Source organism: Macaca thibetana, chromosome 19 (assembly GCF_024542745.1).
Source record: "Macaca thibetana thibetana isolate TM-01 chromosome 19, ASM2454274v1, whole genome shotgun sequence".
Taxonomy (NCBI): Eukaryota; Metazoa; Chordata; class Mammalia; order Primates; family Cercopithecidae; genus Macaca; species Macaca thibetana.
The window spans coordinates 41,451,626-41,595,171 of record NC_065596.1 but is presented as its reverse complement, the minus strand read 5'-3'; the positions used below and the strand labels follow the sequence as shown (position 1 = coordinate 41,595,171).

General features: G+C 42.7%; 5 protein-coding genes across 25 annotated transcripts; 3 read left to right on the top strand and 2 right to left on the bottom strand.

Moving 5' to 3' along the window:
- Window positions 1-10,228: 10,228 nt before the first annotated feature.
- ZNF875 (zinc finger protein 875) lies at window positions 10,229-45,318 on the bottom strand. Of its 7 annotated transcripts, XM_050768948.1 has the most exons (8): window positions 45,009-45,318; window positions 43,522-43,560; window positions 42,707-42,744; window positions 41,719-41,776; window positions 36,921-37,009; window positions 25,272-25,398; window positions 24,716-24,811; window positions 10,229-12,564 (listed from the first exon to the last, which is right to left on the bottom strand). In XM_050768948.1, the coding sequence occupies exons 5-8, from the start codon at window positions 36,951-36,953 to the stop codon at window positions 10,898-10,900; spliced, it is 1,923 nt and encodes a 640-aa protein (XP_050624905.1). In that variant the 5' UTR covers window positions 36,954-37,009; window positions 41,719-41,776; window positions 42,707-42,744; window positions 43,522-43,560; window positions 45,009-45,318; the 3' UTR covers window positions 10,229-10,897. The 7 variants fall into 7 exon arrangements, with proteins under 7 accessions (XP_050624905.1, XP_050624906.1, XP_050624907.1 ...); XM_050768949.1 differs by lacking the exon at window positions 41,719-41,776; XM_050768950.1 differs by lacking the exons at window positions 41,719-41,776; window positions 42,707-42,744; window positions 43,522-43,560; window positions 45,009-45,318 and adding an exon at window positions 37,401-37,534 and having other exon boundaries at window positions 10,229-12,561.
- A 3,645-nt stretch (window positions 45,319-48,963) lies between these two features.
- On the bottom strand, window positions 48,964-81,031 carry ZNF383 (zinc finger protein 383). 10 transcript variants are annotated; one of them, XM_050769116.1, is made up of 7 exons: window positions 80,042-81,031; window positions 78,606-78,755; window positions 70,474-70,950; window positions 66,903-66,956; window positions 61,348-61,474; window positions 60,950-61,045; window positions 48,964-54,767 (listed from the first exon to the last, which is right to left on the bottom strand). In XM_050769116.1, the coding sequence occupies exons 4-7, from the start codon at window positions 66,909-66,911 to the stop codon at window positions 53,572-53,574; spliced, it is 1,428 nt and encodes a 475-aa protein (XP_050625073.1). In that variant the 5' UTR covers window positions 66,912-66,956; window positions 70,474-70,950; window positions 78,606-78,755; window positions 80,042-81,031; the 3' UTR covers window positions 48,964-53,571. The 10 variants fall into 10 exon arrangements, with proteins under 10 accessions (XP_050625073.1, XP_050625078.1, XP_050625077.1 ...); XM_050769121.1 differs by having other exon boundaries at window positions 70,916-70,950; XM_050769120.1 differs by lacking the exon at window positions 70,474-70,950 and having other exon boundaries at window positions 78,606-78,751; window positions 79,987-81,031.
- Window positions 81,032-86,866: 5,835 nt separating this feature from the next.
- LOC126942139 (zinc finger protein 585A) lies at window positions 86,867-136,252 on the top strand. 3 transcript variants are annotated; one of them, XM_050769391.1, is made up of 5 exons: window positions 110,189-110,303; window positions 112,895-113,110; window positions 129,643-129,769; window positions 130,361-130,453; window positions 132,749-136,252. In XM_050769391.1, the coding sequence occupies exons 2-5, from the start codon at window positions 113,039-113,041 to the stop codon at window positions 134,764-134,766; spliced, it is 2,310 nt and encodes a 769-aa protein (XP_050625348.1). In that variant the 5' UTR covers window positions 110,189-110,303; window positions 112,895-113,038; the 3' UTR covers window positions 134,767-136,252. The 3 variants fall into 3 exon arrangements, 1 of the variants encoding a protein (XP_050625348.1); XR_007721500.1 differs by lacking the exons at window positions 129,643-129,769; window positions 130,361-130,453; window positions 132,749-136,252 and adding exons at window positions 86,867-86,911; window positions 118,430-118,741 and having other exon boundaries at window positions 110,235-110,303; XR_007721501.1 differs by lacking the exons at window positions 129,643-129,769; window positions 130,361-130,453; window positions 132,749-136,252 and adding an exon at window positions 118,430-118,741.
- LOC126941974 (zinc finger protein 585B) lies at window positions 86,887-99,818 on the top strand. 4 transcript variants are annotated; one of them, XM_050768919.1, is made up of 5 exons: window positions 86,887-86,989; window positions 90,122-90,336; window positions 93,849-93,975; window positions 94,253-94,345; window positions 97,402-99,818. In XM_050768919.1, exons 2-5 carry the CDS (start codon window positions 90,265-90,267, stop codon window positions 99,417-99,419), a joined length of 2,310 nt encoding a protein of 769 aa, XP_050624876.1. In that variant the 5' UTR covers window positions 86,887-86,989; window positions 90,122-90,264; the 3' UTR covers window positions 99,420-99,818. The 4 variants fall into 4 exon arrangements, with proteins under 4 accessions (XP_050624876.1, XP_050624875.1, XP_050624877.1 ...); XM_050768918.1 differs by having other exon boundaries at window positions 86,891-86,971; XM_050768921.1 differs by having other exon boundaries at window positions 86,933-87,302.
- A 1,473-nt stretch (window positions 136,253-137,725) lies between the features above and the next one.
- LOC126942087 (zinc finger protein 585A-like) lies at window positions 137,726-139,579 on the top strand. Its single transcript, XM_050769312.1, has one exon. It carries the CDS (start codon window positions 137,984-137,986, stop codon window positions 138,659-138,661), a length of 678 nt encoding a protein of 225 aa, XP_050625269.1. The 5' UTR covers window positions 137,726-137,983; the 3' UTR covers window positions 138,662-139,579.
- Window positions 139,580-143,546: the final 3,967 nt, after the last annotated feature.

Here is a 143,546-nt window from a genome sequence, read left to right as displayed (position 1 = left end):
CACTGCACTCCAGCCTGGGTGACAGAGCGAGACTCCGTCTCAAAAAAAAAAAAAAAAAAAAAAAAAAGAACCTAGTAAGTCAAGATTCTTATGTGGAGCAAGGGAAAGTTCTTGAGAATGCCTCCTTGGAGAATACGTCCTCCAATCCCCTGCCACAGAGAGCCCTCTAATTGCTAAGGCTAGAGAATCTTCTACAAAAGGAATATGGGTATTAGAACTGATTGCTGTTTACTCTGTGAAATTATTACTTTCAGAAGAAATCAGATTTTTTTTTTAAGGCTCTACAAACATGTAATGGTTGGGTTGCTTTAATGGGGAAATTTACAAATTCAGTGTTTTTTTGGATGATAATTGTGGTCTGGTACTTGACAATTAGATTAAACAGTTCTTCTCTGGACTTCATTATCAGGAAAGTTAGAGATCATCTTGGATGTTTCATACCAAGGTGCTGAAATTTAAGATTCTCCATTCTTTTTGTAGAGACAGGGTCTCTGTCACCCAGGAGTACGGTGGGGCCATTTTGGTTCACTGCAGCCTTGACTTCCTGAGCTCAAGCAATCCTCCCGCCTCAGCCATCCAAGTAGCTGGTACCACAGATGCATGCCACTACGCCTGGCGAAGTTTTTAATTTTTTGTTGGGGTGTATATGACTATCTCCTTATATGTCAGTGATTATTGGAAGGACTTTTGTCCTTTATTTTTCTTATATCACCAAGTCCAACACTAGTTTGAGTTCGGTCATTTCCACAGATTAGGCAGTGGTTTTGAAAGTATGCCAACCATGTGGCTGCAGTGCTAAAACAAATAATGGTAGTGCTCTGTTCATCATGGTCTAGTCAAGAAAGCACAACCACAGGGGAATTTAATTACAGGAAACTGATGACGTAATGTTGAAGGGCTGAAAGCACAAAGGGAGAAATTTGTAACTTAAGGAAACAGCTAACACTCTAGAGCTTGGAGATCAAAAAGGAAGAGATGGATTTGCCACAACCTAAGAGCTCTGAGGAGGGGATCTCAGCCCGGCAGTAACTGGTTTTGGCAGTGTAGTGCCTAGGGAAAAATAAAGCATAATTTTCTTTGGCCTTTCTTATTAAGATCTTTTAAATGAATCCATACTGTAGTATTAATGCCAGTGAAGAACCTCTCTACACAATAATTCATGAATTTCAAATCCATATAAATAAAAAATCCGGCCAGGCGTGATGGCTCACGCCTGTAATCCCAGCACTTTGGGAGGCCAAGATGTGTGGATCACGAGGTCAGGAGATCGAGACCATTCTGATTAACACAGTGAAACCCCGTCTCTACTAAAAATACAAAAAAATTAGCTGAGCATGGTAGCAGGCACCTGTAGTCCCAGCTACTCGGGAGGCTAAGGCAGGAGAATGGCGTGAACCCGGGAGGCGGAGGTTGCAGTGAGCTGAGATCACGCCATTGCACTCCAGCCTTGGCAACAGAGCGAGACTCAGTCTCAAAAAAAAAAAATTCTGGAGAAGATAATTTGCATTTAATGGGTGACTTCTAAGATCCAAGAACTGTGTAATTTCCTTTGTAAATGTTCTCATTTGTTACAATACTAAAAAATTAATATTTTTATCCAATCTTACAGTTGGGGGAATTGGGGTACAGAGGTGTGACAACTTAAAAAAGTCCAGATATGCTGGTATGGGACAGGAAGCAGCACTATTTACTTCTCTTTGGCATACATGCCCATGAAGGTAATAAGGCTGATCTTCCTTTATCAGAGCAGTGGTCTTTAAAATGTTTTGCTCTATTCCTCTTGAAACAATTTCAAAAAATAATAAAGCCTTTTTACATTGTTAAATAATGCAAAGATATCATTTTTAGCATTTTTTGTGTGTGTGTGAGATGGAGTTTCACTCTGTCGCCCAGGCTGGAGTGCAATGGCACAGTCTCGGCTCACTGCAACCTCCACCTCCTGAGTTCAAGTGATTCTCCTGCCTCAGCCTCCCAAGTAGCTGGGACTACAGACACGTGGCACCACACCTGGCTAATTTTTGTATTTTTAGTACAGATGGGGTTTAGCCCCGTTGGCCAGGCTTGTGTCGAACACCTGACCTCATGATCCGCCCGCCTTGCCCTCCCAAAGTGCTGGGATTACAGGCATGAGCCACGGTGCCCAGCCTCTAGCATATTTTTAATACTGATATTTTAAAATAAGATTTTTAGGCTGGGCACTGTGGCCCATGCCTGTAACCCCAGCACTATGGGAGGCCTAGGCGGACGTATCACTTAAGGTCAGGATTCAAGACCAGCCTGGCCAACATGGTGAAATCCCCTCTGCACTAAAAATACAAAAATATGCCGGGCGTGGTGGCGGGTGCCTGTAATCCCAGCTGCTCAGGAGGCTGAGGCAGGAGAATCGCTTGAACCCAGGAGGCAGAGGTTACAGTGAGCCGAGATCATGCCACTGCACTCCAGCTTGGGCAACAGAGTGAGACTCTTATCTCAAAAAACAGTAATAATAGGACGGGCGTGGTGGCTCACGCCTGTAATCCCAGCACTTTGGGAGACCAAGGTGGGCGGATCATGAGGTCAGGAGACCGAGATCATCCTGGCTAACACAGTGAAACCCCGTCTCTACTAAAAATACAGAAACAAAATTAGCCGGGCATGGTGGCGGGCGCCTGTAGTCCCAGCTACTCAGGAGGCTGAGGCACGAGAATGGCGTGAACCCGGGAGGCGGAGCTTGCAGTGAGCTGAGATCGCACCACGGCACTCCAACCTGGGCAACAGAGTGAGACTCCATCTCAAAAAAAAAAAAAAAAAAAAAAAAAAACCAAAGTAATAATAAATAAATAAAAAATAAAATAAGATTTTTATATCATTCTTTAAAACCCATGCAGTGGAATCTAAATATCATTGCAATTTTATAACCACCATCATTCATTAAACATACATGAGCCAGCTCTTTTTTAACATTTATAGGTGCATGCACTGTATCTTTTTCTTATAATCATTTCCATTCCACTTTTGCCACTGAAATTTTATCTTAATATAATAATTGATAGGTCAGGTGTGGTGCCTCAGGCCTGTAATCCCAGCACTTTGGGAGGCCAAGGCGGGTGTATCACTTGAGGTCAGAAGTTTGAGATCAGCCTGACCAACATGGTGAAACCCAGTCTCTACTAAAAATACAAAAATTAGCCAGGCTTGGTGGGAGGCACCTGTAATCTCAGGTATTCAGGAGCCTGAGGCACAAGAATTGCTTGAACCCTGGAGTTGGAGGTTGCAGTGAGCCTAGGTCTCACCACTGCACTCCAGCCTGGGTGATGGAGTGAGAATCCATCTCAAGACAAAACAAAAATAATAATAATAATTGCTTACCCTTAAAAGTCTTAAACTAATTACCGTTTTATTTCGCTGTAACAAAAATGAAATTGTACTTTTTTTCTTCCTACCAAAGGTTCTGTCAAAAAATTATAAAGATTCATTTTATTATTATTATTGTTTTTTTAGATAAAGTCTCCCTCTGTCAACAGTGTCTCACTGCAACCTCCACCTCCTGGGTTCAAGCGATTCTCCTGCCTCAGCCTCCCAAGTAGCTGGGATTACAGGCACCCGCCAGACGCCTAGCTAATTTTTTTTTTTTTTGAGATGGAGTCTTGCTCTGTCGCCCAGGCTGGAATGCAGTGGTGAGGTCTAGGCTCACTGCAAGCTCCGCCTCCTGGGTTCACACCATTCTCTTGCCTCCACCTCCCGAGTAGCTGGGACTACAGGTGCCCGCCACCACGCCCGGCTAATTTGCCCAGCTAATTTTTGTATTTTTAGTAGATACAAGGTTTCACCATGTTGGCCAGGATGGTCTTCATCTCCTGACCTTGTGATCTGCCCGCCTTGGCCTCCCCAAGTGCCAGGGTTACAGGCATGAGCCATCGCTCCCGGCCTATTTTATTATTATAATTATTATTTCTCAATTGGTCAAAATAATATATTTAACATTTTAATATTATTAAACACACAAAAGGCCACACTTTGGCCCTTCTCTAGTCAAGCAGTTCCCTTCCTGGTGAAAGTCCATAGGCAGAAACATGCCTGTGAAGATCTCACCTTCTTTTCAGACCATGCTCTGGGTATCCAAATCCCTTGGATTTCCTGTTCAAATGGACTCCAGCCTGCTTCCAGAGCCTGTATCTCTTGTGTCCAAAGCCCCTTCCCGCGATCTGTCTTCCAAAGATGCAATGTGCTGCCTATCCACAAAATGTGGCCAAATGAGAGCAATTTGGTAAGGCTGGACAGAGCTTAGATATGCAAACTGGAGTGTCCACATGTGGGAACAGACTTCTTATGATGTGGGACAAGGATGGCGGTGGGAACAGAAGGGGACTGGCTGGGGACCTCCATCTGTACTGTTGACCCAGGTCTCTACATGTCAGTAGCAGGCTTGTTTATGTATAAACTATTTTGGAGACCACTGGTCTTATGATGGTGGTGGTTTGAATTAGGGTCATCACTGGAAGAGGCAATGAGAAATTGTCAGATTGGGATACAGTTTGAGTGTAGAACTAACAGAAGTTGCTGATGCTTGGTTGTGAATATAGGGAAAGAGAGAAGTTCAATATAATGTCTTGAGCCCCTTGATAAATGGTAGCGTTATTTACTAAGATAGGGGAAAATGAGTATGTGGCAGGTATCTAGGAGGGGGTGGGTGATGAGGTATCATGTTAAGTCGCAGATGCTTGTTGGATATCAAAAGAGTAGTATCAAGTAGGCATTTAGATATATGTGTGTGGAGCTCAGTGAAATATTGGTACTAGAGATATGAATTTGGGAATTTCAATTAAGATGCTTTTAATAGGAAGTTATACAACGCTCAACTGAAAGTAGCTTATACAGTAAATATATTTATTTCCCCACTTAGCAAGAAGTTCAGTCGACTTAGCAGGTGACCAATTGTAGCAAGAATCCTTCTTCCTGCTCTGCAATCCTCAATGTATTGGCAGTGTTGCTTTATGTGGTTGCAAGTCGGCTGCAACAGCTCAGGTACTCACACAATGTCTTCATTCTGTGTCTAGTTCCGGAATGAAATACTTTTGTTTTGTTTTTCATTCTTTCTGGTCTTTTTTTTTTTTTTTTTTTTTTTTTTTGAGATGGAGTCTTGCTCTGTTACCCAGGCTGAAGTGCAGTGGTGCAATCTTGGCTCACCACAACCTCTACCTCCTCAGTTCAAGTGATTCTCCTGCCTCAGCCTCCCAAGTAGCTGGGGTTACAGGTGCGCCACCATGCCCGGCTAATTTTTGTATTTTTAGTAGAGATGAGGTTTTGTCATGTTGGCCGGACTGGTCTCAAACTCCTGACTTCAAGTGATCCGCCTGCCTCAGCCTCCCAAAGTGCTGGGATTACAGGCGTGAGCCACTGCGCCTGACCCGCAAACATTATCTGACTATACTTAGATAACCACTGTTACATAATAATTAGAACTAAATGAAATAGCTATTTTAAAACTTACTAAGATCAGGCATAGTGGCTCATGCCTGTAATCCCAGCACTCTGGGAGGCCGAGGCGGGTGGATCACCTAAGGTCAGGAATTCAAGACCACCCTGGCCAACATGGGGAAACCCTGTGTCTACTAAAAATACAAAAATTAGCTGGGCATGGTGGTATACACCTGCAATTCTAGCTACTCAGGAGGCTGAGGCAGGAGAATCAGTTGAATCCCGGAGGCGGAAGTTGCGGTGAGCCAAGATCGCACCACTGCACTCTAGCCTGGGTGACAGAGTGCAACTCTGTCTCAAAATAAATAAATAAATAAAAATTTAAAAATAAATAAAATAAATAAATAAGTAAAAACTTACTATGACCTCTTTTAAAATTGAACATTTTAATGGTCACCATAACAGACTTGTGGATTTGAGGTGATATTGTCTCATACTGTTTACCATCTGTTCTTCAAAATTTTCTTTGTGCAGTGTAGTCTACTACTTACCGTGAGAATGGTAGGATGGACAGTGGTTACTCTGGGACAGATTTCTGTTTGTTTTAAACATTTAGAGCTGTCATCTCAGATGGGAAAGATAAGACAATAGTGAATGGCTTTCTAGACACAGACTGGAAAATCATCAAAACAGCAGACTCCGAAGAAACCACATAACTGAATACTTTGTGATGCTTGCCTCCTAATCAACTTCCAAGTTTGCACGCAGATTTTAGTACCAGGCCAGGTCCAGGTGGACAGCTCAGGTTATCTGCCTCAGTTTTCTCTCCTGAGAGGTTCTGAACAGAGGGCCTAATGTCAACAGGGTTGGGGCTGGGGCTGGGCCAAAGGATAGAATGTAGCTTTCTACCCCTTTCTTAGAATTCCTGTTCTCTTTGTGTGGCTCCATGGAAACCGTATTCCAGGGTTTGTATGGAACAGGGTTGGTATCTTTTTAAATCTATTTGAGTCTTCAGGTAGCATTTGTTCTATTTTTTGCTAGCAGTTTTTAACAATTTAATACAAAATCTTAGTTATATGTATGAATTAAATTGAAAGCTGCGTACTATCACACTGGCCTTTATTATTATTTTTGAGACAGTCTCACTCTGTCGCCCAGGCTGGAGAGCAGTGGGCAATCTCAGCTCACTGCAATCTCCGCCTCCTGGGCTCAAGCAGTTCTCCTGAGTAGCTGGTATTACAGCCATGCACCATCACGGCCTGGCTAATTTCTGTATTTTTAGTAGAGATGGGGTTTCACCGTGTTGTCCAGGCTGTATCCCGGCCCGCGGGATAGTCAGTGTAGGCCCTGGAGGAGGGGGTGGGAATTTGGGGAACAAGAGACACGAGAAATGGAGACAAGACAGTGCTCTGATCAAGTCTCATTTAATGGCGGTAATGCACTGCCTTATATACACTTGGAAGGGAAGGGGTTGGGCTAAGGCGGAAATGATCTCATTGCCGAGGGCGTGGCCAGGTTAGTTTCGGTTTCTCCAGTGGGAGGTCATGTTGCGCTTGCGCTATTAAGTAACAATTTTCCCCGGGCGCGGGAAAAGTGAGTGAAAAAGAAGCAGGAAGAGCGCCATCTTTAACGAGGTATTAGTACAGGGGAAAAAAGGCAAAGATAGGGAGGAGGTAGAAGGTGGAAATGAATATAGCTCAGGCGTTTTAATCGTTAATTATTATTCGCTATGGCCGGGCGTGCAGCTCCGGACAAGGCTGGTCTTGAACTCCTGGCCTCAAGTGATCCACCCGCCTCAGTCTCCCAAAATGTTGGGATTATAGGGGTGATCTATCACACCCAGTCACACTGGTCTTTAAAAAAAATAAAAAGTTGAAAGCTGCGATATTCTTTCTAAAAGTTAAATACTAAAAGAACATGTTTACCTTTGAAATCATTTTGTGACATGATTTTATGGAAGAGAATAATTAAATTCTAAGACTCTAGGGAAATAAAACTCAATAGTTTTAAAACTATTATAAAATAGTTTATCTCAAAGTATTTTTCTTTTTCTTTTTTTTTTGAGATAGAGTATCGCTCTGTTACCCAGGCTGGAGTGCAGTGGTGCGATATCAGCTCACTGCAACCCCCGCCTCCCAGGTTCAAGTGATTCTCCTGCCTCAGCCTCCTGAGTAGCTGGGACTACAGGTGCCCACCACCACACCTGGCTAATTTTTGTATTTTTAGTAGAGATGGGGTTTCACCATATTGGCCAGGCTGGCCTTGAACTCCTGACCTTTTGATCCACCCACCTCAGCCTCCCAAAGTGCTGGGATTACAGGCGTGAGGCATGACACCTGGCCTCAAAGTATTTTTCTGTTGAGAAGTATGAAAGCCAGCCCATGAATTGCCATGGAGGAGGGCTGGGAAAAGCAGGTCATGCCAAGTACTCCACCTAGGATAACACTTCATAATTTTTTACCAGATCTTCTCACTCTACTCACTCAGATGTTGAACAAAAATTAAGACCCTAACATCTCGTATCATTTTGGACAGTGATGTCCTAACTTTAACTCCTATGGATACTGTGACTTTGGGATATACATTTTTTTCCCTAAATTGATAGCCAACAACACAAACACTGAATCTTGTGATTGCCATTTTCACATCAATTTGAAATCCTGCTTTATCACTTTCAAAATGCTCATATATGGATGGGTTTGTTTTTCTATGTTTTTAAATATGGTTCTAAAGAGCTATTCTAAAAACCTGTATGTGAACCAAGACATGTTACTATATAGTTTCTATATTTTCCTACTGATTCTTGGAAATTTAATTATCTGAATAAAATTCAGAATCATTCAGTCTAGTTCCATAAAAACAAAACAAAACAAAACTGGGACCTAACCTAGTATTTTAAGTTAATTTGTTGAACACTGCCATTAAAAAACATGTATGTTCCCAACCAGAAGAATGGTACATTTTACAATGGTTGGAAATATTTAAACTCAAGAATTACCTGTAGGATGTTGTTTGGTAATTCAAAGGAGAATAGAAAGTAATTTCATTTTCTATTTCTGCATATTGTGTTTTTATAAAGAAAACACACAATACACTTCTAGTCTAAATACATCAGCCAATAAAAATATCTTCAATGTGGATTCAACCCAGAAACCAGAGAAAACCCCAGAAGACTTAAGCAAAGGTAAGGTATTTTTTGTTTTTTGTTTTTTTTTGAGACAGAGTCTCGCTCTGTCGCCCAGGCTGGAGTGTAGTGGCCGGATCTCAGCTCACTGCAAGCTCCGCCTCCCGGGTTCACGCCATTCTCCTGCCTCAGCCTCCCGAGTAGCTGGAACTACAGGCGCCCGCCACCTTGCCTGGCTAGTTTTTTGTATTTTTTAGTAGAGACGGGGTTTCACCGTGTTAGCCAGGATGGTCTCGATCTCCTGACCTCGTGATCCGCCCGTCTCAGCCTCCCAAAGTGCTGGGATTACAGGCTTGAGCCACCGCGCCTGGCCAGGTAAGGTATTTTTAAAAATGGACCTCTTCCTAAAACCTAGAGCTAGGATACTTGCAGTCACCTAGATATTATATAATAAAACAATCTTCTACCCATGGACTATGCCTGTCTCCATGAATTAACTAATCCCCAAACTCTCCCGAGGCCGACTCTGTGGGGTCACGGTCTGGGGAACACAGAGTAAATCAGCCACGGTGTCTTCCAAGTCTCTTGTTCCCAGTTAGGACAGACAGACATCAAAAGACAAGCTCTAGTGTTGTGGTTTTGAGGCAGAAATGAGACAAAGAAGAAAATAAAATTTAAAAAGAGAAAAACAAGCTTTCTGTATTAGGCTGACTCACCCTAAAGGCGGCAGCAGGCAAAGCCTGGACCCAGGCAAAGTCTTGATAACATTATCAAAGAAGCAAAGGCTTGAAGGAATATGCTGTGGAGACTCTCCCAGCACTCCCTCAACATAAGGATAAGAAAAGTTCCCCTTAGAATCCCACCTCCCTCCGTGTGATTGTACCTTGCTCTGCAAGTTTATGAGGTTATAGATTCCTGTTTTCTGTAACTAGTAACTTCAAGTATTCTGTTTTATCTAAGCAGCACAGTGCAAGTTTTAAGACATGCCTGAGCAGGCCTGGGCTGCAGCCATCTGGGCGCCACAGCAAAGGTTATGAGATAAGCCCATGCAAGGCTCTTTTGAGCAAACCTAGATAACAGCCATCTGGGCTGCATAAGCAAGGGTCATATGTGATCCTGAGTTATGCACCTGTCACAATTTGATTAACTGCCTTTGTTCTGCCTCTGTATCCTGGCTTTTGCACCACTACATTTTGCACCACTGTAAGCTTGTTTCAAGTTAGCCCACCCACTTTTAGAAGTGTGTATAAAAGTCAAATGCTGTCTTTGTTCTGGGCCCAATTTTTGGATGTTAATCTCCTGGGTCTGAGTGCACTCAATAAATCATCTTGTCTCACCCTGTGGTCTCTCTGGTCCTCCTTCATACCGGCAATAGCTTCTGTAACATCCAGTATACAGTGGAAGGAATGTTCAAGTGTACCTGCAAAATGATACTGGAATAGTATTCATTTCCTCATTTCAACCTATTTAAAAGTACTCTCTCCATCAAAGTTACTGACACAGGATTTTTCTTAGCCATATTGCCAACCGAGGACCTCCACAGCAGGCGACAACCCCCCGCCTTGACCTCACTTAGCCCTGGGCCTGCCACTGGAGGTACCCCGCCCTCTTGGCTGCCTGTATTATTATAGCTTATACCCACGTTCAGCGGTTCTGAGCACTTGTCCCGAGTCCAAGAAGAATGAGGATACACTGACAATTGAAGGGTGAGGATGGGTAGAAAAGAATTTTATTGAGCGAAAGAACAGCTCTCAGTGGAAAGGAGATGCAGGGAGTGGTCCCCAACTCCCACAGCAGGGTGATTTCTCTCCCACTGTGGCTGAGACTGGGTCTTTTATGGGCTCAGAATAGGGGAGTACATGTTGATTGGTTTGCAAGTATGCAAAGGCATCACTCAAAGGTGGGCACAGCAGTGTAAAAACCAATTAGAAAAGGACAGGAATATGCAAAATAGGTGAAGGGTTGGGATCAATCGGATGAAAGCACACCAAATGGGAAGACAGGTTCTCAATTCAGTATGAGGATTTAGCCGAGACTGTCTTCAGCTTTAAGGTTGTGTTTCACCGGGTACCCACCCCTATCTGTCTGGGCATTTGACTGCCTCTGGCCACTATCATTACCTGACCAGGCTTTCACAATCCACCATCCCCAGTGAGGAAGGGCAGGGCTCCTGAAAATGAGCCAGCAATTCTCCTTCAGGTGGATGGAGATACAAGTCTTACCAGTACAGTCTCATGCACAATCACACATACAATGTCTCCACTTTGGTATCTAGCAATGGCTGACAAAGCCACAGCGCTGTGTGCATCCTCTGGTGTCTGATGAAGTATGACTCCTGGGTAAGGCTGTACCACATTCCCTGTACACACGAAGTTTCTATCCTGAGTGTGTCCTCTGATGTCTGATAAGGTTGGACTTCCGACTAAAGCCCCGCCCACACTTTCTGCAAATATAAGGCTTCTCTCCTGAATGTGTCCTCTGGTGTCTAATGAGGTGTGACTGCCGGTTAAAGCCTTGCCCACACTCCCTGCACACATGAGGCTTCCCCCCTGAGTGTGCCCTCTGGTGTTTAATGAGAGTTAACTTAGCACAAAAGCCTTGCCCACACTCCCTACACACAAAGGCACCTGAGTGTGCCCTCTTGTGCCTAAATAGGTTAGGCTTCTGCCGAAACCTTCTGCCACACTCTCTGCACATAAAAGGCTTTTCCCCTGAATGTGTCCTCTGGTGTGAGACGAGGGTGGACTTATCATTAAAGCCTCGTCCACACTCCCTGCATACAAATGGCTTCTCCCCTGAGTGTGTCCTCTGGTGTGTGATGAGGGTTGATTTCCGGGTAAAGCCTCGCCCACACTCTGTACATACAAACGGCTTCTCCCCTGTGTGTGACCTCTGGTGTTTGTTAAGGTTTGACTTCAGGCTAAAGCATTGCCCACACTCCAGGCAGGCATAAGGTTTAACCCCTGAGTGTGTCCTCTGGTGTGTTTTGAGGTTTGATTTCCAGCTAAAGTGACGCCCACATTCTGTGCATACATAAGGCTTCTCTCCTGTGTGTGTCCTTAAGTGTCTGATGAGGTGTGACTCCTGGCTAAAGCCTTGCTCACACTCCCTGCAAATGTAAGGCTTCTCTCCTGAATGCGTCCTCTTGTGTCTGACCAGGTGTGAATGCTGGCGAAAGCCACGCCCACATTCCCTGCAAACATAAGGCTTTTCCCCAGTGTGCGCCCTCTGGTGGGTGATGAGGTTTGACTTCAGGCTAAAGCTCTGCCCACATTCTTTGCACACATAAGGCTTGAGCCCTGAGTGTGTCCGCTGATGTGTAAAGAGGTTCGACTTCCAAGTAAAGCCTCGTCCACAATCCTTGCACACATAAGGTTTCTCCCCTGAGTGTGTCCTCTGATGTGTGATCAGGTTTGACTTCCAGGTAAAGCCTCGCCCACATTCCCTGCACACATAAGGCTTTCCCCCAGAGTGCGTCCTTGGGTTTTTGATGAGGATTGACATACTGCCAAAGCTGTCTCCCCACTCAGTGTACATGTAAGCTGTCTCCCCAGTTTGTGTCTTCTGGAGGCTAAGGAGGTTTGACTCCTTGATAAAGCCTGGCCCAAACTCTTCATATTTGATTTCTCCAAATCCTGAGATTTCTAAACCATGCAATACTTTGTCTGTTTCCTCAAGGTCCGCCTTCCTTTCAGGGCTGGGTCCTATATCCACCACTGTGTTGTCTTTCTCGGACCGTGCTGGCTGTTCTTCACGTGGGCTGGAGAGTGCCTTTGAAGTGCCACTTTTGCTTACTCTCCCAAACAGGAGTCTGGAGTCTTCTCCCTCTTGAATCCATTCCGTTTTGCCACTCAAGCAGAATGGATCTTGCTGTTGTTTCTGATCTTCCAGATAGTGTTTACCCAGCTGGAGAGGATTTCCTGCCCATAAACTTGAAAACAGCTGAGAGAGATGACTCAGCCACACATGTTGGCTGAGAGCTTGCTGATTGGAGAATATCAGAGGGCAGGAGGGGCAAAGTCGAATTTCTGGCTTTGATTCTGCTGAAGAAAGAACATTTTCAGAAGGGTCATAGGCAGGACTGTGTAGGCAATTTTGCCTTGCCCATTGGTCATTCATAATATATTTACATCACAAGCTATCTCCCAGCTAGACAAACTTCCCAGGATCTATTTTTCATTTCACATCATGCATTACACTTTCTTTTTTTTATTTTTTAAACAGAGTCGTTCCTTCACCCAAGCCAGAGTGCAGTGGTATGATCTCAGCTCATTGCAACCTCCGCCTCCTGAGTTCAAGCGATTCTCCTGCCTTAGCCTCCTGAGTAGCTGGTATTACAGGTGCCCGAAACCACGCCCAGCTAATTTTTGTATTTTTAGTAGAGACAGAGTTTCCCCATGTTTGCCAGGCTGGTCTTGAACTCCTAACCTCAGGTCAGCCTGAGGCTCCCAAAGTGCTGGGATTATAAGCGTAAGCTACTGTGCCCAGCCCTATGCATTACATTTTCTTTTTTCTTTCTTTCTTTTTTTTTTAAGATAGAGTCTCGCTCTGTCGCCCAGGCTGGAGTGCAGTGGCGCGATCTCGGCTCACGGCAAGCTCCGCCTCCCGGGTTCATGCCATTCTCCTGCCTCAGCCTCCCAAGGAGCTTGGACTATAGGTGCCCACCACGACGCCCGGCTAATTTTTTAATTTTTTTTATTTTTAGTAGAGACGGGGTTTCACCATGTTAGCCAGGATGGTCTCAATCTCCTGACCTCATGATCCACCCGCCTTGGCCTCCCAGAGTGCTGGGATTACAGGCGTGAGCCATCATGCCCAGCTTACATTACATTTTCTATTGCAGGAGTTGGTAAACTCACCTGACAGGGCAAATCCAACCTGAATCCTGTTTCTGTATGGCCTGCCAGCTAAAAATCATTTTTACCTTTTTAAGGGGTTGAATTCAAAAGACGGAGACAGAGAAAAGAGACAGAGGAAGGAAGGAAGAAGAAGGAGGAGAAGGAAAAGGAGGAGAATAAGAAAGAAGAAGTGACAAATATTGCACGTGTTCTCAAAAACTTAAAATATGACGCCTGTAGTCCCAGCACTTTGGGAGGCCGAGGCAGGCAGATCATGAGGTCAAGAGATCAAGACCATCCTGACCAATATGGTAAAACCCTGTCTCTACTAAAAATACAAAAATTAGCTGGCCATGGTGGCATGCACCTGTAGTCTCAGCTACTTGGGAGGCTGAGGCAGAAGAATAGCTTGAACCCGGGAGGCGGACATTGCAGTGAGCCGAAATTGCACCACTGCACTCCAGCCTGGCAACAGAGCAAGACTCTGTCTCAAAAAAAAAAAAAAAAAAAAAGGAGGGGACAAACAAAATGAGGAGGAGAAAACAAATGAAAGCCATCTTAATTGGAAAGGAAGACGTAAAAAAAAAATATTTTGTTCACAGATTATATAATTTTGAATGTATAAAATTTCAAAAAAGCAACTAGAAGTCATCATTGTACTTAGGTCATATAAGATAAATATATAAAAAACAATTATATTTCTATATACTAGCAATGACTATTCTAAAAATGAAACTGAGAAAACAATACTATTCACAATACCATAAAAATAAAATGCTAAGGAATAAATGTGACAAAGCAGCACAAAGTTTGTAAACTGAAAATTAAGGCTGGGTACAGTGGCTCGTGCCTGTAATCCCAACACTTAGGGAGGCTGAGGCAGGAGGATTCTTGAGACCAGAAGTTTGAGGCTGGCTTGGGCAACACAGTGGGATGAAAGAAAGAGAAGAGAACGAGAAAGAGAAAAGGAAAGGAAAGGAAAGGAGGAAAAGAAGAAAGATTTTAAAAAAGAAAATTAACATTGTTGAGTGAAATTAAAGCTCCAAATAAATAGGGAGACAGTCATAGACTGGAAGGTTCACTATTATTAAGATGGTGATTCTCCCCAAAATTTATCTGCAGATTCAACATAATCATCATATCAGAACCACAGCAGGCTTTTGGGTTTTTTCCCTTTTGGAAATTGACAATCTGATCCTAAAACTTACATTGAAATTCAAAGGACATAGACAAAACAACTTTTGAAAAAGAAAATAAAATTGGGGAGTGTACACTTCTAACTTCAAGACTTAATATAAAGCTATAGTAATGAAGATAGTGTGCTACTGTCATAGGAGGAAGATGGAGATCATGGAACAAAATTGGGAGACTAGAAATGAACACTTAGATTCACAGTCAGCTGATTTTTGATAAAGGTGCCAAGGTAATTCAATGGAGGAAAGGATCTCTTTTTTTGTTTTGTTTTGTTTTGTTTTGTTTTTTTGAGACGGAGTCTCGCTCTGTCGCCCAGGCTGGAGTGCAGTGGCCCAATCTCAGCTCACTGCAAGCTCCGCCTCCTGGGTTTACGCCATTCTCCTGCCTCAGCCTCCGGAGCAGCTGGGACTACAGGCGCCCGCCACCTCGCCCGGCTAGTTTTTTGTATTTTTTTTTAGTAGAGACGGGGTTTCACCATGTTAGCCAGGATGGTCTCGATCTCCTGACCTCGTGATCCGCCCATCTCGGCCTCCCAAAGTGCTGGGATTACAGGCTTGAGCCACCGCGCCCGGCCAAGGATACTCTTTATATGAGATTGTGAGGACAACTGAATATTCACATGCAAGAAAATGAATTTAGACTTTCACCTCAATTGATACACAAAAATTAACTAAAATGGATTGTAGCCCTAAATATAAGAGCTAAAACTATAAAACTTCTAGAAGAAACCAATGAAGAAAATCTTCATAACCTTGAGTTAAGAATAAAGTTCTTAGTTACAATACCAAAAGCACAACCTATTTTAAAAATTGGTAAGTTAAGCTTCATCAGCATTTAAAACTTTTGTACCTGAAATGAAAATGAGAAAATGAAAAGATAAGCCACAGACAGGGAGAAATACCTGAAAATCCTACATTGATATAGGACTTGTGTCTAGAATATACTAAAAATTCTTACAATTCAATAAGAACACAATCTAATTTTAAAATGAAGAAAAGAATTGAATAGGCATTTTACTAAAAAAGATATACAAATGGTTAATAAACAATGAAAAGGGCCAGGCATGGTGGCTCACACCTATAATCCCAGCACTTTGGAAGGCCAAGATGGGTAGATCACCTGAGGTCAGGAGTTCTCGACCAGCCTGGCCAGCATGGTGAAACCTTGTCTCTACTAAAAATACAAAAGACAAAAATTAGGCCTAAAAAAAAAAACAAAAATGAAAAGATCAACATCATCAGCTATTTGGGAAATGCATTAAATGCACAATGAAATACCACGACACACCGCTAGCATGTCTATAATCAAAATCAGTGACAATACCAAGTGCTGACAAGAATGTGGAGAAACTAAAACCCTAATATATTGGTAATAGAAATGTAAAATGGTACAGGCACTTTGGAAAACATTTTTCCAATTTTTTTTTTTTTTGAGATGGAGTCTCACTCTGTCACCCAGGCTGGAATGCAGTCGCACGATCTTAGCTCACTGCAACCTCCGCCTCTCAGGTTCAGGCGATTCTCCTGCCTCAGCCTCCCAAGTAGCTAGGATTACAGGCACCTGCCAACACGCCCAGGTAATTTTTGTATTTTTAGTAGAGATGGGGTTTCACCATGTTGGTCAGGCTGGTCTCAAACCCCTGACCTCAGGTGATCTACCTGCCTCAGCCTCCCAAAGTGCTGGGATTACAGGCATGAGCCACCACACCCAGCCCCAATTTTTAAAAAGGTTAAACATAAACATACCATACAACCCAGCAATTATACTCCCAATTATCTACCCAAGAGAAATGAAAACGTATGTGCACACTAAGACTGGTATATGAGTGTTCATAGCAACACTATTCACAATAGCCAAAAAGTGGACACATTCACATGTCCATCAATGGGTAAACAGAAAAACAAAATGTGGTATATCCATACAAAGGAATACTATATAGCAATAAAAAATGCATTACTGATACATGCTGCAACTTGAATGAACATCAAAAACATTATGCTAAACAAAAGAATCCAAGTATAAAAGACTATATATTTCGGCCTGGCACAGTGGCTCACACCTGTAATCCCAGCACTCTGGGAGGCCGAGGCAGGTGGATCACAAGGTCAGGAGATCCAGACCATCCTGGCCAACATGGTGAAACCCTGCCTCTACTAAAACACAAAAAATTAGCCAGGTGTGGTGGTGTGCACCTGTAGTCCCAGCTACTCAGGAGGCTGGGCCAGGGGAATCACTTGAACCCGGGAGGTGGAGGTTGCGCCACTGTACTCCAGCCTGGCATGGGTGGTGTACACCTGTAGTCCCAGCTGCTGGAGAGGCTGAGGCAGGAGAATGGCATGAACCTGGGAGATGGAGCTTGCAGCGAGCAGAGATCGCACCACTGCACTCTAGCCTGGGAGATAGTGTGAGACTCTGTCTCAAAAAACAATAATAATAATAATAAAAAGTGAGAACTGGCTGGGTGCAGTGGCTCATGCCTGTAATCCCAGCGCTTTGGGAGGCCAAGGCAGGTGGATCACCTGAGGTCAGGAGTTCAAGACAAGTCTGGTCAAGATGGTGAAACCCTGTCTCTACTAAAAATACAAAACTTAGCTGGGTGTGGTGGCACACACCTGTAGTCCCAGCTTCTCGGGAGGCTGAGGCAGAGAACTGCTTGAACCCAGGAGGTGGAGGTTGCTGTGAGCCGAGATAGCACCACTGCACTCCAGCCTAGGCAACAGAGTGAGACTCCATCTCCAAAAAAAAAAAAAAAGTGACAACTGAGGAATTGTATTCTAAAATGTCAGTGTTCAATAAATGTGATTCATCACATAAACAGAATTAAAAACCATATGATCATCTTAACAGATATAAGAAAAGCATCTGATAAAATCCAATATCCCTTCATGATAAAAATCTTCAACAAACTAGGTATCAAAGGAACATACCTCAAAGTAAAAGGAGTTATCTGTGACAAACCTACAGCCAACTTCGTACCAAATGGGCAAAAGCTGAAACCATTCCCCTTAAGAATTGGAACAAGACAAGGATGTCTGCTGTCACCACTCGTATTCAACTTAGTACTGGAAGTCCTAGAGAGAGCAATCATGCAAGAGAGAGAAAAGGCATCCAAATAGTAAAAGAGGGAGTCAGATTATCTCTGTTCTCCAAGAATCCGATACCTAGAAAATCCTATACCTAGAAAATAATTCTATACCTAGAAAACTCTAAAGATCCCTCCAAAAGACTCCTAAACCTGATTTTAAAAAAATTCAGTAAAGTTCCAGGATACAAAATCAATGTATAAAGATCAACAGCATTTCTATACACCAGTAACATTCAAGCTTAGAGCCAAATAAAGAACAAGATCCCATTTACAATAACCACATGAATGCAAACACACACAAAATACCTAAGAATACATCAAACCAAGGAGGTGAAAGGTCTCTGCAAGGAGAACTACAAAACACTGATGAAAGAAATCACAGATGACACAAAGGGAAAAACATTCCACGCTCACAGATTGTAAGAATCAATATAGTTAAAATGATCATACTGCCCAAAGCAATCTAAGATTCAATGCAATTCCTATCAAACTGCCAACATCATTTGTCATTCTAACATTCTAATTCTAATAGAATTAGAAAAAAACAATTCTAAAATTAATATGGGACCAACAAACCTAACTAGCCAAAGCAATCCTAAGCAAAAAGAACAAAGCTGGAAATATCATATTACCTGACTTCAAACTATACTAAAAGGCTATATTAACTGAAACAGCATGGCGTAAGTACAAAAACAGATATATAGATCTATGGAACAGAATACAGAACCCAGAAGTAAAACCACACACCTACTACCAACTGATCTATAAGAAAGTTGACAGAAATAAACAATGGGGAAAGGGCACCCTATTCAATAAATGGTGCTGGAAAAACAGGCCAACCACATGCAAGAGAATGAAACTGGACCCTTCCCTCTCATATACACAAATCAACTCAAGATGGATGAAAGACTTAAATGTAAGACCTCAAACTATAAAATTCCTAAAGGAAAACCTAGGAAAAACTTCTCTGGACATTGACCGAGGCAAAGAACTTATGACTAAGTCCTCAGAAGTGATTGCAGCAAAAACCAAAAATTGACAAATATGATTTAATTAAGCAAAAGAGCTTCTTTCTGCACTGCAAAAGAAACAATCAACAGAGTAAAAAGACAACCTACAGAATGGGAGAAAACATTTGCGAACTATGCACCTTATAAAGGACTAATATCCAGAATCGTAAGGAACTTAAGCAAATCAACAACAAAAACCCAAATAACCCCATTAAAAAGTGAGCAAAGGACATGAACAGGTACTTTTTTTTTTTTTTTTTTTTTTTTTTTTGAGACGGAGTCTCGCTCTGTCACCCAGGCTGGAGTGCAGTGGCCGGATCTCAGCTCACTGCAAGCTCCGCCTCCTGGGTTCACGCCATTCTCCTGCCTCAGCCTCCCGAGTAGCTGGGACTACAGGCGCCCGCCACCTCGCCCGGCTAGTTTTTTTTTTTGTATTTTTTAGTAGAGACGGAGTTTCACCGTGTTAACCAGGATGGTCTCGATCTCCCGACCTCGTGATCCGCCCGTCTCGGCCTCCCAAAGTGCTGGGATTACCGGCTTGAGCCACCGCGCCCGGCCGAACAGGTACTTTTCAAAAGAAGGTATACAAACAGCCAGCAAACGTTAAAAAATGCTCAAAATCACTAATCATCAGAGAAATACAAATTAAAATCACAAAGAGATCTTGCTACCAGTGAACGATGGGAAAAGAAAACCCACAATGAGAAAGGCCATCTCACACCAGTCAGAATGGCTACTATTAAAAAGTAAAAAAAAAAAAAAAAAAAAGATATTGGTGAGGATGCAAAGAACATGGAATTCTTATATATTGTTGGTGGTCATGTAAATTAGTTAAACCTCTATGGCAAACAGTATGGAAATTTCTCAAAGAAATACAAATAGAACTACCATTCAACCCAGCAATCCCAAGACTGGGAAAATAAATTGTTCTACCAAAAGACACCCACACTCGTATGTTTATCGCAGCACTATTCACAATAGTAAAGTCATGGAATCAACCTATGTGTCTATCAATAGTGGGTTGGATAAATAAAATGTGGTATACACACACACCATGAAATACTATGCAGCCATAAAAAAAGAATGAAATAATGTCCTCTGCAGCAACATGGATGCAGCTAGAGGCCATCATCCTAAGTCAATCAATGCAGAAACAGACAATCAAATAACCTATGTTCTCACTTACAAGTGGGAGCTAAACAATGGGTACACATGGACATAAAGATGGAAATAGTAGACACTGGGGACTCCAAAACAGGGCAAAAAGGATGGAGGTAAGGGCTGAAAAACTACCTATCAGGTACTATGTAAACTATTTGGGTGATAGATTCAATAGAAGCCCAAAACCCAGCATTACATAATATACCCATGTAACAAACCTGCACATGTACCCTCTGAATCTGAAATTAAATAAATAAATAAATAAAATGTCAATGTCATAAAAGACAGAGAAAGATTATTGAAATAATAATTTCCTTCCCTTAATAATAACTAAGGGAAGGTAAACAGACATGACATGAAAATGAACTAACTAACCTTGGACTGGATTATGTTCTGGAAAATAAAAAAACATATTATTCTATAGTGTTGACAAAATTATAATACAAATGGTAGGTAATACGCAAAATTACTGTATCAAAGTTAAGTTTACTGAGGTTGATAACCACACTGGTTATATGAGAGAATATCAATATTCTTAGAAAACTCACAGAAAAAGTTTTAACAAACACTTACAGGCCAGGTGCAGTGGCTCACACCTGTAATCCCAGCACTTCGGGAGACCGAGGCGGGCAGATCACGAGGTCAGGTGTTCAAGACCAGCCTGACTAACATGGTGAAACCCCATCTCTACTAAAAACACAAAAATTAGCCGGGCATGGTGGCGTGCACCTGTAATCCCAGCTACTTGGGAGGCTGAGGCAGGAGAATTGCTTGAACCGAGGAGGTGGAGGTTGCAGTGAGCCGAGATCGTGCTACTGCACTCCAGCGTGGGTGACAAAGCGAGACTCTGTCTCAAAAAACAAAAACAAAAACAAAGACAAAAACAAATACATATGAACATACATATACATATACACATGCATACATATGTACTGAGAAAGCGGAAGGATGGAGAAAGGGCATGCATGCAAAAGAGCACATGAATAAATGATGAAGCAAACTAAGTAAAATAGTAGGTCATTTTATGATGCCGTTTACATAATAACATATATGCCACATGTCTTAATCTGTTTTGTATTGCTATAACAGAATACCTGAGACTGGGTAATTTACAAAAAAGTTTATTTGGCTCACAATTCTGGAGGCTGGATGGTAGCCCATTTGGTGACGGTCTCGTGCTGCTTCAAATCACAGCAGAAAGAGGAAGGGAAAGCAAGCACATGCAAAGAGGCCAAACATCAGAAGAAGCCTTGTTTTATAACAACTTGATCTCACGAGAACCAACCGAGTCCAAAAGAACTAACCCAGTCTGCATAAGCCATTCGAGAAGGCGGAGATGCCACAACCAAATACCTCTTAAAGGCCCCACCACCTTTCAATACTGTTAAATTGGCAATTAAATTTCACCATGAGTTTTGGTGGGGACAAACCACATCCAACTCACTGCACCATATATATTTATTCTACTATTTTTATTTTTGCAAATATTCTGTAATTTTGAAGCAATTTCCAAAAATCAATTCAAAAATAAGTATGAGGAAGCCTACTAACGAAAATGCCAGCAGACTGAAGTGGTCACAAGAACCTTCCAGAAGAAAACAATAAGACTGGATAAAATATAACAAATAACTATTCAAAGGCACTGGAAAATATACACAACTAGCCAGAAGATGGGGAAGAGTTTATGCTAAAAAAAAAATCGCAACAGAAAGGGGTAATAATTTTGTTTGTGGCTTTCTTGCCTGAGAGCACTCCTAATACCTACAGAAACAAGAGGAGGGGAGGGGAGGGGAGAACAGGGGAGGTAAGGGGAGAAGAGGGGAGAGAAAGGAAGGGGTGGGGGAAAGAAAAAAACAATAACTGAAATTTTAAAATTCATTAGACAGGTTTAGTAGCAAACAGAAAAAGAAAACAGATTAGTGAATTTGAAAATAAATTAATTAGAAATTACCTATATCCAACCACCCCTCAAAAAAGAGAGGAAAAAGATTGAAGAAAAATGAACAGAAGTTTATGAGATACTATGAATCTTCAGAAACACATTTCCAGCGGTCCAATATACAGGTAAACTGGAGTCCTAGAATGAAAGGAAAGAGTAAAAGGGACAGGAAAAATATTGAAATAATAGCCAAGTATTTCTCACAGTGAGTAGAAAATATAACTTAGAGAGCCAAGAAGCTTCATAATGCTCAAGTAGTAGAAACACAAAGAAAACAACTCTTAGAAACATCACCGTCAAACTGTTAAAGGCCAAAGATAATGAGAAAATCTTGAAGATAGCCAGAGAAAATCAAAATAGAAAAGAACAATATAAAAATTACTCAACAAAAACTATAAAACTATGAAAGCCAGACGACACTGCAATGCTAGAGAAAAATATGTTAACCAGCGATTCTATCTCCAGTTAATTTTCACAAACTGAAGAGGAAATAATCTTTTCAGATTAAAATGGAAAATCCGATGCCGGGTAACTGTACTAAACGTTAAAGGAAGTCCTTCAGGATGAAGGAAAATGGTATCAGGTGGCAACTTGTATCTACATTAAGGAGTGAAGCGTATAAGAAATGTGACAGATATAAAGCACACACACATATTTCTACATATATTTCACTTAATTTCTTTAAAAATACATATTACTATACGATGGCTTAAAAATTGTAACACTGTAGTATTCGGTTTAGGATTAGCCAGGCCTGATGGCACGCACGTAGTCCCAGCTATTCGGGAGGCTGAGACAGGAAAATTGCTTGAGCCCAGGAGGTGGAAGTTGCAGTGAGCCGAGATCGTGCCACTGCACTCCAGCCTGGCGACAGAGCAAGACTCCGTATCAAAAAAAAAGCAAGTAGGGGCCGGGTGTGGTGACTCACGTCTGTAATGCCAGCATTTTGGGAGGCCAAGGCAGGTGGATCACTTGAGGTCAGCAGTTCAAGACCAGCCTGGCCAACATGGTGAAACCCCATCTCTACTAAAAATACAAAAATTAGACAGGTGTGGTGGCACACGCCTGTAGTCCCAGCTATTCAGGAGGCTGAGGCAGGAGAATTGCTTGAACCTGGAAGGCGGAGGTTGTAGTGAGCCGAGATCATGCCACTGCACTCCTGGGTAGGTGACAGAGTAAGACTCCATCTCAATAAAAAAATTTAAAAAGCAAGTAGGTAGGCCACAGATTGGAACATCTGATAAAGAGTTCATCTCAATGATTTATTTTTAAAAATTCAAATTCAAGGCCGGGCGCGGTGGCTCAAGCCTGTAATCCCAGCACTTTGGGAGGCCGAGACGGGTGGATCACGAGGTCAGGAGATCGAGACCATCCTGGCTAACACGGTGAAACCCCGTCTCTACTAAAAAATACAAAAAACTAGCCGGGCGAGGTGGCGGGCGCCTGTAGTCCCAGCTATTCGGGAGGCTGAGGCAGGAGAATGGCGTGAACCCAGGAGGCGGAGCTTGCAGTGAGCTGAGATCCCACCACTGCACTCCAGCCTGGGCGACAGAGCCAGACTCCGTCTCAAAAAAAAAAAAAAAAAAAAGATGAACTTATTTGGAAACAGGGTTGTTGCAGATGTAATTAGTTAAGGTGAGGTCATTAGAGTGGGCCCTAATCCAATATGAATAATGTCCTTACAAACAATGAAAAGTTGGACACAGAGACAAGCACACAGGGAGAATGCTATACGAAGATGAAGGCAGAGACTGAGGCGCTGCTCCTCCACACCAGGGATTGCCAGCAAACCACCAGAAGCTAGAGGAGAGGCATGGGACAGATTCTTCCTCACAGTCCTCAAAAGGAACCAACCCTACCAACACCTTGACCTCTACTTCTAGCCTCCAGAACTGTGAGAAAATAAACTTCTGTTGTTTAAGCCACTCAATCTGTGGCACTTTGTTGTGGCAGCCCTAGAACACTACTACAACAGCTTTGGAGAATAGTTTGGCATTACTTTGTCAGATTGACCAGGTGCATATTCTTTCACTCGGCTGTCCTATTCCTAGGTACACATCCTAGATAAACGGGTGCTTATGTGCCCAAGGACATATCTATGAGAAGGTTCACAGCAGCATTCTTTAATTGGTCAAAAGAATACACTGTTAAAAATGGAATGGATAAATGAATTGTATTGTAATTATGCATATAATACAATATTATATAGCCATAAAAATGAATGAAGCAGAGCTACATATACCAACATAGTACAAAATTAGTCTCAGTGAAGAAAACAAAGCACAGAAAGGTATACATAATATGACGACATTGATATAAAGTTTTAAAATATGCCAAACAATAATATACATGATTTAGCGATTCATACATATGAAGGAAAGAATAAGGCCATGCATGAGAATTATAAATCCCTAATATTGAAAAACAATTCCATTGGAGGGATGGGTATAGGATACCATCAGGGAAGGGGAAATGGGGGTTTCAACTGTTTAGGTAATTTTTTATTTCTTAAGCTGGGCCACTGGCACGTGAGTATGTATTTTATTATTAGTCATAGCTTAAGTATTGTGTAATAAGTTATGGGAATTGGAGAGGTGGAGATAATCAATTAATCTTGGCATAAGAGTAGCTAGAAAGTATCTAGAAGGGTCGTAGACTTAACATTCATGGGGTAGATGCAGTTTTTAAGATCAGGTGAGAAAGAAGCCTGTGAATGAGGAAAGACTAAGCATTACGGAGAAAACAAGTGAGGAATGGAGGCTTCCTGGTGTAGGAAAGAGACAAGGGAACCAGGGAAGTCCCTCCCTCAACTGAAGATTATGTTCTGGAAGGAAGACCATGTCAGGCAACCTTCCTCTTGGCTTCGGAGGCCTGGAGAAGAGCTTCTTCCCAGTATCTGAGAGATGCCTCCTCCTTCTCTATCTGCCAAGCTGTAGATTATCCCATCTACCCCACACTCACACTCACCTGGACAGAGGTCCAGCGAACATTTTCTCTCCTCTCTCCAGGGCTCTTCCCCTCGCTCCAGCTGAGCAATGAGCTTTGGTTTGGAAGACGGAATTTCTATTCATAGGGAAGAAAATGAGGACATTGTTGGTTATGGGCTCAAGAGGGCATTCTAGAACTCAGAGCTGAAATGGGTGAGGCAACCCAGAGGATACAAAAGACCTATGAATAGTTCTGTCTCTGAAGTAGAAGGGTTGACTAAGGAAAGGTGACTCCAATCAGAAAGACAGCATATTATGAACACTTGGTGGATGAAAAATTTCCTGGGTTTGGAGCAAAATAAAGACAGAGCGCAAGCCTTGGGAAACAGGTCTGGAAATGGAGTGTCATCCATAACATGAATAAATCAATCTATCTGCTTGCAATTCTACTAAATCCAGATTTACCCAGAGGAAAAAGGTAAATTGTTTTTAAGCTCAACTCTAAGGGAAAGGTGCTCTGCAGGTAGCCCTTCCTCACGATGAGTGGAAAATACTCTGTAGGGCAGAGTTTAAGTGCCAAAGGAGGCCGTTCTTACCCAGTGAGACCAGGTGGTTATAAGTCTCCAGCATCACCTCCCTGTGCAGGGTCCTCTGAGCAGGGCTCAACAATCTCCACTCCTCCTGGGTGAAGTCCACAGCCACATCCCTGAATGCCACGGATGCCTTTAACACAAAACACACCTCTGCTCATCCAGGAGCCTGTCTTTCCCTTCCAGTTTAGAATGAGAGGTCAAGGCCAGGCCCCATGGCTCATGCCTGTAATCCCAGTACTTTGGGAGGCTGAGGTGGGCGGATCACCTGAGGTCGAGAGTTCGAGACCAGCCCTACCAACATGGAGAAACCCCATCTCTACTAAAAATACAAAATTAGCCAGGCGTGGTGGCACATGACTGTAATCCCAGTTACTTGGGAGGCTGAGGCAGGAGAATCGCTTGAACCTGGGAGGCGGAGGTCGTGGTGAGCTGAGATTGTGCCACTGCACTCCAGCCTGGGCAACAAGAGCAAAACTCCATCTAAAAGAAAGACAGAAAGACAAAAAGAAAAGAAAGGAAAGAAAGGAAGAAAGAAAAGGAAGGAAAGAAAGGAAGGAAAGAAAGGAAGGAAAGGAAAGAAAGGAAGGAAGGAAGGAAGGAAGGAGAGAGAGAGAGAAAGAAAGAGGAAAGAAAGGAAAGAAAGAGGAAAGGAAAGAAAAGAAAGAAGAATGAGAGGTCGAAAGGCTTCCCTAAGGGAAGCAGAAAAGATTTCTACACCCTACTTTGGATTGTGACCTTGGCACCAAGGGGTGAAAGACCATTGTTCTTCTATCTCTGCCGAGCCAGCATCATTTATGCACCTATTACTTACTGTCAATATCCCAGGCTAGCTGCTATGGAGGATAAAAGCAAACAAAACCAAAGCCCTTACAAGCTAGAGAGAGTTTTAAAATTAGGCAGGGAGAAGAAGACACCACACAAGCACAACTAAATAGTAAAGAATCATCTTGCTGAGTTTGAAAATTTTCTGAGACTACTTGGTCTCAGTATTTGTTCTACTTGAAGCAGTGGCGCCTCTGGGGTTTGGGGGCAAATAACTCACCAATATATATAGTTCCTACAGCAGGACTCACTCCTTCCTCTACCAAATGCTGCCACATGCCTGCTCAGGCCTAAGGAGGGAAACTGGGTGGTGATGAAGAGTGTGGACTCAAACCACACTATCTGGATTTGGAACCCATCTCTGTCCCCAACTAGTGTAACCTCAGGCACTGAATTAGCTGCTCAGCACGTCAGTTTCTCCTGTGAACTAAAAATAACAGTGCTTATCTCAAAGGGTTGTGGTTAGGATTAGGATTACTGTGAAGGGCTCAGACAAAATGCCTGGTGCAGTCCCTGGTTGTTCTATGTAAAATTCCACACCCTCACACGGGTTTCATTCCCCTCACCTGCTTTACTGTGTTCCCTTAACTCTAAGATAATACATGATATTCATTTCTACTTTCTGGCTTCCCACTAGACATCAGTTCCATGTGCATGGCTGGATCACTGTGATTGCCCTGGTGTCTACAACAGAATCTGCAAATACTTAGCCGTCAGATATTTTTAAATAGCCGAAAATGATTTATTATTATTAGACAAGCAACAAAGTTTCAAACGAACCTCTGCTACCTAGAAAGCTGTACTTTGGAGGATGGGAATATATAACCGTCCTTGGCATGGAAGTTCGGTGAGATTTCCAAATGAGTCTGGAAATCTAGCACTGGGATTCTTCCCTGCCCAACACTTACTCTCTTTGGGTACAATCTATAGTCCATAGAGGGGTTTAATTTGACCATATACTGCTTTAAAACTTGTGTTTATATCAATTAAATGTTGGAAGATTTCATATGAAAATCTCAATCTGTGGGTTCTGTTAAAAGTCCATAAATCTGACCACCCTGGGCACTGCACTGCTATAGGACCACAGTTGGCTGACGGTGACTCATGCTGGGGGTCTATCAGCCGCAACACACTATTGGAGACTGCCTCACCAGTGTCATTCATTTAGGCATATGCCTTGTCTCTTTGATTTGATTTTGCATCCCCTTCTCAGAATGCCTCCATCACTCCTTGAGGGTACGACATTGTGTCTCTAAAACTAATTCCACACTGTACCCTTCCCAGGGAATCAATCCTCCCTACATTTCCTGTCCCCTACCAGCTCCATTATTCTACACTGGCTGGCCTATGAAATGGCCTTAAGACTTTACCCATACCCAGTTATACTGATAGCAGTCTCCAAACCCAGCCACTCCCAATGCACTGAATCACAAGAGGAGGGCACAGATGAGTGACAGCTTTGGTTCTCACACCTCATCTCTCTCTGGCTATACTTCAGAGCTACCTGGGTGGTGTTTTAAATTATGGATTCTTGAGTCCCACCACAAATCAATAAAACCAGGAGGCCTGGGGGCGGTGGCTCTTTGGGAAGCTGAGGCGGGCAGATCAGGAGGCCATGAGATCAAGACCATCCTGGCTAACACGGTGAAACCCCATCTCTACTAAAAATACAAAAAACTAGCCGGGCGTGGTGGCGGGTGCTTATAGTCCCAGCTACTTGGGAGGCTGAGGCAGGAGAATGGCGTGAACCCAGGAGGCGGAGCTGCAGTGAGCCAAGATGGCGCCACTGCACTCCAGCCTGGGCGACAGAGTTAGACTCTGTCTCAAAAGATAATAATAATAATAAAATAAAAAAACAGGGGATGGGGCTTTTGTACTTCTAAAGGCTCCTAAAAGTAGAGTGATAGTTGTGAATCACTAGGTCAGAGAAATTTCAAGAGGGAGAGGTCATGTAGGATTAAGGATCAGGAAAAGTTCATGAGAAGGAGGTACTCACTGTTGAATCTAGGTGGTGGTAAGTGAGTGTTCAATGTATAAGGCTTCCTGGTTTTTTCCATATGTCTGAAACTGTTTATCATTAATCACTGGAGAGAAAAAGACTATTCAGGTACCTGCCTAGTCGCTGTTGTGATTTGCTTTTACAATCCCTTCTCAGAACATACACACATACACCCCTTGAAAATCTCCAGTGAAGGAGCTACATTACAGAGCAACTAATGTTACTTTACTCACATTTAATACAACCGGTTATTCCTCCAGCCCTGGAACAACTCATGGTTTGTCTGTGAACCATGTATGTAGGGGGCATTGTAAACACTGTATGGCTGACCCTCATGATCCACTCCAAATCTCTCCCACGGAGTAGAAACACAGTTAGAAGCTTGGGGGAGTTAATTCATCCACTTGCCAGCCGAAAAGTAAATATATGAAAAATGAATGGTAACCAACAGGCCACAAGAAGTCTTACAGCAGGATTCTAGCAAAAGACTTCTGATTTGTAAGATGGAGTCACAGGAAGTCAGCACTTTTCCTGATGCTCAGAAACATGGGCGCAGATTACCCAAGAGGCAGCAGGGCTTAGTGCACTGGCTCAATGTGTGGTCCCTGAACCTGCAGCACTAGCATCCCCTGGGAACTTGTTAGAAATAAAAATTCTCAGTCCCCATCCTAGGGCTACTGAATCAGAAACTGCGGGGGGGAGCCCAGCAACCTGTTTGAACAAGGCTTCCAAGTAATTCTGATGCACACTAAAGTTTAACAACTACTCAGTGGCTAAAAGCACAAACTTTGGAGACAAACTGTTCAAATTACAGTCCCCTCTCTTAGTTATCTTATCTACTTAGATATCTTAGTATCTGTGTCTCAATTTCCTATAAAATCAATATTATAATGGCCCTTATAGGGCCATTGTGAGAACTAAACAAAGTTACTATTGGGAAACATCCTATGGCTTTGAGGGGAACCAGCCTGGATGAGGCTGACACTGTAGAGAACAGGTTAGACTGCAGAGACGAAAGAACCCCAGTCCTTGGTAAGCTTATGGAGCTGAAGGACCAACCCCAAAGTGCACCCTCTCTCTGAACTTCCTTTTATATGGGCTAAGTTACTTATTGTTTAGAACAACCTAAATTAGGTTTACTGTTGCCTGTGGCCCAAAGCATTGTATCTAACCAGTGGGTGGGTACAGTGATGGCCCCAGTGAATCATGCCTCCCTGTTTCTACCCTTCATGCAATCTCCTCCTAAACTAACCCTGGGCTTGGCTATGGGACTTGCTTTACCAGTGGGACATCAGCAAACATGATGCAAGCAGATGTTTGAGAGGCATTTGAGTTCAGGGCTGGCCTTCTCTCTGTGCAAGAAAGCTTGAGACCACCATATGAATAATCTGAGCTTACCTACTGAAGAGGCCACATGGAGGAGAACCAGGAATCGAAGCATCCCAGCCAACCAGGCTGTCAACCACCAGACAGGTTGAGACCATCCGGCTCTAGCTGAGCAGCCTACAGCCACATGTGGATACCAAGAGGATCAGCCCAGCCATGCCGGGCCTACTTGCTGACCCACAGGATTTTGAAAAAATGATTACATTTTAAGCCGCTAAGTTCTTTTTTTTTTTTTTTGAGACGGAGTCTCACTCTGTCACCCAGGCTGGAGTGCAGTGGCGTGGTCTCAGCTCACTGCAACCTCCGCCTCCTGGGTTCAAGTTATTCTCCTGCTCCCACCTCAGCCTCCCAAGTAGCTGGGACTACAGGCGTGTGCCACCACATCCGGCTAATTTTTGTATTTTTAGTAGAGATGGGGTTTCACTATGTTGGTCAGACTGGTCTCGAACTCCTGACCTTGTGATCTGCCCGCCTCGGCCTTCCAAAGTGCTGGGATTACAGGCAAAGGCCACTGCATCTGGCCTAAGCCACTATGTTCTTTAGGCCACTAAGTAGGTACACAGAAGTGAAGTGCTGCTATAACAAAATGCCTAAAACATGTAGTATTAGCTCTGGGAGCAGGACACGGGCAGAGGCTTGGAAAGCATCCAGGAAAACTATTAACACAGGCTGGAAAAGCAGTAAACAAACTGCTAGTGGGAACTGGAAAAGGAGTGAGGAAACTGATATGGCAGCTTGAACAAGGCAACTCGTATTATATATTACCAAAGCTATTGCCTGCATGAACTTGGAAAACAGAAAATATACCTGATGAACTTTTGGATCTAGCTAAAGAGATCTCCAGAAAGCCTGTTAAAAGCTTCAGTTGGGCTGGGCGTGGTGGCTTACATTTTTAATCCCAATACTTTGGGAGATCAAGGCGGGCGGATCACCTGAGGTCAGGAGTTTGAGACCAGCCTGACCAACATGGACAAACCCCGTCTCTACTAAAAATACAAAATTACCCAGGTGTAGTGGTGCATGCCTGTAATCCCAGCTACTTGGGAGGCTGAGGCAGGAGAATTGCTTGAACCTGGGAGGCGGAGGTTGCAGTGAGCCGATACTATACCATTGCACTCCAGCCTGGGCAACAAGAGGGAAACTCTGTCTCAAAAAAAAAAAAAAAAAATTCAGTTGGATGTTTCTAGCAACATACAATAATATCCAGAAACAGAAGAGCTGAAGAAGTAATTATACAGCTTGCAAGCATAATTTAGAGGAAATATAGACAAGTCAGGACTTGCTACCTTGGAAATAAAATTGTTTTACATCTTCAGTCTCTCCAGCTGGCACATGTCTCAAAATAAAAAGATAAACTCAGATTAAAGATCGAATCAAGAGTTTGCCTAAAAGACCCAAACTTTAGGACCTCTGAAGTGTTAAGGGGATGCCTAGAGGAGTCTCCAAGCTAGACAAAAAGACTTCTGAGATTCGTATGGGCATTGTCCCATAGCACCGACATCTTGCCAAAGATGAGAGGCCTATTTGACTGTGATTTCAGCTTTTGCTTAGTAGAGCAGTCCCAAATCTGGTACATGGGAAACCCATAGAGCTTTCAAGGAAGTCCGAAGGATCTGAAACAGTTAAAAATGAAAAGGCCTCCTCCATGCCTAATTCCTGTCCTTTCTGAATGCGAGCATCTACTGTAGTGTCTCTCACCGCTGTATGTTAGGTAGGGAGTGTTTGGGGTGGAGGGAAACAAATGACTTGCCTTTTTAGTATACAGGTATCTGACTTAAAAAGGATCCACTGAAGAAGCTTTAGCCACATCCAGACTGTCACACAAAAGCTACTGGACTTTTGAATTTGAAGATGAAACTTTTGGGGATCTTGGGAGGGGGGTGAGTTTATCTTGCACACGGTAAGGGTATGAATCATTGGGACCAATAAATCATGTCTCCCTGTATCTACTCCCTTATGTTATCCCCTCCTATGATGACTCTGGACTTGGCCATGTGACTTCCTTTGGCCAAAAGGACATCAGTGAACATGACAAAAGCCAAAACGTTAAAAGTACTTGTTAACTGGGGCTGTCCTCTCTTCCTGTGTAGAGAAACCCAAGACCGTTTGACCAAGCCCAAGCCCACATGGAAGAGAACCAAGAAGAAACTAGGCACCCCAGCCAACCAGCCTCCTGTCATGCATGGATAGTCCTCCAGCCCTGGTCAAAATGCCAGCTGACTGCAGCAAAATGACAAGACCAGGTGAAACCTGCAAAACCTACCTGCGCCCAGCCCAAAATATGAACCTACCCAATTATGTGCTAATAAGTGATTTTGTTTTAAGCCATTGATGTTTAGGATTGTTTATTATACAGCAAAGGCTGATACACTGATAGAGCGATCACGTTATATGAAAAATACTTGGTGACTAACGTGACCGTTGGCTTGCTGGGATGCCCATGATGTCAGAAACTCCTAAGCTAGTCTTGGAGAGCAGCAGATTCAGTCTTCTTCTTGGGAAGACTCCTGGGCATGAATTCATTAAATGGGAAAGCGAACAACAGATTGACCTGACCTACTTTTATTTTTCTCCTCTTTTTTCAGCTGAGTGGATAAAAACTAAATGTAGTTAAGTTAAAAGTATACATAAGATGACTCCCCTGTGATAACAATAAACACATTTTCAGAATGAACAATCAGAACATGACGTCAGACAACAGGATAAAACATTTGAAATGAGGACTGTTCTAAATATCTAGGATACTGAAATGAGGCACTAAAGGTTTCTGAAAAGTGATGTTACTGCAATGTTGGGGAAAATGAGGATTACAGAAACATGTAGTGGGTGGCAAAGAACCAAGTCAACATTTGGAAACAAATCAGGACACTATGTGAGCTTTCACATGAGAGAAGAAAGAAATCTGAGTTGACAGGTCTACCCTGGTAATCAAAATCTGCACAGTGTAATAATTAAAATAAAGACAAATAAAAGTTGCATAGTAGGGCTGGGCGTGGTTGCTCACACCTGTAATCCCAGCACTTTGGGAGGCCAAGGTGAGTGGATCACCTGAGGTTAGGAGTTCAAGACCAATCTGACCAACATGGTGAAACCCCATCTCTACTAAAAATACAAATGAACCAGGCATGGTGGTGCATGCCTGTAATTCCAGCTACTTGGGAGGCTAAGGCAGGAGAATCACTCGAACCTGGGAGGCAGAGGTTGCAGTGAGCTGAGATCATGCCATTGCACTCCAGCCTGGGCAACAAGAATGAAACTCAGGCCAGGCACGGTGGCTCAAGCCTGTAATCCCAGCACTTTGGGAGGCCGAGACGGGCAGATCACGAGGTCAGGAGATCAAGATCATCCTGGTTAACACGGTGAAACCCTGTCTCTACTAAAAAATACAAAAAACTAGCCGGGCGTGGTGGCGGGCACCTGTAGTCCCAGCTACTCAGGAGACTGAGGCAGGAGAATGGCGTGAACCCGGGAGATGGAGCTTGCAGAGAGCCGAGAGCCGGCCACTGCACTCCAGCCTGGGGACTCTGTCTCAAAAAAAAAAAAGAAAAGAAAAGAAACTCCATCTCAAAAAAAATAATAATAAATGAATAGAATAAAATAAAATAAAAATTGCACAGTATAAAGCAACACATGGTGAAGAAGGGAGTCTCAGAAAAGAAAGAAATAATTGGAAGTTCAAATTCTTTAGAACTGGCAGGGTTCACAGCTGGCCGCAGTGCTCATGCCTGTAATTCCAGCACCTTGGGAGGCCAAGGTGGGTGGATCACTTGAGGTCAGGAGTTTGAGACCAGCCTGGCCAATATGGTGAAACCCTGTCTCTACTAAAAATACAAAAATTGGCCAGGTGTGGTAGTGGGCGCCTGTAATCCCAGCTACTCAAGGGGCTGAGGCAAGAGAATCGCTCAAACCTGTGAGGCAGAGGTTGCAGTGAGCTTAGATCGATCCCAGCCTGATGCAGTGGGACAGAGTGAGACAGCGAGACTCTGTCTCAAAAAAATAAGTAAATAAATAAAAAATAAAACAGCTGGGCACAGTGGCTCACACCTGTAATCCCAGCACTTTGGGAGGCCCAGGCGGGCAGATCACGAGGTCAGGAGATCGAGATCCTGGATAACACGGTGAAGCCCTGTCTCTACTAAAAATACAAAAAATTAGCCGGGTGAGGTGGCGGGCGCCTGTAGTCCCAGGTACTCGGGAGACTGAGGCAGGAGAATGGCATGAACCCAGGAGGCGGAGCTTGCAGTGAACCGAGATCGCACCCCACTGCACTCCAGCCTGGGCGACAGAGTGAGACTGTCTCAAAAACAAAAAACAACAAAAAAGAACTGGCAGGGTTCAAATCTCCAACTGGTGTGGTTGCCCAGTGCTTCAAAACAGTCATTTCTATTCACCTTGTCATATTTTGTTTTGAGAATAAAAACCTATATAAGAATTTCCTGTACAATGCTGATTATAGAAGTATTATTTGCAACAGTTAAATATTGGAAACAGGAGTCCACAAATTGGGAAACAATGGATGAGTTCATCCATTCAATGGATTACTATGGAAATTATTTTCAGTGGGATAAGTACTGGCTGTTCCTACACCTTTAAAAATAGGGCTGGGTACATACACTGCCAGTAACTTTACTACATTATGATTTTACCATTAGGGCCTGTCAAAATATGTGTTTGTAGGGGTGTGTGTGCATATAAAATTAAATTAAATCCCAGTGAGAAAGGAATCCTAAAACAAAAATGGAAGACTCCTGAGTGTGCAGGCTGTGTTTTACTCATCATTAACTGTTATCTACTGAGTGTTCTGCACATAGCAGACACTCAAGTTTGTTGTATGGCATCAAGGAAAAGGAAAAATGCTAAGGAAAAAAATAACATAATGTGACTGCTAGTTCATCTCATTGTTACAAATTTAACACAAATTTTAATTTATCTTCTTAGGCAAAGGTCCTTGGCAGTAACACCTAATGTCCTAAGATAGTCTTGCTTTGATTATTTTGTATAATTCAGATGTCATGCATATCAAGAGTACCTGGATATTCGACCCAACGCCCCTGAAATATGTGATTAATCACATGCCTATAATAACACACCAAAGCAAACAATGGAAACTCCTTTGTTACTTAGTTCCTTCAAATCATTTATTTAAGGTTGTGATTCCTTCACGCACCAAACATTTCATGTGTGCCAGACATGAGAGGCACAGAGGTTTCATCTTAAACAACTATTTAAATGCTCATGCCCTTTAATTTTTCCTAAGTAAATATTCTGTTAAAAAGCTACATTGAAGAACATGTCGTTTCTGTTTCTGTACAGGATGCAGTTCCGGGTGGACCTACTGAGAACGAAGAAGGTGGCAAAGGAAAAGTCAGCTACCACAAACTTCTGACTTTTCCCAGCCAATCAGAAAGAATGTTTCCCTGATAACACTGGGAGAGGTGAAGAAAGTACACACAAAAAGGCTGGGTGCGGTGGCTCACGCCTGTAATCCTAGCACTTTGAGAAGCTGAGGTGGGCAGATCACCTGAGGTCAGGAGTTTGAAACCAGCCTGGCCAACATGGTGAAACCCCATCTCTACTAAAAATACAAAAATTAGCCGGGCGTGGTGGCACGCGCCTGTAATCCCAGGTACTCCGGGAGGCTGAGGCAGGAGAATCGCTTGAACCCAAGAGGCGGAGGTTGCAGTAAGCCAAGATCGTGCCACTGCACTCCAGCCTGGGCGACAGAGCAAGACTCCGTCTCAGAAAAAAAGAAAGTACACACAAAAAATATTCAGTGTTACCTTGGGAAATGTCCTGAATTGGATTTCTTATGTATTCCTAGTATTAATACTTTCAAATGAATTAAATATTTTAGAAATGAGAAACAGAAGTCTCAGTGTTGCTCTGATAACATCCAGGAATGCATAATCCCCACCACAGGAGTCCACAATTAAGAAATCTCTTTTCCTGTCTAAATTCCACTCAGATTTCTTGATAAGAATAGTGAAGGCAAATCTGAAATAACCAAGTTAACCCATATCAAAAATGACTGTTAACCAGCCTGGCAACTGTGTTGGTGCTTGAGCCACCATACCTGGCCAAGGTTGATTTTTAAATATGCATAAGGGGCCGGGTATGGTAATCCCAGCACTTTGGGAGGCCGAGGTGGGCGGATCATGAGGTCAGGAGATTGATACCATCCTGGCTGACATGGTGAAATCTCGTCTCTACTAAAAATACAAAAAATTAGCCAGGCGTGCTGTCGAGCGCCTGTAGTCCCAGCTACTAGGGAGACTGAGGCAGGAGAATGGCGTGCACCTGGGAGGTGGTGCTTGCAGTGAGCCAAGATGGTGCCACTGCACTCCAGCCTGAGTGACAGAGTGAGACTCCCTCTCAAAACAAAAACAGAAACAAAAACAAAAAACCTTCAGCAAGTCGGCTGGCCACCATAATCCTTATACACTGTAGCGACAGTCCAGCCTCTGAAACTAACTATGCTTCCTTGCCACCTCCCACTGGAATGCCTTCCCCCAGTCTCCAACTTACCAAACCAGTCAGGGGCAACTGAGACAGCCCTACTTCTAGGAGTCCTCCCCAAGCATTTGAAATCACAGGCATCTGTGCTGTCCCTGCCCTTCATCCACATCACCAAACAATTATGCATGTATGTCTCTTTACTTTTATTTAAACTGTTCCATATGTGTTGTTCACAATTAACTATTTCATGAGTGACTGTGGTATGGATGGAACAGAAGGGAATGCTGAGGGAAGACTCCTGTCAGAATAAGCCACTCTTCCAGGACTAGGAATGATCTCAAAGGTAAAATTCAGGTCAGACTATGTTAGGAGTCGAAAAGACCAAAGGGATCATGCCCAACTCAGCATTTCACTGGAGGTTATATAATCAAACAGCAAACTGTTTACCATTAATGCAGGATGTGAGCAAACTCACATTGCGCCTGACACCAAAAGGTTTGCTGTGGGCCATCACTGCCTGGCGCTGGGCTCCTCGAAGTTATCTACCAGGAAATCTAGCGCCCATTGTTGGAAGGATGCAGTCTCCCAATTGAGAACCAAATGGCCAACTGACAATTACCTGACATTCATCCCCCTTTTCTCGTTATCTCTTTTACCAATAAATACGGGAGAGTTGTGTAAAGCTCAGGGCCCTTGACCACTAGAGACAAAGTGCCCCCTGACCGCTTCTTCCAAATATACTCTTTTGTCTCTTGTTTTTTATTCCCTTTGTTCTGTCCACCAGGTCCGTGTAGGTTAAAAGTGGCGCCCCGGACAGCGACAGAATCGGATGCTCTACAAGACTATATCAAACTCCTCCTTGTTCTACAGACTAGTAATGACTAGGACTAGGAATGACTTTGCCCAATACCAACAAGGCAGCCTCCAGGACAAAAGGTAATGGAACCCATTCTGTTGACAGCCAAGATGGAATTACAGGTAATTCTCACCTCTTTTTTGGCTCTCAGGAGCCCTGTGGCCATTTTCCTGGTCTCCTGCGTGCTCTTCCTGGAGAAGGGCAAAGTCTCAGAAGACAGATCTGGGGATGTGAAGAGAAATAAAAGAGTGGCCTAGGTGGAAACTGCCTCCCCATGAGATGAAGCGCAGACCGCTCCAGAGCCCCATAGTTGGGGTCGGGGATGTCACAGAAATCACCGGGGCAGCCAATTCCCATCCAGAGGGGGCCCAGGATGACCCAACACCCTCAAGCTCAGCCGCAAGCTCGGGCCAGGGAGTGAAGCCCTTGTCCCCAAACAACAGAGTGAGGGTTTGTCTCTAACCCTGTGGACTCCAATGAAAAGAAAATGGCCTGGAGGTGCCCACAGGAGAGCGTCCGAGTTCTGAGCCAGCTCTGTGGCTCCCAGCCTGCGTCCCCATGAGTAACACAGGGACACGCAGAGGGGCATGCTGCCTGCCTATAGGGCACTCACGGAACGCGGGTGCACGCTGCAGATCCTGAAGCCGAAAGTCAGGTAACAAGGTGCAGATAGGTGGGAGAGACCTGAAGCGGGAGGCCTTCCCGGATCCCAAAAAGCCTAACGCGCCGGGCCCACCGACCGGACGGGCTTCTGACGTCAACGCTACACACTGAAGGAGGATAGGGAGGGGGCGGAAGTGACCGCAGAGGCCTCTGGGGATTGTAGTTTCGAAGCTAGAGAGGCGCCGGCCACCACACCCAGCTAGGTTTTTTTTTGTATTTTTTTAGTAGAAACGGGGTTTCACCGGGTTAGCCAGGATGGTCTCGATCTCCTGACCTCGTGATCCGCCCGTCTCGAACTCCCAAAGTGCTGGGATTACAGGTTTGAGCCACCACGCCCGGCCCTAATCACCTCTTAAAGGCTGCACTGGTCATCGCTGCTGCATTAGGGGTTGAGTTTCCCACGCATGAACTTCGGGGAACACACTCAAACCACAGCAGTCCTCATGGAAACCTTCCAGAAAATCTGTGTGCCTGGCACTCCGGAATTCCTCTTTTCCACCCCTTCTCCCTGCAGCTCTAACATCGTGTCCCTTCATTATTTTCCATCTGAGCATAGGAAAGAACACTTTCCTACATTACACTTTACATTCCTGCATTACACATTACACAAAGAACACTACACCCATTTCTTATGAACCTTTCCTACACTAAAATAATTCCATCACTCAGATAGAAATTTGCAAAAATAAATTTTCATTTTTGACATGAGAATATAGTTTAATGGAAACCCTAAAATACACAGAAAATAAAAATAATCACCAAAAATGTTCCATGAATCAAAGCAACACATATAGTGAGATCTTATATCCTAAAATATATAGACCTAAATATGTTATTTTAAAAATCGAGGAAGAAACACAAGGAACTCTATACACACCTTTAAAAATATGCTGTCTAGCTGGGCGCCGTGGCTCACGCCTGTAATCCCAGCACTTTGGGAGGCCGAGGCGGGCGGATCACAAGGTCAGGAGATCGAGACCACGGTGAAACCCCGTCTCTACTAAAAATACAAAAAATTAGCCGGGCGCGGTTGTGGGCGCCTGTAGTCCCAGCTACTCGGGAGGCTGAGGCAGGAGAATGGCGTGAACCCGGGAGGCGGAGCTTGCAGTGAGCCGAGATCGCGCCACTGCACTCCAGCCTGGGCGACAGAGCGAGACTCCGTCAAAAAAAAAAAAAAAAAAATGCTGTCTAGTTTAATTCTAGAATTAATTTGGAATTCTGTTAAGAAAGATATATTTTAATAGGAAAAGTAAGTCATTAATGTATCAAAGAAAACAATCATTCTTGTATTGCAAATAAATGCCCAACCAAGACAAAAAGGCACGTCACATCTTATGGGAAAAGATGGAAATGAGGGTGAGAGGAAAACTGTGACCCTTGAATGTAAGACAGAAAAAAGTCAGGGCAGGATGTTAAGGAATTGGAAATGATTCTCCAAATTAAAGGAATATGAGACAGAAAGAGGAGAGAGGGAGGCAATAGTCTCCCTCCAGGGGTGTGGGGGTATCTCCCTTTCAAAGGGCTGTTTCCTGTATTAACTGACTCCCCATTAAGAAAATATATATATACTGACAAATTATATTGTACCCCATAAATTGTATATGTTTGTTCAAAAATATTTCTTTTTTTTTTTTTTTTGAGACGGAGTCTCACGCTGTTGCCCAGGCTGGAGTGCAGTGGCGCGATCTCGGCTCACTGCAAGCTCCGCCTCCTGGGTTCACGCCATTCTCCTGCCTCAGCCTCCTGAGTAGCTAGGACTACAGGCGCCCGCCACCACGCCCGGCTAATTTTTTGTATTTTTAGTAGAGACGGGGTTTCACTGTGGTCTCGATCTCCTGACCTTGTGATCCGCCCGCCTCGGCCTCCCAAAGTGCTGGGATTACAGGCTTGAGCCACCGCGCCCGGCCAAAAATATTTCAAAGAATTTTTTTTGGCTGATTTTTATCTATCTTCTAAATTGTATATATTTATGGGGTACAAAATGATGGTATGATTTTTCATTACAATGTGGAATGATGAAATCAAATTAACCTACCCATTACCTCAAATACTTGACCTTTTTTTTGTGATGAGAATGCTATTTATCACTTTCATCATCACCTGCTGATGACATCCATGCTAGGGACAGGAAAGGCTCCACACTCCCAACAGACTCCCTCCAATAGACACTGGGGATGTGAAAGTAGATGGGAATAAAGGAGGAAGAGAGAGCAGTGGGGATGTACATAAAATCACCCTCCAGAGCTGTGCTGTCCAATAAGGCAGCCACTTGACACATGCGGCTGCTGAGCACTTGAAAGACTGCTAAGGACAGGAGCGGTGCCTCATACCTATCATCCCAGCACTTTGGGAGGCCAAGCCAGATGGATCACTTGACGTCAGGAGTTCGAGACCAGCCTGGACAACATGGTGAAACCCTATCTATACAAAAAATACAAAAATTAGCCGAGTATGGTGGCGAGCACCTGTAGTCCCAGCTACTAGGGAAGCTGAGGTGGGAGAATCACTGGAACCTGGGAGGCGGAGGTTGCAGTGAGACGAGATCATACCACTCACTGCACTCCAGCTGGGGCAACAGAGTGAGACCCTATCACCCTATCTTAAAAAAAAAAAAAAGGTCTGGGCACGGTGGCTCACACCTGTAATCCCAGCACTTTGGGAGGCCAAGGCAGGTGGATCAGCTCGGCCTCCCAAAGTGCTGGGATTACAGGCGTGAGCCACCACACCCAGCCTCTTTTTAACTTTTCTACAGTGACTACTAGAAAATCTAAAATGACGTATGTGTCTGGCATTGTATTTCTACTGGAAACCACTGCTCTAGAGAGAAATGGTCTCTGGGGAGGCAGAAATACGAGAACCACAAGAGAGGTGGATGGAGGGAAGTGACAGACAAATCTGGTGGGTACCTTCAGGTGCTGACAGCAGGAACCCAGGAGATTCGGGTGTGGACAGGCCCCATCTATGCACAGCAGGAGAGGAGCATGGCTGACACTAGGGGTGCTGAGCTGACATACAGAACTATTCAGCTTTATAAACATGTGAAAAACATACCGCTAAGTCACTGACAACCCACAGAACAAATCATAACAGAAATGAGAAATACACTTAGGAACAAATGAAATGATATATAAATATCCAGTATGAAAACTGGCTGGCTTAAGAAACAAGCCTTTTCTCTCCAATACAAGTTCAAATTATAAGAGAAATGAGGGCCCAAATCAAAAACCCAAGATTGCTGTGATGCTTCATTTTGAAGCAGGAACCTCATTGTCATGCTGGGTTTGAAGGTGCCCTCTACTGTCCCCTCTATTCTTTGCCCTTTTTGATGAAAAGTTGCCTTTCTTGTTAAGTTAGAAATCCGTAGCAGAGAGAAGACTGAGGAAAAACCAAATTTGGGTATTTAAAGAAAGTAAAGTTCAAAATGGCCTGCTAAAGAGAATGAATCTTGATGGAAAATATAAAATACTTCTTTACAAGGCCGGGCGCGGTGGCTCAAGCCTGTAATCCCAGCACTTTGGGAGGCCGAGACGGGCGGATCACAAGGTCAGGAGATCGAGACCATCCTGGCTAACCCGGTGAAACCCCGTCTCTACTAAAAAGTACAAAAAACCAGCCAGGCGAGGTGGCGGGCGCCTGTAGTCCCAGCTACTTGGGAGGCTGAGGCAGGAGATTGGCGTAAACCCGGGAGGCGGAGCTTGTAGTGAGCTGAGATCTGGCCACTGCACTCCAGCCTGGGCGACAGAGCGAGACTCCGTCTCAAAAAAAAAAAAAAAAAAAAAAACTTCTTTACAAACATTAAAGAAAATTCTAACAACCAAAATGTTTGGAATTAGGGTAACTGAAATGGCAGTTTAATCCTCCTGAAGGAATTTTAATTTATCACTAACAGTACTTAAAAGCTAGGGGTAGAAAATTATTTTTATAGCTTTTCGCAAGCATTAAAGCTAAAAATCCAAATTCAGGTCTGTCTCTGATGGGAACACCTCCTAAAAACAGAAGAAGCCTATAGGACTTTAGCCTGGAAACTACTCAGGGAATCTGGAATATTTCCTCAGGGGTTATCTACAATTGAAACCTGGCAGTAATTAAAAAAACAAAACAAAACAAAACAAAAAAAAACAGATAACCTTGGGATACGGCTGGAGGTCTACAGGTGGGTCATTTTATATCCTGAAGTCTAAACAAGATGATTATGGCCCCTTCAAATGATGTAAACAAAAGGAGAATAAATTGGAAGAGAGCACAGATGAGTGGTTTACAGGGAGTACCTGCTTTTTTTCTTCTGGTTTTCAGGTCTCCTTGTTGCTGAGGGATCCAGCCCCAGCTCTAGACCAAGAAATGGGAAGATTTTAGAGTGACTAGTGATCTATCATCTACAATTATTAAACATTCTCAGCAGTTTATGCAAAAGATAACAAAACCACTGCAGATAACTAAGACTAGGTAATACATATCTGTTTCCCAAATACCTACCCACAAGCTGAACGATTTTTTTTTTTTTGAGACAGAATCTTGCTACGTTGCCCGCGCTGGAGTGCAACGGCAAGATCTCAGCTCACTGAAATCGCTACCTCCTGGGTTCAAGCGATTCTCCTGCCTCAGCCTCCCAAGTAGCTGGGATTACAGGTATGCGCCACCACACCTGGCTAATTTTTGTATTTTTAGTAGAGATGGGGTTTTGCCATGTTGGCCAGCCTAGTCTCAAACTCCTGACCTCAGGTTATACACCCACCTCAGCCTCCCAAAGTGCTGGGATTACAGGCGTGAGCCACCGGGCCCGGCCAAGCTGAACGGTTCTAAGATGCTGGGATCATTGCCTCTATTACCACCACGACATCAGGTCACAACCAAACCATCAAGCATGAAACAGACAGAATGTTTCCACTCCTAATCCACTGTGTGGAAAAGCCCAGAGCTTACCCATTGGGGCGCTGCATCAGAAGAGGCGCACATGCACCAGGGTGTGTGTTTGAATGGAGGTATCAAAGTTGCATCCCCATAGCTCCTCTGTTCACGGGCACTGCAGTCTGTGGCCTCATGTCCTTTGGGGGACATAGTGGGAAGGTAACCCACGTGCCAGTGGAAAGAGACACTGTGGGACTTTGCCCTGATTTCTCAGGGGCCTTTTCTCTTTTCCCTTTGGGTTATGTGTAGACTTCCCCACTGTCCACCTGACCACTCTCGTGCAGCCCAAAACCATAGCCTAAGTCATCAGCTAGGCCTTTCTTGGTGTAACTACTGAAAGGTGAGTCTTACCTGTTCAACCTCTAGAGAGATTCATCCAAAATCTGGACCTACAAGAATAAAAAAACAAGATTTGCCTGAGTATGTTTGGCCTCTCCCTTCTGTGGGACCCCCTTAAGAACCATCAGCCCCTCTTTGCTCAACAACTCCTTGTGACCCTCCTTCAGGATCACAGGGCAAATCCCACTGGCTCCACACACTATAGCCCAGTACAGACACACAGAGAAAAAGACCCAAGAGAACCCACTTTAATACAAAGTCAGGGAGGGGTGTCCACCATGAAATGTTCAAGCTTGCAGTGGGTGGCAGAGGTAGTGCGTCCTGAGACTCCAGATCCTAGTGGAGGTGGGAGGCGGACATTAGGCTTTGAGGAGACGTGTAGGCCAAATTACATCTGTGCAAACTCACGCACAATGAAATTTACACCAGATCGGGTGAGGTGGTTTAGAAATGACAGAAAGCAGAGGAAGAGGCTGACAATATGGGCTTCTCTATAAAGCATGAGGACAGTAAATGACAGCAACAGTCCCGGAAGTGTTTATAGCACATTCCTTCAATTAACAGGGCAGTTAGAGCAGCAAGGACCAGATGGGGGCCAGGCACTTCCCCTGGGGCAACCGATGTAAACTTGGAAATCAGTCTCCCTTGGTGTCACCATTTTTCTCACGATGAATTAAATATACAGAGAAGTTCACTGATGGGTTTGGCATCAGAAAGCTGATAAAGGCTGGCTCTGAACCTAAACAGCGGCTGTTGGTTTCCCAGGCATATACCGAACGCTCATTGACTAAAAATCACCCTCATTTGATAAGCGCAAAGAAACTCACATTCCACATCCAAGTTATCCGTTCTGGTGGGTATTTGCTCTGTAAATTACATACGACAGAAGAAAAAGAAAATGAAAACTCAGGAAAGTAAACACACTTCTAAACTCATGAATGGTAAAATACAGGAATACAATCCCCTTGAGAATTCATCAGAATATCCAAAGAAAATGCAATATATATGAGGGTAAAAAGGCCATTTGGCAAAGCCTGAAAAGTGAGTCAAAAATCTGGTTTACAAGGATTTGTAAAAAAATACGTATATACGTACGTGTATATATATATGTATATATGTATGTGTATATATATGTATATATGTGTGTCTGTGTGTGTGTGTGTATATATATATTTTTTAGACTGAATCTCGCTCTATGCCCAGGCTGGAGTGCAGTGGCACAATCTCAGCTCGGCTCACTGAAACCTCCGCCTCCCAGGTTCAAGCAATTCTCCTGCCTCAGCCTCTTAAGTAGCTGGGATTACAGGCGCCCGCCACCACGCCCAGCTGATTTTTGTATTTTCAGTAGAGACAGGGTTTCACCAAGTTGGCCAGGCTAGTCTTGAACACCTGACCTCAAGTGATCCACCCGCCTAGGCCTCCCAAAGTGCTAGGATTACAGGTGTGAGCCACCGCGCTCAACCCACCAAGATTTTAAAGGAGTTAAGAAGACAGAATCATTACCGTTATAAAAAAAATCAAAACCCACTTTGGGATGCCAAGGTGGGCGAACCACGAGGTCACGAGATCAAGATCATCCTGGCCAACATGGTGAAACCCCATCTCTACTAAAAATACAAAAGTTAGCTGGGTGTGGTGGCACGCGCCTATAATCCCACCTACTCAGGAGGTTGAGGTAGGAGAATCACGTGAATCCGGGAGGTAGAGGTTGCAGTGAGCCGAGATCATGCCACTGCACTCCAGACTGGCAACAGAGCCAGACTCCGTCTCAAAAAAAAAAAAAAAAAAAATCAAAACTAGGATTATATTTCATAAAGGAAATCCCAATACCTCCTTAGCTGGCTGTTTCTTTCACAAAAGTTACTCTATATATTATACGTGCCCCAAAAATAAGATTTTAAAGAAATTGGGGGAGAAACTGCTACTGAGGTACCAAAACCAGGAATTTAATTCCTTTAAAACAATTCCAAAGTAACTTGCTATGCCTTTCACAGAAACAGAAACGTCTCAAAATAAGTGTTTTATTAAGCCTGAGAAGTTGCTGTTGTTAGGACAATCAAAACTAAAAATTGGTTTATTTAGTAACAACAACAACAACAAAAAGCCATTTTAACTGGCTGTCCTTATCGAACACATCCCACTAAATAATACAACTGGCAAAAAGTGGGAAATTTTAAAGGTCGGGGAGCCATATTATAAACATAATCTAAACCAGGAGTTTATTTTATTTAATAAACCGAAACCCGGCAGTCACTCCCTCCCCTCGGGGCATTCTGCAACAAAACACCTGCTGAAAAATAAAAGGATGTTTTACCTGAGTGGGCTGAAAAGTCCCCGTTTTTATACCTTTAATCTCTAGATCCTATGGGTCAGAGGTCGTGAAACTACATCAGCCCCAGTCCGGGCGCCCATGAGACCTGTGGACGGCCAGGGAAGGGCCTGGACGCAGCCTGGGCCCCAGTTTCTGCCGTGGCGATGGCCGACTGAAGGCCAGGACTCCCCGACGCTGACCCTCCAGCGTCCCATGTTTGGCAGAAGCTCGGCCGCACACCCCAAAGTTGCTGAGCCACGATTCCCGCTGTGCGCCTGGATGGCGCCTGCAGACCCAGCGTGCGCTGGGCTCCTGGATACTTGGGGGCGGGCTTCCGGAAACGGTGACCAATGGGAAACGCGACCAGTTGTTAATAGGCAGACAGTCTGTATCCAGGCAACACAGAAAGAAGGGAAAGTGGCAGTCACACTTAAGTAGACAGATCTTTTAGCCAATGGACGTGCAAGATAGGGGAGGTTTGCTCCATATTGGGCATTAAGAAGCGCTTGGGCCGACCCGCCTCCAAGTCCTGGGAGGACAGTTCAAATTATGGAGGAGGGGGCAGGTGCTAGGCAGCAGTGGCAAGGGGAGTAGCGGGGAGTAGGGGGAGCACGAGATCATGTACCTTTGCCGCTCAGATTACCAAACCTGTGACTGAGAATCGGTGTCTTCCTTGCAAGGTTTCAATCTGAGGCTCTTGGGAAGAGGGCAGAGTTGGAGACTGATGGAAGCGCGGTGGGGAGAGGAGCGGGTGAAGGGAGAGTGGAGAATGTGTCAGTCAGGCGGTGTCTTTATTCCTGGCACCTCACTTAGCCTGCTCGAGTTTCTCAATCTATTCCAGGAGCACTCTCTTGACCCTGCAGGGGCCTGAAAGGGAATGTTGGTCGCCAGTGTCTGCTTTCTTGGACTGGATTGGAATTGGTCCCACGAATTTAGGCATTATGATACATTGCTGCTTTTAGACTCACTTGGTTTTTACATTGTGCTTTCTTTTCCTCTTTCCCTTCAGGAATTTAAAATGTTCTCTTTGCTTTATCTATTTAATTATATATGATTGCCTTGAAGATTTCGGCTTGAATTAAAATTACATATATGTTTTTTGCCTGTCTTTATTATTAAAAAATAATAAAATAACACATGTTCATAATGAAAATGAAATATTACAAATAAATATAAAGGAAAGGCATTATTCCCCCTCCAGTTCCACTCTTGAAATAACGAGTGAACAAGATGATGAGCATCTTCCCATGATATTCTCCACGATTCATGTATTTGCACACACACAGAAGCATATACAGTAGTCCCCCTTTATCCATGGTTCTACTTGCCACAGTTTCAGTTACCCACAGTAAATTGTGGTCTGAAAATATTAAATGCAAGATTCCCGAAAGAAACAGTTCATAAGCTTTAAACTGTGGGCTGTTCTGAGTAGCGTGATGAGATATCTCACTGTCCTGCTTTGTTCTGCCTGGGATATGAACAATCCCTTTGTTCAGCAGATGCATGCTGTATGCGCTACCCATAGTCGGTGAGTAGCCAACTTGGTTATCAGAATGACTGCCGCAGTATCACAGTGCTTGTGTTTAAGTGACTCTGATTTTTACCTAATGATGGCCCTAAAATGCAAGAGTAGTGATGCTGACAATTTAGATATACAGAACAGGAGCCCTAAAGTGTTTTCTTTAAGTCAAAATGTGAAAATTCTTGACTGAATAAGGAAAATAAGTCGTGTGCTGAGGTTGCTAAGATCTATGGTAAGAACAAATCTTCTAGGTGTGACAGTGTAAGGAGGAAAAATAAATTTCTGCTAGTCTTGTTCATTGAACACCAAGCTCAAGGTACAGCCACATGTGTGGTAAGTGCTTAGTTAAGATTAAAAAAAAAAATTAAATTTGTGCTTGGAAAACAAGCAGAAGTGTGTTCTGATTGACAGCAATTGGGTCAATACTATCCACACTTTCAGACATCCACTGCGGGTCTTAGAACACATCTCCTGCAGGTAAGCGAGGGCTACTATGTAACGTTTCCTTTTTTATTATAAAGCATTTTCCTTTTTTAATGTAACAATTTGCCTCAGATACCACTTCGGGTACAAAGATATTAGGATACCTTTATAGAAGATAAGGAGTTAACTCATTCTTTCTAAGAGTTAAAAGTATCTTCCAGTATCTTCCATTATGTGAGTATTTAAGATGTTAAAGTACTTTTGCACCAAAAATAATGCTATTTTTTTTTTTTTTTTTTTTTTTTTTTTTGAGATGGAGTTTCACTCTTATACCCCAGGCTGGAGTCCAATGGTATGATCTTGGCTCACTGCAAACTCCGCCTCCCCGGTTCAAGCAATTCTCTTGCCTTAGCCTCCCAAGTAGCTGGGCTTACAAATGTGTGCCACCACGCCCCGCTAATTTTTGTATTTTTAGTAGAGACGGGGTTTCACCATGTTGGCCAGGCTGGTCTCAAAACTCCTGACCTCAAGAGATCCACCCACCTCAGCATCCCAAAGTGCTGGAATTACAGACGTCAACCACCACGCCTGGCCTGTAAATATTATTTTACTTACATGAGTTTTTACTTCTGCTGGGACAAATTGCACGAGTAAACAAATATATGTGTATGTAATGTAATATGTGTGTATATATAATTATATATGTGAATATACAACTTAATATATACATGTACATAAAATAACATACACAATTTAACATATACACAAATATAGGCTGGGTGCAGTGAGTCACTCCTATAATCCTAGCACTTTGGGAGGCCAAGGCAGGGGATTGCTTGAACCCAGGAGTTTGAGACCAGCCTAGGCAACATAGTGAAACCCCATCTGTACAAAAAACACAAAAATTAGCTGGGTGTGGTGGCATGCACCTGTAATCCCAGCTACTTGGGACGCTGAAGTGGGAGAATCATTTGAGCCCAACAGGCAGACTTTGCAGTTAGCCGAGATCATGCCACTGTATTCCAGCCTGGGTGACACAGTGAGACTCCATCTCAAACAAAAAGTCAAAAACAAGTGATGCTGGTGAGGCTGTGGAGAAAAGAGAATGCTTATACACTGTTGGTGAGAGCGTAAAATAGTCCAGCCAGTGTGAAAAGCAGCCTGGAGATTTCTCAAAGAACTTAAAACAGAGCTACCATTTGACCCAGCAATCCCATTACTGTGATCTACCCAAAAGAAAATAAATCATTCTACCAAAAAGACAAATGCACTTGTATGTTTATCGCAGCACTCTTCACAATAGCAATGATATGGAATCAACCCAGGTGCCCATCAATGGTAGACTGGATAAAGAAAACGTGGTACATCAAACTTATCCAACCCACGCCCCATAGGCTGCACGTGGCCCAGGATGGCTTTGAATGCAGCCCCGCAATCCACCCTCATCCAAAATGCACAGCAATGATTGGACATGTTGGCTATATTTTAAAGACCCTTCAACTAGGAAGTAAAGGGTATAAATGAATGAACAGTGATACTACAGCAGATAGGATAATAGTCCAAGTTTATTTATAAAATATATCCCATTCTGTCAAATACTGCTAAAAAAAAGAAGGGTTCATCTAGAAGATGTTGAGGTTAGATCATACATTTTCATTGACAGAACTTCAGTTATTTGAACTTTAGCAATCTCATGTGAATTATATTGTATTGTATTCCAAAAATCCCATGCTATCCACATCTATTTGGTTCCTGAGTTTAGATACTAAGAAATACTGTTATCTAAATCAATTTGATTTTTAAGTTTCAGAAAGTAGAAAGTTTATCAGAATTGGTTTTTCCTAAATTCATGTGACAAATACTTATTTTCAATGGGTTACTAGATTTGATTTGCTAATTTATAATGTTGTATTTTCATAACTGTTTCTGGACAAATTGTTTTGGGTTCTTCTATAGGTTTTAACATCAGGATTATGACAAATTTATAAAAATAGATAATTTGCTATCTCAGTCTATGTCCTGGAAGAGTTTCCCAAGACATTTCATAGATTTCACTTATAAAAATCACTACCTTTGTGTCTTTTTTAGTGCAGCAATTTGACATTTAAAATATATTTTAAGAAAATTTTTATTTTATTTATTTTTGAGACAGAGTTTCACTCTTGTTGCCCAGGCTGGAGTGCAGTGGCGCGATGCCTGCTCACCACAATCTCTGCCTCCCGGGTTCAAGCCTTTCTCCTGCCTCAGCCTCCCGAGTAGCTGGGATTACAGGCATGAGCCACCACACCCGGCTAATTTTTTGTATTTTTGTAGAGATGAGGTTTCTCCATGTTGGTCAGGCTGGTCTCAAATCCCCGACCTCAGGTGATCCGCCCGCCTAGGCCTCACAAAATGCTGGGATTACATGTGTGAGCCACCGTGCCTGGCCGGTCTTATTTTTTAAATAAGTTTATTCTGGAGAGAAGTCTATTAAGATTTTATACCTCCAGTTAATTCTGATGTCATCAACTTACTAAAAATCACAGACATTTTCCAGATTTTCAGATATATTATAAAAATCTCTATAATACTAACTTTTAAGTTTGTTGTTTTTAAATTTTTTTTTTTTGGTAGAGATGCGGGGAGGGGGGTCTCACTATGTTACCTAGACTGGTCTTGAACTCCTGGCCTCAAGCCATTCTCCTACCTCAGCCTCCCAAAGTGGTGGAATTACAGGCATGAGCCACTGCACCCAGCCTTAAGTTTTTAAATTGAGATCAAATTCACACAGCATAATATTCACCCTTTTAAAGTGTATAGTTGAGTGACCTGTAGTATATAAACAAAATTGTACAATCTTTACCCATTCCACATTTTCATTACCCCAAATGATACAGCTCTTTTAAGTTTAAATATATAGTCATTTCAATTTCTCATATACAATATTGTTTGTCATCCTTATTTCACCTCTGGAATCATTAAAGTTTGTCTCCTTTTTTTTCTCTTCCATCAAATATCAAATTTTGGATTGAGATCCAGTTTTTTTCTTTCAATTATTTCTGCCTTTTAAAATAATACTACCTCCTTCCTCCCACAATTCATTTCAGCTTGTTTTAGTTTCTTGGGTTCTGTATTTTATTTATTCTTCCTAGAATACAATATATGCATGAACATTAGGTTATAAAACTTCCAATACAACTTTTACTGCCACTCGCGGGTTTTTCAATTGTTTTCATTTTCGTGTACATTTAAATAATGTATATTTTAGGGATTTATTCCTTAATCCATGTTAATTAAGAGGGAATATTGAATTAATAATCAGATATTTGATGGCTATCCTATTGTACTGCTTCTTCTGGTCAAATAATGTGGCCAGTATGTTTTCTGCATTTTGGGGGGAAATATTAGAAAAAATGTTATAATCTCTTCCTGCTTTTTTTGACAGCTGTGCTTTCTACTACTCATCATATTTACAGGGTTTCAGACTGGTATGCTTTTATTTATGTATTTTGAGACACAGTCTCGCTCGGTCACCTAGTCTGGAGTGTGCAGTGGCGCAATCTCAGCTCACTGTAACCTCTAACTACCAGGTTCGAGCAATCCTCCCACCTCAGCCTGCTGAGTAGCTAGGATTACAGGTGTGCAACACCATGCCTGGCTAATTTTTTTTTTGTATTTCTAGTAGAGACGGGGTTTCACCATGTTGGCCAGGCTGGTCTCGAACTCCTGACCTCAAGTGATCCACCCACCTTGGCCTCCCAAAGTGCTAGGATTACAGGTGTGAGCCACCATGCCCGGCCTCAGACTGGTATTCTTTATGTAAAGATGAAGTCTGAGCAAAGATTATGCACACATACTTTTTCTCTTCCTTTTAAAATTCCATGCTAAATAATAATGATGGGGAAAGTCTTCGTTATACTCATTACAAGTGTTTCTCTTTTGCCACCATGAATTATAAATTTCCCGAAGGTAAACAACATGGTTAAAATCCTTTCCATAAATCCTAACTAAGATACTTATGATAATGAATATATCACTGATAATAATGGAAAACTTTTACTAAACCTATATTATGTGATAACAGTTTGAGGTACTTTACATTTATTAATTCATTGACTCTTCACAGCAATCCAATACATACAGCCTGATTATATATACCTAGACATAATTTTTTAAAACACCACTAATGGCCAGGCGCAGTGGCTCACGCCTGTAATCCCAGCACTTTGGGAAGCCAAGGTGGGAGGATCATGAGGTCAGGAGTTCGAGAGCAGCCTGGTCAATATGGTGAAACCCTGTCTCTACTAATAATACAAAAATTAGCTGGGCATGGTGGCGCACGCCTGTAATCCCAGCTACTCGGAAGGCTGAGGCAGAAGACTCACTTGAACTTGGGAGGCAGAGGTTGCAGTGAGCCGAGATTGCGCCACTGCCCTCCAGCCTGAGCAACAGAGTGAGACTTGGTCTCAAAAAACAGAACACCACTAATATCTTTAAGAAAAAATAATTGTCCGGACGTGGTGGCTCATGTCTGTAATCCCAGAACTTTGGGAGGCCGAGGCGGGTGTATCACGAGGTCAGGAGTTCGAGACCAGCCTGGCCAACGTAGTGAAACCCTGTCTCTACTAAAATTACAAAACTTAGCCAGGCATGGTTGCATGTGCCTGTAGTCTCAGCTACTAGGGAGGCTGAGGCAGGAGAATCACTTGAACCCAGGAGGCAGCAGTTGTGGTGAGCCGAGATCATGCCACTGCACTCCAGCCTGGACAACAGAGTGAGACTCTGTCTCAAAAAAAAAAAAAAAAAAAAAAAAGAAGAAAAACAACAACAACAAAAATTAATACCTGGATTGATAAACAACACTTTCATAACAGTGTCACTTTCTAGTATGGCATTGGGATTGGGACTGATGGAAAGGAACAAAACAAGCTCACAAGGAGAAAATGTGGATAATTTTGGCAATTAAAATAAATGTTTTAAAAGTAAAAATGAGCATCCAATGAGGTCAGTTTTTTTTTTTTTTTTTTTTACAGAATCTCACTCTGTCCTCCAGGCTGGAGTGCAGAGGCACCATCTCAGCTCACTGCAACCTCCACCTCCCAGGTTCAAGCGATTCTCCTGTCTCAGCCTCCCAAGTAGCTGGGATTACAGGCGCATGCCACCATGTCCAGCTACTTTTTTGTATTTTTAGTAGAGACAGGGTTTCACTGTGTTAGCCAGGATGGCCTCAATCTTCAGACGTTGTGATCTGCCCACCTCAGCCTTCCAAAGTGCTGGGATTACAGGCATGAGCCACTGTGCCCAGCTGAGGTCAGCTTTTATAGCTGCAAAAATTCAGAGGCAACCATAATGGGAATAGTCATTTTAAAGTCATTAAATATATCATGAAAATAAAAAAAATTTATATTTACTGAAATGGCACTCATGAAATCTTTGGCATGATAAAAGCAGTGAAAGGTATGGCATGCATATCATAATTACACTTCCTTAAAAAAGCACAGTATAGCATGATTTTCTCTACCAAACTGAGAATAGCCATCTATAAGTATGATTACAATTAAGTTTGGCTTTCTAGCAAGTTTTTGTTTTGTGATTTTGGCTTGACAATTAAAAATGTAAATTTGTAAAATAAAAAGGCCGGCCGCAGTGGCTCACGCCTGTAATCCCAGCACTTTCGGAGGCCGAGGCGGGTGGATCACCTGAAGTCGGGAGATGGAGACCATCCCGGCTAACATGGTGAAACCCCGTCTCTACTAAAAATACAAAAAATTAGCTGGGTGTTGTGACACATGCCTGTAATCCCAACTACTTGAAAGGCTGAGGCAGAAGAATCGCTTGAACCTGGGAGGTAAAGGTTGTGATGAGCCGCGATTACACCATTGCACTCCAGCCTAGGCAACAAGAGCGAAACTCCGTCTCAATAAAAAAGGAATAAAGCCAAGTGCAATTGCTCACGCCTATAATCCCAGCACTTTGGGAAGCCAAGGCAGGTGGATCACCTGAGGTCTGGAGTTCGAGACTATCCTAACCAACATGGAGAAACCCCATCTCTACTAAAAATACAAAATTAGCAGGGCGTGGTGGCACACGCCTGTGATCCCAGCTACTCAGGAGGCTGAGCCAGGAGAATTCCTTGAAGCCGGGAGGCAGAGGTTGTAGCGAGCCAAGATTACACCACTGTACTCCAGCCTGGGCAACAGAGTGAAACTCCATCTCAAAAAATATACAAAATAATAATAAAATAAAAAGATTAACACTGACTTCAAAAAGTTAAACCTCCACAAGGAATTTAAAAATATTAAAGGTCACACAATTCAAATGGTGTGACACTGGTGCAAACACAAATACACAGATCAGAAAAGATTGCCCTAAAAACACAAGCAAATATAAACAAGAGTATAATGTGTCACCAAGAAAGCAGAACAAAACAATGAACCAAAGAATTACAGGACAGCTGGCATTGGTATGTGACTGGAGGAGAGAGAGAATGTCAATTTAGACTCCGAATTTATAACCTGGAGTGAAATACATTTGGATACACAATTTAAATACAAAGTTTTAAAAAACCTGTGGAAGACGGTAAGCATCAGACATGATTTTTGGTTTAAAAAATGAGGAAGGTGACAGGGGCTTTAATTTTTATTATTCATTAGTATGAATTCCCTGATGACGAATGAGATCCGAGCCACTACTAAATGCCTTCCCACATTCCTTACAGTTATAGGGCTTTTCACCAGTGTGAATTCTCAGATGTCGAGTAAGGTTTGAGCATTTATTAAAGGCCTTTCCGCATTCATTACATTCATATGGCTTTTCATCCGTATGAATTCTCTGATGCTGGAAAAGTTGTGAGTTCTGAGTAAAGGCCTTCCCACATTCAAGACATTCAAAGGGTTTCTCACCAGCGTGAATTCTCTGATGTTGACGAAGCTGTGAGCTCTGAGTAAAAGCCTTTCCGCATTCCTTACAATCATAGGGTTTCTCACCAGTGTGAATTCTCTGATGATTAGTAAGTGCTGAGCCACTACTAAAGGCTTTGCCACATTCCTTGCACTCATAGGGTTTCTCACCAGTATGAATTCTCTGATGTTGAACAAGCTTTGAGCTCTGGGTAAAGGCTTTGCCACATTCCTTACATTCATAGGGTTTCTCACCTGTATGAATTCGCACATGCTGAAAAAGTTGTGAGCTTTTAGTAAAGGCTTTCCCACATACCTTACATGCATAAGGCTTTTCACCGGTGTGAATTCGCTGATGGTCAATAAGATTTGAGCAATAACTAAAGGCCTTCCCACATTCCTTACATTCATAGGGTTTCTTACCGGTATGGATTCTCTGATGTTGAGAAAGGTATGAGCTACAACTGAAGGCCTTTCCACACTCCTTACATTCAAAGGGTTTTTCGCCAGTATGAATTTTCAGATGCCGAGTAACATGTGAACCACAACTAAAGAATTTCCCACATTCTTTGCATTCATAAGATTTTTCACCAATATGAATTCTCTGATGTTGAATAAATTGTGAGTTCTGACTAAAGGCCTTTCCACATTTCTTACATTCAAAGGGTCTGTCTTCATTATTCATTATTTGCTGGAGAGTAAGGAATGTCTGTTGAATAAATGTGGGCATGTATTCAGGAGTGAATATTTCTTGACTGAAATGCCCATTTGGATATCCCAGTTGTTTTGCAAGGCGGCTTCTATATTCCAAAACATCTCCAAAACTGGAGTACTCAAGGCCATGCTTTGTAAGTCCCATTATCTCCCTCTGGCATAATTCTATTTCATAAACTTCCTTCTTTAGAGATAATAACTTGGTTTCACACATTGATTCCAGATCTGAAAGAAAATAAAATGGTAAATGTTTTTTCCTATTTGTGAAAAGTTACACTTTTATAATAGAAATGGAAAAATTAAAGAATAGCATCTACTAGGAAATGACACAGGGTTCACAAGGATATCTGTGTTATCTGAAAAAATGGACAAGAAAGACAAATAAATTAGTAAGATAATGCGGGAAGCAGGGGAAGGTAACTATGCAAATAAGTTACTACAATGATACTCAAATACGGATGTGGATCAGAATCACCTGGAAAGGCTGGTAAATATACAATGGTTGGGCTATTTTCCATATTAAAACATGACTAGCCATATATATGATATATGATATACATGTCATATATGATATACCTATATCCATATAAGTATGCATGTGTGTATATACGTATATCATACAATATGTGTAACATGAAGTGGGTCATTTTCTAGCCTCCATTAAAGGTCTCCTGAGAGAAATAAATGCGTACGGGGAAGATTCCTTGGCTCTCAGGTATAATAAAGCCCCACACTGAGCTTCAAAAACACCTGGAATTTCCTGACAGGAGGTCTTTGTTATGCTAATAAGGTAGTTCAAGGTGGGACCTTAGAAAGCTTCAGGGTGGGGTCTGATTGCCTGAAACACTAGCTTGTGATTAGAAGGTTGGGATTTTCAGCTGCCTGATCTCTGAGGAGAGAGAGGCTAGAGATTGAGTGGCCAGGGATTTAATCAATTGTGCCTGTGTAATAAAACCTCAAAAAAAATGCTGAGCAGTAAACTCAGTGGAGCTTTCTGGTTGGTAAACACATTGATGTGATAGGAGCAGGACAAACTGACTCCAAAGGGAGAGGGCATGGAAACTCTGTCCAGTTTCAGATCTTGCTCAAACATGTATCCTTTATAATAAAACTGTAGCTTTAAATACAGAGCTTTCCTGATTTCTATGAGTCACTCTAACAAATTATTGAACCTGAGACCTTGGAAACCCCTTAATTTATTGCTGTTAGCTGGCTGATCTGCAGGTGGCCTGGGGACTCCCAAGACTTGCAGCTGGCATCTGAAGTGAGGACAGTACTATGGAAGACTATGAGGGCTGCACATTCTGAATAGTGTCACAGGTGAACTGCAGTATACCCAGTTGGGGTGGAAACAGAATAAGTTCTTTAATAAAGGATACAGTGGATACAATATGAATGTGGTGGCCAGGCATGGTAGCTCACGCCTGTAATCCCAGCACTTTGGGAGGCCGATGCAGGCAGATCACCTGAGGTCAGGAGCTCCAGACTAGCCTGGCCAGCATGGTGAAACTTCGTCTCTACTAAAAATACAAAAATTAGCCGGACATGGTGGCATGTGCCTGTAATCCCAGCTACTCGGGAGGCTGAGGCAGGAGAACTGCTTGAACCCAGGAGGCGGAGGCTGCAGTGAGCTGAGATCGCGCCACTGCACTACAGCTGGGTGACAGAGTGAGACTCCGTCTCAAAATCAAAAAGAAATTGGTAACCGTGGGTTATTCACATGAGGGAAGAGCTAGATGTAAGTCTAATGTATTGAACTAATTTGATGTAAGTGTGTAAGTGGCAGATAGGGAAACTCAGAATATTTTATATGCTGGGGATTTAATGGAAATATTGTTTGCCTTGGAATTTTGAGATGCTGATCTTATGGGAGAGGAGACTTGCTCATGTACCACCACAGTGAATGAGAGAGAAGACAGCTAAAGTTTAAGGAAGATGGAAAGAAATTAAGACACAGTACAACATACTGCCATAGAAAGATAACAGGAACCAGAACCAGATTGATGAGAGCTGGCTGCCAATTCTGATACTTAATTGTTGTGTGCCACAAGCAATTATTTAACCTCTAAGCTACCATTTCTTCACCTGTAAAAGGGCAATAGTCCTTAACTCATGATTACTGGGGGGTTACAGGAAAACGCATATACATGTTTTGGAGTAAAGTGTTCAGGTATTATTATGAAACAATTTCTTACTAAAAATGGGGATATTAGGCAAATTAAATGGTTTGAAGATATCAAAATGAAGCCTATTGGAGTATCTCGAAACAGGAAGAGGGAATTAATTCCAACACAATCTTTTTCCTCCTATCTCTATATGATCTTGCAATAACTTTTTTTGAAACGGAGTCTCACTCTGTCACCAGCCTGGAGTGCAGTGGTGCGATCGCAGCTCACTGCAACCTCTGACTCCAGGGTTCAAGCAATTCCCCTGCCTCAACCTTCCGCGTAGCGGGGACTACAGGCATGCACCACCACGCCCGTCTAATTTTTTGTATTTTAGAAGAGATGGGGTTTCACCATGTTGGCCAGGATGGTCTTGATCTCCTGACCTTGTGATCCACCCACCTCGGCCTCCCAAAGTGCTGGGATTACAGGCGTGAGCCACCGTGCCTGGCAGATCTTGCAGTAACTTTTATCTAGTTAAGCTCCCAAGTAAAGTTTTAAAACTGCCCTCTTCTGTTTTCCACTGCCAATGTCATCTTCCAAAGCAGAATCAACTCTTTATCCAGACCAGTGAAGTAGCCTCCTCAACCAGTCTCCCCACCAAGCTCTCTCACCCTTTAATCTATTCAGGGAATAATATCATTTGGCTTAGGCTTCCACAGCTCAAAGTCCAAACTCCTCACAATCTCCTGCAAAGGCTGAATGCTGTGGTTCCTGCCTGTCTGTCCAAACCCTGACTCACACTCCACTCCTACTTGATCCTGGGGCCCACCAACACAGGCTTTTAGTCTTTCAAACACACCAAGCTTTTCCCCATCAGAGCCTTCACAGGGATTCTTCTCTCTGCCTGGAGTTTTCTTCTTTAGTAAAACATTAAACAAGACCTAGTGGCAAGCCTAGTACTACAATAATTCTGAAGTAGGAATGAGCATAAATATTTCAATATGCCTACAATAACAGTAACATAATATGAACGTATCTGTGATTTCCATTAATGTCAAAGTCACAGGAACGACTACTACTACTACTACTATGGTTTGTCCCATACACCATGATAGGAAGAAATGTTATATCTCAATTAGAGGTTATTAAATATAAAGACGTATTTTTGAGCTGGGCACAGTGGCTCATGCCTGCAATCCCAGCACTTCAGGAGGCCGAGGCAGGTGAATCACAAGGTCATGAGTTCAAGACCAGCTTGGCCAATATGGTGAAACCCCATCTCTACTAAAAATACAAAAATTAGCCGGGCGCACTGGCAGGCTCCTGTAATCCCAGCTACCCAGACAGCTGAGGCAGGAGAATTGCTTGAACCTCGGGGGTGGAGGTTGCAGTGAGCCGAGATCACACCACTGCACTCAAGCCTGGATGACAGAGTGAGACTGTCTCAAAAAAAAAAAAAAAAAAGAAAAGATGTATTTTTGATTCTCATCCAAGTTCATGGACTCCCTGAATTCTACCTAAAGGAATCCAAAGTTAGGAACCCCTAGAGCAAGAATGATCCTTTACAAACATGATCATGTCACTCTGCTAAATCATTCAATGGATTTACACCTCATTTGGAATAAAATTCAAGGTCCACAAGACCCAAAATCATCTACAGGTACATCTAATTCTCACCCTGACCTGCACCCAGCATGCAAACACTCATAAGCCTGCTACTTTCCTGATCTCCTCTTCTACAATTCCCGCTTTGCTCATTCAATTTCAGCCACAATGGTGGCTGCCAAAAAGCTCTGAACTCGAGTACTTGGTTCTTCCTGTTCCCTTTGCCTGAATCTGTCCTAGCAGATATTTATATTACCTGTTCCCTCACTTCATTCAAGTCTTTACTAAAAGAACACCTCATCAGAGGCCTTCTCTAGCCTCTCTTCATAGCACTTATATATCACCCACCACCTGACATTTCATATACACATGGACATATAATAATATAGAACTACAACATATTAATATATGATATGTTATTTATACTATACCAATATATTAGTTACATATAGATAAATACAAATGATATATAATTCCAAAAATATATTTATATATTATATAATATTAATGTCAAGCTAATATTGTTTTATGCATATATACTTGACATTCATTTTATTTTCTGCTATGGTTTGAATGTCTCTCCTTCAAAATTCAGCTGTTGCCAATGTGATAGTAGTAAGAGGTGGAGGCCGGACACAGTGGCTCAAGCCTTTAATCCTAGTACTTTGGTAGGCCCAGGTGGGTGGCTCGCTTGAACCCAGGAGTTAGAGACCAGCCTGGACAACAACGCGAAACCCTGTCTCTACAAAAAATAAAAAAATTAGCTGGGCGTGGTGATGTCTGCCTGTGGTCCCAGCTACTCGGGAGGCTGAGGTGGGAGGATCACCCGAGCCCGGGAGGTTGAGGCTGTGGTGAGCCATGATCCTGCCGTTGTACTCCAGCCTGCGTGACAGAGTGAGACTCTGTCTCAAAAAAAAAAAAAAAAATTCCAAAAACAAAGAGGTGGGGTCTTTAAGAGATGATCGGGCTTTGAGGATCCATCCCTCAAGAATGGGTTTGGGTGCTCTTATGAAGGGGCTTGATGGAAGGAGTTGGCTCTCTTGCTCCTAGTGCCTTCTGCCACACGAAGATGCAAGAAGGCCCTCGTCAGATGCCAGTGCCTTGATCTTAGAATTCTTAGCCTCCAGATCTATGAGAAAATAAATTTCTGTTCTTTATATATTACTTAATGTGAGGTATTCTGTTGTAACAGCACAAAATGGACTAAGACATTTTCTCTCTTACCCTCTAGAATGTAGGCTTCAGAAGTGCAGAACTTTAGAATGCCTTCATGAATACTATAGTCCCAGCCCTTGGACCAATGCTTGGTGCATAGTAATGCTCAATAGTACTCTTCTGGTTCTCCTACTTCACCCAAATCTCTCCTGCTCTGCCACCTCTTCCTGTTTAATATAGGCACACATTCTTTTTTTTTTCTTGGCCCCAACAATATCTCTATACATGGTGACTGCAGTCACTTCCAAGGCTCCACCTATACTTCAATAGGGATTAATTCCACTTCTACATAGTTAGCCTTTGACTTTCTGCTAAACTCTTTATCTCATTTCTCTTTTATACTACTCTACTTTGTGGAAGTCATATATGTATATATTTTAGCACCACTTTTGGACCTTGAGTTCGTAAAGGTAACATAATCAGTAAATTGTAGCACCTGGAAGATTCCCTTACACAAACCAGGAAATTAAAAAAAGTTCGATAAAGGAAACATTGAAGACAGTCTGATAAAACAGGTCACTGACAGGCAGCTATAATGAAGACCAGTACTTCGGCAAGATGTGTGTGTGCGTGTGCGTGTGTGTGTATATTCACCTGTGTGTATACAGATGCAATTCCATCATTTTGGGGAGTGGTAGTAGAAAACACCTGCACAAGTTTAAAAAATGCAGAAGAGGGGCCGGGCGCAGTGGTTCATGCCTGTAATCCCAGCACTTTGGGAGGCTGAGGTGGGTGAATCAGGAGTTTGAGACCAGCCTGGCCAATATGGTGAAACCCCATCTCTACTAAAAATACAAAAATTAGGTGGGCATGGTGGCACGTGCCTGTAGACCCAGCTACTCAGGAGGCTGAGGCAGAAGAATAGCTTGAACCCGAGAGGCAGAAGTTGCAGTGAGCCGAGATCATGCCACTGCACTCCAGCCTGAGCAACAGAGCGAGACTCCGTCTCAAAAAAAAAAAAAAAAAAAATGCAGAAGAGGAAGAAAAAGAATTAGCCAGGCATGGTGGCACATGGCTACGATCTCAGCTACTTGGAAGGCTGAGGCAGGGAGACTGCCTAAGCCCAGAAGTTTGAGCCTACAATGAGTTACGATCATGTCACTGTACTCCAGCCTGGGTGACAGAGCCAGGCCCTTAAAAAAAAAAACAAAACAAAAAAACAGAGAGAGAGTAAAAGAAGCTAGCAAACAGCTGAATCTAAAATATGGGTAAAAGAGGGTTTTTTTTAGAGGAGAAGTGAAAGGTACCTTCTACTTGAAATTAAGAGGAGAGTTGGAGAGGAGTAGTAGAAAGAGTGGTAAGTGAGGAAAAGGGCGAAACAGGTTACTTAACAACTATGCTAAAAGGACTTCATTTGCTACACTGGCCTAGTTTCTTGATGGGAGCTTCAGAGACAATATCTCAAAGGTGCTGTTTCCTCCTGACCGGCTGAGTTCTGACCTGTCATGCCTTTCTCCTGTCCAGTCATTTCTCACTTACCTGAACACAGGCCTCTTGTAAGCTCTCTGCCAACCATCCAGGGCTCTTTCCCTTGTTCCAATAAGGAGATCACTTGAGGCTTAGGAGTGTAAAGTCCTGCTCACAAGAAAAGATATGGAATATGGTTATGCTGTGGGTAAATGAGATCCAGTCCCTTGAGGATCAAGGAAGAGATGCCACTACAGGAACAGCCAAAGAAAGATGAAGACGAAGCCTCAACCACAGCCCACTGGAGTTGCCCATTTCCCATTCTTCCTTCTCATTTCAGCTCAAACCATTTGTTTGGTAATAAAGAATAGAAATTCAGCCAGTAACTTGAAAAGCAGCTGAGAAATTCACTGTGGAAGAAGCAGACATTCCAGAGGAGAACTGGGAATCACTGGTACGGATGCCCTTACCCATTGAAACCAGATTGCTGTAGTTCTCCAACATCACATCTCTGTATAAGTCCCTCTGAACAGGGTCCAGGCAGTCCCACTCCTCCTGAGAGAAGTCTATGGACACATCACTGAACATCACTGACCCCTGAAACAATAAACATACGTCTTACTTGTGTAATTAAAAAAATGTATCAGCGACTACTGTGCTTGTACTGCGGGGTAATACAAAATGAGTAGGACGGGCGCGGTGGCTCAAGCCTGTAATCCCAGCACTTTGGGAGGCCGAGACGGGTGGATCACGAGGTCAGGAGATCGAGACCATCCTGGCTAACACGGTGAAACGCCGTCTCTACTAAAAAAATACAAAAAACTAGCCGGGCGAGGTGGCGGGTGCCTGTAGTCCCAGCTACTCGGGAGGCTGAGGCAGGAGAATGGCGTGAACCCGGGAGGCGGAGCTTGCAGTGAGCTGAGATCCGGCCACTGCACTCCAGCCTGGGCGACAGAGTGAGACTCCGTCTCAAAAATAAATAAATAAATAAATACAAAATGAGGCCGGGCGCGGTGGCTCAAGCCTGTAATCCCAGCACTTTGGGAGGCCGAGACGGGCGGATCACGAGGTCAGGAGATCGAGACCATCCTGGCTAACACGGTGAAACCCCGTCTCTACTAAAAAAAATACAAAAAACTAGCCGGGCGAGGTGGCGGGCGCCTGTAGTCCCAGCTACTCGGGAGGCTGAGGCAGGAGAATGGCGTGAACCCAGGAGGCGGAGCTTGCAGTGAGCTGAGATCCGGCCACTGCACTCCAGCCTGGGTGACAGAGCGAGACTCCGTCTCAAAAACAAACAAACAAACAAACAAAAAAATAAATAAATAAATAAATAAATAAATACAAAATGAGTAATTATATTGGTGTCACTGAGAACCTGTATCATTAGATCTCAGAAACAGATGCAAGAGTAGGAAGTTTATATTAAATTCCTGACTCGGTCCATTGAAAAGGACTAGAAATGATGACTAATCTAGTAGCAACGAGCATCCCTAGTGTCTGGATTGTGGTTTCTTTTCTTTACTTTTTATTTATTTATTTATTTATTTATTTATTTTTTTGAGACGGAGTCTCACTCTGTCACCCAGGCTGGAGTGCAGTGGCCGGATCTCAGCTCACTGCAAGCTCCGCCTCCCGGGTTCACGCCATTCTCCTGCCTCAGCCTCCCGAGTAGCTGAGACTACAGGCGCCCGCCACCTCGCCTGGCTGGTTTTTTGTATTTTTTAGTAGAGACGAGGTTTCACCGTGTTAGCCAGGATGGTCTCGATCTCCTGACCTCGTGATCCACCCGTCTCGGCCTCCCAAAGTGCTGGGATTACAGGCTTGAGCCACCGCGCCTGGCCACTTTTTTTTTTTTTTTTGAGACAGAATTTCGCTTTTGTCACCCAGGTTAGAGTGTAGTGGCGTGATCTCCGCTCACTGCAACCGCCTCCTGGGTTCAAGTAATTCTCCTGCCTGAGCCTCCTGAGTAGCTCGGATTACAGGCACGTACCACCACACCTGGCTAATTTTTGTATTTTAAGTAAAGACAGGGTTTCACCATGTTGGCCAGGCTGGTCTCAAACTCCTAATCTCAGGTGATCCACCCGCCTCGGCCTCCCAAAGTGCTGGGATTATGGTGTGAGCCACTGCACCCAGCCTAGATTGTGGTTTCTAAGTATCATTTTCAAATAAAAGAAACCAAGGTTCTTTGGGAAAAGAACTAATTTCATGAAATCCACAAGAGCAAATTTTACAAAATGCACAGGATGAGTCTGAACGTCTTGTTATACCAAAAAGCAAGAAAGCAACCAAAAACTGTTAGGATCATGCTGATAAGACTAGAGGCCACCTTGAAGACACTCCCACTGGCCAACACTGTTACAACTCGCATATCAAATTATTATAATTTTTTTTGTAATAGGATTTATAAATTTAGGGTTTGAAAATCTTACAAAAGTTATCTTAAGCCACATTAAATAATTCTATCTTGACAATGACATTGCAAAACTAATAAAATGAAGATACTAGAGATATTACGTAAAAAGTACAGGGAGATGAGGCACATGTTGGGGAAATCTAGAGAAAATGTGGTATTTGGGTATTTAGATTTTTTTTTTTTTTTTTTTTTTTTTGAGACGGAGTCTCGCTCTGTCGCCCAGGCTGGAGTGCAGTGGCCGGATCTCAGCTCACTGCAAGCTCCGCCTCCCGGGTGTACGCCATTTTCCTGCCTCAGCCTCCCAAGTAGCTGGGACTATAGGCGCCCGCCACCTCGCCCGGCTAGTTTTTTTGTATTTTTTAGTAGAGATGGGGTTTCACTGTGTTAGCCAAGATGGTCTCGATCTCCTGACCTCGCAATCCGCCCATCTCAGCCTCCCAAAGTGCTGGGATTACAGGCTTGAGCCACCGCGCCCGGCCTAGACGTTTTATTTGTATTTTTGTTTCATTAGCAACTAATGCTTGAGGCATCTATTTAATAAAATAGATGTGGGCCGGGCGCAGTGGCTCACGCCTCTAATCCCAGCACTTTGGGAGGCCGAGGTGGGCGGATCACCTGAGGTCGGGAGTTCGAGACCAGCCTGACCAACATGGAGAAATCCCGTCTTTACTAAAAATACACAATTAGCCGGGCATGGTGGCGCATGCCTGTAATCCCAGCTACTTGGGAGGCTGAGGTAGGAGAATCGCTTGAACCTGGGAGGCAGAGGTTGTGGTGAGCAGAGATCGCACCACTGCACTCCAGCCTGGGCGACAAAAATGAAACTCCATCTCAAAAAAATAAATAAATAAAATTAAAAAATAATAAAATAGACGTGTATTTTCTTTAATAAAAAGAAAGCTTCTTCCCCTCCTCAATGTAGAAATTGGAACAAAGATATGCCAAACCCCTATTAAGACATTTCCCATGGGATTAAAAAATCCCAGGCCAGGCGCGGTGGCTCACGCTTATAATCCCAGCATTTTGGGAGGTCAACACGGGGGGATCACGAGGTCAGGAGTTCGAGACCAGTTTGACCAACATGGTGAAACCCCGTCTCAACTAAAAATACAAAAATTAGCCAGGCATGGTGGCGTGAGCCTGTAGTCCCAGCTACTCAGGAGTCTGAGACAGGAGAATCGCTTGAACCTGGGAGACAGAGGTTTCAGTTATCCAAGATTGCACCACTGCACTCCAGCCTGGGCAAGAAAGCGAGACTCTATATCAAAAAAAATGAGGTGGTGTAATCCCAGCACTTTGGGAGGCTGAGGCGGGCGGATCATGAGGTCAGGAGATCAAGACCATACTGGCTAACATGGTGAAATCTCGTCTCTACTAAAAATACAAAAAACTTAGCCGGGCGGAGTGGCAGGCCTGTAATCCCAGCACTTTGGGAAGCCAAGGCAGGTGGATCATGAGGTTAGGAGTTCAAGACCAGTTTAGCCAACATGATGAAACCCCATCTCTACTCAAACTACAAAAAAATTAGCTGGGCATGGTGGCGGGCGCCTGTAATTCCAGCTACTCGGGAGGCTGAGGCAGAGAATTGCTTGAACCTGGGAGGTGGAGGCTGCAGGAGCTGAGATTGTGCCACTGCACTCCAGCCTGGGCAACAGAGCTAGACTCCGTCTCAAAAAAAAGAAAAGGGCCGGGCGCGGTGGCTCAAGCCTGTAATCCCAGCACTTTGGGAGGCCGAGACGGGCGGATCATGAGGTCGGGAGATCAAGACCATCCTGGCTAACACGGTGAAACCCCGTCTCTACTAAAAAATACAAAAAACTACCCGGGCGAGGTGGCGGGTGCCTGTAGTCCCAGCTACTCGGGAGGCTGAGGCAGGAGAATGGCGTGAACCCGGGAGGCGGAGCTTGTAGTGAGCCGAGATCCGGCCACTGCACTCCAGCCTGGGCGACAGAACAAGACTCCGTCTCAAAAAAAATAAAAAAGAAAAGAAAAAATTTTTGAGGAAAAAAGGAAAATGTCTTACTTATACAAAAAATACTAATTAGTTTTGTCAATAATTTATCTGACCAAAACGAAAATAGTTAATGTTTATCAAATAAGTAAAAAGTCAGTAATAATAGTGTTACAACTTCTGAAAAAATTCATAAAATTGAAAAACAGAGAAAAATTTCTCAGGCCATCAATTTTTCTCCCTTATTAAGGGAGAAAAAAGGTCTTCATGATTCTGCTAAAAGACCTCACCTAACAATGCAAGGGGTAGTCAGGGAATGTCTTAAATCTCTGTCCCATTGATGAATCATCCCCTTTTGCTTGTCCTATGCAGGAAGACTATTTATGGTCACGTTACACAGCAGCTACATGACCTGGTATAACACAACTATAATCAGTTTGCTTGTGCCTGACGCAAAAGTTCTCAACTCTTGGTCTGTGTTATGTCCAAAGCTATCCTTCATCTAATACATTCTAAACTACCCCCATGTGATCTTAGAGCATCAATCAAAGCTACAAAAAAGATATATGTAAAGTTATTTTATTTTTATTTTTTTGAGATGTCGCCCAGGCTGGAGTACAGTGGCGTGATCTTGGCTCACTGTAATCTCTGCCTCCCAGGTTCAAGGATTCTCCTGCCTCAGCCTCCTGAGTAGCTGGGACTACAGGAATGTGCCACCATGCCTGGCTTATTTTTTGTGTTTTTAGTAGAGATAGGGTTTCACCATGTTGGCCAGCCTAGTCTCTAACTCCTGACCTCAGGTGATCTGCTCGCCTCCACTTCCCAAAGTGCTGAGATTACAGGCGTGAGCCACTGCGCCTGGCCTTTTACAAATTCTTTAATAATTATTTTTCTGGTGGTAGAATTTTCTACAATATAGATATTACTGGATAAGACTTAAAAGGTTATTCTGTGCTCTGATGGTGTGATCTAAATGACTTATGCATTGGCTGAATGCATTGGCTGAACCATTGTAAACATCCATTATCACTATCCTTAATTCTGAGATAAAGAAAACTTGATGATTCACAGAAATTCCTTACAATCCAAACTTCCTTGTCAACCTAAAATTGGACTTCTCTCCAGGATGTTCTTACAGAGTTGCAGAGATCTGTATCAGCCACCAACCCCATGATCCCCAAAGCTGCCTAAACCGGATTTTGCAACAATCCAACATTTGGAACTACCAGCACCACATTTCATCCTATCTTACTGGAGAATGCTACTCTGTACAGATAATCTTGGCTTTTCTATATTCCCATCTAAGTAACTCACACCTTCAACTCATCAAATAATGGTCCAGACAGGGTAAGTTCATTTTACGAATCTATTCTTGCTTCCTTGAGATACTTCATCCCCTATCATAGTCCTTGGGAAAGAGTTGAAAAAAAAAGATGCATAGGTATTTACGGAATGAAAATATTAATGCTGGTTGATTTATAAAAATAAAAGGGATACTTAGACATGGTATAGAATTATCTAGCTAAGAAGAAATGGGGATCAGGATTCTGAAGGGGAAATGTTAGCCAGAAATGTCAGGATAAGGAAAGCAATTGCTCATGTCTTTTTTTAAAAAAAGAAACCAAATGTCAGGAAGGGAAGAAAAAGCATCAACTCACCTCAGCCATGGCTTCCAGTACTGCAGACGGTTAGTCTTCCTTGCGGCTATTCTCCTGAAAAAGGATAGTGTTCTGAGATTGCGTGACTGGGGAAGTAAAACCCTCTAGAAATCACCCCAGAGGCCGGATAAAACTACCTCCATACTTCTTGGTCTTAAGATATAACTCTAGTTAGTGGGAATATGGAACAAATCCTACTCCTTCCTTAACCCTACAAACCCCAGGCTTTAGTTGCAGCAAGATGGATCCTGGGTAACTGGATCCAAGGGAAGACAAGGACCCAGATTCATTCTCCCTCATGCAAACAACCTAAGTTCCTGCCTTAGCCAAGGGATTCGGGCCAGACCTTGTCCCACCTCAGTGATGTTGCTCTGAATCCACGATTGAGCTACTATGGCCTGCCCTGAGCTACTGACCTACTATGACCCAAGACTGAGCTATCATGACCTCCTTTGCAGCCCTCAGGTCCCCAGACTAGACTCATACAAATGGTGCCTTTTGGCCAGGAACACAGTGCACTCAGATCAGAAAGACCAAAGACTTCCCTAATCAAGTCTTTTTGTTTCTCAACCCTAAAAAAGTCAACTTCCCTCACCACATGCACACACACAACACCCGCATCCACCCCTAAACACAAAGGGATGCAGGGGGTACTAAGTCTTCTAGCTCTGTTTTATTTAAATATATATATATGCTTGTAATACCAGCTACTTGGAAGGCTGAGGCACAAGAATCCCTTGAACCCGGGAGGCAGAGGTTGCAGTGAGCCGAGATTGTGCCATTGCACTCCAACTTGGGTGACAGGGTAAGACTCTGACTCAAAAAAAAAAAAAAAAAAAAAAAAGGCTGGGCCCAGTGGCTCACACCCGTAATCTCAGCACTTTGGGAGGCTGAGGCAGGTGGATCACCTGAGGTCAGGAGTTAAAGACCAGCCTGACCAACATGGAGAAACCTGTTTCTACTAAAAAAAAAAAAAATTAGCCAGGCATGGTGGCACATGCCTGTTATCCCAGCTACTTGGGAGGCTGAGGCAGGAGAATTGCTTGGAGGTTGCAATGAGCCGAGATTGTGCCACTGCACTCCAGCCTGGGCAACAAGAACGAAACTCTGTCTCAAAAAAAAAAAAAAGAAATTCAATCTTTTGCTGTTGCCAAAAGGTGAGGCTGTTTTTAAAAATATCTGTGCTCAAAGGACTCCTTTTAAGAGTCTCCTGAAAGGTGATCCCATTAGCCAACGAATGAAAACTTGCACAACAATAAACAGAATACTTCTGCCACTCCACCAGACTATGATAGTCTTTAACAGATATCAGTCAATTGAAATAGCTGTGAAATGCTCTAAGTCTACAATAACATGTAAGAAAAAAATTGTTTTAAAGTACACAAAAAAGGTAGGTGGATAAAAGTGTTTTTTTTTACATACAATAATTAGAGAGTGATTATCTATGTGTTTTTTTCTCATCCTGTTTTTTATAGTTCCAGTATTTGCGGCTTGTTTCCATCTATACAAGATAAAAAGAATAAACTCAGGAAGTTTGAAAAAGCCAGTTAGTCCCAGAAAAAGGAAAAACTGTACCAAAGTCAGAGGACCCATCACAACAGTGGCCTCACACAATATCCCAAGATAGGAGATTCACTGCAGTTAGTACACATACACAAAACCAAGGATAGAAATGGGATACAATAAAATAACAAATTAGCCAAATGTTCCAAAAGAGAGCTTAAAGCTTATGGCATACTGTGGGCGGCAAGCCAACCAGGTGTTAAGGCAAGAGACCTAGGGTACAAGCTGTTTTAGTATAATACACAAAATATATAGAATAAAAATAGTTGTACCAAAAATAAATTATAACTATATATAAATATTATTAATCATTAGTTTGTAGCATTACTCTTTATTCCAATAATAATCTTTGCGCTACAATTATAACCTATAAAAACCCAGGTCATACAGAGATAGAAACTAAAGGAACACGGTACAGAGATAAAAACTAAAGGGACACGGTAAAAAATGGCCCAAACAAAATCGTGAGCCCTCTGTTATGCCCAGACAGGGCCACTAGAGGGCTTCTTGGTCTAGCGGCAGCACCAGTGCCTGGGTAGGCACCCGTTACTTAACAGACTGGGAAAACGAGTCCCCCTTTCTCCGGAGGAGTTAAAACACACTGCTCCACCACCTCTCGTAAAAGGCCTGACATCAGTCAGGCCCGCCCACAGCCATCCAGAGGCCTAACCGTCTCCCTGTGATGCTGTGCTTCAGCAGTCACGCCCATGGTCTGCTTTCATGTTCTGCCCTGTACACCTGGCTCCGCCCTCTAAATAACAGTAACGAAATTAGTAAAAGTACTAAAGTCTTTAAAATACATTAAAAAAAATAATGATGTAAACTGTCCCCTCTCTCTCTCTCTCTGCCTCGGCGACCAAATAGGGAAGGGCCCCCTGTCCGGTGGACACATGACTCGCATGACCTTACCTATCATTGGAGATTACTCTCACTCCATACCCTGCCCCTTTGCCTTATACACAATAAATAACAGCGTGACCAGGCATTCGGGGCCGCTACCAGTCTCCGTGTCTTGGTGGTAGCTGTTCCCCAGGCTCAGCTGTCTTTTGTTCTCTTTGTCTTGTGTCTTTTTTTTTTTTTTTTTTTTTTTTTTTTTTTTTTTTTTTGAGACGGAGACGGAGTCTCGCGCTGTCACCCAGGCTGGAGTGCAGTGGCCGGATCTCAGCTCACTGCAAGCTCCGCCTCCCGGGTTCACGCCATTCTCCTGCCTCCGCCTCCCGAGTAGCTGGGACTACAGGCGTCCGCCACCTCGGCCGGCTAGTTTTTTGTATTTTTTAGTAGAGACGGGGTTTCACCCTCCTGACCTCGTGATCCGCCCGTCTCGGCCTCCCAAAGTGCTGGGATTACAGGCTTGAGCCACCGCGCCCGGCTTGTGTCTTTATTTCTACAATCTCTCGTCTCCACACACAAAGAGAAAAACCCACAGGCCCTGTAGGGCTGGACCCTACACATACTCAACCTATTATCACCTAGGAAGTAAACATTCTCTTAACAATATTAAACCCCTAATAATTACATAGTGATATTAATAAGGGAGATTTAAGTTTTTAAAAAATGCCTGGCTGGGTACAGCGGCTCATGCCTGTAATCCCAGCACTTTGGGAGGCTGAGGAGGGCAGATCATGACGTCAACAGGTCAAGACCATCCTGGCCAACGTGGTGAAACTCTGCCTCTACTAAAAATACAAAAATTAGCTGGGTGTGGTGGCGGGTGCCTGTAATCCCAGCTACTTGGGAGGTTGAGGTAGGAGAATCAGGAGGCCAAGGTTGCAGTGCACTGAGATCATGCCACTACACTCCAGCCTGGCAACAGAGCAAGACTACATCTCAAGAAAAGAATAAATAAATAAGATTTTAAAATACCACTAGCCCAGGTCAATGTATCTTAATAACAGGGGGATGAGCTGTAGTGAAACTGCAGACCATGCAAAAATTTAAAGCACATATCTTGTCCAATAAATGAACTGACTTACAAAAATTAAAATCTATATTAAAAATAGAAACTTACATGTCTGATGAAGTATAAAAAGAGACTCAGTCTCATGATCAACAGCTTAGGAAACTTAAATGCACATTACTAAGTGAAAGAAGCCAATTCAAAAGACTACATACTGTATGATTACAACATTCTGGAAAAGGCAAAACTATGGAGACAATAAAAAGATTAGGAGCTGACAGGGAGGGAGGATCAGTCAGGGCAGAGGCCTTTTAGAGCAATGGAATTAATATGCATGACATCATAATGGAGATACATGTCATTATACATTTGTCCAAACCCATGGATGTATAACACCAGGAGTGAACCCTAATGTAAACTATAGACTCAGTGATAATGATGTGTCCACATGGGTTCATGAGTTGTAATAAATGTACCACTCTGATGGGGAACGTTGATGATGGGGGAGACCATACATGTGCGGGTGAAAGAGGCATATGGGAAATCTCTGTACCTTCTGCTCAATTTTACTGTGAACCTAGAAGCACCCTAAAAAATAAAGCATATTAAAACAAATAACAACAAAAAAGTAAGTTCTGTCACATGCTACATGTTTGAACCCTGAGGACATTATGCTAAGTCAGGGATTTAAGCAATGTATTTAAAATAACTGGTGGCTCAAAGAATAAATTGCAATGGAAGTTAAAAATATTTTATCAGGTAAGGGGATCGAGACCATCCTGGCCAACACGGTGAAACCCCATCTCTACTAAAATACAAAAAAAAACAAATTAGCTGGGCGTGGTGGTGAGCATCTGTAGTCCCAGCTACTTGGGAGGCTGAGGCAGGAGAATCACTTGAACCCAGGAGGCAGAGGCTGCAGTGAGCTGAGATCGTGCCATTGCACTCCATCCTGGTGAGAGAGCAAGACTCCTTTGCAAAAAAAAAAAAAAAAAAAAAAAAAATTGGCTGGGTGTGGTGGCTCACGCCTGTAATCACAGCACTTTGGGAGGCCGAGGCAGGTGGATCACAAGGTCAAGGAGATCAAGACCCTATCTGTACTAAAAATACAAAAAATTAGCTGGTGGTGTGGTGGTTGCCTGTAGTCCCAGCTACTCGAGAGGCTGAGGCAGGAGAATGACGTGAACCTGGGAGGCGGAGTTTGCAGCGAGCTGAGATCGCACCACTGCATTCCAGACTGGGAGAGAGAGTGAGACTCCGTCTCAAAAAAAAAAAAAAAAAAAAGTAAACTGAATGATAATAAAAAATAACACATCAAGGTAATTTATCAAAGCATTTAACTAATTCATTATTATATTGTATCCCATTACTACTTGGATTATTGTGTGTGTCTACTGACTAACTGCAGTGAATCCTCTTTCTATCTTGAGGTATTGTGATTAGAAAGAAGCCAGTCACAAAAAGACAAATACTATTATATATGATTCCACTTACAGAGGTATCTAAGGTAGTCAAACTCATAGAAACAGAAAGTAGAACGGTGGCTGCCAGGGGCTGGGGAAAGAGGGAAATGGGACATTGTAGCTTAATAGTTATAATTCAGTTTGCAAGATGAAAAAGTTCTAAAGATCTGTTGTACAACAATACGAATATACTTAACACTGGAATGTACATTTAAAAATGACTAGCTTGGTGTGGTGGTTCACACCTGTAATCCCAGCACTTTGGGAGGCCAAAGCGGGTGGATCACCTGAGGTCAGGAGTTTGGGACCAGCCTGACCAACATGGAGAAACCCCGTCTCTACTAAAAATACAAAATTACCTGGGCTTGGTGGCACAGGCCTGTAATCCCAGCTACTTGGGAGGCTGAGGCAGGAGACCACTTGAACCTGGGGGGTAGAGGCTGCAGTGAGCTGAGATCGCACCATTGCACTCCAGCCTAGGCAACAAGAGCAAAACTCCATCTCAAAAAAAAAAAATATTAAGATGGCTGGGCATAGTGGCTCATGCCTATAATCCCAGCACTTTGGGAGGCCAAGGCAGGCGATTATGAGGTCAAGAGTTCAAGACCAGCCTGACCAACATGGTAAAATCCCGTCTCTACTAAAAATACAAATTAGCCAGGCGTGGTGGCACGCACCTGTAATCCCAGCTACTCAGGAGGCTGAGGCAAGAGAATAGCTTGAACCCAGGAGGCAGAGGTTGCAGTGAGCTGCGATCATGCCACTGCACTCCAGCCTGGGTGACAGAGTGAGACTCCATCTCAAAAAAAAAAAAAAAAAAAGATTAAGATGGTAAACTTTATATCGTGTTTTATACCACAATTAAAATGTAAACAAAATCACTAAAAGAAAAAAGCAAGCCAGGCATGATGGCATGTTGTCTGTAGTCCCAGCTACCTGGGAGGCTGTGGTGGGAGAATCACTGGAGCCCGGGAGGTCGAGTTTGCAGTAAGCTGTGACTGCGCCACTGCACTCCAGCCTGGGTAAGAGAGTGAGAGATCCATCTCTAAAAAAAAGAAAAAAACAAAAAACCAGAAAAATTTACATGTTCGATGAAGTATAAAAAGGGACCCGGTAAAATGATCAGTGGCTCAGATTCCAATGAGCTTATTTTGTGGAACCAAGTCCCAGGTACCAAACGCTAATTAATTGAGCCCTCAGTCTTTTTTTTTTTTTTTTTTTGAGACGGAGTCTTGCTCTGTCACCCAGGCTGGAGTGCAGTGGCCGGATCTCAGCTCACTGCAAGCTCCTCCTCTCGGGTTCACGCCATTCTCCTGCCTCAACCTCCCGAGTAGCTGGGACTACAGGCACCCGCCACTTCGCCCGGCTAGTTTTTTGTATTTTTTAGTAGAGACGGGGTTTCACGGTGTTAGCCAGGATGGTCTCGATCTCCTGACCTCATGATCCGCCCGTCTCGGCCTCCCAAAGTGCTGGGATTACAGGCTTGAGCCACCGCGCCTGGCCGAGCCCTCAGTCTTTAAATTAAGTCTGTTGTTGGTTTAATTTTCCTATTATCAGATATGGGCAATTTTTATGTTACCTCATATTTTGTTTTGTTAGAGATTTATTAATTTCATTAATTCCCAAAACTAAGCTTTTGCCTTTGTTAATTTTCTTCATTGTACATTCATTTCGTATTTCAATATATGTTCGTTATGTACATCAAAACGTATACCAAAATATATGCAATAGAAAATAAACTAAAAATTTTATATTTGGGCTTTTATTCTTATTATTTCCTAGATTTTAATTTTGGGGATTTAACTTACCAAACTTTTCCTTAGCTTCTTGAGATGAATACACAGATCATTAATTTTTCAACATTCATTTATTTATTTTTCTTTTTTTGTGTGTGTCGCCCAGGCTGGAGTGCAGTGGCGCGATCTTGGCTCACTGCAACTTCTGCCTCCCGGATTCAAGCAATTCTCTGCCTCAGCCTCTCAAGCAGACGGGATTATAGGCACCTGCCACCATACCCAGCTGATTTTTTTTGCATTTTTAGTAGAGATGGGGTTTCACCATATTGGCCAGGCTGGTCTTGAACTCCTGACCTCGTGATCCACCCGCCTCGGCTTCCCAAAGTGCTGGGATTATAAGCGTGAGCCACGGCGCCCAGCCAACATTCATTTTTTTCTAACATATGCATTTGCAGCTATATATTTTCCTCATATTCAGCTTTAGAAACATAATTTTGATGTTATTTTTCATTATCACTGTTTAAAATATTTTAAATATCTACTGCAATTTATTTATTCTTTGAGTCACCAGTTATTTATAAATACATTGCTTAAATCCCAAACATTGCGATATCTCTTTGTGTTTTTTAAATTTAGAAATGGGGTCTTGCTATATTGCCCAGGGTGGTCTCAAATTTCGGGGATCAAGCGATCCTCCTGCCTTGGTTTCCCAAAGTGCTGGGATTACAGGCATAAGTCACCACACCTAGCTGGGATATTTCTAATTATCTTCTTGTTATTGACTTCTAGCTTAACCTACTCTGGTCAGGAAAGTTACAGTATTATTTCATTCCTTTGAAATTTATTGAGACTCCTTTTGTGGTCCAGCATATGATCAATTTGGATAAATGTCTCATATTCATTTGAAAAGCATGTATATTATGTAGTTGTAAGGTACACTGTTCTATACATATCAATCAGGTCAAGCTTGTCAATCACACTGTTCAAATACCATATAGCTTTATTGGGTTTGTCACTTGTTCTATCAGCTATTGAGAAGAGTGCTAAAAACTCTCCACTAAGATTGTGATTTATCTACTACTTCTTTTATTTTTTTTTTTTTTTTTGAGACGGAGTCTCGCTCTGCCGCCCAGGCTGGAGTGCAGTGGCCGGATCTCAGCTCACTGCAAGCTCCGCCTCCCGGGTTCCCGCCATTCTCCTGGCTCAGCCTCCCGAGTAGCTGGGACTACAGGCGCCCGCCACCGCGCCCGGCTAGTTTTTTGTATTTTTTTTAGTAGAGACGGGGTTTCACCGTGTTAGCCAGGATGGTCTCGATCTCCTGACCTCGTGATCCGCCCGTCTCGGCCTCCCAAAGTGCTGGGATTACAGGCTTGAGCCACCGCGCCCGGCCTACTACTTCTTTTAGTTATGTCAAATATATTTGAAGCCATTTTATGAAGGCATATAAATTCAGAACTGTTACATCGTACTGATGAATTGATCTTTTTATTATAAACTATTCCTCTTTATCTCTAGTAAAGCTTCTTGTTGTAAAATATATTCTTGTCATAAAGTCTATACTGCAGTTTGGAATACAGATTGATACCACTATTTCAGAAAACTGTCAGTATCTACTAAAGTTGAACATATATACATAACCTATGACCCAGCAATTTCTCTCCTAGAAATACACCCAAGAGAAATGCATTCATATGTGCACCAAAAGACACGTACAAGAATGTTCCCGGCAGCATTTTTCATAGTAGCCTCAATATGAAATCACATGCCAATCAATAATGGAATGGATAAGTAAAATGTGTTATATTCGGGCGGGCATGGTGGCTCATGCCTGTAATCCCAGCACTCTGGGAGGCCGAGGCAGGCGGATCACCTGAGGTCAGGAGTTTGAGACTAGCCTGGCTAACATGGTGAAACCCTGTTTGTATTAAAAATACAAAAATATTAGCTGGGTGTGGTGGCGTGCGCCTGTAATCCCAGCTACTCGAGAGGCTAAGGCAGGAGAATTGCTTGAACCCGGGAGGCAGAGGTTGTGGTGAGCTGAGATGGTACCATTGTACTCCAGCTTGGGCAACAAGAGCGAAACTCTGCTTCAAAAAAAAAAAGTGTTATATTCATACAACAGAATTTTAAACAGCAATAATAATGTGTTCACTATATTCATTATATCACCTATAACTAATGGATAAATTGTATATATTTATACTACACATTATTGCAGAATGCATTCATATTACATATAAAATACAATATTGAGTAAAAGAAGCCAAGCATCATGTCCAAGTGAGATTGACAGTAGGAAAAAAAAAGTGAAAAAAAAAGAAGCCAAGCAAAATTCAAGTATAGGTAAAATGACTCTATGGCCATGGAAGACAAAATAATAGTTACCTTTGGGAGAAGTGGGTAGTGAGTGAACTGGACAAGACTTGGGCTTCTGTAATGCCAATAATGTTCTATTTCCTTATCAGATTTGAGGTCTGGTTAAAGGAATATGCTCACTTTTATGCAAGTCATCAGGTCATATACTTTGATTTTGTACTTTTTAGAATGTATGTTTTATATATATATATATATTTGAGACAGGGTCTTCCTTTGTTGCCCCGGCTGCAAGACCAATCGCAGCTCACTGCAGCCTCAACCTCCCTAGGTTCAAGCAATCCTCCCACCTTATCCCTGAGTACCTGGGACCATAGCAGCATGTAACCATGCCTGGCTAATTTTTGTACTTTTTGTAGAGATGGGATTTCACCATCTTGTCTGGGCTTGTCTCAAACTCCTGGGCTCAAGCGATCTACCCAGTGGGCCTCCCAAAGAGCTGGGATTATCATCATGCCTGGCCCAGAATGTATGTTATACTTCTTTTTTTACTTATTTTTATTTTCTTATTTTTTTTTGAGACGGAGTCTCGCTCTGTCACCCGGGCTGGAGTGCAGTGGCCGGATCTCAGCTCACTGCAAGCTCCGCCTCCCGGGTTCACGCCATTCTCCTGCCTCAGCCTCCCGAGTAGCTGGGATTACAGGCACCCGCCACCTCGCCTGGCTAGTTTTTTTTTGTATTTTTTAGTAGAGACGGGGTTTCACCGTGTTAGCCAGGATGGTCTCGATCTCCTGACCTCGTGATCCACCCGTCTCGGCCTCCCAAAGTGCTGGGATTACAGGCTTGAGCCACCGCGCCCGGCTAGTATGTTATACTTCTAAAACAACATGATATATCATGGTATCAGCAGATTCATTAAAGATTAGAATACCAAATAACCATGTGTTATAATACAAGATTACTATTAGGTTAATAAACTGTTGGTAGGAATTTAATTTGTAAAACTATACTGTAGATCAGTTCAGCATTATCTAGGAAATTTGAAGATGCAAAATGTACTGTATGGCCCAGGAATTCCTTCATACACTTATATCCTAGGAAGGTATGCATGTATATATACTGGTATACGTGTAAAAACATTTTCACAGCAGCCCTATCATACAGGAAATAACCAATGTCTGAACTGCAGCTATGTATAACAGCGAGGGTGAGGCTAACAAACATAGTATTTTATTTTATTTTTTTATTTTTATTTTTTAAGTTGGAGTTTTGCTCTTGTTGCCCAAGCTGGAGCGCAATGGTACAATCTCGGCTCACTGCAACCTCTGCCTCCTAGGTTCAAGTAATTCTCCTGCCTCACCCTCCCGAGTAGCTGGGATTACAGGCATGTGCCACCATGAATGGCTAATTTTTTTGTATTTTTAGTGGAGACGGGGTTTCTGCGTGTTGGTCAGGCTGGTCCCGAACTCCTAACCTCAAGTGATCTGCCCACCTCGGCCTCCCAAAGTGCCGGGATTACAAGCGTGAACCACTGCGCCTGGCCCAAATATAATATTTTACAAGAAAGCCAAGACTCAAAACAACATTATACAGTACAATTTCATTTATATAGTGTTAAAAAGGTAAAACTAAACTATATTGTTTAGAGATAAGCAGATATGTGATAAAAACAAAACAAAACTTTTTTGAAAAAGTCAAGAATAACGATTACCAAAGTCAGGATAAGTGTTACCTAAAGAGGGAGGTAGGGTAAGTTTATTCTGGTGGAAGGACTGGAGGGCCCTTCTGGAGTGCTGAAGCAAGTTTTTGAGCAGAGGGTCTCTTTATAATTACTTCTTAAACTACATGTCTATATTTTAACTAGTTTTCTGTATGATGTAATATAAAGGGATTAAACAAAGAAAACCAAATATAGGCCAGGAGCAGTGGTTCACACCTGTAAACCCAGCACTTTGGGAGGTCTCACCTGAGTTCAGGAGTTCAAGAACAGCCTGGCCAACATGGTGAAACCCCGTTTCTACAAAAATATAAAAATTAGCCAGGCATGATGGCAGGTGCCTGTAATCACAGCTACTCAGGAGGCTGAGGCAGGAGAATCACTTAAACTTGGGAGGCGGGGGTTGCAGTGAGCTGAGATCTAGCTATTGCACTCCAGCCTGGGTGAGCTGAGATCGCGCCATTGCACTCCAGCCTCGGCAACAGAGCAAGACTCCATCTCGAGACCAAAAAAAAAAAAGAAAAAGAAAGAAAAGAAAACCAAATATAAGAACCATACATAATTTTTAGTGAAAATACAAGATATGAAACGGTAAATGTCATAAAATTCCAATCTTGAAAATAATGTATGTGTGCATAGGAAACTCACTAGAAGGAAATAGACCAAAATATTACTGGGTTGTTTCTGGATAGTAGATTTACTTTTGCTGTTTGTAACTCCCTATTTTCCAAATTCTTTGGAATTGTGTGGGTGTGTGTGAGACAGAGGAGGGGGGAGTGTGTGTGTGTTAAAAAAAAAAACAAAACTTTAGCACACTGGGAAAAGTGTTCTATTTTCTAAATTAATAAGTGAACATTTTGTAGAAAGAAGTAACAGACTACTGGGCTCTCTGCGTCCACCCCAAGGCTTCTCATCATTTTCTTGAATAGAAACTTATAAGAACCAGGTCACTTGCTGACTCCATGTTAACCACGACTATCCAGAGAAGAGAAGCAAAAAGGAAACCCAATGCACCTTGTATTTGGTTTGGTCAACAGTCATTCTTCCTCTGGGTAACTCTCTGAGAATAGCAGAGCTGAAGAAGAAAGGAATCATGAGATGCCAGGCCTTTCTTGTGGCTCAGACTGAGCAGATCAGAGGTCATTCTGGATCTACAGCTACTATCTATGAAGAGAAGAAGGGATGGGGGAGGTCAGAGAAGTGTAGACGGCCCAGCACAGTGGCTCAAGCCTGTAATCTCAGCACCTTGGGAGGTTGAGGCAGGAGGATCACCTGAGGTGGGGAGTTCGAGACCAGCCTGACCAACACAGAGAAACCCCGTCTCTACTAAAAACACAAAATTAGCAGGGCGTGGTGACGCATGCCTGTAATCCCAGCTACTCAGGAGGATGAGGCAGGAGAATCGCTTGAACCGGGGAGACAGAGGTTGCGGTGAGCCGAGATTGCACCATTGCACTACAGCCTGGGCAACAACAGCGAAACTCCATCTTAAAACAAAACAAAACCAGAGAAGTGTAGGATGTCCTGTGCATTCTCGGTATCAGAGGGGTGATGTCTCTCCTCTCCATGAGAATCTGTACTGACCTCACAGGGAGAGCTGGAGTCACAAAGACAGTCACAAGCACCCCATACCCAATGCTGCAGTCACCTAGCCACCATGGGGACCCACATACACCTCCACAGGCACACCTCACCCAAACAGTAACACTATATATGGTCACACAATCATTGTCCCACATCTACCTCGAGGATACACAGTCATACTCGCATGTATGCGAGACCCCCCAAACATAGCACCATTCAAAACCAGAGTGCTACAGATAGTCACAATATCACACTCACTACTGAGCCACACAAAGTCACAGTTCCCCCCTCCCCAGGACCCCTACTGAGCACTACACACAATCACACATTAAAAATAACACAATGACCATTACGACGCACATATCGTCACCCCGGCACAATTACACGCACTTTCCAACCGCAGACACAGTGCCACATAAAGTTACATGGTCACACTCTCACATTCTCACGTTGTCACTCAGTAAGGCATCCAGTACACTTAAGCGCTGCTAACAGTCATACAAACACAATTACACACGCACCCCTCAGAGTAACACACAGTCACAGCCTCATCATCAGATTCTCTCCACACAAACACCCTCTACAATGTCACGCAAAGTTACACAGACACACACAATCACAGTCCCAACACGGGACACAGTCATACCTACACACACAGCCTTACATTGTGACAATCACACAACCACAACGAGTATATAAAATCACACCCGCGCACACAGCAAGGCACAGTTACATAAGGTAACACACACGTAAGTCCACGCCTCGCGCCCGCCTCCTCCCTACCCCCTTCATCAGCCCGACCAACTCATACATGCCTGACACTCCAAACCAGCCTGGTCAGTCCCTTCAAACTCCCAGGCACGAACCTGCGGGCCCCAGCCGAGCCCGCAAGACCCAGGCCGCTCACCGCGCACTTCCCCTACCCTTGAGGCCGAGGGTCCAGCAGGCAAATGAAACGGCTGCCTTGGACTCGCGGGGATCTCTGGGAAATACAGTCCGGAGTAGGACCGCGCGGAGAAGATGGCGCCCGGTCCTTCGGGTTCCTGCTGCTGCACAGTTCCGGGACATCCCTGCTCCCCACTCCGAACGGCTACTCTGCGTCTCCGTGATCCAGACACAGGCTCAGAGTGAAACTGCCATAGGACGCTGGCCCTGCACCCTGAAGACAATCTTCCTCCATGGTACCGGCCAACCCCAGGGAGTTCCTTGAGAAACAGGAAAAGGTCGCCAGCTTCGGGCCAGAAGTTGGTTAGAGTCGCAAGGATTTCTGGGAACTGTAGTCTAGAGCCGGAAGGGGTGAGGCGCTGCGGCAAGTGGAAGGAGGTCCCTTAAATGACTTTCTGCCCCAAGCCGACCCACAATGCAGAGCGCACCCAGGACCCACTCTACTAGGCGTTATAACCCTCTCTGAGAATGCTAGACTGTTTAAATCGTCATTTTTGCCTTCGTCCGTGGAGGAGCCACATACTGTATGATTGCATTTATATGAAATATTTAAAATAGGCAAATCTACGGAAAAGGAGTAAGAGTTTTTTAGGACTAGCAGGATTAGGGGAACTGTGAGTGGTAATAGCTAAAGGGTTCCTTTTTGGGGTAATGTAAAGCTTCTTGAATTAGATAATGATGTTTGCACAACTTGGAATACTCTAAGAATGACTGAATGGTACACCATAAACGAGCTAATGATATGATTTGTAAATTATATTTGTGTGCATGTCTTTTAAAAATCAACTTTACTGAAGCATAATTTAGATACAATAAAATGCCCTCATTTTAAGTGAAACGTTTGATAAGTTTCAACGAATGTTTAAATCCTTGTCACCGCCATCATAATCAGGATATAGAACATTTTTAAAAATTAAAAAAAATTTTAAGCTTTTTAGTTAAATTTCTGTGGGTATATAGTAGGTGTATATATTTATGGGGTACATGAGATTTTTGATTGTTTTGATACAGGCATGCAATGCGTACGAATCATATCATGTAAAATGGGGTGTCTGTCCCCTCAAGCGTTTATCCTTTGTGTTACTGGATATTTAATTTTTAAATTTTTTTTATTTTTTGAGTTGGAGTCTAGCTTTGTCACCGAGGCTAGAGTGCAGTGGCGCGATCTCGGCTCACTGCAAGCTCAGCCTCGCAGGTTCAAGTGATTCTCCTGCCTCAGCCTTGGGAGTAGCTGGTATTACAGGCGTCCGCCACCATGCCCGGCTAATTTTTGTGTTTTTAGTAGAGACAGGGTTTCACTGTGTTGGCCAGGCTGGTATAGAACTCCTGACCTCGAACTTCTGACCTCGTGATCCGCCCGCATCGGCCTCCCAAAGTGCTGGGATTACAAGCGTGAGCCATCGCGCCCAGCGCATACAGAATATTTTTATTCACCGCCCTCCGCCCCCCAGATTGTTAAGTCGATTCCCACCTCCCCATCCCTGTATCAGGCATCTATTGACTATTCTAAGGAATGAGCAGTAGTATCAAATTATGTTTTTAATTTGCATTTCCTGATGTCAATGAACTTAGCATACTTTCATATACTTATTTGCCATTCTTTTATCTTCTTTTGTGACATCTATTGAAAATATTCGGCCGGGCGCAGTGGCTCAGGCCTGTAATCCCAGCACTTTGGGAGGCTGAGGCGGGCAGATCACCTGAGTTCGGGGGTTCGAGACCAACCTGATCAACCTAGAGAAACACTGTCTCTACTAAAAATACAAAATTGGCCGGGTGTGGCGGTGCATGCCTGTAATCCCTGCAGGAGAATCACTTGAACCGGGGAGGCAGAGGTTGCTGTGAGCCGAGATCACACTGTTGCACTTCAGCCACAGCAACAAGAGCAAAACTCCATCTCAAAAAAAAATAATAATAAATATTATTTTAAAATTGGTTGTCTTATTATTGAGTTGTAACAGTTCTTTATATGTTTGGGTAAAAGTCATTTGCCAAATATATATATTGCAAATTGCAAATATTCTCTCCCTGCCTGGGGCTTACCTTCTCAGGTTTTGGGTTTTTTTTTTTCTTTTTTTTTTTGAGACAGGGTGTTGCTCTGTTGCCTAGTCTGGAGTGCAGTGGCGTGAACACAGCTCACCACAGCCTTGACCTCCTGGGTTTAGTAGATCCTCCTGAGTAGCTGGGACTGCAGGTGTGCACCACCACGCCCAACTAACTTTCTTGTGTTTTGTGGAGATGGGGGTCTCGCTGTGTTATTATAGGTGTGAGCCACTGTGCCCAACCCTCAGTTTCTTCATGATGTCTTTCAAAAAGCAGTTTTTACTTTTGATGAAATCCAATTTCTCACCTTTAAAATGTGCTTCATGCTTTCTGGTCTTTCTAAGAATCTTTGTCTCCCCTAGTGTTGTAAAGAATTTCTCCTAAGTTTTATTCTAAGGGTTGTATAGTTTTAGTTTTTATTTTTGGTCCATCAGCCACTTGAAGTTAGTTTTTGTGTATATGAGGTAATGTTCAAAGTTATTATTTTCCAGATGAAAGTTCAGTGGTTCTAACATCACATGTTAACAAAACTATCATTTTCCTCTTGAATGACCTCAACATCTAAAGTAGGCAGGATAACGCTCCCCGCAAAATACCCACATGCCAGTTCCTGGGACTTGTGAATGTACTATGTTACATGGCAAGGAGAATTAAATTAACAGGTAGAATTAAAGTTGCTACTCAGCTGACCTTAACATAGGGGATTATACTGGATTGTCCAGTTAGACCCAGTGTAATCACATGGGGTCTGAAATGAGGAAGAAGGCATAAAAGTCAGTGTAGGAATTGTGCGCTGTGAGAAAGACATGACCAGCCATTATTGGGTGTAAAGATGAAAGGAGCCCATGAGCTGAAGAATGCAGGCAGCTTCTCCAACTTGGAAAAATGAAAAAAGCAGATTGTCCAGAGCCTCCTTTATTTGAGTCGGGGTCTCCCTCTGTTGCCCAAGTCGGAGTGCAGTGGTGCGATCTTGGCTCACTGCAACCCCTGCCTCCTGGGTTCAAGTGATTCTCCTGCCTCAGCCTCCCTAGTAGCTGAGATTACAGGCAACCACCACCACACTTGGCTAATTTTTTTTTTTTTTTTAAGTAGAGACAGGGTTTCACCATGTTGGCCAGGCTGGTCTTGAACTCCTGACCTCAAGTGATCTGCCTGCCTTGGCCTCGCAAAGTGCTGGAATTACAGATGTGAGCCACCTCACCCAGCCTTTTTTTTTTTTTTTTTTTTAAGAGACAAGGTCTTGCTCTGTCACCCAGGCTGGAATGCAGAGGTATGATCATGGCTCACTGCAGCGTCAAACTCCCAGACTTAAGCATCCTTCCGCTTAGGCCTTCTGAGTAGCTGGGACTATCGGTGTGCACCACTACACCTGGCTAATTGGAAAAAAAAAATTATAGAGAGGGGGTTTAGCTATGTTGCCCAGTCTACTCAAACTCCTGGCCTCAAATAATCCTCCCACCGTGGCCTCCCAAAGTGCTGGGATTACAGGCATGAGCCACCACAACAGCTGTGTCATCCCAACCCCTCTCTGGGCCTGATCATGTAAAGAGGGCTTGCATTCCTCAGATAAAAAGTTTCTTTTCTTTTTCAACACTATGCGAAGTGAGATAAGCCAGACCAAAAGGACAAATATTGTCTGAATCCACTTATATGAGGTGCCTAGAATAGGTGTATTCATAGAGACAGAAAGTAGAATTGAAGTTACGTACGTATAACCTCGTGAGGTTATATGAGGTACATGATAAAGCCTCTATACTTAAAACAGTGTACTATTTGTGTGTGGTCAGAGAGACAGACCAAGGGAGGATGATGGGAAATATAGAAGTAAACATCCACAGCCAGGCGCGGTGGCTTACGCCTGTAATCCCAGCACTTTGGTAGGCCGAGATGGGTGGATCACCTGAGGTCAGGAGTTCAAGACCAACCTGGTCAACATGATGAAACCCCGTCTCTACTAAAAATACAAAGAATTCGTTGGGCGTTGTGGCACGCGCCTGTCATCCCAGCTACTCAGGAGGCTGAGGCAGGAGAATCGCTTGAACCTGGGAGGCAGAGGTTGCAGTGAGCCAAGATCGAACCACTGCACTCCAGCCTGGAGCAAAACTCCGTCAAAGAAAGAAAGAGAGAGAGAGAGAGGGAGGGAGGGAGGAAGGTCCACATAGATGCTTAGTATTTGATAACGGCAGCAGCTCAAATCACCACAGTCACATCATAAAGTTTTATGCAGCCGGTACACACATAGCAGAAAAAAAAAATGTCATCTCTACAGAATGACATTAATTCTAGAATATATAAAAAAATGGAAAGTATAGAACAGTATAACATAGTTTGTCTAAAAAAAGAAAAGGAAATCAGATTAGACATAAGCATTTGTTTATATGCACTAAAAAAAGAAAAGATAGGAAAAAAGAAGTATTGGAAACGTGAACCGGAAACAATACCTATAGTGGTAACCTATAGTGATTGGGGTGGCGGGGGGAGTGAGACTTGATATGTCTTTTTATACAGTTGCATAGGAAAAACAAACTGGTTTTTAAAAATATACTCTCACAACACTCAATACTTCCAGAATGTTTCATTTCTAACACAAAATATGTGGAGTTTTTCTGACACGCCTTCTCCAACCCTCCCTACCTGGGTGTCCTACAATTGAATTCAAGTCTGACACTAACCTGAGTCAGCACAGACCTTACAGGTTAATTGCTCAGTCCCACAAGACTGCCCACCTCTTCAGATGCCAATGACAACTACTAAGTCACCTGATTACCAACAACTGTCTAGTTTGCCTGAAAATTAGAGGTTCCCATCATCCCCTTCTTGGATTTGATTCTACCAAACTTTTCAGGGAGAACAAATTCCAATATTTCTCAAACTAATCCAAAAAAATTGAAGGGGAAGGAATTTTTCCAAACTGATTCTGTGAGGCCAGCACCACCCTTATACTAAAACCAGACAAGGACAGAAGAAAGAGAAAACTACAGGCCAAGATCTCTGATAAACACAGATGCAAAAATCCTCAACAAAATACTAGCAAACCAAATCCGATAGCACGTCAAAAAGATTATATACATGATGATCAAGTGGGATTTATCCCAGGGAAGCAAAGATGGTTTAACATATGCAAATTAATACATGCAATACATCACATTAACAGAATGAAGGACAAAAATCATATGGTCATCACAATAGAAACAGAAAAAGCATTTGACAAAATTCAACATCTCTTTGCAATTAAAAAAAAAAACAACAACAAAAAAAACTCCCTGGCCAGGCACGGTGGCTCACGCCTATAATCCCAGCTCTTTGGAGTCTCCCTCTGTCACCAGGCTGGAGTGCTGTGGCTCGATCTCAGCTCCCTGCAACCTCCACCTCCCGGGTTCAAGTGATTCTACTGCCTCAGCCTCCAAAGTAGCTAGGACTACAGGCGTGTGCCACCACACCCAGCTAATTTTTGTATTTTCAGTAGAGACAGGGTTTCACCATGTTGGCTAGGATGGTCTCGATCTCCCCACTGAGATGATCCACCTGCCTCGGCCTCCCAAAGCGTTGGGATTACAGGCGTGAACCACGCGTCTGGCCAAGACTATTATTATTTTTATTGTTGCTGCCTGCTATAGCCATGCTTGAGGTAGCTAGGGTGGATGCTGATGGAGATTAAGGGGATTAAAATATCTATACCTCCCAAAGCCTCCTACCAGCCATTTCAAAGGGGATGCTTAGACTTCTAACCCCTCTTCCATGGTATCTCCTAGGAGAGGATTGTACTAACCCAACTTCTAACCTATTTCCTAACGTGTTTTCAACTATTAAAAATTGTACCTCCCTTCCTGCAGGATACTATCTATTGTGACATAACTCCCTCTTGCCTAGTGGTTTCACCCAGGAGTGAACTCGGATCCCAATCCACCCTTCTGAGTGGTGTCTCCAAAAAATAGATTGTACGATCCTAATGCCTCCTCTTATCTTCCTTATTTCTCTCAGGATCCCTGGCTTCCTTGTTCCCCCATGGTTTCTTCTAGGGAATCATTGTTTTCTGCAGTGTGCCCTAACCAAGGGCTAACTTAGCTATTATAAATATAACAGCCGGACGCGGTGGCTCACGCCTATAATCCCAGCACTTTGGGAGGCCGAGGTGGGCGGATCATTTGAGGGCAGGAGTTCGAGACCAGCCTGACCAACATGGTGAAACCACGTCTCTACTACAAACACAAAAAATTAGCTGGGTGTAGTGGCGCTTGCCTGTAATCCCAGCTACTCGGGAGGCGGAGGCAGGAGAATCGCTTGAACCTGGGAGGCAGAGGTTGCAGTGAGCCGAGATGGCGCCAGTGCACTCTAGCCTAGGCAAGACTCCGTATTAAAAAAATTAAATACATAAATAAATAAAGCTCCAAATCCTATCTTCAGGAACGTCTTCTTCTTGGGTATAAGCGTGGCCAAACTATGGTAACAGTCTTGCATTCTACGTGAAAATCCTTGCCTTACTCTAGTCAACCCTGCAGGAGGTGGACTCCTCCACTGTACGGAATCGATACGCATCCAAGATGGCGGCCCACACGAATAAACACCATAAGGGCGCGGTTATATTCTCTGCCCGATAGCTCCGATTACGGAAACTGCACGATGTCTCTAAAGATGTGTCTGCGCCCTGTTGACTGTGGGCGGAAATTGCTTCCAAGTTAATTTGGAGCATGCGCAATATCAACAGTCCACAAGGGGAAGTGCTAGAAGTCGGACCGGAAGTGGAAGTGGTCCCCGAGGGCTAGTTCGCCGCTGGTGTCAGGAGTATTTTCACGTTTTATTGCCAAGAGGTCTCTGTGATGATTTTGGTTGGTTGCAATTAGGAATTCTGTGAAGTCAGTAATAGAGGAGTTGTCTGTGGAATTAGTGATGGTGGTTTCGGGGCTCGGTGATGGGGGTCTGTGACGTCCGTTGATGGTTGTCTGTGACAGGGATTTCTCGGGTCATTGATGGGCCTCTTTGGGATCAGTGATTGGTGTTTAGGAGTCAGTGAGGGGAGTCTGTGGTCAGTGACTGAGAGCCTGCAGGATCAGCTATGGTGATCGGTGAGGACTGTGATCAGCTTGCTTTCTGACCTGAGTTAAAAGTTCAGTTCTTTCAGTTTCAGCCTGTAATATAAAGGTGAACAAGTTTTGATGTGTAGCAGTTTCCTATTGTTCAAATCTAAGTGTTTAAAATTTTTTTCCAGTAATTGTTTTTCTTTGACCCATGAGCCATTTAGAAGTGCGCTTTATGTTTCAATTAGTGTCTGTGGGTGATGCTTCAGTTGAACAATTGCTTTATGGCCTAGTTCTTCCTCATTTTTCATAAATGTCACATCTATTACATGAAAACAGTGTAATATGTTCTCTAATTTGTATTGTTATAGATGTTAATCCCATGTTATATGTATTATGTATCTCCTCACAGATTATTTTGTTGAGGAAGGTAAACTACTCACACTGGAAAAGTTATTTGTCCACCTGTCCTTTCTTCTTTCTGTCAGTTTCTGCTTTATATATTTAAAACTATATTATTGGCACCAGTTGAGTGTATTGCTAATAACAGATATGACTGGCCGGGCCTGGTGGCTCAGGCCTGTAATCCCAGCACTTTGGGTGGCGAGGTGGGCAGATCACCTGAGGTCAGGAGTTCGAGACCAGCCTGGCCATCATGGTAAAACCCCGCCTCTACCAAAAATACAAAAATTAGCCCGGTGTGTGGTGGGCGTCTGTAATCCCAACTACTCGGAGGCTGAGGCAGGAGAATCATTTGAACCTGGGAGGTGGAGGTTGCAGTGAGCCAAGATCATGCATGCCATTGCACTGCAGCTGGGGCAACAAGAGTGAAACTCCATCTCAAAAAAATAAAAATAAAAATAATAGATATGACTAAATAGCTCAAAAGACATTATAGCAATTCAAGCCTTAACCAATAATTTATAAAAGAAATTTGCCTAAATGCTTTCCAACAGTGGATGTTGTTACTTTTTTTTTTTTTTTTTTTTTTTTTTTGAGACAGAGTCTTGCTCTGTTGCCCGGGCTGGAGTGCAATGCCCTGATCTCCACTCACTGCAAACTCTGCCTCCCGGGTTCAAGCTATTCTCCTGTCTTAGCCTTGAGTAGCCTTGAGTAGCTGGGATTACAAGCGCTCGCCATCACACCTGGTCTGTTAACTTTTTTAAAGCTTTCATGATTCTAAGGAAAATTTCTCTCTAATTGTTCTGATGCGTTTTTCTTTTAGTTAAGTTGGTATCTTTTTGTTAATTGCCATTTGCTTCCTTTTCTCTGAATTTTCATACCTTTTCCAGTCTCTTTTTTTCTGGCCTTTTCTGCTTAGTGATTGCTAGAGTTAACGTTACAAGCAACCTGTCGTCACATATTGAAAAAAATTTTTATATATATGTCAAATTTAATGGTTTATTTTAACATAATTAGGAAACATATAATCAGAAATATCTGGGTTTTTTTTCTATTATAACTTCTGGGTTTCCTGTCATGTGTAATAAGATCCCTATCATCCTACCACAATGCTATACAAATGTATAGTCTGAAAATTATTTTAACATCCTTAGGGGTTTTAAAAAATGCATGTATTTGGCCGGGCGCGGTGGCTCAAGCCTGTAATCCCAGCACTTTGGGAGGCCAAGAGGGGTGGATCACAAGGTCAGGAGATCGAGACCATCCTGGCTAACACGGTGAAACCCCGTCTCTACTAAAAAATATGAAAAAAAACTGGCCGGTTGAGGTGGCGGGCACCTGTAGTCCCAGCTACATGGGAGGCTGAGGCAGGAGAATGGTGTGAACCTGGGAGGCAGAGCTTGCAGTGAGCTGAGATCCGGCCACTGCACTCCAGTGCACTGCACAGAGCGAGACTCCGCCTCAAAAAAAAAAAATGCATGTATTTAAATGTTTAGTGCTGCTGGAATTTGTCTACTTAATAGTGTGAAGTGGGTTGGGCACGGTGGCTCACACCTGTAATCCCAGCTCTTTGGGAGGCCGAGGCAGGCAGATCACAAGGTCAGGAGATCGAGATCATCCTGGCCAACATGGTGAAACCCTGTCTCTACTAAAAATACAAAAAAATTAGCTGGGCGTAGTGGCATGCACCTAGTCCCAGCTACTCAGGAAGCTGAAGAAAGAAATTGCTTGAACTCCAGAGGCAGAGGTTGCAGTGAGCTGAGGTCGTGTCACTGCACTCCAGCCTGGCCACAGAGCGAGACTCCATCTTAAAAAAAAAAAATAGTGTGAGGTGGAGATCTAGTTTGTTTTATTCCAGGTGCATGGCCAATTGCGTGCACCAATTAGGGATATGTATACAATGAATGCCGTGTGCACTCTCAGTCATGTATCATTTTCATTTCATATATAGATCAATATTGTCTGATATATTATCTTACTTGTTTTGATTACATGGTTTTCTGTATTAAGTTTTAATATAGTGCATGGTAATTGCTGATATTTATTGCATGATTCTTGCATGGCAGGGAGGCATTGAGTACTTTAAAAACATCATCTCATTTAATCTTAGTAACTGTGACACAGGCATTTTCATCCTTATTTCTGAAACAAAATCTGAGTAACTTCTTTCTATTCTCATTGGTGAAAAGTGGAACAGCTGCAGTTCAAATCCTCAGTAACGTTACTCTGAATTTCATGGCTTTTCCCATGTTTCAGCACTGTTCTCCACAGTTCTGAAGGTGTGGTTCTTGTACCAGCAGCATCAGCATTTCCTGGGCACTTATTAGAAAATAAAATTCTTACGTCCTACCTTAGACCCATCGAAGGGGTGAAGCTGAGAATTTTAAACTATGTTTTAACAAGCCCTCCAGGTGACTTGAATGCACACGTATGTTTGGGAACCACTGCTCTGGTTTCTAGCACAGGGACCTGCACCTTGATGTATCCAGGAAGTGTTTATGTGGTGAATGTTGAATGACTATGTGGACATTGTTTTTCTAGGTTCTTGGGTGTCTCTGGGGAGTCCCTGAGCCAGACCTTCCTCCAGACTGCAGCCCACCTCTTCAGAGCAGCTCTGCTGAGTTCACAGATGACCACTAAACTTCAGGCACCCTAGAGAAAAAGGGTTGAGATCCAGTGTGGCCATGCCAGCTAGTTGGACCTCACCCCAGAAATCCTCAGCCCTGGCTCCAGAGGATCAGGGCAGCTCCTATGAGGTGAGGAGGAGGAGTCCCAGGGGGTGGAATTTCAGTCCGAGAGTAGATAGCTCTAATCTGTCACCAGAGCCTTAGGGCAGAGGCAGATAGGCCTTAGGAACCAGCTGGACTCTAGACTTGGTGCTCCTGAAAGAAAACTTGATCTTCCTGTCAAGAATGAACAACACGTGGGTAATGTCTGTATCTCTGGAGGCCGCCTGTATAACAGTGGAGAGGTGGACTGTCAAGGAAAACTGTTGTTTATTTTGTCATCACACTATATTGATGTTTTGGCTGCAAATAGAATTCCTCGTTATAAGTGACTTTTGTTTGATATTTCGAAAGCATTTTTTCATTTCTTCCTAAACCACCTCCTCAAACACAAATGTTTTCTCTATTTTCTTTCTGAAACTTGTTTTTCAGATGTTGCTTCTCCATTTCTTTTCTCTACCATTTTCTGCTATTTATTTCCTGCTATCCATTCTGGGTAACTTTGACACCTTTCGCCTTCCAGCCCTTCTGTTGAGCTTCTCATTACCGCTATCCACATTTTAACATAATGTTTTCATTTTTACAAACTCTAGTTTGTTTCCTTTTTTTTTTTTTTTTTTTTAAAGCAGAGTTTTGCTCTTGTTGCCCAGGCTGGAGTACAATGGTGCGATCTCGACTCACTGCAACCTCCGCCTCCTGAGTTCAAGTGATTCTCCTGCCTCAGCTTCTCGAGTAGCTAGGACTACAGGCATGCACCACCTCATCCGGCTAATTTTGTGTTTTTACTAGAGACAGGGTTTCTCCATGTTGATTGGACTGGTCTTGAACTCATGATCTCAGGTGATCCGCCTGCCTCAGCCTCCCAAAGTGCTGGGATTACAGGCATGAGCCACCACACCCAGCCCTATTTGCATGATTTTATATAATATTCACTCATGATTGAATCTTAGACATAGAAGTAACTATTACTCCAGGAGGCGGAGGTTGTGGTAAGCCAAGATTGCGCCGTTGCACTCCAGCCTGGGCAACAAAAGCAAAACTCCGTCTCAAAAAAAAAAAAAGAAAAAAAAGAAGAGGAAGAAGAACTAGTGTCATTTTTACACAAACTCTTCCAGAAAATAAAAGAGGAAGACCACTTCCGAACTAACTTTGTACAGCCAGTATTACTGTGACATCAAAACCAAAGCACAAAAAAAGAACACTATAGACCAGTGTCTTTCATAATTTTAGATGCAAACATCCTCAGCAAAATATCAGCATACCGAATCCAGCAATGAATGAAAAGAATCATGTACTACAATAAACTGAAATTCACGGGGGGACCCTCTGTATCATTTTGTAATTCCCTGTGAATCTATAATTATTTCAAAATAAAAAGTTTAAAAAAAATACTCCTAAAGAAAGATTATTCCAAAGCATTTGGAATATTTTGGAGTAGTTATGACTGGAAGATCATTGACAAGACCCACTGCACAATTCATATGAGAGAATGTGAATTACAGTTGACCTTTGAACCACATGGGTTTGAACTGTGTGGGCCCATTTGTAACACAGATTTTTTTTTCAGTAAAATTACACTGAGTGTGCCTCCCTCTCCTGCCCTCCCTTCCACCTTCACCTCTTCCCCTTTTGCCACCCAAAACAGCAAGGCCAGACTCTCCTCTTCCTCCTCTTCCTCTGCCTCCTTAACCTGAAGACCATAAAGGCAAAGACCTTCATGATGATTCACTTCCACTTAATAAATAATAAATATATGTTCTCTTCCTTTTGATTTTCTTTAAAGCATTTTCCTTTCTCTAGCTGACTTTTATTATTAAAATACAAAATATAATACATATACAAAATATCGTGTTAGCCAGGCTGATCTCGAACGCCTGACCTCGTGATCCACCCGCCTCAGCCTCCCAAAGTGATGGGATTACAGGCATGAGCCACTGGGCCCGGCCAAGACAGCCTATTTCAATGGCCAGTTTTGAAAAATGAATAATTGACTGACTGTAGAACACCACAAATAGCTGGAATTCTTTGTTAGATTTCTGTGTTCCACAAATTATGTAAAACTAGATTTTTTTTTTTGAGACAGAGTCATGCTCTATCATCCAGGCTGGAGTGCTGTGGCATGATCTCAGCTCACTGCAAACTCCACCTCCTGGATTCAAGGGATTCTCCCACCTCAGTCTCCCAAGTAGCTGGGACTACAGGCACGTGCCACCAGCCTGGCTAATTTTTTGTATTTTTAATAGAGATGGCGTTTCACCATGTTGGCCAGGCTGGTCTCGAATGCCAAACCTCAGGTGATCCACCCACCTTGAACTCCTAAAGTGCTGGGATTACAGGCATGAGCCACCGTGTCCGGCCCCCTCTGACATTCTTGCTTGGATTACAAGTGTGAGCCACTGCACCCGGCTAAAACTAGATACTTAATATGTGACCTATGTGAAATATAATTTCTTAGAAATTTCATATAACTCAGGTGTATACATTTGTCAGAAGGTCAAATGGCACAATAAAGATTGTTGCATTTAATTGTGTTGTACTAAATTTTACCTTATCAGATTAACAAATGTTACACCCCAGTTAATGATTTGCATTTTGTGGTGCTTAAGAGAAGTGTAGTGATGACTACAATTTACCCTGAAATACATAAAAAAAAAAAGTAAGATGGATCAATGCGTGATGAAGCAAGTAGAGTAAGGTGTTAAGTGTAGAGCTAAGTAGTAGATGTATAGGTTTTTACTGTACAATTCTTTCTAATTTTCTGGATGTTTAAAATTTTTCATAATAAGCTATTAGGGAAATGGGAGGCAGGTTTTTTAAAAAGGAAGTAAATTGGCCAGGCACGGTGGCTCATGCTTGTAATCCCAGCACTTTGGGAAGCCGAGGTGGGAGGATCACAAGGTCAGAAGATCGAGACCAGTCTGGCCAACATGGTGAAACCCAGTCTCTACTAAAAATACAAAAATTAGCTGGGTATGGTGGCACATGCCTGTAATCCCAGCTCCTTGGGAGACTGATGCAGGAGAATTGCTTGAACCTGGGAGGCAGAGGTTGCTGTGAGCCAAGATCACTCCATTGCACTCCAGCCTGGGCAAAAAGCGAAACTCCATGTCAAGGGGGAAAAAAAAAAAAAAGGCCAGGCATGTTGGCTCATGCCTATAATCCCAGCACTTTGGGAGGTCAAGGTGGGCGGATCACGAGGTCACAAGGTCAGGAGATCGAGACCATCCTGGCCAACGTGGTGAAACCCCATCTCTACTAAAAATAACAAAAATTAGCTGGGCGTGGTGGTGCGCGCCTGTAATCCCAGCTACTCGGGAGGCTGATGCAGGAGAATCGCTTGAACCTGGGAGGCGGAGGTTGCAGTGAGCCAAGATTGCACCACTGCACTCCAGCCTGGGTGACAGAGCAAGACTATGTCTCAAAAAAAAAAAAAAAAGGAAATAAATTAAAAACAATGAAACCCACATTCCATAATCCCAAAATATAGTCACTCCACCCTGCAAAGCTGACTATGCACATTGAACAGGAATGTGCCCTTACAGGGATCAGTGTCCTTCAGGGATGTGGCTATCAATTTCAGCAGAGAGGAATGGCAGCACCTGGACCTTTCTCAGAGAAACCTGTACCGGGATGTGATGCTGGAGACCTACAGCCACCTGCTCTCAGTAGGTAAGCACAGTCACCTTGGTGTCTGAAAGGAGGCCTCACTGAGAGTGCTTTCATTCTCAGTTGATGAATGCTGTTGGCATCTCGAATAGGTGATGGTTTTGTCCTTTTTTCCTCCAGGGTTCTCGGTTTGTTTAGGGTACTCAGAATATTACCCTGTTCTCAGAGATATCTGGTTACTTTCCTAAAGAACAAACTGTCATTGAACAATAAGACTGTATTGGCTGGGCTCTGAAACATAATTAGCTGGACCCAGACCTTTATCATTTCCCATGAACAGGGTATCAAGTTCCTAAACCAGAGGTGGTCATGTTGGAGCAAGGAAAGGAACCATGGGCACTGCAGGGTGAAAGGCCACGTCAGAGCTGCCCAGGTGAGTGACGTGAGGTGAGTGTGACTCAGGTTAGATGGGAGACGGGAGGAAATCTCAGCTGTCTTGAAAAACACTGGAACCTGTGAAGTGCTGTTACGACCACTCTTCAGGAAGGTTCTGAATTTTTTGTATTGCTTTTTTTTTTTTTTTTTTTTTTTTTGAGACGGAGTCTCGCTGTGTCTCCCAGGCTGGAGTGCAGTGGCGTGATCTCGGCTCACTGCAAGCTCCGCCTCCTGGGTTCACGCCATTCTCCCGCCTCAGCCTCCCAAGTAGCTGAGACTACAGGCGCCCGCCACCACGCCCGGCTAGTTTTTTGTATTTTTAGTAGAGACGGGGTTTCACCATGTTAGCCTGGATAGTCTCGATCTCCTGACCTCGTGATCCACCCGCCTCGGCCTCCCAAAGTGCTGGGATTACAGGCTTAAGCCACCGCGCCCAGCCTTTTTTGTATTGCTTGATGCCTCTCAGATCACTAAATGCCTTCTACCTGGATGACCTTCCTTGTTGATTATAAGTCATGTGCCAGTCAGCCTCATTAAAGATATGTCTTCATTATGTTCCTTTTCTGTAACATTCTTTTTTTCCCTACCTTCCATATTGTCCTAGAGTCTCTTGTTTACATCCAGGCATTCCCGGATCTGCTTTCGTTCAAAATTACTCTGTGTCACACACTCCCACTCCTGCTACACCCCTTTTATTTCTGTCTTTCTCACCATAAGATGCCTCAGAACTTTATCTCTGGGCCAGGTGTGGTTGCTCATGCCTGAAATCCCAGCACTTTTGGAGGCCTTGGTGGATGTATCTCTTGAGGTCAGGAGTTTGAAACCAGCCTGGACAACATGGCAAAACCTCATCTCTACTAAAAATACAAAAATTAGCTGGGTGTGGTGGTGCATGCCTGCAATCCCAGTTACTTGGGAGGCTGAGGCGCAAGAATCACTTGAATCTGGGAAGTGGAGGTTGTAGTGAGCCAAGATCATGCCACTGCACTCCGGCCTGGGTGACAAAGCAAGACTCAATCTAAAAAAGAAAAAAAAAAAAAAAGAACTTTATTTCCAATCAGGCTTTCTAACTATTTTTGCTATAGGAATGGCCATGAGATTTCTCGTATCTTCCCAGTCTTTCAGGACTTTCATCCAGCTGATGACTTGGGAATCATTGTCACTTAATCTTTGGGAATACCTCTCTGCTGTGTTTGACATGACATGATTAATCACCCTTTCTCACATTTCCTTCTGATGTTGCTTGAGCAATTCCACACTGTTAGGGTCTCTCTGCCTGGTTGGCTTTTTTTGTTCGTTTGTTTGTTTGTTTGAGACAGAGTCTCACTCTGTCGCCCAGGCTACGGTGCAGTGGTGCAATCTTGGCTCACTGCAACCTCCACCTCCCAGGAAATGATTCTCTTGCCTCAGCCTCCCAAGTAGCTGGGATTGCAGGTGCGTGCCACCATGCCTGGCTAATTTTTGTATTTTTATTTTTATGTATTTATTTTTGAGATGGAGTTTCAGTCTTGTTACCCAGACTAGAGTGCAATGGCGTGATCTCAGCTCACCGCAACCTCTGCCTCCCGGGTTCAAGTGATTCTCCTGCCTCAGCCTCCCGAGTAGCTGGGATTATAGGTATGAGCCACCATGCCCAGCTAACATTGTATTTTTAGTAGAGACAGGGTTTCTCCGTGTTGGTCAGGCTGGTCTCGAACTCCCAACCTCAGGTGATCTGCCCACCTCAGGCTCCCAAAGTGCTGGGATTACAGGCGTGATCCACCGTGCCCGGGCTTATTTGTTTTTGTCATGCTTTATTTTTATATTTCACCCAATGAGGTCTGAGTTTAATCATTGTCTTTAGTTTAGGACACACTATGACCATGAATGTGGGTAAAGATTCTCTCTTATTTTTGTGATAAAATCTCCTATTCTCTCTTTCCCCTCACCCATCTCCCTTCCCACCAGAAGCCACTGTTTTGTATAATGGAAGCATTTTTTAATTCGTGCATGTTGTAAAATTTAAAGTGAATTAGGGGCATGGATCATTAGTTTATATAAATCTTATTATGCTATATATCATGTTTTTTGCCTTACTTTTTCCATGTCTATTCATGGTGTTATCTGTTCATCTAGTTTATTTCTTTTAACTGCTGAATTGTTCCCCAGAATGTTTCACCATAAGTAGTGTCACACCCTCCTCATCCAATTACCCACGCTTACCCTTTTCTCTGTGTTCAATCTGGATGAGCCATTTTTACCTTCCCCTCTAGCCTCTGCTACCTGCTCTATGAGCAAAAAGTGACTTACTATCCCTTGAAAAGGGGCATTTGGATTCCAAACCTTTTTTCCAAGGAATCTCTGGAAAAAAAAAGACTTCTTTCCACAATGCAAGGGAAGATGATGACAAAGATGATGTGAGATTGAGATTGTATTTCCTTCTAGAATAACTGTGACAGATTGATAACCAGATACAGTATTATCAGAAAAGAAAATAAATATCTAGGCCGGGCGCGGTGGCTCACACCTGTAATCCCAGCACTTTAGGAGGCCGAGACGGGCGGATCATGAGGTCAGGAGATTAAGACCATCATGGCTAACACCGTGAAATCCCGTCTCTATTAAAAATACAAAAAATTAGCCGGGCGCGGTGGCGGGCACCTGTAGTCCCAGCTACATGGGAGGCTGAGGCAGGAGAATAGCGTGAACCCAGGAGGCGGAGCTTGTAGTGAGTGGAGATCGGGCCACTGCACTCCAGCCTGGGCAACAGAGCGAGACTCCGTCTCAAAAAAAAAAAAAAAAAGAAAAGAAATATCTAAGTGATGTTGCTTTAATCAAGAAAATATTGACTACAAATAGGCATTATGAAATAAGGCTGTCAGAAGAACAATTCATGTGAACCCAAACATATTGCATCCCCGTAAAAACCCTATCAATGTGATTCATTTGGAAATGGCTTGAAGCATAATTTAGATTTACACATTCATTATAGAAATGATGCTTCTAAGAATGTTAAGAAGAGTACTAAATATGGTAAAATGTCTTTCTATACTTACTGTGAATGTACTCCAACAGGAGAGAAATTATGGGACCATAATCAACATAGAAAAATCATTGGTTATAAACCAGCCTTCTCTCAAGATCAAAAAATTTATCCTAGGGAAAAATCCTATGGATGTGCCGAATTTGGAAAGAGCTTCACCTGGAACTCACAGTTCAAGGTACATCTGAAAGTTCCTACAGGAGAAACACTCTATGTATGTATTGAATGCGGGAGGGCTTTTGTACAGAAGCCAGAATTCAGTACACATCAGAAAACCCATATGAGAGAGAAGCCCTATAAGTGCAATGAATGTGGAAAATCCTTTTTTCAAGTATCGTCCCTTTTCAGGCATCAGAGAATTCATACCGGAGAAAAACTACATGAATGTAGTGAATGTGGGAAAGGCTTCCCTTATAACTCAGATCTCAGTATACATGAGAAAATTCATACTGGAGAGAGACACCATGAATGCACTGACTGTGGCAAAGCGTTCACACAAAAGTCCACACTCAAGATGCATCAGAAAATCCACACAGGCGAGAGATCCTATATCTGTATTGAATGCGGACAGGCCTTCATCCAGAAAACACAATTGATTGCACACCGAAGAATTCATACTGGTGAAAAACCATATGAGTGCAGTAACTGTGGCAAATCCTTCATTTCCAAGTCACAACTTCAGGTCCATCAACGCGTTCACACGAGAGTGAAGCCCTATATATGTACCGAATATGGGAAGGTCTTCAGCAATAATTCCAACCTCATTACACATGAAAAAGTTCAAAGTAGAGAGAAATCTTCCATATGTACTGAGTGTGGGAAGGCCTTTACCTACAGGTCAGAGTTGATTATTCATCAGAGAATTCACACTGGAGAAAAACCGTATGAATGCAGTGACTGTGGAAAAGCCTTCACTCAGAAGTCAACACTCACAGTGCATCAGAGAATTCATACAGGAGAAAAATCATATGTATGCATGAAATGTGGACTGGCCTTCATCCGGAAGGCACACTTGGATACACATCAAATAATTCATACTGGAGAGAAACCTTATAAATGTGGTCACTGTGGGAAATTGTTTACTTCCAAGTCACAACTCCACGTTCATAAACGAATTCACACAGGAGAAAAACCCTATGTATGCAATAAATGTGGGAAGGCATTCACCAACCGATCAAATCTCATTACACATCAGAAAACTCATACAGGAGAGAAATCTTATATATGTTCCAAATGTGGAAAGGCCTTCACCCAGAGGTCAGACTTGATTACACATCAGAGAATCCATACTGGGGAGAAGCCTTATGAATGCAGTAATTGTGGAAAAGCCTTCACTCAGAAGTCAAATCTTAATATACACCAGAAAATTCATACTGGAGAGAGACAGTATGAATGCCACGAATGTGGGAAAGCTTTCAACCAGAAATCAATACTCATTGTTCATCAGAAAATTCATACAGGAGAGAAACCCTATGTATGCACCGAGTGTGGAAGAGCTTTCATCCGCAAGTCAAACTTTATTACTCATCAAAGAATTCATACTGGAGAGAAACCTTATGAATGCAGTGACTGTGGGAAGTCCTTTACCTCTAAGTCTCAGCTCCTGGTGCATCAGCCAGTTCACACAGGAGAGAAACCCTATGTGTGTGCCGAGTGTGGGAAGGCCTTTAGTGGCAGATCAAATCTCAGTAAGCACCAGAAAACTCATACCGGAGAAAAGCCCTACATCTGTTCTGAATGTGGGAAGACCTTTCGACAGAAGTCAGAGTTGATTACACATCATAGAATTCATACTGGAGAGAAACCGTACGAGTGCAGTGACTGTGGGAAGGCTTTCACTAAAAAATCACAACTCCAAGTGCATCAACGAATTCACACCGGAGAGAAGCCTTACGTGTGTGCTGAGTGTGGGAAGGCCTTCAGCAACAGGTCAAATTTGAATAAACATCAGACAACACACACTGGAGACAAACCCTACAAGTGTGGCATCTGTGGGAAAGGCTTCGTTCAGAAATCAGTGTTCAGTGTCCATCAGAGCAGCCACACTTGAGAGAAACAGTGTGGGAAAACCCCACTGAGGGTTGGGTCTGATTGTACACTGTTGCATGCAGCAGAAAAATATGTATATTATTGTAAATAGAAACAGTCACATCAGAATGTCACACATGGCTGTTCTGGAGAGGGCCCCTGAGAAGGCACTGAATGAAGCGAGGGACCCTTCCTACATTGTCACCATCCCCAGTAAACCTTGGGGCATTATTCATACTGACAAGGAACCGAGTCAGTTTGGTGAATAGGAAAAGCCTTCTCATAGAAAACGACAATAGAACACTGTTACCAAATTCTTCGTAAGAAAGATCATATTATGGGAATGATAATCCTATTTACTGTGGATTAGGTATAGTGCCAAGAGTTTGAATGGTAAGACAATATATATGATAGTGATGAATCCTCTGTAAGTTGTTTGTTCCAGAACACACTGTCTAGCAGAATTGTGGGTATTTTCTCATTCTTCTTTTGAATCCAACACAGTTGTGTATATCCAGTTCCCCACTGAGTATTTCTATCAAGCGAGAGATACTGCAATAAGACAAACTCCCTATGTTTTCAGACACAGACCTCAGAGTGTATGCTGAGTCCCCATTGTCATAGAAAAAGACTTGCAGACCCCTTCATTATCTGCCAGGACTGTCTCTGAGCCCCACAGGTCCTCAGCACATTGTGTTTGATACCCAGCACAGTGTTTTTTCTCTTTCTTTCTTTTTCTTTTTTTTTTTTGAGACAGAGTCTCACCCTGTTGGCAAGCTAGAGTGCAGTGGCGCTATCTTGGCTCACTGCAACCTCTGTCTCCCGGGCTCAAGCAGTTCTCCTGCTTCAGCCTCCCGAGTAGCTGGGATTGCATGTGCCACCATACCCAGCTAACTTTTGTATTTTTAGTAGAGATGGGGGTTTCACCATGCTGGCCAGGCTGATCTCAAACTCCTGACCTCATGATCCGCCCGCCTCGGCCTCCCAAAGTGCTGGGGTTACAGACGTGAGCCACTGCGCCCAGCTCAGCACAGTGTTTTGTACACTCCCACCACCCTCAAGAAAGCCTCTGAGGTTAGAATTTTCAGGTCATCTGGGGCAACTTAAATTCTTCCTTCTGCTATTACAATTCTTCCCACTGAGTTGCCTTTCTTTTTTTTTTTTTAATTTACTTGTTGCTGAGTTGAAGCCCAGCATTTTACTTTCCATAATGATGTGACTTTCATAAGTTGATAACTCATGAAATCAATCTTACTTTATGTGAGATATGAGATAAATCATAAATCATATGAAATAGATAACTCATGAAAACTAACCCCACCATATGTTCACTGTGTACTTGTGTCCATGTTCATCCCATGCACCCCACAAGGACCTTGCCTGCCATGTGCCTCAAACATCAGTTCAGTTCCTGACTGAGGGCCTTTGTATTTGCAGTGCCCATTGCAAAGAGCACAATTCTTTATTTTATCTGTGACTTGTCCCTCATGTCTTTTTTTCCATGACACCTCCAAATTTCCAGCCCCTTACCCTTCCTCCTTTATTCTTCTCCCTAGCACTTTCCACCATACTGCCTGGTATATTTTGCTCATTTCTCTGTGGCTTCTACACTAGAAAATATTTCCCTTTTGTTCACCACTATGAGTCTAGACCCATGACTGCCATACAGCAGGCATTCCATAAATGCCCCTGTGGAGAGTTGACCTGTGCTTCTTGCGTGACTTCTGTCTGTTTTTTTCTGTGTTGCAGCATAAGAAGCACTAACAGGGAGAATCAACTTGCCTAAAACACACCAGGCTTTTTCACCTCCAGTCTGTAACTAGGCTATATCCCTTCTCAACCCTAAAGCTAAAAAGTCACTGTAAAACTTTTGGTCTGATGCTAAAGAAGGGAAAACAGGTACAGGAGATCCCATGTGAATGCTTGCTTCTAGGATTCCCTGCCATGATTCCAGAATCCCTCAGCTCCAACGTGATTACAAAAGACTCCCTGCTCATTCTTCCTCAGCATGCACAGCTCTGCCCTGTCTCAGTTGCAACTCGACAGAGCCCCACTTACTGCAGAACCCAACCCACACACCTGCTCATCCTTCACTGAGAGGAGTGCCTGAAGCCAATAGCAGGGAACTAGAACAGACATGGGTGGATCTTCATTGGATATTAGCTATCTTGCCCTAGATAGGCAGCAGTGACCTTACAGATGCTGGCAGATGATCTGATTGGATGCGCAGTTGCTGGGTGGCCCCTCTGGAACTTGCAGAATGGTTTGGGGTCAGTCTATTGGCAATTCTGGGAGTGGGAAATATTTGGGCTCTGCAGAGATGGTTTCACCTTTAGGAAGGGCAGTATGGGGAGGTGAAGATGGGGCCCAAAGGGTAGAACATAGTCAAAGGGGCAGGGCCATAATGCCCCTTTAATTCCCAAGCCCTAGTTGGGCAGTGCTTGGTGACACATCCCATTACCTCACCTTACATCAATGTCTACTGAGCCATCATTAGCTCTGCTTCCTCACTTCTTCACAGTATCTGATGGCCCATTACATGCTGCTCAACATCTTAGACCAATGTCTGCTGACCGATTACTTCCCTTCACCTCATCCAGCACTGTGTCTGAAGCTTCACTATTCTTCCTGCAATTCTGGATATCTTGTGATACACTATGATCCCCAACTTAGGACAATGTCTGCTGATCCTCAGGAGGGTCCCTGGAGATCATCTCTTCCTTTTTAACATACCCTAGAACCAAGTCTGGTCCCCTTCATTATTCCCATTTTACCTTACTCCTAAGTGTATCACTCCTCATGAATTCCAGGAAATATGGAGGAAAACACATTTCCCTGTACATGACTTTCAATTATTTGTCCTTTATATTTATTGTAATGTAATATTTTAGTACTGACATATATATGTGTTTGTATACCCATTTATATAAAAGACTAGTTTTTAGAGAAGTTTTAGGTTCACAGCAAAACGGGGCAGAAGGTACAGAGATTTCCCACATATCCCCTACCCTCACGTGTACACAGCCTCCCCCATCATCAGCATCCGCCTTCAGAGTGGTACTTTTGTTACAATTAATGAAACTACATTGACGCTACCGGCCAAAGTCCATGGTTTAAGTAGGGTTCAGTCTTGATGTGCATTCTGTGGGTTGAGACAGATGAGTAATGACATGTATGCATTATGATAGAAGGATAAAGAGCAGTTTTACTGTCCCAGTAATCCTGTGTTTTGCCTACACCCCTACACCCCTGCCTATTTTCTTTTTTTTTTTGAGACGGAGTCTCGCTCTGTCGCCCAGGCTGGAGTGCAGTGGCCGGATCTCAGCTCACTGTAAGCTCCGCCTCCCGGGTTCACGCCATTCTCCGGCCTCAGCCTCCCGAGTAGCTGGGACTACAGGCGCCCGCCACCTCGCCCGGCTAGTTTTTTGTATTTCTTAATAGAGACGGGGTTTCACCGTGTTAGCCAGGATGGTTTCGATCTCCTGACCTCGTGATCCGCCCGTCTCGGCCTCCCAAAGTGCTGGGATTACAGGCTTGAGCCACCGCGCCTGGCCGCCTATTTTCTTTTGTCTCCATAATTTAGCCTCTGAACCATACAGTGTGCAGCCTTTTCAGATGAACTTGTTTCACGTAGTAATGTGGATTTAAGTTTCTTCCATGTCTTTTCGTGGCTTGCTAGCCTTTTTTTTTTTTTTTTTTTTTTGCATTGAATAATATGCTATTGTCTGGATGTACTGTGATTTATTTGTCCATTCACCTACTGAAGGACATTTTAGTTGCTTCCAAGTTATGTTGATTATGAATAAAGATGCTATAAACACCTGTGTGCAGGTTTTTGTGTGAACATGACCGTAATATTTTAAGGTCATATTTATTGAGGTATAATTTACATACAGTAATATTCACCCAGTGTAGAATTTTCAAAGTTTTGACAATTACATCATGCAGTCAATACCACAATCAAGACAGAGAAGAGTTCCCTCACTTCCCTACATTTCCTCCTATTACTTTTTAGTCCATCCCTTTCCCCACCCCCAGCCCTTGATCACAAGCCCATTTTCTGTCTGTATAATTTTACCTTTTCCACATGTTGTATAAATGGAGATATCCTGTGTGTGTCTCTGTATATATGTGTATGTATCTCTCCTTTTGAATTTGACTTGTTTCATTTAATGTGATGTATTTGAGATCCATCCATATTGTTATATGAGATAGAAATGGGAAACAAGGTGATGAAAAGATGATTGACATCTTTATCAAGAAAATGAAAATGAAAACCATATGAGATACCTGTACACACCTTTTAGCATGCCTAACAATAAAGACATAATACTGAGTTGGTAACAATGCAGAGCAATGGAAAATTTCCTGCATTGTTGGTAGAAATGTAAAATGTTACATTCACTTTGGGCAAAAAGTTTGGCAGCTTTTTTTTTTTTTTTGAGATGAAGTTTTGCTCTTGTTGCACAGGCTGAAGTGCAATGGTGTGGTCTTGGCTCCCCACAACCTCCACCTCCTGGGTTCAAATGATTCTCCTGCATCAGCTGCCCAAGTAGCTGGGATTACAGGCATGTGCCACCACGCCCGGCTAATTTTGTATTTTTTAAATAGAGGTTTAGTTAGGGGTTTCTCCATGTTGGTCAGGCTGGTCTGGAACTCCTGGTCTCAGGTGATCTGCCTGCCTCAGCCTCCCAACATGCTGGGATTACAGGCGTGAACCACCATGCCTGGCCTTGGCAGCTTCTTATACTGTTAAACATACACTTATCATATGACCCACCAGTCCCGCTCCTAGGTATTTGCCCTAGATAAATGGAAAATTGTTTATATAAAACTGTGTGTACTCAAATTTCACAGCAACTGTATAATTGCCAAAATTAGTAAACAACCCAAATGTAACAGTGGGTGATTAATCAAACATCTATACAATTGAATACTACCCCAACGTGAAAAGAAGTCATTTACTGACACTGGCTGCAACATGGATGAATCTCAGAAGTACTGTTTGATTTTACTATGTGATAATTTAAATGACATTTGAAAAATTATTGGATACTAGATTATAAAAATATAGATTTATGTGTTTTAATTTTATGTGTGCATATCATTATACAGTGTATATTGTATTTACAGTATGTTATAGCATATTCTAATATTTATTATACCTTACTACAATAAAATGTTCCCATTTTATATAATATATAGTATCTATTGTATGATTATATAATTTTTATATTTTATATATCAAACTTTCACGTAACATTTCAGTTATTTCTACTTTTACATAATCACATTTAATGTTTATAGTATGAAGTTACAACCATAATAACAGGTCTTAGGGTTCGGACAGCCTGCAGTTGGAGGTGGTCAATATTTTTATTATTTGTCAAGAATCCCAATTCTGGCTGTTTTAGCATCCAGGAAGCTTTCTCCAGCTTTGGGCTTTTGCACCAACTGTGTTCTTTGTGCATACTCTGCTTCCCCAGTGCCCATGCATCATGCTTTCTTCCCCCATCTTTGAAAAGCATCCACCCACCATTTGTATCTGAAGTAACACATCCTTTGGGGTCACTTGCTGCTGCATTATTTTGTATATATTTGTGTTGCAGGCATCACCATCTGACTTGATATTAAATATTTCTTTTTTTTGGTTTTTCATCCAACCTTTCCACTAGACCTCATGAGACCTGGACTTGGTCTGTCTTGTTTCTGCTGTGTCCAAGGCACCCAACACGGTGCCAGCACAAAGCAGACACTCAGTACGAGCTCGTTAAATGAGTTAATGAATAAACGAGCAAATGAATGAATAAATGAATGAATAATAACAATAGTTTTGACATTGACCAAATGCCCCACACAGATTGCCTAAATGCATGGGGAGGTGGTAGGATTAGTTCCAGGTCCTCTAATTCAAAATCTGATGCACCTCCCCATGCTTCAGCATACCCCAGCCCTAATTCCATGTGTGGGCAGTGCCCAACCACCCTGCCACCCTCCTCCCAAGTATCCTGCCTACATCCTTCCCCAGCATTCCACAAGGTCTCCCAACTCAGCCTCCTCTTGGTCACAGTGGCATACCATGTTGGTGGGGGACAGTCGTGAGGGACCCAAAGGCAGAGGTCTATTGCCATTGGCATCCACCCTAATACTTTCAATCCTGTACCCCATCATCAGTGCCATATGCTCCACCCCATTCACTGGAGCAGCCACTGGCAAATATGGAACCTAGGGAGCAAGAGGAATGTGGCAGGGCTTAGGGTTCTGGGCCTCAGGCACTTCATTGGAAAATGAATGTGATGCAGTGTGGCAGATGTTGACCCTGTGGCCAAAGTCAGGTGAAAGCCGTGATTGTCATGCACACTTGCCCTAATGTCAGAATGAATTGAGCCCTCCACCCTCAGGTTCAATGAGGCTACTGTGCCCATATGACTCTTATCTATGTTATATCCTACCCCACCCTATCCTGCTGCACTCCCCAGTCCCCCATATCATACCACTTACTAACTACAATACTTAATTCTACCATTATGTTGATTCCATTATTGATTTTAAGTATAATTATCATAATTTATAACTAATATCACAATCTTTGTCACTATTTGTTACATGCCTTTAATTATTAAGATACCATGAATAATATATTAACTCTGATGCTAAGAAATCCTGTTCCTTCTGGTTTCTGCCACCTTCAGATTGGAGTTTGCGTGAGCACAATAGCCTCAGCTCTAGGGGTAATGTTTTTCTCCCTCTGCAAAATCAACACAGTTAGATTACTTCCTTAGTGAAATTATTATGGTGGTATTTCAATATTTATTATAATAATAGATATTGCTGGCCGGGCGCAGTGGCTCACGCCTGTAGTCCCAGCACTTTGGGAGACTGAGGCGGGCGGATCACGAGGTCAGGAGATTGAGACCATCCTGGCTAACATGGTGAAACCCCATCTCTACTAAAAATACAAAAAATTAGCTGGGTGTGGTGGCAGGCGCCTGTAGTCCCAGCTACTTGGGAGGCTGAGGCAGAGAATGGCATGAACCCGGGAGGCGGAGCTTGCAGTGAGCCGAGATCGTGCCACTGCACTCCAGCCTGGGCGACAGAGCGAGACACCATCTCAAAAAAAAAAAAAAAAAAAAAAAAAAGATATTGCTATTAAAACAAAAGCTGGTATTTTCTGTTTCCATCTGTGAAATAGGATAATGTAAGTACCACATCAATACAAGCATTTGAGTTATATTAAGTTTGTGACTGTAATAAACGCCAATCTTGAGAACCCAGTGTGTGCTATTATACTCTGGAAAATGGGCCCGTTTATAATGCAGTGTTGTCCATTTATATGGTCTAAATGTCTGTGTCCCTTCAAAGTTCATATTAAGGCCTAATCCCCAGTGGGATAATCTTAAGAGGTGGGGCCTTTGGCAGATTATTAGGTCATAGTGGGGAAAAGAGAGAGAGATCAGACTGTTACTGTTTCTATGTAGAAAGAAGTAGACATAAGAGACTCCATTTTGTTCTGTACTAAGAAAAACTATTCTGCCTCGAGATGCTGTTAATCTATAACCCGAGCCCCAACCCTGTGCTCACAGAGACGTGTGCCGTGTTGACTCAAGGTTTAATGGATTTAGGGCTATGCAGGATGTGCTTTGTTAAAAAAGTGGTTGAAGGCAGTATGCTTGGTAAAAGTCATCACCATTCTCTAATCTCAAGTACCCAGGGACACAGTACACTGTGGGAAGTACCCAGGGACACAATACACTGCTGCAGGCCACAGGGACCTCTGCCTAGGAAAGCCAGGTATTGTCCAAGATTTCTCCCCATGTGATAGCCTGAGATATGGCCTCCTGGGAAGGGAAAGACCTGACCATCTCCCAGCACGACACCCCCAGCCCAACACCCCCAGCCCAACACCCGTAAAGGGTCTGTGCTGAGGAGGATTAGTGAAAGAGGAAGGCCTCTTTGCAGTTGAGATAGAGGAAGGCATCTGTCTCCTGTTCCTCCCTGGGCAATGGAATGTCTTGGTGTAAAACCCGACTGTATGTTCTATTTACTGAGATAGGAGAAAACTGCCTTAAGGCTGGAGGTGAGACGTGCTAGCGGCAATACTGCTCTTTAATGCACCCAGATGTTTGTGTACTTGTACATCAAGGCACAACACCTTTCTTTAAATTTATTTATGACACAGAGACCTTTGTTCACATGTCTTCCTGCTGACCTTCTCCCCACTATTATCGTATTGTCCTGCCACAGCCCTCTCTCCGAGATGGTAGAAATAATGATCAGTAAATACTGAGGGAACTCAGAGACCAGTGCCCGTTGCGGGTCCTCTGGATGCTGAGCACCGGTCCCCTGGGCCCACTTTTCTTTCTCTATACTTTGTCTCTGTGTCTTATTTCTTTTCTCAGTCTCTTGTCCCACCTGACGAGAAACACCCACAGGCGTGGACGGGCAGGCCGCCCCTTCACATTGGGAAACCAAACAAATTGTGTGACTCGCTTTATTGTAGTGGTCTAGAACCAAACCCTAAATATCCCTGAGGTATGCCTGTGTTTGTATAATACTATTGTTATGGAAATAAAAGGATCTCAGTCCAAACTCCAAAAGAGGGTTCTTGATCTCATGCAGGAAAGAATTCCAGGTGAGTTGTAGAGTGCAGTGAGAAGATATACTTTATTGAAAGCCATTCCACAACAGAGTAGGGTGTCCTCAGAAAGCAAGTGGAGGAACATCCGTTAAGTTTTTCTTATATAGGGGTCTTGTCTATGTAAAGACTGAAATAAGCTGTGCCTATGCGTGGGTGGCCTGACATTATGACAAAATTTATTATTCTATTGATTTAAAGAAAACTATCCCTAAAATTTTAGTGTGTAAGTACATCAAAGTATAACTATAATGATCTTGAAAGCATTTATTGTTATGGGTATTGGACATCTGGACTTTCTGTTGTTCTAGAAGTTTGTCCTTGCAGGCATTACCGGGATGCTTCCTTCACTGTAAACATGTTAGGACCATGATTTGTGACTTGCAGTGAATGTGCCTTGCTAGTCTCAAGATGGAGCTGAACTTAAAATGGTGTCACTCTGGGTCTCTTAGGTTTCTGCTTCCCTAACACTATGACCATACCTGCTGTCTTCTTGATGTTTCCTTGTAAATGTTTTTAATTCCTTTATTTTTAAATTAAAATTTTACCATGAAATTTTCACACAAATACTATGGAAGAGAACATTATAATGAATTCTGTCTACTTATCACCCGGCTTTAACATTTGTCAACATTTTCTTTTGCAATACCATATACCCCTTCTCAGTGGAGTTTTTTTTTTTCTCAGTGAAGTTTTTAAAGCTAATATTATTCCACCTATAAATATTTCCACATGAATCCCTAAAAGATAAGTCATCTTCTTTTTAACAGAACTGCATTACTGACAAAATCAACAGCAATTCTTAGGCCCGTGGTAGAAATGTGTGTTCACTAATGGACTTCCACAGATGTTTTCTTAGACCATCCTTTGGGAGAAGAAAGAGAACCTGAGATCAGCAGAGTCTAATTCTCTAAACATATTTTTAAGCCGAGTCCCAGAGACAGACATAACTGGTCTGAAGGCATCCAGCATGCCCACATGAGTATAGGTTCAGTTCCCTGAAAACAAGTTTCCCACCTGCTGGAACTGAACACATTGGGTAGATAACTTCCCACCACTGTCGGGTAGAACTTCCTGTCAGAAGCTGAGCTGTGAATAATGTTTAGGAGTTCACCAAGTGAAAGGAATTATATCTTTACAACTCCTCATCCACATCCTCCAAAAACGGGAGTAAAGAGGTGTTAAGCAGCTTCAGAATTTCCACAGAGGAGAAGCTAAAAGTCAGAGATTGCATTTAAAAAGCTTCATTGACATGGTAAGCGATTGTTATTAATTATATTTTAACTTCAAGGTAAATGAAAACAGTTTTCTTTAGGTGCTTTTAGTCACACGTTGGCCATACTAAAGACTATTAGTGTTGTTATTATTGCTGCCTACTATAGTTGCACTTGAGGTAGTTATCTCTATTCACCTTCCCACCCGACTCAGCCTTTCAGAAGTGGACGCCTGGACTTCTCCTCCCTCCTCTGGTGGTATCTCCCAGGAGAGGATTGTATTAATACTCTCGGATTTCTACCCTATTTCCAACAGTGGTTTCTCCCATTAAAAGTTGTACCACCCTTCCGGCAGCCTACTACTCATTCACATGTCTCTCAGATTTTCAGGGTGGTTTCACTCAATTCACTCAAAAGATGACTCCCATAGTGACCTTTCCACCTTTTCCCTGAATGGCATCTCTAAAAAGTGGACTGTACTATCCTGATTCCTCCTATCATCTGCCTGTGGTTTCTCCCAGGATCCTCTTCTCTTGGTGATTTTTCCCTGGTCGTTTCTTCCAGCAGGTAATTATTATCCTCAGTGTCCTGTATTCAGAAGAGTAACTTAGCTTTTCTAAATACAACATACAGCGCCAGACCCACATTTCCAGTAACTTTCTCCTCCAGAGTAGAAGCCTAGTCAGACAAGAGTCACACTCCAGCGTCCTATGTAAACTATACCTGCCTAGCTCTAGGAAACCCTGCCGGCGGCCAATTCCTCTGTTCTACGGAACGGATATGCTTCCAAGATGGGGGCCCACACGAATAAATACCACAAGGGCGCGGCCATGTTCTCTGCCGTACAACGCCACGTTACGGAAACTGTGCGCTGTGTCTGCGCCCTGTTGACTGTTCGCTGAATTGGCTTCCAAGTTTATTCAGAGCATGCGCCACATCAACAGCCTACAAAGGGGAGGTGCTAGAAGTCGGACCGGAAGTGGAAGAGGTTCTCCAAGGGTTTTTTGCCGCTGGTGTCAGGAGTATTTTCATATCCCAATACCGAGAAATCTTTGAGGTGATTTTGGTTGGTCACGACTGGGGTTTCTGTGGAGCCAGTAATAGGGGGTGTCGAGGTTGCCTGTGGAGTTAGAGATTGTTTTGAGGGTTCGGTGATGGGGTTCTGTGGCGTCCGTTGTTGATTGTGACGGATTTCTCGGGTCATTGATGGGGCTCTTGGGGATGAGTGATTGAGGTTTGGGGGTCAGTGATGGGAGTCTGTCTTCAGTGACAGAGCCTGTAGGGTCAGCTATGGTGATCGGTGAGGACTGTAATCAGCTTGCTTTCTAACCTGAGTTGAAAGTTCAGCGTTTTAATTTTCAGTCCCTTCTTTAATATAAAAATTCTCAAGTTTTGGTGACTCTTTGTATAAAAAATGGTTCAAATCTAAGTGTTTTTTTTTTTCTTTGATCCATGAGTTATTTAGAAGTTCCTTTTTTGTTTTAAGTAATGTCTGTTTAATGCTCAAATTGAAAAGTTGCCTTATGACCTAGTTCGTGGACAGTTTTCATGAATGTCACATCTATTACATAAAAACGGTGTACTATGTTCTCTGATTGTATTGTGATAGATATTAATTAAGCATATATTCAAAAAATATATCTGTCTCCTCACAGATTGTCTGCTTAATTAATTAGAGGAAGGTAAAGTAGTCACTCTGGAAAGGTTCTTTGTCCATTTGTCCTTCCTTCTTTTTCTGCTTTATATATGTGAAATTATATTATTAGGAACAATTGTGTGCACTTTATTTATTTATTTATTTATTTATTTAGAGATGGAGTCTCGCTCTGTCGCCCAGGTTGGAGTGCAGTGGCGCGATCTCAGCTCACTGCAACCTCCGCCTAGTAGGTTCAAGCGATTCTCCTGCCTCAGCTTCCAGAGTAGCTGGGATTACAGGCGCGTGCCACCATGCCCAGCTAATTTTTTGTATTTTTTAGCAGAGACGGGGATTCACCATTTTGGCCAGGCTAGTCTCAAACTCCTGACCTCAAGTGATCCACCTGCCTCGGCCTCCCAGAGTGCTGGGATTACGGGCATGAGCCACCGCGCCCGGCCTCTGTGCATTTTTAATACGTTATAGATATGACTAAGTAGCTCAAAATATAACAATTCAAGCTCTACCAACAATTTATAAAATAACTCATTTTCCCAAATGCTTTTCCAGCAATGGATATTGTTGCATTTTAAAAGTTTTTAAAATTTTGAGGGAAAATTATATCTAATTGCTCCGATGCATTTTCCAGTTACTAAAGTTGGCATCTTTTTGGTTAATTGCCATTTGTTTCCTTTTCTGTGAATTTTCATATCTATTGTCCTACTTTTTTTTGTGGTATATTTTAACATAAAATTAGGAAATATCATCTAATCAAAATTATCTGATTTTTCTGCTATAGCATCTGTGTTTCCTCTTACGTGTAGTAAGATCCCTCCCAGCCCACGACAGTGTTATACACATATATACTTCTAAAATTTATTTCAATAATCTTTGGGATTTCACAAATACACGTAATTAAGTGATCAGTCCTGCTGGTATTTGCTTACAGTGAATAGTGTGTGATGGAGATCTAGTTTGTTTTTTTCCAGGTGGCCGGCCAGTTATATCACTGCCATTTATGCAATGAATGTCTTATGCACACTCATTTGAATACCACTTTTGTCACATACATAGATCAATATTGTCTGGTATATTTATTGTTTTACTTGTTTTTATTACATTGTTTTTATATTGTTTTAATATCTGATAATGCATGGTAATCGCTGATATGTATTGTATGATTTTTGTGTGCCAGGGAGGTGTTGAGCACTCTACAGTATTATCTCATTTAATTTTTGTAACTTTGAGATCAGCATTTTCATCCTCATTTCTGAAATTAAAAGTGAAGAAATGGCTGGGCACGGTGGCTCATGCCTGTAATCTCAGCACTTTGGGAGGCCGAGGTGAGCGGATCATGAGGTCAGGAGATCGAGACCATCCTGGCCAACATGGTGAAACCTCGTCTTTACCAAAAATTAGCTGGGCGTGGTGGCACATGCCTGTAATCCCAGCTACTCGGGAGGCTGAGGCAGGAGAATTGCTTGAACCTGGGAGGCGGAGGTTGTAGTGAGCCGAGATGGCACCACTGCACTCCAGCCTGGCAACAGAGAGCTACTCCGTCTCAAAAAAGAGTGAAGAAACTTCTGTTCTCATAGGTGAAAAGTGGTAGAGCTGCAGTTCAAAAAATCTGCAGTGATGTTACTCTGTCTCTCGTGACTTTTCCCATATTTCACTGTAACTAATACCTATCACAGATTTTGTTAAATTTTATGTTCTCCACAGCGCTGCTTCTCAAAGTGTGGTCCCTGTACTGACAGCATCAGTGTTTCTTGGGCACCAGTTAGAAATGAAACTTCTTGGGTTCTACTTTTGACCTACTGAATCAGAAACTGTGGAGTAGGGCTGAGAATTTTTAACTGTGTTTCATTTAACAGGTCCTCCACGTAACTTGAATGCGTACCTGTTTGAGAACCACTGCTTTGGTTTTTAGCTCAGGGACCTGCACCTTGATGTATCCAGGAAGTGCTTATGTGGTGAATATTAAATGACTAACTATGGGAACATTGTCCTTCCAGATTTCTGGGTGTCTCTGGGGAGCTCCTGGGCCAGATCTTCCTCTAGACTCCAGCCTACCTCTTCAGAGCAGCTCTGCTTGAGTTCACAGATGACTGCCAAGCTTCACACACCCTAGAGGAAAAGGGTTGAGACCCAGTGTGGCCATGCCAGCTAATTGGACCTCATCTCAGAAATCCTCAGCCCTGGCTCCAGAGGATCATGGCAGCTCCTGTGAGGTGAGGAAGAGGAGTCCCAGGGGGTGGAAATTCAATCCAGGAGTAGAAAGCTCTGATCTGTCACTAGAACCTCATGACTGAGGGAGGCAGCTGGGCCACAGGAAGCAGCTGGACTCTAAGACCTGCTGCTCCTGAAACAAATCTTGATCTTCCTGTTGAGAATGAGCAACACGTGGGTAATGTCTTCATCTCTGGAGGCCACCTGTGTGACAGTGGAGCGGTGCATTGTCAAGAAAAACTGTTGTTTATTTTGTCATCACACTACATTGATCTTTGGGCTGTGGATAGATTTTCCTGGTTAGAAGTCACTTTTCTGTGGGATTTTCAAAGTATTTCTCTGTTTCTTCCGAAACTGCCTCCTCAAACACAAATATTTTCTTTTTCTTTTTTTTTAATATCTGTTTTTTGGATATTGGTTCTCCTTTTTTTTTTTTTTCCCTCTACTGTTTTCTGTTTCTTTGCTGCTCTCTTTTTCAGGAAGCTTTGTCACATTTACCTTCCAGCTCTTCTTTTGAGTTTCTCATTACCAGTATCAACATTTTAATTCAACGTTTTAATTTTTAATAACTGTAATTTATTTTCTAAATATTCTTTTTGATTAGCATCTTGTTCTTATTTCATGAGTATAATTTTATTTCTTATACCTCTGGAGATATTGTGATAGTGTATTAGGAAAGTTTAGTTTTTTGAATAGGGAACATATACACTTAGTTCAAAAATATTGTTGGTAAAATGGGAATAATAGTAAAAAATAAAAATTAAAAGCCATTAGAAATATATTTAAAGGCAACACACCCTGAAAAGTGTTATAGGAGGCTGGGCGCAGTGGCTCACACCTGTAATCCCAGCACTTTGGGAGGCCGAGGCGGGCGGATCACCAGGTCAGGAGATCGAGACCATCCTGGCTAACGCGGTGAAACCCCATCCCTACTAAAAAATACAAAAACCTAGCCGGGCAAGGAGACGGGTGCCTGTAGTCCCAGCTACTCAGGAGGCTGAGGCAGGACAATGGCGTGAACCTGGGAGGCGGAGCTTGCAGTGAGCTGAGATCTGGCCACTGCACTCCAGCCTGGGCGACAGAGCAAGACTCTGTCTCAAAAATAAAAATAAAAAAAAAAAGAAAGTGTTATAGGAAACAAATTCAGGGGAAACATGAATCTGTGGTTGACCTACCTCTGTTCCCCACCTACCCCCATGTTTCTCAACATAAAGGACCAGTTTTATTCTTTTTCTTTGATTGCTTAGTTTTGTAAACAAGTAAAACCAGCTACACATTTTTTTCTATTTCACAAAAGGTGCCATAGTAGACTAAATTTTCACACATTGCTTTTTAAATATTTGTTTGGTAAAATACAGATTATATTATGAACTATGTAGCAGTAGACATTCTTATGTCTTTCTGTTGCATGTATAAGTCATAGTAGAATTTCATTTCAGGGTTTTAGTCACAGATAATAAGAATCTTAGCTGAATTTCACTGAACCTGTACTTCTGTTCTTTTTGGGAAATTTTATAATTGGGTATCTTAATCATTTTTATCTAGAAGATATCTAGAAGATACGAAGGGTAGATTGAAGCAAAAGTTGTAATTGGTAAAGGTATAATTGGCAGTCACTTTTCTTAGGCAGAGTAAGGAGACTTTTACTTTTGTGGTTTGAAGATGATTTCATTTTTGCCTGTGCTCAAGTACAATGACAGAGTGTTCTTGATTTTGTCTTCTACCATGGTGGTTAGAGATTGGTCTTGTTTGCTGTTGGTGTTCCAAGAGATTTTTTTTTTGTTTTTTGTTTTTTTTTTGAGACGGAGTCTCGCTCTGTCGCCCAGGCTGGAGTGCAGTGGCCGGATCTCAGCTCACTGCAAGCTCCCCCTCCCGGGTTCACGCCATTCTCCTGCCTCAGCCTCCCGAGCAGCTGGGACTACAGGCGCCCGCCACCTTGCCCGGCTAGTTTTTTTGTATTTTTTAGTAGAGACGGGGTTTCACCGGGTTAGCCAGGATGGTCTCGATCTCCTGACCTCGTGATCTGTCCGCCTCGGCCTCCCAAAGTGCTGGGATTACAGGCTTGAGCCACCGCGCCCGGCCCCAAGAGATTATTTTTGTGTAGCGCCATGGAGAACACCATGAGTTAGCTGGCCCCTGCCAGGCTAGCTTCTAGCAAAACTGAGGTTTAACTGATAGTGCCAGGCTAACTCTCAGCGGTCAGGGGCTGCTTTTATCCTCATTTAAAAATAAAGGAATGAGCCAAAAGAAAGCTAGGGATGCAATTTAGGAATAGGTCAAAAGGAATGAGGAATTTAAGGTGAAAATCACTTAAAGTGATGAAGAGGATGGTTCATACTTACAAAAGGAATAATATACAAATAAAAGTTATCAAAGTAATAATGTTTCTTAAGTTACATTAAGTAAAAATGAACAGAAATCATTAAATATGCCGGGCGCGGTGGCTCAAGCCTGTAATCCCAGCACTTTGGGAGGCCGAGACGGGCGAATCACGAGGTCAGGAGATCGAGACCATCCTGGCTAACACAGTGAAACCCCGTCTCTACTAAAAAATACAAAAAACTAGCCGGGCGATGTGGTGGGCGCCTGTAGTGCCAGCTACTCGGGAGGCTGAGGCAGGAGAATGGCGTAAACCCGGGAGGCAGAGCTTGCAGTGAGCTGAGATCCGGCCACTGCACTCCAGCCTGGGCGACAGAGCAAGACTCCGTCTCAAAAAAAAAAAAAAAAAAAAGAAATCATTAAATATACTATTGGCCATTTTAGTACACTACTCTAAAGGCAGACAAATAGAAATCATCATACTGATTGTTTTCTTTCTTTCTTTTTTTTTTTTTCTTTTGATGGAGTCTTGCTCTGTTGCCAGGCTGGAGTGCAGTGGCGCAATCTCAGCTCACTGCAACCTAGGCCTCCCAGGTTCAAGCGATTCCCCTGCCTCAGCCTCCCAAGTACCTGGGACTACAGGCGTGCACCACCATGCCCAGCTAATTTTTTGTATTTTAGTAGAGATGGGGTTTCACTGTTTTAGCCAGGATGGTCTCCATCTCCTGACCTCATGATCCACGCACCTCGGCCTCCCAAAGTGCTGGGATTACAGTTATGAGCCACCATGCCTGACCTTGATTCTGTTTTCTAAGAGCATTAAATTAGAAATAAAAAGTAAGGCCTGGGGCAGTGGCTCACGCCTGTAACTCCAGCACTTCGGGAAGCCGAGGTGGGTGGATCATGAGGTCAGGAGTTTGAGACCGGCCTGGCCAACATGGTGAAACTCATCTCTACTAAAGGTACAAAAAATTATCCGGGTATGGTTCCATGCACCAGTAATCCCAGCTACTTGGGAGGCTGAGGCTGAGAATTACTTGAACCTGGGAGGTGGAGGTTGTAGTGAGCTGAGATTGAGCCTTTTCACTCCAGGCTGGGCGACAGGGCAAGACTCCATCTCAAAAATAAAATAAAAATAAAAATAAAAAGTAAAAGGTTCTTACACAACAATGTGAATGTACTTCATGCCACTAAACTGGTCACTTAAAAATATTAAAATGGCAACTTTTATGTTATGTGTATTTTTACCACAATTAAAAAACATCTGGGGCCAGACGCAGTGGTTCATGCCTATAATCCCAGCACTTTGGGAGGCCGAGGTGGGTGAATCACGAGGTCAGGAGTTCCAGACCAGCCTGGCCAACATGGTGAAACCCCGTCTCTACTAAAAATACAAAAAATTAGCTGGGTATGTGGCGGGCGCCTGTAATCCCAGCTACTCGGGAGGCTGAGGCAGGAGAATTGCTTGAACCCAGGAGGCAGAGGTTGCAGTGAGCCGAGATTGTGCCACTGCACTCCAGCCCAGGCGACAGAGTGAGACCCCGTATCAAAAAACAAATGAACAAACAAACGAAAAAAAAAAGCCATTTGGATAAAGTAGTGCATTTTAAAGTTTGTGTGGTAAGCTGGGTGTGGTGGCTCATGCCTGTAATCCCAGCACTTTGGGAGGCTGAAGTGGGTGAATTGCTTGAGCTCATGAGTTCGAGACCAGCCTGGGCAGCATGGTAAACCCCGTCTCTACAAAACACAAAAATTAGCCAAGTGTGGTGGTGCAGGCCTGTAGTCCCAGCTACTTGGGAGGCTGACATGGGAGGATCGATTGAGCCTGGGAGGTGGAGATTGCAGTGAGCTAAGATCATGACACTGTACTCCAGTCTAGGTGACACAGTGAGACCCTGTCTTATAAATAAATAAACTAAGTTTGTGTGCCAAGGCTAACCTGTGGATAGAGGGGAAAAACTATAGATTTAATTGCTTCTTTTCGGAATCCTGGACGTTTGGGGAAAAAAAAAAAACCTAAGGTATGAGTTTGACAGAAACACAAGTTGCTTCTATGTGTTAACAATCAAGAAAAAGGAGTAAATATCTACATAATCAAAGACTGGGTGGCTGGGCACAGTGGCTCACACCTGTAATCCCAGCACTTTGGGAGGCCAAGGTGGGTGGATCATGAGGTCAGGAGACCGAGACCATTGTAGCCAACATGGTGAAACTCCGTCTCTACTACAAAAATTAGCCAGGTGTGGTGGTGCACGCCTGTAGTCCCAGCTACTCAGGAGGCTGAGGCAGGAGAATCTCTTGAACCCAGGAGGCAGAGATTGTAGTGAGCCGAGATCACTCCCCTACACTCCAACCTGGGCGACACAGCAAGAGCGAGACTCCGTCTCAAAAGAAAAAAAAGACTGGGCCAGCATGGTGGCTCACACTTTGGGAGGCTGAGGTGGGTGGATCTCTTGAGGCCAAGAGTTCGAGACCAGCCTAGCCAACATGGCAAAACCCTATCTCTACTAAAAATATAAAAATTAGTGGGGTATACCGCAGTGCAGGTCTGTAATCCCACGTACTTGGGAGGCTGAGGCAGGAGAATCACTTGAATCTGGGAGGCGGAGGTTGTAGTGAGCCGAGATCTACCACTGCATTCCAGTCTGGAAGACAGAGTTAGACTAAAAAAAAAAAAGAATGTAACAAAACAGGAGAAACAGTTACTTCCATATCTAAGATTCAGACAATCATAAATGAATATTATATAAAGTCATGCCAAAAATATGAAAGTATAAACAAAAGGATAAAAGTTTACAAAAAATAGATATAATTGGTAGGAATAAATGGTTCAAAGTCCTTGAAGAAATTAAAATGTTGATTCAGCATTTCCAACACAGTAAAAAATAATGGAAAGATCATGCGTTTTTACAGTTGGTTATTATGCTGAAGTTTTGGGTAAAGAATAATAGCTAAAATTATTCTCAACCTTGCTTTTGGTTTTTGTTTTATTTTGTTTACAGTGTTAACCTTGATGCCTGAAAGAACTGGAAATTATGAAGATAGATTCAGAAGTCAAATATGTTAACTAACTGCATTGAAGAGTAGAAGAAAACAATAGCCTAGTAGGTTTTTACTGGGACTAGTGAAACAACTGCTATTTTCTCAGCAACCCACTCCAAAGTCAAAGTCAGAACTAAAATTGTAAAATATCTCAAAAACAATAAAAATGCTATCTATATATCAGAAGCTCTGGTATATAGCAAAACTGTACTAAAATAATTTAGCAAAATAATTTATCTCATGCAAATGAATAAAAAAATCTAAATGAAAAAGATGAATTTCTTTTTTCTTTTTTCTTTTTTTTTTTTGAGAGATAGTCTTGCTCTGTAGTCAGGCTAGAGTGCAGTGAGGCGATCTTGGCTCACTGCAACCTCCGCCTCCTGGGTTCAAGCAATTCTCCTGCCTCAGCCTCCCAAGTAGCTGGGGCCAAAGGCGTGCACCACCATGCCCAGCTAATTTTTTTTTTTGAGACTGAGTCTCGGTCTGTTGCCGAGGCTGGAGTGCAGTGGCAGGATCTTAGCTCACTGCAAGTTCTGCCTCCTGGGTTCACGCCATTCTCCTGCCTCAGCCACCCAAGTAACTGGGACTACAGGCGCCCACCACTGCACTTGGCTAATGTTTTGTATTTTCAGTAGAGACGGGGTTTCACCATGTTAGCCAGGATGGTCTCGATCTGCTGACCTCGAGATCCACCCACCTCGGCCTCCCAAAGTGCTGGAATTACAGGCGTGAGCCACCGTGCCAGGTTTGTTTTTTGTAATTTTTTTTAGTAGAGATGGGGTTTCACCATGTTGGCCAGGATGGTCTCGACTTTGACCTCATGATCCACCTGCCTAGGCCTCCCAAAGTGCTGGGATTACAGATGTGAGCCACCGCGCCTGGCTGAAAAGGATGAATTTCTAGAACATTACCCCACCAAATCTTTAATTACCATTTACCACATTTTACTTCTAGGTTTTAAGATTTTCATTTTTTAACTTTACTTTTGGCCAGGTGTGGTGGCTCACGCTTGTAATTCCAGTGCTTTGGGAGACTGAGGCGGGAGGATTGCTTGAGCCCATGAGTTTGAGACCAGCCTGCACAACATAGTGAGACCCTGTCTCTACAACTAAAACCAAAATTAACTGAGTGTGGTGGCAGTGCGCCTGTGATCCCTGCTACTTGGGAGGCTGAGATTGGAGGACTGTGTGAGCCTGTCAAGGCTGCAGTGAGCCACGACATTGCCACTACATCCAGCCTAGATGACAGTGTCTTGAAAACAAAAACAAAAACAAAAAACTTTACTTTTAATAAGATTAGGATTGCAGCACTGGAGAAATTTACTTTTAGAGAGATTATTACGGGTATTTTTTTGTTTGTTTTTTGTTTTGTTTTGGGATTGTTGCATAGGCACTTGAAAAAAATTTGATAGCTTATCAATAAGATATATAGCTATGAGGTTTTTATAGTAGTACTCATTTTTTTCTACTTTGTCTCATGGAACTGAGAGAAATTATTTAAAGTTTCCCACCACAAATGTATTTCTTTCTATATTTTCCTATAGGTTTTTTCTTTTTCTTTTTCTTTTTTTTTTTTTGAGATGGAGTCTTGCTCTGTTGCCCAGGCTGGAGTGCAGTGGTGCAATCTCGGCTCACTGCAAGCTCCGCCTCCCGGGTTCACGCCATTCTCCTGCCTCAGCCTCCCGAGCTGGGGTGGGCGCCTGCCACGAGGCCAGGCTAATTTTTGTGTTTTTAGTAGAGGCGGAGTTTCACTGTGGTAGCCAGGATGGTTTTATCTGATGCTCGAGATCCGGCCGCTCGCACTCCAAAGTGCTGGGGGCGACATAGCGTTTAGACTCTGTAGTTTGGTGCACTGAAGTAACAACAGCATCTGAAACAAAAAAAGTTATATTTTTTCCCCTACAATGAGGTTTTTAATATTAAGGTGGAGGCTCTTATTTCTTTTCTGCATTGCATATTGGCAATTCCAGATATGAGAGGTCATTTTTTTAATGTCCCCTTTGGACAAATGTTTTTTTTTTTTTATTTTCTGGATAGATGCATTTTTTCATTTTCTGATTTGCTATTTTATAAATTTTTTATAGATGGATATTTGTGCTTTGTTTCTGTGTGTCTTTCATGTAATTTGGAATGTTTGGATTTCTTTTTTTTTATTGGTGTGTGTCATCTTTATAACGTTAACTTCTTGAACTAAATATTCGAATCTACTCTTTAAGACAGTATTTATTAAATTTGTATTATGAATAATGATAACAGTTCTATAGTGCCACTTCAAGTATTCTTTTGTTCATTGGATGTTTTTATTAAACTCCTTTTATTTTTTTTTTCTATTTTTCTTTTAAAAAAAACTTTATTTCCATCTCATGTTGCTTACTTGTCTTAATCTGCTCTTTGCCACCTTTTGTTTTTGCAGGGACTTTTTATTTTTTTTAGGGAGACTTTTATTTTTGTGTTGCCTTTTTTTTTTTTACTGAGTTCTGTTCATTTATTTTTCAGAAATTTATATCACTATCTTCTTAGTCTGTTTTTCCATAAGTAGTTAATTGTTTTAGTGAATTCCTTGAATTCATGGAGGATATGATTTCTTCTGTTGTATGTCAATTTATTTCTAGTGTATTCCTCTTAATCTCCTCTTTTTTTTTACTCATAGCATCTTTGTACGTCAGATGTTTATTATCTTTGAATGAGGAGATTTCTTCCTGACAAACTGTTTGTGTAAGATCATTTGGTGAGGTGTCAAAACTCCATTCCAGGCTAACATGACATTGTCTTGATTCCCCATTACATTTTTTGATGACATGAGTTTTGGGGTCTGGGGGTTCAGTGTGTGTAGGGTATGAATATGCAAGTGTATGAAGAAGAGAAGATTAGAGCATGCATATTCATTTCAGGTATATAGGAAACTTTTTGTTTTAACTTTTAAGTGTATAGGTACAAGGGCAGGTTTGTTACATAGGTTAACTTGTATCATGGGGGTTTATTGTATAGACTTTCATCACCCGGGTATTAAGCCTAGTACCAATTAGTTATTTTTTCTGATCCTTTTCCTCCTTTCACCCTCCACCTTCCAAAAGGCCCCAGTGTGTGTTGTTCTCCTCTTTGTGTCCATGTGTTCTCATCATTTAGCTCCCACTTATAAGTGAGAACATGTGGTATTTGGTTTCTGTTCCTGTGTTAGTTTGCTAAGGATTATCACCTCCAGCTCCATCCACGTTCCTGCAAAATACATGATCTCATTCTCTTTTATGGCTGCATAGTATTCCATGGTGTATATATATACACTACATTTTCTTTATCCAGTTTATCACTGATGGGCATTTAGGTTGATTCTATGTCTTTGCTGTTGTGAATACTGCTGCAGAGAACATGTGTGGGTATGTGTCTTTATAATACAATGATTTATATTCCTTTGGGTATATACCCAGTGACAGGATTGCTGGGTCAAATGGTATTTCTGTGTTTAGGTCTTTGAGGAGTCACCACACTGTCTTCCACAAGGCCTGAACTAATTTACACTCCCACCAACAGTGTATAAGCCTTCCTTTTAATAAATGGAGATGTTCTAAGCCTCATAAACAGAATCAACACACATCACAAAGAAACAAATTGTGATCTATGAAAACAATTAAATGAATAAATTTTAAAAGTGGCTTTTAAGAATCATACTTTTAGGCTGGGTGTGGTGGCTAACGCCTGTAATCCCATCACTTTGGGAGGCCCAGATGGGTGGATGACCTGAGGTCAGGAGTTCAAGACCAGCCTTGCCAACATGGTGAAACGCCATCTCAACTAAAAATAGAAAAATTAGCCAGGCATAGTGGCTGGCGCCTGTAGTCCCAGCTATTCTGGAGGCTGAGGCAGGAGAATCGCTTGAACCTGGGAGGCAGGGGTTGCAGTGAGCCGAGACTGCGCCACTGCACTGCAGCCTGGGTGACAGAGCGAGACTCCATCTCAAAAAAAAATAATAATGGCCGGGCGCGGTGGCTCAAGCCTGTAATCCCAGCACTTTGGGAGGCCGAGACGGGCGGATCACGAGGTCAGGAGATCGAGACCATCCTGGCTAACACGGTGAAACCCTGTCTCTACTAAAAAATACAAAAAAACTAGCCGGGTGAGGTGGCGGGCGCCTGTAGTCCCAGCTACTCGGAGGCTGAGGCAGGAGAATGGCGTAAAAACCTGGGAGGCGGAGCTTGCAGTGAGCCGAGATCGGGCCACTGCACTCCAGCCTGGGTGACAGAGCGAGACTCCGTCTCAAAAAAAAATAATAATACTTTCAGATATTAATGATCACAAGTATCTTTAATACATTTCTCTCTCCAAGTTCTTCCTTTGTGCTCATGCCCTCTCCTGAATTCAGAGACCTGCTCATACATATGACTTTTTCTTTCTTAGAAAAAAGTGAGCCAGAGGAAAAATGTTATTAAGAAAGTCAAAAGGAAGATATTTATATTGAATATTCATGAAGCGAAAGTGGATAATCGTAAAGGTTTTTATCTTTGTCATCTTCACATTGAGCAGACTGAGGAGTAGGAGGAAAAGGAAGGTTTGGTTTTGCAGGCTCAGGTGGCAGACGTGGAAGAGGTGGAGAAGGTGGAAGGGGAGGCAGGAGAGGCATGCACACTGTGTAACTTTTATTGAAAAAAATTCATGTGTCTGTGGACTTGCGCAGTTCAAACCTGTGTTGTTTCAGGGTCAAGATCTTCCAGTCTTGTCTATTCCCAAATGTTATGTATGTTTTGAAAATAATCTTTCTTTAAGTAATATATATATTTCAATTTTTTATTTTGAAATTATTATAGATACATAAGGAGTTAGAAAATACAGTACAAAGAGTTCCCCCATAAATTCCAGTTTATTGTGGTACATGATACTTTTTACTGATTCTTGAATTCAATTTGCTGACATTTTGTTGGGAATGTTTGTATTTAAATTCATGAGAGATATTAGGTTTTTTGTGTGTGTGTGTGTGTGTGTGGTTTTTTTTTTGTTGTTGTTGTTACTGTGTTTGTCTGATTTTGACATTGGAGTGATACCAGACTTAAGAATATTAGTTTGGGGCTGGGCACGGTGGCTCACGCCTATAATCTCAGCCGAGGCAGGCGGATCATGAGGTCAGGAGATTGAGACCATCCTGGCTAACATGGTGAAACCCCATCTCTACTACAAATACAAAAAATTAGCTGGGCGTGGTGGTGGACGCCTGTAGTCCCAGCTACTCCGGAGGCTGAGGCAGGAGAATGGCATGAACCTGGGAGGCGGAACTTGCAGTGAACCGAGTTCGCACCACTGCACTTCAGCCTGGGCGACAGAGCAAGACTCCGTCTTAAAAAAACAAAAACAAAAACAAACAAAAAACCATATATATACACACACACACACACACACACACACATATATATATATATATATTAGTTTGGAAGTGTTTCTTCTCTTTTCTGGAAGAGATTATGTAAAAATGACACATTCTTCTTTATAAGTTCGATAAATTCTCTGGTAAAAGCTGGGTATGCTGGCATGTGCCTGTAGACTCAGCTACTCAGGAGGCTGAGGCAGGAGGATCGCTTGAGCCCAGGAGTTCGAGGCTGCAGTGAGCTATGGTCACACCACTGCTCTTCAGCCTGGATGACAGAGCAAGATCGTGTCCCAAAAAGAAAAAATAAATAAAATTAAAAAGAATAAAAAAAAGAAGAATTATCTGGCAAAACTATCTGGCTTAGAGATTTCTTTTTCAGGAACTTTTAAATTATAAATTTAACTTAATGTAATGGTTATAAGATGTTCATCTTATCCATTTTCAAAGGTTTGAGTTTTGGTAGTTTGTGATGTTTGAGGAATTGGCTTATTTTTTCTAAGTTATTGGATTTATTAGCTTGGAGTGTTTATTTTTCTCATTGTATTTTGTTTTATTTATTTATTTATTTAGTTAGTTAGTTAGTTAGTTAGTTAGTTAGTTTTTTGAGATGGAGTCTCTCTGTGTCGCCCAGGCTGGAGTGCAGTGGCGCGACCTCGGCTCACTGCAAGCTCTGCCTCCCAGGTTCACGCCATTCTCCTGCCTTAGCCTCCCCAGTAACTGGGACTACAGGCATCCGCCATCACACCTGGCTAATTATTTGTATTTTTTTTTTAGTAGAGACGGGGTTTCACTGTGTTAGCCAGGATGGTCTCCATCTCCTGACCTTGTGATCCACCCACCTTGGCCTCCCAAAGTGCTGGGATTACAGACTTGAGCCACTACACCCAGCCTTCTCATTGTATTTTAAATGGTTGCTACATCTATAAAGATATTTACTGTTTTATTACTAATATTGATGTCTTTTTATCTTTGCCGGTCTGGTTGACTAATAGACCAATCAATGAATTTGTCGGTTTTATTTTCTGTTTTGTGTTACAATGATTTTTCTATCTTTTGTTTTCAGTTTTATTGATTTCTACTTTTTATTATTTAGTTCCTTCTGCTTGCTTTTGAGTTCTTTTGCTCTTCTTTTTCTAGTTTATTATTTATTTATTTATTTTTGAGACAGGGTCTGGCTCTGGTGCCCAGGTTGGAGTGCAGTGGCGCCATCTCGGCTCACTGCATCCTCTGCCCTCCCAGGCTCAAGTGATTCTCCTGCCTCAGCCTCCTAAATAGCTGGGACCACAAGCGCGCACTACTACACCTGGCTAATTTTTGTATTATTGATCGACATGGGGTTTTGCCATGTTTCCCAGGCTGATCTTGAACTCCGGGGCTCAAGCAATCCTCCCACTTCGGCCTCCCAAAGTACTGGGATTACAGGAGTGAGCCACCATGCCTGGCCTCTTTTTCTAGTTTTTGGAGGTAGAAGCATACATTATTGATTTGTAGCTTTTTCCCTTTCTAATGTAATCCTTTAATACTATAAATTTCCCTCTCAGCCTTGCTTTGCCTGCATCCCACAGATTTTGATAGGTTGTGTTTTTACTGTCTATACATAGAACTCTATGTATTTTAAATATTATTTTGGTGATGTCTTCTTTGACCTGTGGGTCATTAAAGAAGAGTGCTATTAATTTTCAAATATTTTGTGAGTTTTCAAGGTTGTTTTTATTTGTTATTTATTCATTTGCTTGGCGATTTTCTCTGTTTTGTTTCTGGTATTAATTTTTGTTTGATTCCCTTGTGGAACATACTTTGTATTGTTTTAATTCTTATAAACTTGTTGAGGTTTGTTTCACAGCCTAGGATATGGTTTATCATGCTCACTTTTCTATGGGTGCTTGAAAAGAATGTGCATTCTACTGTTGTTTGTTGCAGCTGCCTTTTCTATAACCTTGATGATGTCCTGTCTAGTATTTTGATAAATTGCTAAGGTGAGGGAGGGATATTCAAGTCTCTAGTATACTTTCTTTAAATGTATATAGCTCCATGTGGTAATAGACATTCCTTTAATTGTGCAATTCCAAGTTAGATTTTTTTAATTTGGAGGATCATGTATTTTGTTTTCAATAAGCATTTTGTTATGAAAAAAATTAAATATATGCAAAAGTAAAGATAATAGTATAAAGATTCCTTTCACTGATTGTACCTGTCACCCAGTTTCAGTCGTTATCAACATTCTGCCCTTTTTTTTTTTTGAGTTGGAGTCTTGCTCTGTTGCCCAGGCTGGAGTGCAGTGGCACGACCTCAGCTTACTGTAATCTCCACCTCCTGGATTCAAGTGTTTCTCGAGCCTCAGCCTCCTGGGTTCAAGTGATTCTCGTGCCTCAGCCTCCTGGGTAGCTGGGATTACAGGTGTTTGCCACCATACCCAGCTAATTTTTGTATTTTTTGGTAGAGATGAGGTTTCTCCAACAGGCTGGTCTCAAACCCCTGACCTCAAGCAATCCACTTGCCTTGGCCTCCCAAAGTGCTGGGACTACAGGCATGAGCCCCCACACCTGGCCCATTCTGCCATTCTTACTTCATCTGAAACCACCTCCCATTCAGCAGCTAGATTATTTTAAAGCAAATCTAAAAAAAACATGTTTTGTCTAAAAATGCCTTGATACATGTCTCAAAGAGATATGAATTCCTTTTTTCTTTTCTCGTTTTTTTTTTTGCCACCATTTTTTTTTTTTTGAGACGGAGTCTCGCTCTGTCGCCCAGACTGGAGTGCAGTGGCGCGATCTCGGCTCACTGCAAACTCCGCCTCCCGGGTTCACGCCATTCCACCTGCCTCAGCCTCCGGAGTAGTGCTGGGACTACAGGCGCCCCCACCACGCCCGGCTAATTTCTTTTTGTATTTTTAGTAGAGACGGGGTTTCCCACAGCGTGTTAGCCAGGATGGTCTCGATCTCCCGACCTCGTGATCCGCCCGCCTCGGCCTCCCAAAATGCTGGGATTACAGGCTTGAGCCACCGCGCCCGGCCCTTTTTTCTTTTTTCTTTAGCATAACCAGGAAGCTAATGTCACACAACAAAATAACAGTAATTCCTTGATACCATCTAATACCCACCATTTGCATTTCTCTAAATTGTCATAAATATGTTTTTAAGATTGGTTCATTTTAATTAGGAGCGAAGGTCCACAAGTCGCATTCAGTTAGTACGGCTCTTAAGTCTCTATTAATAAAGAAAATATTCCCTTCCATGTCCATTCTCTTGTAATTAATTTTTTGAAGAAGTGGGTCATTTGCTACCTTCTGAATTTAGCTGATGTCTTGGTCTTCATATTGTTCAGTATGTTTCACTCTCCCTCCCATTCCTGTGAATAGCTTGTTAGATCTGGAGGCTTGGTGAGATAGGGGTTTGGATTTTATTTTTTGGCAAGAATACTTCATGAGTAGTGTAATGAAATTAATTACTATGCCATGCCAGCAGGCCTACGAGAGCTGGTTCGTGGATGCAGATGTTACTAGCTGATCTGTCCATTGTACACTTCCCTCAGCCTTTCAACTGAAACATTCCAACAGCCATTAATGATTATTGGCCCCGTTATTTCATTAGTAGTTATACATGGTGGTATTTTAATTTTATCCTAACTTCTTTATTTATTAGCTAGAATCATTCTATAAAGAACTTTTCCAGCCGGGCAAAGTAGTTCACACCTGTAATCCCAGCACTTTGGGAGGCCGAGGCAGGTAGATCATGAGGTCAGGAGATCGAGACCATCCTGGCCAGCATGGTGAAACCCTGTCTCTATTAAAAATACAAAAAATAGCCCGGTGTGGTGGCAGGTACCTGTAATCCCAGCTACTCGGGAGTCTGAGGTAGAGAATTGCTTGAACCCAGGAGGTGGAGGTTGCAGTGAGCCAAGATCGCACCACTGCACTCCAGCCTGGGTGACAGAGTGAGACTCTTGTCTGAAAAAATAAAAAAGAGCTTTTCCTCACCAGCTGTTTGGTTATCCTGTAATACAGAACTTTAAAAAACATTTAGATATAAATCTGATTACCTTAATTACCATTACTGAAAGTAAAAATTCCATCCTTTGACCAAACTGTTTTTCCTATACTGCTTTTCTGACACATCAGGCAGACTTCGCTCCATTTATATAAACCTGTTTGCTGTTCCCTAAACTTGTAGTGTATTTTTCTATCTCTAGACCCTTTATTCTCGTCTTTTCTGGGCATTGTCCCCCTCACCCCATATTCTGGGTTACACTTTGTATCTTCCAAGTTAAATTCGTCAACTCTATGGAATGTAAACTTACTCCCTCATGTAACATGTACTCTTTGTTTCTTTGGGCCCTCAGTGTGTTCCACATAAGGCATCTGCTTTCCAATAGCTTAATGAATTTGTTATGTCTTCTTTTTTAAAAAACTTCATTTTTTTAAAATTTATTTATTTATTTTCTAATTTATTTTCAAAGTCTTGTTGTTTTTTTTTTTGAGACGAGTCTTGCTTTGTCGCCCAGGCTGGAATGCAGTGGCGCAATCTCAGCTCACTGCCAGCTCCACCTCCGGGGTTCACGCCATTCTCCTGCCTCAGCCTCCCGAGTAGCTGGGACTACAGGCACCCGCCACCACGCCTGGCTAATGTTTTGTACTTTTAGTAGAGATGGGGTTTCACCGTGTTAGCCAGGATGGTCTCGATCTCTTGACCTTGTGATCCGCCCACCTCGGCCTTCCAAAGTGCTGGGATTACAGGCGTGAGCTACCGCACCCGGCCTATTTTCCACGTCTTTTAAGTTGCTAGAAGATTGGACACATTATTTCTGTGTTCCCAGGGCTAGCATAAGGGCTCGTCCTAAACTGATCAGAAAGTGTATCGCAGGTTATTCATCCAGTTGCTAGGAAACTAAAACAGCTTATTCAATTGCCAGTTTTGAAAAATGAGTAATCGACTGACTGTAGTAGAGAACAAATAGCAGAAATTGTTGTTGGGATTTCTGTGTTCCACAACATACATAAAACTATTTAATATGCACATATATAAAATATTTCTTAGAAATTCCCGGATTATACAGGTGTATACAGTTGTCAAAACTTTAAATGGTAAATTAAAGATTGGTCCTTTTAATTGTATGTCAATTTTACCTAAGAAAGGTTAACAAGTTTTACACCCTAGTTCATGCTTTCCATTTTGAAGTATTAGGAGAGGCTGGGCGCGGTGGCTCATGCCTGTAATCCCAGCATTTTGGGAGGCTGAAGCGGGTGGATCGCCTGAGGTCAGCAGTTCAAGACCAGCCTGGCCAACATGGCAAAACCTGTGTCTACTATAAATAAAAAAATTAGCTGAGTGTGGTGGCGCATTCCTGTAATCCCAGCTACTCGGGAGGCTGAGGTAGGAGAATCGCTTGAACCTGGGAGGCAGAGGTTGCAGTGAGCCAAGATCATGCCGTTGCATTCCAGCCTGGGCAACAGAGCGAGACTCTGTTTAAAAAAAAAAAAAAAAAAAGAAGTATTAGGAGGAAGTGTGGTGTCATCTGCAACTTACTTTGAAATGTACAAAGAAGCAAGATGGATAGATAAAAGAATGGCTTAGATGTATGATAAAGTAAGTAAAGTGTTAATGATAGATTCTAGGTGGTAGGTACACATTATTTACTGTACAATTATTTTAAATTGTCTGTATGTTTGAAAATTTTCATAATAAAGTATTAGAGAAATGGGAGTGAGTTTTTAAAGAGAGAATGTAAATTTAAAACAACAAGAACCGTATTCCATATTCCTAAATATAGTCTCTCCAACCCCCTGAACTGACTATGCACATTGAACAGGAATGTGCCCTTACAGGGATCAGTGTCCTTCAGGGATGTAGCTATCGATTTCAGCAGAGAGGAATGGCGGCACCTGGACCCTTCTCAGAGAAATCTGTACCGGGATGTGATGCTGGAGACCTATAGCCACCTGCTTTCAGTAGGTAAGCACAGTCACCTTCATTTCTGAAAGGAGGCCTCACTGAGAATGCTTCCATTCTCATTGATGAATGCTATCTGCATCTTAAATAGGTGATGATTTTGTCCTTGATTTGTCTAGGATTCTTTATTTGTTTAGGGCACTCAGAATATTACCCTGAAAAGTTATGGTTACTTTTCTGAAGAAAAAATCTTCATCAAAGAATAAGAGGCCGGGCGCGGTGGCTTAAGCCTGTAATCCCAGCACTTTGGGAGGCCGAGACGGGCGGATCACGAGGTCAGGAGATCGAGACCATCCTGGCTAACACGGTGAAACCCCGTCTCTACTAAAAAATACAAAAAACTAGCCGGGCGAGGTGGCGGGCGCCTGTAGTCCCAGCTACTCGGGAGGCTGAGGCAGGAGAATGGTCTAAACCCGGGAGGCGGAGCTTGCAGTGAGCTGAGATCCGGCCACTGCACCCCAGCCTGGGCGACAGAGCAAGACTCTGTCTCAAAAAAAAAAAAAAAAAAAAAAAAAAAAAAAGAATAAGCGTTTATTGGCTGGGCCCTGAAACACAATTAGCTGGACCCAGACCTTTATTATTTCCCATGAACAGGGTATCAAGTTCCTGAAGCAGAGGTGGTCATGTTGGAGCAAGGAAAGGAACCATGGGCACTGCAGGGTGAGAGGCCACGTCAAAGCTGCCCAGGTGAGTGAAGCGAGTGTGACTCGGGTAGATGGGTGATGGGAGGAAATCTCAGCTGTCTTGAGAAACACCAACACCCTTGGCATACTATTAAGATGCTTTTTCTGGGCCGGGCGCGGTGGCTCAAGCCTGTAATCCCAGCACTTTGGGAGGCCGAGACGGGCGGATCACAAGGTCAGGAGATCGAGACCATCCTGGCTAACATGGTGAAACCCCGTCTCTACTAAAAATACAAAAAAAAAAACTAGCCGGGCGAGGTGGCGGGCGCCTGTAGTCCCAGCTACTCTGGAGGCTGAGGCAGGAGAATGGCGTGAACCCGGGAGGCGGAGCTTGCAGTGAGCTGAGACCCGGCCACTGCACTCCAGCCTGGGCGACAGAGCGAGACTCCGTCTCAAAAAAAAAAAAAAAAAAAAAAAAAACATGCTTTTTCTGGAAAGTTCTGAATGTTTTTGTATTGCTTGATGCACCTTGGCCTCTCAGATCACTAAATGCATTCTCCCTGGATGACTTTTGTCATTTTTTTTTTTTTTTTTTGTCACAGCTTCAGTCACAGCCTGGGCTGTATTGTCTAGTCTGGAGTGCAGTGGCATGATCTCAGCTCACTGCAAATTCTACCTACTGGGTTCAAGCGATTCTCGTGCCTCAGCCACCCAAGTAGATAGGATTACAGGTGTGTGCCAGCCACCATGCCCAGCTAATTTTTGTATTTTTAGTAGAGGCAGGGTTTCACCATGTTGGCCAGGTTGGTCTCGAACACTTGACCTCAAGTGATCCACCCGCCTCGGCCTCCCAAAGTGCTGGGATTACAGGCGTGAGCCACTGAGCCTGGCTGACCTTTGTCACTTCTGTGTTCTTCTTTGGCTTTGTGGATTCTGAATCATGTGCCAGTCTGCTTCATTTATTTAGGAGAATTAAGAGATCTTTCTTTCTTGGTTATACTCATTTTCTTTAACATTCTTCTTTTCCCCTACATTCCCCATAGTCCTAGAATTTTTCTTTTACCTTACGACACTCACGGATCTGCTTTGTTTCAAAGTTACTCTGTCACACACTCCCACTACTGCTAGTCACCCTTATTTCTTTTCTTTTTTTTTTTTTTTTTTACTTTGAGATGCCTCAGAGCTTTCTGTCCAATCAGCCTCTCTTTTTGTTTTCTGCAGAGGAGTGGCCATGAAATTTCTTACTTCTTCCCAGTCCTTCATGCCTGGATAAGCTGATGACTTGGGGGTCACTGTTACTTAATCTTTGGGATTATCTTTCTGCTGTGTTTAACATGATTAATCGCCCTTCCTGACCTTTCTTCCTGATGGTGCTTGAGTGATTCCCCATTGACCAGGGTTCGTTTTTGTTGTTGATTTTGATTGCTTTATTTTTATAGTTTACCTGATGAGGTTTGAGTTGAATCATAGGCCTCAGTTTAAGATACACTATCGTCATGAGTCTGGGTCAGGATTCTCTCTTATTTATTTTTTGATTTATTCCTTTTTCTGTTTCCCCCACACCCATTTTTCTGCCTGTCATAAGCCACTGTTTTATATGATGGAAACATTTTTGATTTCATGCATGTTGTAAGTGAATTAAGAGTTTGGATCATTCGTTTATCTGAATGATGCTGTGGTATATATAGTGTTTTTTGCCTTACTTTTTCCACATCTGTCCATGGTGTTATCTGTTCATCTAGTTTATTTCCTCTAACTGCTGAATTGTTTTCCAGAATGTTTCCTATCAACACTATCACCGCCTTCCTCTTCACGTTACTCACCCTCACCCTCACCCTTTTCTCTGTGTTCAGCCTGGATGAGTCATTTGTACCATACCCCCTAGCCTCTGCTAGCTGCTCTTTGAACTAAAATCACCTGTTTCTCATTTGAGCAGAGGAGTTTAGGTTTCAGACCTTATAGCAGGGAATCTCTGAAGAGGTTTCTTCCCATATTGAAAGAAGAGGGCATGATGAAAGTAATGTGAGATTCTATTTTAGTCTAGAATAATTGTGACGATTGGTGACAAATAGAGAGCTATCAGCGGAGAAAATAAATATCAAAATGATGTTGCTTTCATCAAGAAAATATTGGTAACAAAGAGGCATTATGACTATAAGGATAGTAGAAAAATAATTCATGTGAACTCAAACATCATTTCTCCTCCCAAAAGACCCCATCAATGTGGCTCATTTGGAAATAGTTTAAAGCATAATTTAGATTTATACAGTCATAATAAAAATAATGCTTCAAAGAATGTTAAAAAGATTACCAAATGATAAAATGTCTTCCTATACTAACCATGAGTGTATTCCAACAGGAGAGAAATTATGGGACCATAATCAGTGTAGAAAAATCCTCACTTATAAACAAGTATCCTCTCAACCACAAAAAGTTTATCCGGGGGAGAAACCTTATGAATGCGCTGAATTTGAAAAGATATTCACCCAGAAGTCACAGCTCAAAGTACACCTGAAAGTTCTTGCGGGAGAAAAGCTCTATGTATGTATTGAATGTGGGAAGGCTTTTGTACAGAAGCCAGAATTTATTATACACCAGAAAACCCATATGAGAGAGAAACCCTTTAAATGCAATGAATGTGGAAAATCCTTTTTTCAAGTGTCGTCTCTCTTCAGACATCAGAGAATTCATACCGGAGAGAAACTCTATGAATGCAGCCAATGTGGAAAAGGCTTCTCTTATAACTCAGATCTCAGTATACATGAGAAAATTCATACTGGAGAGAGACACCATGAATGCACTGACTGTGGCAAAGCGTTCACACAAAAGTCCACACTCAAGATGCATCAGAAAATCCACACAGGCGAGAGATCCTACATCTGTATTGAATGCGGACAGGCCTTCATCCAGAAGACTCATTTGATTGCACACCGAAGAATTCATACTGGAGAGAAGCCATATGAGTGCAGTAACTGTGGCAAATCCTTCATTTCCAAGTCACAACTTCAGGTACATCAACGCGTTCACACGAGAGTGAAGCCCTATATATGTACCGAATATGGGAAGGTCTTCAGCAATAATTCCAACCTCATTACACATAAGAAAGTCCAAATTAGAGAGAAATCTTCCATATGTACTGAGTGTGGGAAGGCCTTTACCTACAGGTCAGAGTTGATTATTCATCAGAGAATTCACACTGGAGAAAAACCGTATGAATGCAGTGACTGTGGAAAAGCCTTCACTCAGAAGTCAGCACTCACAGTGCATCAGAGAATTCATACAGGAGAAAAATCATATGTATGCATGAAATGTGGACTGGCCTTCATTCAGAAGGCACATTTGATTGCACATCAAATAATTCATACTGGAGAGAAACCTTATAAATGTGGTCACTGTGGGAAATTGTTTACTTCCAAGTCACAACTGCATGTTCATAAACGAATTCACACAGGAGAAAAACCCTACATGTGCAATAAATGTGGGAAGGCATTTACCAACCGGTCAAATCTCATTACACATCAGAAAACTCATACAGGAGAGAAATCTTATATATGTTCCAAATGTGGAAAGGCCTTCACCCAGAGGTCAGACTTGATTACACATCAGAGAATCCATACTGGGGAGAAGCCTTATGAATGCAGTACTTGTGGAAAAGCCTTCACTCAGAAGTCACACCTCAATATACACCAGAAAATTCATACTGGAGAGAGACAGTATGAATGCCACGAATGTGGGAAAGCTTTCAACCAGAAATCAATACTCATTGTTCATCAGAAAATTCATACAGGAGAGAAACCCTATGTATGCACCGAGTGTGGAAGAGCTTTCATCCGCAAGTCAAACTTTATTACTCATCAAAGAATTCATACTGGAGAGAAACCTTATGAATGCAGTGACTGTGGGAAGTCCTTTACCTCTAAGTCTCAGCTCCTGGTGCATCAGCCAATTCACACAGGAGAGAAACCCTATGTGTGTGCCGAGTGTGGGAAGGCCTTTAGTGGCAGGTCAAATCTCAGTAAGCACCAGAAAACTCATACCGGAGAAAAGCCCTACATCTGTTCTGAATGTGGGAAGACCTTTCGACAGAAGTCAGAGTTGATTACACATCATAGAATTCATACTGGAGAGAAACCGTACGAGTGCAGTGACTGTGGGAAGTCTTTCACTAAAAAATCACAGCTCCAAGTGCATCAACGAATTCACACCGGAGAGAAGCCTTACGTGTGTGCTGAGTGTGGGAAGGCCTTTACTGACAGGTCAAATTTAAATAAACATCAGACAACACACACTGGAGACAAACCCTACAAGTGTGGCATCTGTGGGAAAGGCTTTGTTCAGAAATCAGTGTTCAGTGTCCATCAGAGCAACCATGCTTGAGAGAAACAGTGTGGGAAAACCCCACTGAGGGTTGGGTCTGACTGTACACTGTTGCATGCATGCAGCAGAAAAATATGTATATTATTGTAAATAAAAACAACCACATCAGAATGTCACACATGGCTGTTCTGGAGAGGGCCCCTGAGAAGGCACTGAATGAAGCGAGGGACCCTTCCTACATTGTCACCATCCCCAGTAAACCTTGGGGGATTATTCATACTGACAAGGAACCGAGTCAATTTGGTGAATAGGAAAAGCCTTCTCATGAAAACGACAATAGAACACTGTTACCAAATTCTTCATAAGAAAGATCATATTATGTTAATGATAATCCTATTTATTGTGGATTAGGTATAGTGCCAACAAATTGAATGATAAAGCAACATAATACGTAGTTATTTTGATAGTGATGAATCCTAAGTTATGTAAGTTGTTCGTTGTGGAACACATTGTGTAACAGACTCGTGGGTGTTTTTCTTTCTCGTTCAAATCTACCACAGTTGGTCATTTCCAACCCTCATTCAATATTTCTATCAAGAAAGAGATGCTACAATGAAAAAAGAAAAAACCTTCATGTATACAGATATAAACCTCAGAATGTATGTTGAGTCCCCATTGTCATCTAGCACCAAGACTTGCAACCCCCTCAGTATCTACCAGGACTGTCTCTCAACCTCACAGGCCCTCAGCACGTTGTGTTTTGACCCCCAGCACAGTGTCTTGTGAACTCCCATCGCCTTCAAGAAAGCTTCTGAGGTAAGAATTTTCAGGTCATCTGAGACAACTTAAATCTCCCTTCTGCTGTCGCAGTTCTTCCAACTCAGTTGCCTTTTTTTCTTTTTTTTCATTACTTATCACTGACTTGAAGCTTAGCATTTGGCTTCCTTAATGATGTGACTTTCATGTAACAGATTAATAACTTATGTGAAAATCAACACAACCATATGGTTAGGGCTGGAAAGGACCACAATGCCTGGCTATTTTTCCCATTTTACCTTACTCCTAGATGTGTGTCACACTTCATCAGTTCCAGGAAATAGTTTCTGGAGATCTCCTCATTACCTCTTTTACAATCACCTCACTCCAGCATGATGTCTGTTACCTCCTCCCACTTGTGACCATGTCTAGTAAGGTCTACTCTCCATTCTGCGTGATGACCACTTATTACAATCCTCAGAATCGGGGACAGTGGTGTGCCCCCCACAATACAATGGTTACTATCTCCTGATACTTTTATTACACTTCTAGCAGGATGTCTTGTGGTCCCCCTTATTGATTTTTCCCTCAGAATGATCTCCCATTACTCACCTAGCAGTATCTAACTGTCCCTAACCCAGCATGTGGGAATGCCTTCGATACGGTGGATGCTGTTGACTTCCTTCCTTTCATTCAGGTAAGGGCAGTGGCTTACAATGAACTATAATGTCCACCTTTCCCAACTGTATTTTGGAGCCTCTTCTGTCCCCTTCTTTATAGGACCCCAGTTTAAAAAAACAAAAACTAGCCCAATGTCTATTGATGCCCATTAATCACTAACACAGTGTCTGACCCCTCCTTAAATTTTGATGGTATCTCTTGGCTCCCCATTGGCCCCTGTTAATCCAATGTCTGCTGATTCCCAACTTCCCACATTGCTTCATGAGGTGCCTTAGTCACTCTTGCCTACTGTACTTTCTCCAAAATTGCATCTCCATGTTTGCTTGATCATGATCCCTGGAAGATGGTGATGAGGACGAGGTCCCAGCTTCATAGACCATTTCCTCTGAGGTCCCCCCAAGGCACAATGGAATGATGGACCCAGGGTGGGCCAAGGATGATCTGGAGATCTCAGGAGATCACAACCTGGGCTTCCTGTCTACTACATGAGTAGTGGTGTGAGCAGAACAGTGAAAGCTGTCTATGTTGGTTCAAATTCTGGTGCCAACACTGATCCACGTAGGGACTCTCAGCCTTCACAGAAACCTCCTCTGGGTCTCAATTGCCTCACTTGTAAAATGGGATTATGGGAGAATGAAGTGACTTTTTTTGGGTCACCTGATAGAGGGGATCTGAGCCAGCAGGGCCCAATGAGAGCATCCTGTTGATATTAGTCATCAGTCAACATAAGCATCTGACTATCCTCCGTATGCCCAAGCCTTATGAAGGGAAACAATTTGTTGTAAATGACTTTTGATTATTTCTCTTATATATGTATTGTAACAATATTATAGTACTTACATATATGTGTATATGCATATACCCATATGTACAGAAGGCTTTATTTTTTAGAATGGTTTTAGGTTCAAAGCAAAATTGGGTAGAAATTACAGAGGTTTCCCATATATCCCCTGATCCACATATGCATAGCCTCCCACATTATCAGCATTCCTCTCAGAGTAGTATATTTGTTATAATTGGTGAACCTCCACTGACACTCATTGTCACCCCAAGTCTCTAGGGTTCATTCTTGGTGTAACACCATAGAATGTATCTTGTACTTTCCGCTTGTTGGAACAAGTGGATCATGGCACGTATCCACCGTTATACACAGAGTAGTTTCACTGCCCTAAAAATCCTCTGTGTTCTGCCTGTCTTCCCTTCGTCCCCTCTAACCCTGGCAACCTTTTTTCTGTCTCCATAGTTTTACCTTTTACCGTTTATATCATATAGTTGAAATCATACAGGTTGTAGCCTTTTCAGATTGACTTCTTTCACTTAGTAATGCAGATTTAAGTTTCCTCCATGTCTTTTCATGGCTTGATATTGCACTTCTTTTTAGCGCCAAATTATGTTCCATTGTCTGGAGGTTTATTTATTCACCTACTGAAGGACTGTCGGATGCTTCCAAGTTTTGGCAATTATAAGGAAAGCTGCTATAAATATCTGTGCAGGCTTTTTGTGTGGACATAACTGAAATATTTTTAATGTTATATTTATTGAGGTATAATTTACATTGAGTAATATTCACACTTTTTAGTGTAGAGCTCTGAGTTTTGACAATTGTATCTAATCATGCAATCAACATTACAATCAAGAGAAAGAACTGCTCTAATTTCTTTCTTATCATATATATGCATGAAATGTGGACTGGCCTTCATTCAGAAGGCACATTTGATTGCATATCAAATAATTCATACTGCAGAAAAACCTTATAAATGTGGTCACTGTGGGAAATTGTTTACTTCCAAGTCACAACTCCATTTTTCATAAACGAATTCACACAGGAGAAAAACCCTACATGTGCAATAAATGTGGGAAGGCATTCACCAACCGGTCAAATCTCATTACACATCAGAAAACTCATACAGGAGAGAAATCTTATATATGTTCCAAATGTGGAAAGGCCTTCACCCAGAGGTCAGACTTGATTACACATCAGAGAATCCATACTGGGGAGAAGCCTTATGAATGCAGTACTTGTGGAAAAGCCTTCACTCAGAAGTCACACCTCAATATACACCAGAAAATTCATACTGGAGAGAGACAGTATGAATGCCACGAATGTGGGAAAGCTTTCAACCAGAAATCAATACTCATTGTTCATCAGAAAATTCATACAGGAGAGAAACCCTATGTATGCACCGAGTGTGGAAGAGCTTTCATCCGCAAGTCAAACTTTATTACTCATCAAAGAATTCATACTGGAGAGAAACCTTATGAATGCAGTGACTGTGGGAAGTCCTTTACCTCTAAGTCTCAGCTCCTGGTGCATCAGCCAGTTCACACAGGAGAGAAACCCTATGTGTGTGCCAAGTGTGGGAAGGCCTTTAGTGGCAGGTCAAATCTCAGTAAGCACCAGAAAACTCATACCGGAGAAAAGCCCTACATCTGTTCTGAATGTGGGAAGACCTTTCGACAGAAGTCAGAGTTGATTACACATCATAGAATTCATACTGGAGAGAAACTGTATGAGTGAAAGAGACTTTTTAGTCCCTTTTCCCACTCCCAGACCTTGGCAATCACCAGTCTGTTTCTGTCTCTATAGTTCTGCCTTTTCCATAATATTGTATAAGTGGAGTCACTGTGTGTGTGTGTGTGTGTGTGTGTGTGTGTGTGTGTTTTGTATGTGTATATATATCTCCTTTTGAGTCGGAGTGCTTTCATTTAACGTGATGTGTTTGAGATTCATCCATATGGTTATATGAAAACAAATGGAAAATAAGGTGATGAAAAGATGCTCAACATCTTTAATTATCAGGAAAATCCAAATTAAACCGCAATGAGATACTGCTATAGAATGGGCTTTTAGAATGGCTAAAAATGAAAATGTACCATACATTGGCGAGAATACAGACTGATGGAAATTTCCCTGCGTTGCTTGTAGGAATATAAAATGGTCTGTCCACTCTGCACAAAAGTTTGGCAGCTTCTTACACTATTAACCATACATTGATCATATGACTCAGCAACCCCACACTTAGGTGTTTACCTTAGATGAAATAAAAATTCTGTTTACATGAAAACCTACACTCCAATGTTCACAGCAATTGTATAATTGCCAAAATGAGGAAACAACACAAATGTACATCAGTGGATGAGAGATTAAACACATTGTGTGCACCGATTCTATGGAGGGCTGCTCAGATATAAAAAATGGTTTATTGACACCTGCTACAACATGGATGAATCTCAAAAGTACTGTTATATTTTACCATGTGATAACTTGAATTACATTTGATAAAAGATTTATAAATGTAAATAACTAGATTTATATATTTTAATTTTATATGCACCTGTCATCACATACTATAGGAAATTGTGTCTACAGTATGTTATATAGCATATTGTACTATTTATTACTGTATATTCCTTCAATAAAATAGTTTGTATTTTATAGAATAGTACCTGTTTTATAGTATATATTTTATTTTATATGATTACCTAATTTTAATATTTTACATATCAAACTTTCACATAATATTTTGGTTATTTCTACTTTCACATAGTTGCATTTAATGTTTGTAGTGTAAAGATAGAACTACAATAAAAGAGGCTATAGGGTCCAGAGAGCCCGCAGTTGGAGTTAGTCAACATTTTTATTTGTCAGGCATCTCAATTCTGGCTTTTTTAACATCAAGGATGCTTTCTCTGGCTTTGAGCCTTTTCATTGACCGTTTTGAGAGTACTCTGCTTCTCCAGCACCCGTGCATCTTGCTTTCCTCTTCCACCTTTGGAGTGCTTCCACCCCCATGGCATCCTTCCATTGAGGTAACACATCTCTAGGCTCACTTGCTGCTCCCTTATTTTGTACTATATTTGCATTGCAAATACTACTACTATCTGACTTGATTAAATATTCCTTTTTTTGGTTTCTCATCCCTCTTCCTCACTGGATCATCAGCCTTATGAGACCCAGACTTTGTCTGTCTTGTTTCTGCTGTATCCCAGGCACCCAGCAAGGTGCCAGCTCAAAGCAGACGCTCAGTACAAGCTTGTTAAATGGATGAATGAATAATAGCAATAATATTGAGGTTGACCAAATGCCCCACACAGATTGGTTACATGCGTGGGGAAGTTGGTGGGGTGGGTTCAGGTCTTCTAATTCAATTAATTCAATTTAATGCCTCCTCCCACCATGGTCCAGCACACCCAGCTCTAACTCCACATCAGGGCAGTGCCCAACTGAGTATCCTACCTACCTACATTCCCCACTGTTTACAAGATCTCCTAACTTAGCCTCCTCCTGGTCACAGTGTCAGGCCACGTAGAGGGGGAAAGGGGCAGTAGTGGGAGATCCATAGGCAGGGGGCCACTCCCATCAGCATCTACCCTAGCACTTTCTATCCTGTATCCCATTGTCAGTGTCATCTGCTCCACCTCCTCCACTTGAGCAGCCGCTGGAAATTGTGGAACCCCAGGAGCAAGAGGAATGTGGCAGGGTGTGAGTTCTGGGGCTCAGGTGCCTTGTTGGATAATGGATGTGACGCAGTGTGGCAGATATTGACCCTGTGGCCAAAGTCAGCTTAAAGCCAAGGTTGTCATGGACACTTCCCATAATGCCAGGATGAATCACACCCTCCACCCTTAGCATTCAACTGGGCTACTAGTGCCAAATAGTGACTATTTTTTTAGTTTTTTCAGATGGAGTCTCGCTCTGTCGCCCAGGCTGGAGTGCAGTGGCGTGATCTTGGCTCACTGCAACCTCTGCCTCCCAGGTTCAAGGGATTCTCCTGCCTCAGCCTCCGAGTAGCTAGGATTACAGGCACCCGCCACCACACCTAGCTAATTTTTTTTTTTTTTTTTTTTTTTTTTTGAGACGGAGTCTCTCTCTGTCCCCTGGCTGGAGTGCAGTGGCGCGATCTCGGCTCACTGCAAGCTCCGCCTCCCGGGTTCCTGCCATTCTCCTGCCTCAGCCTCCCAAGTAGCTGGGACTACAGGCGCCTGCCACCGCGCCCGGCTAATTTTTTGTATTTTTAGTAGAGACGGGGTTTCACCGTGGTCTCGATCTCCTGACCTTGTGATCCGCCCGCCTCGGCCTCCCAAAGTGCTGGGATTACAGGTGTGAGCCACCGCGCCCGGCCTAATTTTTTGTATTTTTAGTAGAGACGGGGTTTCACCACATTGGCCAGGATGGTCTCGATCTCCTGACCTCATGATTTGCCCACCTCAGCCACCAAAGCTTTGGGATTACAGGCCTGAGCCACCGCACCCAACCCAATGTGATTATTATCTATGGTATATCCTACCCCACCCCACTATACTCTACTCCACATTCCTCATATCATACCATACCATACACCATGCCATACCATACCACTTACAGTTATACTTAATTCTACAATTACATTGTTTCTATTAATGATTTTAAATATAATCAACACAATTATACTTTAAAACAAATATCAGAATCCTTGTCATTATTTATTCTATGCCTCTAAATTATTCAGATATCATAAATAGCAACATATCAATTCCGATGCTGAGAAATCCTCTGTCTCTGCTAGTTTCTGCCACCTTCAGGTGTTTGTTATATAAACACAGGAGTCCCATCCCTGGGGTGATGTTTTCCACCCTCTGTGAATTCAGCACAGTTAGGTTGTAACCTTAGTGATTTTATTATGGTGTTATTTTAATATTTATTATAACAAGGAATACTGCTATTAAAACAAAAAATGGTGTTCTCTGTTTACATTTGTGAAAAGGACAATATAAGAAGCACATTAGTACAATCATTTGAGTTATATTAAGTTTGTGCCTACAATAAATGCCAATCCTGAAAACCCATGGTGTGTTCCATTATATTGTGGAAAATGGGCACATTTACAATACAGTGTTGACTGCTGCTATGGTCTAAATTTGTGCCTCCCCCCACCAAATTTACATATTGAAATCAGTTTCCCATTGAGATAATATTAAGAGGATGGAGTCTTTGGTAGGTGATTAGGTCATGAGGGTTTTGCTTTCAGGAATGCAATTCATGGGCTTACAAAAGAGGGCCAAGGGAGTTTCTCTTCCTTTCTGCCATGCGAGAACACAGCAAGCAGTCGCCATCTATGAAGCAGACAATCCTCGCCAGACACTGAATGTGCTGGCATCTTGATCTTGGACTTTTCAGCCACCAGAACTGTGAGCAATAAATTTCTCTTGTTTATAAATCCCCCAGCCTAGGGATTTTGTTATAGCATCCCAAACAGACTAGGACAACCATATTAATTATTTATCGCTAGTTGTATGTAACATATTACTCAAAACTTAGTGGCTTAACGTAATAATAAACACTTATCCTCCCACACACTCTCTGAGGGCTGGAAATCTAGGCACAGTTTAGCTAGGTGATTCTGGCTCAGGAACTCTCATGAGGTTGCAATCAGGATGTTGGCCGGAATTGCAGTCATCTGAAGGCTAACTGGGGCTAATTGGATCTGATTCTAAGCTCACATGACTATGAGCAGAAGGTGAAAGCCTCAGTTTCTCACCTCATGGAACCCACCATAAGAATACTTGAGTGTGTTCACCACATAGTGAATGTATTGGTTACAGTGGTCAATTCTATTTATCGTGAAAGAGGACTTTGTACAGAGTTTGAATATCAGGAGATAAGATTGATTGAGGGCAATCTTGGAGGCTGGCTACCACACTGATATTGTGGTTATTTGCATTTATGTTACCATTATCGTTGCAATTGATACCACTGTTGAATAATGACAATCTTGTAACCCAGAGGGAAATAGTCTGCACATTATAAGGTCTTTGTGAAGCATAAATGATGTGGCACCCAGTACACAGTGCTAATTGTGATGACAATAATGATGACAGCAGATTTTAGTTAAGTGTTTAATGTGTACCAGGCCATGTTCTAGGTTCGTTCAATCCTCTAATGCTTGAGATGAGCACAATTATACTTGTTTCCCACACAAAGAATGTGTCACGGAGGAATAAAGGAATTTTCCAAGATCACAAAACTTGTAAATAGCACAGGGAAATTCAAACCCAGGCTGGCTGACTACAGAGTCCATTCTATTAACCCCTATGCAATGCTGCACCTGAAAGGACATCATTACTGTGATCACTCCCAGGCTTGGTTATAGTGTATGTGATCATGCTGTAGTTATAAAGTAGTACAGTGGTAATAGTGTAGCCATAATACTTCTCCTGAGAAGGCTGGTTACTCCTGCATCCCCGCCCCATAGGAAGAGGACATTGTTAACATCATCATTATCATTATTTTAATATTATAACCCTGCCTATTATAACAGTGACATACACTTACATCTTTACATGATATGGCTTTATGTCTTACTTACTCTCCTGGGAGTCTTTCCCTAAGATTTATAAACCTAAAATCCTAAACCACTCCCTGA

What these genes read in the sequence shown, in the direction of transcription:
- ZNF875 (XM_050768945.1), bottom strand. Translation starts at nt 37,347, where the DNA reads ATGGGGACGCAGGCTGGGAGCCACAGAGCTGGCTCAGAACTCGGACGC. An exon ending in TAACCACCTGGTCTCACTGG is followed by an intron (nt 24,812 to 25,271) that starts GTAAGAACGGCC and finishes CCCTATGAATAG; the next exon opens with AAATTCCGTCTTCCAAACCA. An exon ending in TTCGCTGGACCTCTGTCCAG is followed by an intron (nt 12,565 to 24,715) that starts GTGAGTGTGAGT and finishes TTCTTTCTTCAG; the next exon opens with CAGAATCAAAGCCAGAAATT.
- ZNF383 (XM_050769120.1), bottom strand. An exon ending in CAGCAATCTGGTTTCAATGG is followed by an intron (nt 61,046 to 61,347) that starts GTAAGGGCATCC and finishes TCTTGTGAGCAG; the next exon opens with GACTTTACACTCCTAAGCCT. An exon ending in TACAAGAGGCCTGTGTTCAG is followed by an intron (nt 54,768 to 60,949) that starts GTAAGTGAGAAA and finishes ATTTTCTTTCAG; the next exon opens with ATCTGGAATCAATGTGTGAA.
- LOC126941974 (XM_050768919.1), top strand. Translation starts at nt 90,265, where the DNA reads ATGCCAGCTAGTTGGACCTCACCCCAGAAATCCTCAGCCCTGGCTCCA. An exon ending in ATCAGGGCAGCTCCTATGAG is followed by an intron (nt 90,337 to 93,848) that starts GTGAGGAGGAGG and finishes GTGCCCTTACAG; the next exon opens with GGATCAGTGTCCTTCAGGGA. An exon ending in GCCACGTCAGAGCTGCCCAG is followed by an intron (nt 94,346 to 97,401) that starts GTGAGTGACGTG and finishes GTACTCCAACAG; the next exon opens with GAGAGAAATTATGGGACCAT.
- LOC126942139 (XM_050769391.1), top strand. Translation starts at nt 113,039, where the DNA reads ATGCCAGCTAATTGGACCTCATCTCAGAAATCCTCAGCCCTGGCTCCA. An exon ending in ATCATGGCAGCTCCTGTGAG is followed by an intron (nt 113,111 to 129,642) that starts GTGAGGAAGAGG and finishes GTGCCCTTACAG; the next exon opens with GGATCAGTGTCCTTCAGGGA. An exon ending in GCCACGTCAAAGCTGCCCAG is followed by an intron (nt 130,454 to 132,748) that starts GTGAGTGAAGCG and finishes GTATTCCAACAG; the next exon opens with GAGAGAAATTATGGGACCAT.
- LOC126942087 (XM_050769312.1), top strand. Translation starts at nt 137,984, where the DNA reads ATGTGCAATAAATGTGGGAAGGCATTCACCAACCGGTCAAATCTCATT.